The 126,554-nt window shown below is 29.6% G+C and overlaps 6 protein-coding genes and 1 long non-coding RNA gene across 11 annotated transcripts in view; 3 read left to right on the forward strand and 4 right to left on the reverse strand.

The window, feature by feature from the left end:
* The window catches only part of LOC136986036 (mucin-2-like), a 2,577-nt gene extending 1,412 nt beyond the window's left edge, over positions 1–1,165 (reverse strand). The window contains exon 1 of the mRNA XM_067283484.1: positions 1–1,165. This exon is cut by the window's left edge and continues 1,412 nt beyond it. Coding sequence (XP_067139585.1) covers positions 1–1,165 — 1,165 coding nt within the window.
* A 1,277-nt stretch (positions 1,166–2,442) lies between these two features.
* Positions 2,443–3,482, forward strand: LOC136986028 (uncharacterized). Its single transcript, XR_010882416.1, has 3 exons — positions 2,443–2,569; positions 2,659–2,741; positions 3,357–3,482. It is a non-coding gene; the product is annotated as an uncharacterized lncRNA (long non-coding RNA).
* Positions 3,483–13,428: 9,946 nt separating this feature from the next.
* Positions 13,429–14,261, forward strand: LOC136986042 (uncharacterized). Its single transcript, XM_067283490.1, has 4 exons — positions 13,429–13,775; positions 13,858–13,926; positions 14,009–14,098; positions 14,175–14,261. The coding sequence occupies exons 1-4, from the start codon at positions 13,572–13,574 to the stop codon at positions 14,232–14,234; spliced, it is 423 nt and encodes a 140-aa protein (XP_067139591.1). The 5' UTR covers positions 13,429–13,571; the 3' UTR covers positions 14,235–14,261.
* Positions 14,262–29,069: 14,808 nt separating this feature from the next.
* Positions 29,070–49,453, forward strand: LOC136986038 (uncharacterized GMC-type oxidoreductase Mb1310-like). Its single transcript, XM_067283485.1, has 11 exons — positions 29,070–29,169; positions 40,287–40,486; positions 42,067–42,256; positions 44,328–44,459; positions 44,724–44,845; positions 45,286–45,456; positions 45,826–45,973; positions 46,055–46,215; positions 46,695–46,872; positions 47,412–47,634; positions 49,294–49,453. Exons 1-11 carry the CDS (start codon positions 29,070–29,072, stop codon positions 49,451–49,453), a joined length of 1,785 nt encoding a protein of 594 aa, XP_067139586.1.
* A 3,856-nt stretch (positions 49,454–53,309) lies between these two features.
* Positions 53,310–72,160, reverse strand: Sqor (Sulfide quinone oxidoreductase). Of its 5 annotated transcripts, none has more exons than XM_067283496.1 (11): positions 72,082–72,160; positions 71,900–71,951; positions 70,120–70,319; positions 65,273–65,440; positions 64,149–64,202; positions 62,844–63,038; positions 61,316–61,534; positions 58,540–58,723; positions 55,815–55,882; positions 53,623–53,801; positions 53,310–53,556 (listed from the first exon to the last, which is right to left on the reverse strand). In XM_067283496.1, exons 3-11 carry the CDS (start codon positions 70,315–70,317, stop codon positions 53,496–53,498), a joined length of 1,326 nt encoding a protein of 441 aa, XP_067139597.1. In that variant the 5' UTR covers positions 70,318–70,319; positions 71,900–71,951; positions 72,082–72,160; the 3' UTR covers positions 53,310–53,495. The 5 variants fall into 5 exon arrangements, with proteins under 5 accessions (XP_067139597.1, XP_067139598.1, XP_067139601.1 ...); XM_067283497.1 differs by having other exon boundaries at positions 71,896–71,951; positions 72,082–72,159; XM_067283500.1 differs by having other exon boundaries at positions 72,101–72,118.
* A 4,967-nt stretch (positions 72,161–77,127) lies between these two features.
* On the reverse strand, positions 77,128–98,007 carry LOC136986030 (glucose dehydrogenase [FAD, quinone]-like). The gene is made up of 12 exons (XM_067283478.1): positions 97,881–98,007; positions 84,384–84,578; positions 83,224–83,426; positions 82,770–82,959; positions 82,575–82,706; positions 82,387–82,508; positions 79,042–79,212; positions 78,789–78,939; positions 78,520–78,683; positions 78,263–78,440; positions 77,961–78,183; positions 77,128–77,815 (listed from the first exon to the last, which is right to left on the reverse strand). The coding sequence occupies exons 2-12, from the start codon at positions 84,490–84,492 to the stop codon at positions 77,680–77,682; spliced, it is 1,779 nt and encodes a 592-aa protein (XP_067139579.1). The 5' UTR covers positions 84,493–84,578; positions 97,881–98,007; the 3' UTR covers positions 77,128–77,679.
* Positions 98,008–101,887: 3,880 nt separating this feature from the next.
* On the reverse strand, positions 101,888–118,290 carry LOC136986039 (glucose dehydrogenase [FAD, quinone]-like). Its single transcript, XM_067283486.1, has 12 exons — positions 118,167–118,290; positions 107,247–107,449; positions 106,980–107,172; positions 106,764–106,895; positions 106,562–106,683; positions 106,313–106,483; positions 106,085–106,238; positions 105,834–106,000; positions 104,622–104,799; positions 102,375–102,597; positions 102,168–102,292; positions 101,888–102,015 (listed from the first exon to the last, which is right to left on the reverse strand). Exons 1-12 carry the CDS (start codon positions 118,288–118,290, stop codon positions 101,888–101,890), a joined length of 1,920 nt encoding a protein of 639 aa, XP_067139587.1.
* Between the last annotated feature and the right edge of the window lie 8,264 nt (positions 118,291–126,554).

Below are 126,554 nucleotides of genomic sequence, written 5' to 3' on the forward strand. Positions count from 1 at the left end.
ATAAGGGAGAATGTACTGTAGTTGTAGTAGATGCTTTTGTTACTGTAGATATCGGTGTTTCTGTTGTCACTTTCGACATCTCTGTTGTAGTAGGTGCTTCTGTTACTGTGGATATTGGTGTTTCTGTTGTCAACATCGGCATCTCTGTTGCAGTCGATGAGGGAGAATATACTGTAGTTGTGGTAGATGTTTCTGTTACTGTAGATATCGGTGTTTCTGTCGTCAACATAGACATCTCTGTTGTAGTCGATAAGGGAGAATGTACTGTAGTTGTAGTAGATGCTTTTGTTACTGTAGATATCGGTGTTTCTGTTGTCACTTTCGACATCTCTGTTGTAGTAGGTGCTTCTGTTACTGTGGATATTGGTGTTTCTGTTGTCAACATCGGCATCTCTGTTGCAGTCGATGAGGGAGAATATACTGTAGTTGTGGTAGATGTTTCTGTTACTGTAGATATCGGTGTTTCTGTCGTCAACATAGACATCTCTGTTGTAGTCGATAAGGGAGAATGTACTGTAGTTGTAGTAGATGCTTTTGTTACTGTAGATATCGGTGTTTCTGTTGTCACTTTCGACATCTCTGTTGTAGTAGGTGCTTCTGTTACTGTGGATATTGGTGTTTCTGTTATCAACTTCGACATTTTTGTTGTAGTTGAAATGGGCATTTCTGTTGTAGTTGAAATGGGCATTTCTGTTGTAGTTGAAGTCGACGACCCTTTTGTGGTTGACTTTGTCAATTCTGTTATTGTAGATAACTTTGTTGTTGTGTATTTCTGCTTTTCCGTTGTAGCAATCTTAGGTATTCCTGTTGTAGTTGGAAAACTAACTTTGATTTCTGTAGAAGGTGTGAGTCTTGTTGTAGTTTTAAAAACTTTCGTTGTTGGCGTTTTAGTCGTAGTAGGGCGTTTCTTCTTAACGAAATTTTTAATAGGTTTTGTCGGAGGATTTCTTTCTCTTCTAATATTATTGAAAAGATTAAAAAGTGGTATTCTAGAAGCCATTTCATATAGTGCCTGAAACTGATTTATCCAGAATTGTTGATTACAGCGAAGTCTGCCAGAAGTATTCATGTATTCATTTGTGTGTATAGGAACATCTCTGATTACAGTGTTTCTGTATCTACCGTGTATGTTATAATTATCTATTGCAGACACTAAAAGTAACATCTCTATTACAAATGTAAGAATTATCAAACAGATGGTGCATTTCATTATTGTTGAAGAGTAATATATGATTATTTCTTTAAAAAAATCTTTAAATCACATAGCCTACCTGTGCTGCTGATGTTCTTGTGTTTAGTAATTCGAGATTTAACGTAACGAATGTAACTATTGTTACGTAATATTACACAATAGTAGTTGTATAATATTACGTAATAGAAGTAAATTCCTGATTCATTCTGGGAAAAATCCGATTTAATAAAATCGTTTTATTGTACAAGCTTGTTGTATAGAATATATAATTTATTCTTTGAATTTTGATAGTTTCTTTTTCCGGCTACGTATTAAATATAGTCATTACTTTATTTCACGATATTTTCGATTTTGTATTTTTATTTTTCTGTTATAACTCTATCTCCGAATTCGCATTATACAATATTTTATTAATACTATTTTCAGTCATAAAGATAACATATTTCTTTGAGTTTTCATTCACTTGTTAAGAAACGTTAAAACAACTTTATGTTATCTTTCGGGTATATACAATAATTTGCAGTTTCTACTTCAGTAGTATAACTATTTTGTAATGAGTGTTAGCAGAGTCGGTAGATTATCTGATCTTTCGACTACTTATCTTCTCTTCTTGCGAAAATCAACTAGAGACAAATGTTACCATTAGGGACACTGCAATCACTACAAGAGCTCAAGGTCTATACAGACCAGACATGTCAAAGATACCGGCGATGACTGGCCTACGAGACAATTACTTGCGGCCTGCGACATCAATTCAATAAAGCTATTTGTTTCACACTATGACCGACTGGACCGACTCCAAGTCGTGTTGCCATGGCAACAGCAGTCGGCCTACCGACTGGTCGTTCCAGTCGGACAGATTTAAAAAGTTAAATATTTGTAGTAGGGTCGGAGCAGTCGGTGAGCTACAGCCAATGAGAACTTCGAAGCTATAGCCAATCAGAGTTTGGATTTATCCAACCTACGTCGAAGCTAGAAAATGGCGGAAAATACGGACTTTTCAGAAGCTGTAATAAATGAAGTGAAAAAATATCCATGGTTATATGATATTCGACGAGCCGATTATATAGACAACATTAAAAAAAATAATAATTCTTGGACAGAGATTTCCAAGAAACTAAACGTTGAAGGTACAGTACGTGATTGACTATATCTAATAAGTTATCACATTGTAAATGGTCAACATATATTTCAGATTGTAAATGTAAAATATTTTTCAGAATCATTAGTGAATAAAAGGTAGCAGATTATCAGCGACCAATATAGACGAAAAAGTAAAGAGGAGAATCTTCCTAGTGGTTCTGGAGGTTGCAAGAGACATCAATGGGAATATTTTAATATGCTTTCGTTTCTACGACCAGGCATTGAACAAATAAAGTAAGTTATATTATCTGATTATTTATACAATAATTATCTATTTATTCAATTTTTATAATAAAAAATACTTTATCAAATATTTTATTAAGCACAATAAGTAATTTTGTTGAGGAAAAGGAATCTTCCCAAAAATACATAAATCTGGGAGAAGCAAATATAGGAAATAATTCAGGTTTGTTTTAAATATATCCTCTTACTTGACAATATTAAGAAATTAATGTTTAATTCTATAGTTTCAGTAATTAAAAATTTAATAATCTCACAATAGATGATATCATACAGGGTATGGTAGAAATTAATTTTAGGAAAAAAATATATACATAGACAAACGATGTAAAATTAACTTTGACTCTGACCTTAATTACTGCTTAAGAAAAATATCAGACTTTATTATTATTTTTATCAATATAAAACTAAAATTTATCAATTATATATTAACTTTAATATAAGTTTTTTCTGCGTATCTGCTAATTAAAACAGTAAAGTACATTTGTTTAATAGAATAGATAAATGTACTGTACATTGAAACATTTATGTATGAAATAACATTCTTCATATCCTGCCCATTTATGCAGAGAATAAATTGTTCACTGTACTTTTTTTATTTGGGAGAAAAAAAATTAATATAACAAAAACTTACGGAGTTTATTTGAATAGATATAGAAGTCATACTGAGTAAAGCTAAGCATTTAAAACATAAATTGATACATTTTAACTATTTGCATAATACATGTTCACAGCATTTATCTTAAAAATTTTAAATGTATATTTTAGTTTAAATTTGTAGAAGACTTAAATAAAGAATTTGAAAATGCAGAGTCTAACACATTTGAAATGTCCTGCCCAGATGCCATTTTAACCATAGAAAACTATGACATAGATGACTACTTAAAGGCTTGCACTTCACCTTCAAGTTCAAATGACTTAAAAATGAGTAAATATAATTTAATTTTATTACTTAACATTATAAGTTTTCTTTTTCTATAAATGATAATTTGTAATTTCAGGTGGATAATGTAAACTAAATAATATAAAAGTATTATATAAAGTTAAAAATTGTTCTAAAAGAAAAATAATAGAACATTTTTGTATTGTAGCATATGCAAATATGATAAATCTGAATACCGGAATGAATGAAGATACATGCTGGGGAAAAAAAATCACCTAACATAAAAGAAACAGAAATTGTTAAAGTTCATTATGTCCACTGATGAGGCTTTGTTGTAAACGAAATGCATTTGGAATCCGTGAAATCAATTAACACGAAGTTATTGGTAATTAAAGTTTAGTATTTATTTCGTTACTTGTTTGTCTGCTAAAATAAATCGCTCGAAGTCGGATAAGAAAGAATAGTTTTGGTTGTTTTTAACCTGGAAATAATTTATTTATTTTTAGAATTTACCAAAAAATTTTTGTAACATTCACTTGTTAGCATCTTGTCGTCTCGTAGAATGTATCGCATCCACGCTTCAATCTTATCGTTAGGAACACTGTAGAAATGTCTCTTCTTGTTTGATGACTTATATCCTGCCTTGCATCCTGGCACAAAGCACGCTGGCATTTTTACATAGACGTAAAAAAAAAAAAAAAACAATTATTATAGGTCGAAATCTGACTTCACCAGTAAGTATATCTAAAGCAAAACAAAGCTCTTCTGTCAACCGAGGCGCAATCTAGAGGCAAATACTGCCTCTAGCCAAGTTTGAACTGTATGTCGAGAAACCTGGTAATCTACCAACTCTGCTATAGCACAGTTGGTAATGTTTCCGATATTGTATATATGTCCACCCTGGAAAAATACTTAAAAATATAAATACAAATATAAATATAAACTCTAAAAATATTTCCAGAATATTACCGAGTAATATGCTTTTTGTATCCGACTTCGAGTGATCTACCAAGGCAAACAAACCAAATAACAAACCATAATTTTAGCTTTCTTAAGAAATTCCATTTTCAACAAATCCATTTGCATTTCGCCCTTTATAACAGGCCTCATCAGTGGATACATTTATTCTCCACCTGTTGTTCTTTTTATACTGGACTACATCGTCCTAGCATGCATCTACAATCATACCCGTATTTAAATTAATTACATTTGCATTATTTTTAATACGGAAATTTTCGATAATTCTTCTTTTTAACAAATTTTTAGACTTGTGCAATATTTTAACATCGTTTCTATTAATTTTATAATTAAAACTATTACAATGCTGGTACCATGGTGATTCTTGTCGTTTTAAACTGATTGCAGTTTCGTGTTCTTTTAACCTTTTTTCCAATCTTCTTCCTGTTTCTCCTATGTAACGTATCAGGCTATGGCATGTACTGTACTTGATAACTTGTAGATGACTCCTGCAGTTTCTAGTTGTTTTCCTAATATATTTTGATCGTTATTTATAATGTTAATTATATCCATTAACTGGTTTTTTTTGTTTTGCTACTATACAAATAGAAAATTTATTAAATTCTGGTTTATATTTTTCAAAGGATTTATATACGGGAAATTAACATATAAAGTATTGGTCTTTTGATTCTTAACATTGCATCTAGAATTTATATAATGATCACACCACTTACAATATTCTTCGGGTAGTTATTTAATAAATAGTTTTTAAAAAGTTTCTTCGTCCTTGTTTCAATGTCTTACTGAAGCGTTGTTCTATTTATTGTTCCATCAGAAATGTATTTTTCTTAATTTCTATAGGGCAATACGAATTATATTTATTAGTTTTTCTGGTATTACATTGTTTTTCGTACTTGTGGAAATATAATTCCGTTCCTTCTTTTTTAATAGTAACATCAAGGTAGTTAATTTCCTGGTTTATTTCCTCTTCACATGTACATTTTACGTTTCCATCCAGTTTATTTGCATATTCCTCAATTTCTTTGGCTGTGGTTGTTTGTGAATCGTATATTATTAAAATATTATCGACATATCTTGCATAATAGCAAATACCTTTAAAATGTGATATTTTCTCATCTATCGTAATCATGTAGATGTCTGCCAATTTTGGTCTTATAACATCCCATTGCAATTCCTCTCTTTTGTCTATAAAAAATCTGTTAGGATTTTAAAATTATTACTTTTATAAATAAATTCAATAAGGTTTAGTATATATTCTAGTGTTTTAATTCTAGTTATGTTTTCTTTAACCATTTCGAAAGTGATAGACGGATTTTGGAGGTTTCTGTTGTACACGACTTAAACGTATCTGTTGTACACGGCTTGGCGGTTTCTGTTGTATATTACTTGGAGGTTTCTGTTGTACGCGACTCGGAAGTATCTGTTGTAGACGACTTGGAGGTGTCTGTTGTACACGACTTGGAGGTTTCTGTTGTACGTGACTTGGAGGTTTCTGTTGTACACGAATAGGGCGTTTCTGTTGTACACGAATAGGGCGTTTCTGTTGTTGTTGACCTCGGTATAGTTTTCGAAACCTCAACATATCCGTAGTAGTTAAAGTGTTTATTTTTGTTGTGGCCAGAACGATTTCTTCTGTTGATGTGGACGTTGACGTTTCTGCTGTGGTGATAGCTTTTCTCGTTGCAGTCGTAGATGTTTCTCTAGTCGATGGCAGCATTTCAACTGTACTGGAAGTAGCTGTTTCTGTTCCGAAAGAAGTGGATTTTTCTGTTGTAGACGTCGATGGTTCTGTTGTAGTCGATGTAAGCCTTTCTGTCGTCAATGTTGGCATTTCTGTTGTAGTCGATGAGAGAGAATCTACTGTAGTCGTAGTAGATGCTTTTGTTATTGTAGATATTGGTGTTTCTGTTGTCAACTTCAACATTTCTGTTGTAGTTGAAGTCGATGACTCTTTTGTGGTTGACTTTGTCAATTCTGTAATTGTAGATATCTTTGTTGTTGAGTATTTCTGCTTTTCCGTTGTAGCAATCTTAGGTATTTCTGTTGTAGTTGGAATACTAAATTTGATTTCTGTAGAAGGTGTGAGTCTTGTTGTAGTTTTAAAAACTTTCGTTGTTGGCGTTTTAGTCGTAGTAGGGCGTTTCTTCTTAACGAAATTTTTAATAGGTTTTGTCGGAGGATTTCTTTCTCTTCTAATATTATTGAAAAGATTGAAAAGTGGTATTCTAGAAGCCATTTCATATAGTGCCTGAAACTGATTTATCCAGAATTGTTGATTACAGCGAAGTCTGCCAGAAGTATTCATGTATTCATTTGTGTGTCTAGGAATATCTCTGATTACAGTGTTTCTGTATCTATCGTGTATGTTATAATTATCTATTGCAGACACTAAAAGTAACATCTCTATTACAAATGTAAGAATTATCATACAGATGGTGCATTTCATTATTGTTGAAGAGTAATATATGATTATTTCTTTAAAAAAATCTTTAAATCACATAGCCTACCTGTGCTGCTGATGTTCTTGTGTTTAGTAATTGGAGATTTAACGTTACAAATGTAATTATTGTTACGTAATATTACACAATAGTAGTTGTATAATATTATGTAATAGAAGTAAATTCCTGATTCATTCTGGGAAAAATCCGATTTAATAAAATCGTTTTATTGTACAAGCTTGTTGTATAGAATATATAATTTATTCTTTGAATTTTGATAGTTTCTTTTTCCGGCTACGTATTATAGTTATTTCTTTATATCACGGTATTTTCGATTTTGTATTTTTATTTTTCTCTTATAACTCTATCTCTTAATTCGCATTATACAATATTTTATTAACTCTATTTTCAGTTGTAAACATAAAATATTTCTTTATGAGTTTGCATTCAAGTGTTAAGAAACGTTCAAACAACTTCGTGTTATTTTTCGGTTATATACAATAATTCGCTTTTTTGACTAGTATAACTATTTTGTAATAAGTGATCACGATGGTGTGGAATATATAGTTCAAACTGTACAGGAACATCACTCCTGTGAATGGAAGCGCTTGATTTGGTTTACAAAACCCATTGAGGTTGTACACCAAATATATTCTATAAAAACAGTATTTACATCATGCTTAGTTTTGTGCATTGTATTTAGTGTATAGTATAATAATTGATTTTTGAATTTCATTTATATAACTATATGATTTTTGCAATTGGATTTGATTTCATTGATAAGATAGCGCGACATGTGCATAGCCAAAAATTGTCTCCCGGAAGACTTTCCATGGAAAATTGGTCCCTATTCAGGTGTTAGGCAGGTGAATAAAATTTAGAAAACTCCGCCTGGTCAAATCTTTGAAACTCCTACCGTCGGTTTCAACGGGTTTGGCCAAGCGGAGTTTTTTAGTGTTCCGTGGTTTCATCCACTCGATTACTAGTGGGCACGTAACTGGAATAATTGTATCGATGTTATACAATAAATACCATTCCTAAGAAAGTGCTTTACAAACCAATTTTCGGTTACATAAATAATGTAAAAGCAAGGTTGTTTGTTAAGTTATGGCAACGCGATACGTGGGCGATCTGCCTAGGGGATGTCTTCCGGGAGGTTTTTTAAGGGAAACTGGCTCCTATTTAGGCTGTACAGATGTGGAGAAAACCCGGAAAACTCCACGTGGCCAGCCCGTCCGAGCGAGGCGCGAACCCATAGCGAACTCTCAGTGTTCAGGGTACGAAGTCCGCTTGGCCACTCCTGGGTCAAAAAGCAAGGTTGAGTACGTAAATTCGAGAATCGGTATGAGTGATAAAAAGAACACTACTACTATATTAATTCATTTTACCTCTATGTCAATATAGAAACAAAAAAGTACTACTATTTTATTATATTTTGATTAGTTTAACGAAATAATATTTAATTGTTTTAAAATAGCTTCTTTGGTAGTATTTAATAATTAAATCAGTTTGACGTAGTTTCCTTTTCACTTATTCCTCTTTTTCTGACTCTGTTATATAATAGAGGAAAAGTGTGACGATCAAAAAACTTTAAGATTTTTACACTTTTGGAATCAGGAGACCTTAAAATGTCCAGAAATGCAAAAATATTTGGAAGTTTCTCTGTATGCCGGGATGTTTGTGTGTGTGTGGGATGCAAGGTTTTTTCACCTGTTTTGAAGGTTAATAACTTCTGTGACTTTTGTCAAAAATATCTGAAATTTTTAAGAAGGTTTGTTTATTAGGGAGATTGATGCTATTAAATTTTGGCTGTTACAGATTGAGGGGATGGAGAGATAGAGGTCATGTCCCATATCTCCAGTGAGGTCGGACTTAATGAAGATTTTACTCTTTATTAGCATTTATAATTTTTAATAAAATTCATCTCTACTCTCAGAGTTATACATTTTGCCAATTTACTAGTAAATTACTTTTTAAAAGTTTTTAAATTAAATATCATAACATATTGCACTACACGCAATTTCAAATGTTTTTGCTGGGAAAGCTAAGCAACTCGTTGCTGGCTTTTTATGTTCTATGTTATTATTAAACTTATTCACATGTGCTTTCCATTAGAAAGTCACACTCAATCAACATATATTTGTTTAACTTGGAATATGCATTTCAGTCTTACTATCTGACCCATTTGAGTCCCTTATTTTATTAATTTCGTCTATATTTAGAGATAAGAATGTGGATACAATTAATTAATGAAATAAGGGACTGAAGAGTGTGAGATTAGTGAGCCCGAAATACATATTCCAAATAAAAGAAATATCTTTTGTTGATAACGTGACTTCCTTAAAGAAAGGACTACAAACGGGTTCAAAACACAAAAAACGAAAACAATTTAAAGTCTATTATAACAACCATAAACAAAGTGTGAATATATCACCAAATACACTTATCATAATTATCATCAAAGCGTATATAAAATATAGAATATATCGGTATCAAAAAATACATTATTTTCTGAAATAACAGTTGGAATTGTAATACACTAATCACAATCACAAAAAGTAACTTACACAATTTATTAATGCCAATTATTTGTATTAGTGTAGTTATCACAGGCGGCTTCGTACTGTTGAGGTTGACAGCAGCAGTGTTAGTGTAAGACAGAGTCTGTGAGGATCATACGATTTCTAGGCATTCTATACAGGTTTGGGTAGACTTGGTGTTGAAGTGGATATTTAGCTTTTCGTGTAGTTCTTGTAGATAACGATATTACAAACACTACGTTGATTAACTTATAGTCGCTATAAGTTTCTCTTCCCTTCGACAGTTAAAATGTAATAAATACAGGTTTACATATTTGTTACTTTTATTTCTAAGCATTGTCAGAAGAGGCTTGGACACATAACGAAAATTTTCCGACGACCATAGAATATGACAGTTTGACGTTCTGAAGAACACCAGAGCGACAAACTGTCTCCTTTACCATATCGGCTACTTCCATGTTTCTATTGTTATCAAGCATGTATCGGCTACCGTCAGCGGGTCCGAAAAATCAGAGCAATTTACGGGGGCCCAATAAACCACTACAACGTAACGAAACCATGCCAAAAACGTTTCTGCCTGAGCTGACTTTTCCCAATTTAAAGATGCAAGCTGAAATTCCAGCCAAGGCGCAAGTGCAATGTTTGCTTGGATGTCTTTAGGACCTTCACAACACGCATTTCATTCTTTTTTTTATTTTTTATTTTTATTTATTTTTTTTAATTTCGAATTTTTCAAACTGAGTTTACGAGAGTATCTCTCACACCCGCTGGAAGAATTACAGGGAATAATACTGACATAATTAATAAACGCCGCATTTCAGACTTTTTAGCGCACAGATTTTCAATGATTTGAAGGGGTTCAATGCACCTAGTGATTCTCGTTCATAAAATATAAGACAGACTTGAAACTTTCTTCAGAAAGAGTTGACCCGAGTTATCTTTTTAAGGATATTTAGTTTCAAAAACGATCTTTAACATATAAATTGGTGAGTGCAGTTGTTAAAAGCTACTTGTAAATGTAATATTTCTGTATTTCACAGAATAAAAAATCCAGCAACGAGTTGTATAACTTTCCAAGCAACAAATTGTGTGTGGCGCTATTTGTTATGAGATTTTATTTTTAAATATTTTACGTTATTAATTATTATAAAATGGCAATAGCTTAATCTTGCGAGAGTTGAGATGAGTTATAAAAAATTGTAACCTAGGTGTTAACGAGCAATTATTATTTATTGTGACATTGTCACAATGCTGGGCTGTAGTTTTTAATCATTTTTTTTTTTTCATTTATTTAATTTACCTCAAATTGTGTGTCTTGCCTCTGTACATCATACTTTTCCTTTAACGTAGATAGTCTTGCCGGTCATCTATCTAACTCCTTTCAGGGGAAATTTTGAATTGACATTGAAAAGGGCTGATATAAACCTAAAATCCGTACTTTGTTTGTGCCTTTACGAATTTGAATATATCCTAATACCCTGCGTTCTAATAAGGTAATAAATGCAACTCTTACTTAACTTTCAGTTTGTATCGGATGTTCATATATAGTTAATTGGGGCTTTCTGACCCTTTGGTTTCCATATCTGGTCTTGACTTTTATCTACTTAACTCTGTTCTCGAGATTAAGGAACGACAGACAGACAGACTGACTGACAATAGTGGGAATTTGTCTACAATTTTTTTTCAAATTGCAGCCCATACGTGTAAAATTTTCATTAAACCTGAGCCCACTCGATATATGACACATGACTTTTTCTATCACCCTACCCCTTCGACCTTTAACCACCAAACTTTAACAGCATAATAAATCCTAAATAAACAAACCTCCCTGCAAAATTTCAGAAGTTTTCAACAAAAGACACAGGAATTATTAAGCTTCAAAGTGCGTGAACAAAATCGTGCCACACGTAAACATATGGAAAAATCCCTATTTTTTCATTTTTTTAGATTTTAGAATTTCCTGGGTCCAAAATTTAAAATGTTTGAGGGGACATTTATTAACCGATCGCCATACTATTCCTCTGTTATATATAACAGATGGAAAAGTAAAAACATCAGAATATTAAGCAATAATCACATTAATAAGTAAATATAGTTTTAAACATTTTGTAAGTGATATTCCACTAATGAAGTAAAGTTATATTTAAAAAATTTTTCAAATCTAAACAGAAAGTAAGATTAAAAAAATTAATGTAATATTTTATGATAAAATATTTACTGTACAGTACGTCCTAAAAACAGCGATATTGTAAATAACGCCGTTCCAGAAGCACAATGGTATAAATGCTAATTTAATAACTTTTTAGTAAACGAAAATGAAGATTTTTCATAATTGAGGGCTTTATTTCTAAAACGTGCTAAATTCAATGTAATGTATTATTGTGTTTTAAATACAAGGTTGCCCCTATATTTCCATGGCATCTGTCAATATTATAACCTTATGAAGTCTCATTTATGTAGGAAATTAATTTTAATTTATTTAAAGTCAATATTTTTATATGTTATAATACATATTTATGAAATTGACTCAAAGTTTTAAGAGCACCCCCCTTATCTTGCGTTACTTTATCCCATCAAATCAAACCACTCCGTTCAATGCATACTTTGAGGAAAGAAGGAAAATATTTATGAAAATAGAAGATGAAAATTTGGTTCTTGTTAATTCCTATTTGTCAAATCCCACAAGTGGCCGAGTGGATAAAATCATCGAACACTGAAAGTGAGTTTACGCCTGGCCACGTGCAGTTTTTCGGGGATTTTTTACGTTTGTAACACTTAAATACGGGTCAGTTTCTCATAAAAGCCTTCCAGAGAGGCGTCGCTATGCTGTAACCAAAATAAACCAAACCCATTTGTCAACCATCCGACTTGCTGTGTTCACTCCTCCGGAGACATATCTTATAGTTTATAACATTGGAACATTTACAATATACAGAATTAATGCAGAAGCTATTCCGTAATGTTAAAATATTTTTTATGAGCGTCATCAATATGTAAATTACTAATCGTCATTAAAATCTAATGACGGTTTATTGCGATCTCATGCAGCTAAACTTCAGACAAAAATTTAAATTGGAAGATAAATTAACTTATAAACTTTAAATGTAGAAGTAGAGTAGCGCTTAATGTAAATATATATATAATGACAACAAACATTATAGCATTATACCTAAAAAGAATTTCGTATTCCATCAAGAGTACAAACAAAACTAATGGAAGAATCATAAATTCTTACATAGTTTATAAATAAGTAAGAGAGTAAACATGCTCTAATTGAATTTATATAAGATACTAATCAATCGATTTTCAACTTGCATGAGAAAACTTAAAGAAAAGTTATTCATTTTACACGTAAAATTCATCATTTCAAACGGTTATAAGAAAAAATCATGGATGACAGTTTCTTTGCAAACAACTGCTACTGTTGTTTAATGAGATATTTATACTGGATGATGAATGCTTTTTGGATGAACTCTTCGCTCCCTAAATATGCTAGAGATGATTCAAATTGGACGAAGATCAATAAATTAATAATAACTATGATACTCTTCGGTTCAACAACCTTTATTCTTATTGTTATTATGTTAAAATTCTTCTTTAAAATAAATCAAATTGGAATCTGTGTAGCATTTGAGAATATACTTGAGGAAAACACAGCTATTTATTTAACTATAATATTAGCAACATATATAATTACTTTATGTCAATTTGTTTACTTTGCTTACTTTGCTAGTGATGATCCGTCCGAGCAATTGTGCCAATTATGGAATGATGATTGTAATCCCTCGACTAAATATACATATATAAAACATGCAAAAAATCAGAAATTTTTACAGAAAACTTTGTGTCCGATTATCATAGGAATTATCGTTGGTGTGAAATTTGTCAGTACAGCAATAATTTCTTTACCAATTTATGTAGAATTTTGCCGTTATTATGGACAAATTGTGGCTTTTATAATATCTTCATCAATAACTTTCAGTCTGATTTTCTGTACGGCATTGTGGATGATGATTACCATTTATGCAATATTAATTGCTCATTCCATTGCTCAGAAATTTAAGGAGGTTCGAATTCATCTGGAAACTGTACTCGATAACCACGAAGAGATAAAAAATATTCAAATAATCCAATATCGGCATACGCAGGTTATAAATATGGTTGAAGCAGCAGATCTAATGCTATCTCCATACATATTTTTGGTGCATATGTTTACTGTACCTTGTACGTGTGTCGTACTACGATATTTAATATTCAGTGAATTATCTAACATTGAACGAGTAACTTTGATTAATTGGATCATAAGTCTTCTACTTGTATGCATTGCCATCACCTTAATTTCTGGTAAAATCGTCGTAAATGTATGTGAAATTCTTTTATGTACCCTCATTATATATTATTTTTGAAAATTTTCTTGTATTTTATATTGATTTTATTCTTTAGGCACACGAACCTGAACAGCTTCTTCACGAAATTATGAATCGTCCATTAAATTCGTTTTATAAATTACAGGTAAATATTCTTGTTAAAACATAGAAAACAATTAACCTGTGTTTACAATTTTCATATATGCTAATCAAATTTATGTTCCTAGATAAACTTATTTCTACAAAGATTACATGGTCCACCTATCGGTCTGACTTGTTTGGGGATATTTGTAGTTACTTATGGAACACTTTATAACGTGAATAATTTTGATTTATAGCTGGTATTTTCTATCTTTTTCCAAGATAAATTTCGTTCTCTCTATTCTTTTACAGATTTTCAGCATGATTGCATCTTATCTATTGATGTATGTCCAGTACAGTAAATCAAATTAGAAGATTTGAAATGGTGGAATAAGATGGACATTGCACCACTTGTGTTCCAAGTGCCGTGTCACATTCAATCAATAAATTTTAAAATTTATCTCGTATAAATTATTAATCAGATTGATCATTTGGGTAATCAATTATTATTTTTACTGATAAACTTTAGCTTAAGTATATATGTATCAATTGAAAATTATTCACGTCTACGTTATAAAATAATAATTAAAAATTTAAATATTCGAAAAAAATTGTATAAAACTTTTAGAAAGTAATGAAATACAATTTTATAATTTTATTTTGGGTCAAAATATAACAAAAAAGAGCTCAAAATATAATATTTTGACCCCTTTTTTGTATTTCTCGACGTTTTGACACTCCACGAGCCCAAAAATGTAAAAACACCCCTTGCAAAATTATGTTTGTCAGTGTGACTAAATAAACCAAAAATTTTAAAAATTGTCAGGGTTATTTCTGCACATACTTTAAAATTTTAGAAGTTAAAGATCAAGGGGTTGAGGAGTTGAAGGGATCATGTATATTTCAAATGGGTCCAACTTAATAGGCTAAAAGTTTAATTCGTTATTAGCATTTATAATTTTTTTAGAAACTCGCAGAAACTCGCTACTACCCCCAAAATAAACCTTTTGTCTTTTAATAATAATTAATAGTATAAAAATTATTGTTTTAAATCTAGCAACGAGTTGCTTAACTTTCCCGGTAACATTAAAACTGTGTATGGCTCAATCTGTAATTATATATTATGAAAACATTTTTTTACATTATCAATTATTATAAAATAGCAATTATTATAAAAGCTTCATTTTGAGGGTTGGAATGAGTTTTATAAAAAAAAAAAAAAAAAAATTGTAAGAGCTAATAACGAGTAAAATTATCATTGTCTGACCCTTCTCGAGATACGACGCATGACCCTCTGCATCTTTCCATCCCGTTCACTTTTAACTACCAAAATTTAATAGCATCAATATCTATAATACACGAATCTCCCTATAAAATTTCAGAAATTTTTGACAATAAGCACAGGAGTTAGTAAGCTTTAAAAGTGTAAACAAAATCGTGCTCCCAGACACACACATACTAATATCCATACATACAGAATAAACCCTCGAATTTTTTTTGCATTTCTCAACGTTTCAAGGTCCTCTGAGTTTAAATATATAAAAATCTAGGAGAAGGGGGGTCGTTTTATTTGAACGATCGTCCGTTTCTTATATATAACAGAGCAGGGAAAGTAATAAAAACTCATAATAGATAGCGCCACATACAACTTTAAACTGCAATTTAAACTCGAGAAGTATGATTCTAATAAAGTAATTTATAAAAATATGTTCGATATTTCCGAAGGGTTTTATAATTCTTTAAAAATAAAACCTAAAAAAATAAAAGATAGGGCTGAAGCAAGTTTGAAATGGAACCCAAATTTTTCATATTGTTGAATTCTCTATAAAAAAAAAGTAGTGAGTTTTTATTAAAAACATTAAAAATTGTAATTTTTAGTTACGAACATATTTATTCGTACGCTTTTTAAAGAAATTTTCTAATAAAAATTCAATTTCTTTGTGGTGCATTCTGAATGAGTGTATGACAGTTTGAGTAGTTTTAATACAGTTAACATTTTTGTGACTTTTTTCTTTTATATATTGAGACTAGCTTTCAACATTGTATATTTTGTGCTTTATTTAATAAACATAAAAATATATCCTTTTAATTAAATCAGAATGGTGTATAAGCTGAACAGTGCAGAGGGACAATATGAAATCAGGTTTATGCTACCCCCAGGCATAATTTGAAATCGATTTCACATTACAAAGTACATGTTAAATGTAACTATAATGTTATAATATTACAGATATATTTGAGATAAATATTATTTGTTACTATTATGCTTTAATATTAGTACAGTTTATGTATTATGGAATTAGAATAATGTGTCCTGATAAAAGATCTTACTCGTCATTAATTATCAAGTGTTTAATGTTTGCAATGACATATAAAGTAAATTATTATAATTAATGCCATTTTAATTGCTTACTTTTTAATTATATATGTAATTTTACGTGATTTAAATGTTAATTATTTAAATTTTAAGCACCTGATTTAATTGAAATTAATATTTCTTTAGTATACACTTTTTTTGTAAGGCAATGTTATTCAACTATGTATTTGAAAAACGATCAGGAGGAAAAAAGATCGACATAAATATTTAATTGGTGATAATGATAATTACTTCGATATTTATTTATGACATTAACCTTTAAAAAATTCTAGATTTTTTTAAATATAAGTGTATATACGACAGCCGAATGGAGCAGAAACCTCTCTGGAAGATCCAAGATCGAATCCGAGCAGCAACCACAAGTTGTTTTTGTTCGGAAGTTATCTGTCTCGAATACATTGGGCCCCATTATGGCCATGGGCTAACTCACAAAGCACCTGAAAAAAAGGCCTTCTTAGTGTCTACATAATTACTTTGTGTAATTACTTGTTTAATTCTGTACTTAGGTCTACTTAGTACTTAGTGTAATTATATAGGTTTCTATCTATATAACTTGCCAAAACTTCATATAATAAGTCTTTTTTGAATTCCTGTATACAATACCAACCAATTATAAGAAATAGCAGCACGGTTTTTATTGTTTCTTATATAATTTGAGCTGTAAAATCTAGTTTGATTCGTTTAATATTTTAAAATTATTCTTTAAGAATATTATTAGAATTTTTTCAACTTAAAAGAAAAAGAAATGATTACACACTCTTGTATAATATTGAACCAATAAACTAATCTCCCTCTTCAAAGCATCTGCATTTCACATGCAGTTAATTTACCTTTTATATATCATAAATAAATAAAATTCAAAAAAATAAAAATCTTAATGTAAGAAAAGATACATGACAAAGTCAATAACAGTAATTATCATAGAAAAAATTTTAAATAAAAATAAACACTTTTTTTCCAATATTAAAGGAAAAAGTTCTCTTTGTCTCTATCTAGATCATATTCATTATCGGTACTTACAAGGTCAATGTTTTAAAAAATATAACTTAGAAATAAGAGAAAAAAAATTAAAAATTCCAAAACTATATCAATAATAAAAATACTTCTGTTTATCGTAAATAAGCTTTAAAAAACACCATTAACGTTATAACGAGGTTTGTAGTAAGCAATGTTATCTTTCAGATCAGAAAAGATCATAACAGTAGTACTTGATCTGATCAAACACTCCCCAAATTGTTAATTTAAGTCTCATTCAGTTAATTTTTATTTAATAAATTTATTAAAGTTAGATATTTCTTCTTCATTCCATACATAAGATGCTATCTTACTTAAAATTTTCCGCATTGCAAATTTAAGTTATCCATTTTATAATTGGGAAGTTAATACTTGATTGAAATTCCGAAAGTTCCTCTTTGTCGTATTATTATCAAAAGAATGTCAAATATATCAGGCATTCGTAATTAAAATACTCCTATTCACTGCATAGAATAATTGTCTTGTACTTGAAGCGCCTAAGGTGCCATAATGGAGAGTTTCGGTACTAATTTATGGACTGACTTCTGCATGGCCTGAAATGTCACTTAAACTGTTCTTTTAAACAACGTTGAATAAGGATAATTTAATTACGATCACTCGCTTATAGTAATTTCTTAATGCAAATATTTTTATGAAAAAAATAAATAAATATGAGATAATTTTTATTAGTAAGCTCATATAATTGATTTATTTTACTTAATAACTTAAACAATACGTCAAAATTTAATACTGTTTACGCGAATTTATACTTAATTATAATATAGTAAAAACCTGTTTAAACAGGACACTTTGCAAATCCTAAACGCAAAATCTCAGAATATAACGATTTTTTAAAGACTGTGATAATCTGAAAACCTGTCTAACGCGGAAATGAAAGCCATTTTGCATAAGTAACTCGAGTAAAGCGGAATTTTTCCGAATAACATCAGCTAAATTTCAGCCACTTATACAGGTTTAAATGTTTTCAAGATTTCTTAAATATAAAACATTCATATTCGAAAAAAACTGTTCTAAATATAAATTATATTTTTTGTCTTAATTAATACAAACGTATTCTAATATAAAATGAAAAGCTGTTAGAAGGGAAAATTCTGGTCGGTACCGTTGTGTTCCATGTTAAACAGGTTTTACTATATTATATTACATCGCGTTTTTATAACAACATCTTGTTTCTAAAATGAGATTATACGCTTCTTAACAGTGTTATAGAACTTCGGAATTAACTGTATTTTGTTAGAATAATTCAGAAAACTGACAAACAGATTCATAAATTCATTTAAAAATACATTTATTTGATCGTCTAATACTTGTATATGGTGAGATTTAAACAATACTGTATTAACCAATTTATTACAAAATTTAATGTATAATAATCTGAATATAAAGGAAATTTTTCCACGTAATGGCAGGTAAATTTGCTCTGACGCTCTAATTTTCTGCCTTAAATTATGGTCTACTTCTTGCTGATCACAGTTATATATTTTTTCCTTTGTTAAGACTTAAGAGTGTGTTTTTCTTATCAGGAAAAGAGCTCTAACAATGCAATACTGTTGTATTATTCTACTTTCTAGAAGACAATAAAAACATAACCCTGTTTAAAACGATAACCTGTCAAAACGGAAGATTTGAGATGTTACGTTTTAAACGGGTTTTATTCTATAATTTTTCTTTATTACGCAAACGTTTAAAATTAAAACAATCCACTTGGAGTAAATCTTCAGCATCGTCTAACGATGCAAGACTTTAAAAAGTTAATAAAAACGTCATTTTTTAAAATGAAACTAAGTAAAAATTTTGAAAGAGGTGCACACCAGTGACGAAATGAATAAAACCACCGAACACTTAGTGAGTTCGTACCTGAACAATGTGCGGATTTTCTTCACGTGTCCAAACCTAAATAGGGGTACAGGTTTTTTTTATACAATTAGTCGCGGGTTCGATTCTAACCAAGGGAATGGTCTTGTGAGGGTTTTCTTCACGTGTCCAGCGTCTAAATAGAAGTCAATTTTTCATATAAAGTACTTTCAGTAGACACTCTTCGTTGGTAGATCCCACATTTGTTGCATCGACTTACATAACCCATCTAACCACTCAAAGAATTCATAATCAATCATAATCACATCAATAAAATTTCCTACGTATTAAATATTCGATATTTTTTATTTAAAAAATTAAATTTTCATAAATAATCATAAAATCTAATTTAAAAAATTTTGATAAATCCATATTTTTGAATGATAAACCTCTTCATGAGCTTATACGAAGTCTCCTGCATAAGTTCTTTCCTCAAAGGCTCCTGCTTGGTTCTGCTTGGTTCTGCTTGGGTTCTTTCCTCCCATAGGGAGGAAAGAGCTTTCGTGAAGAGGACCTTCTTAATCTGAAGAGCTTATGCGGGAGCCTCCGCAAGAGCTCGTAAAGAGGGTCATCATTCAAAATTGATATTTATACTAATAAAATGCTTCATTTAATGGAAGCTTGGTTTCAATTTAATAGTTTCAATGGAAGCTATCAGATATTAAAATGGGGAAAAAAACTTAAATAATTAAAAGGTTAAATTCAAAACGGGATTTAGAAAGGAAATTTATTTAAAAACTTCGTATTTTTTATTAAAAAGAATGAAAAAGTTTAATGGCATATCGCACGACCGATTAATTTTAGGTCAGCTTTCATAAAATATAATCTCTACTTTTATTTTTTTTAAAGATGTTTATATTGACTGATTAAATGCAATACATCATCTATTCCTCTATGTCATTTCATATTTAAAGGAAATTTCATATGAAAATAACTAGAAAGGTAACGAACTTAAATAATGTTAGTTTTTTCTATTTAAAAAAATTCGTTGAAAATATAATATATTGTAAATTTACCTGCAATTTCCACAATGGAAACAGAGAAAGTCATACATTTTAAAATATAGTTTTTTTAAGCTTGGACTTTTTCCTCGTTTAAAGTTTGTTTCATGAAAATTCCCATATAAGGAACAATTTCTGCTGGAATTCTCTGTAAAATATCCAAGAAATGGCATTCAGGATTACTCAATAGGCGTATAAGGCGTGTGATTAAGACCTCGTCGTCTCGAGGGGCCTCAAAAATTACATAATAAACAGACAATAAGACAAAAAATTTAGCGAACGTTTAAAAAGTGTACATTATAGAAAAAAACTCGTTATTATTTAAGAATTTTATTGTCTTTTTACTATAAAAAAACAGATTACATAAAGGGCCTTATAACAAAATTGCGCCTAGGGCCTCAAAGAAACGTAATTCGTTAATGTCACGAGTCTAAAAAAATCGTGTCATTGCTGTATTTCGTGATTATTGTATTTAATTTCACATTTAGGTAAAATAATGGAGAGAGAAATTAGGGCATCAATTAAGAATTACTAAGGATTAACTTGAGAGGGTAAGGATGTTGTTAGTACAGTTTCCTCATACACCCTTTAGCCTTAGGCACCCAACAAAGAATGATTTGTTTAAATTGTTGTATACGCAATACAGTTGAATTATGTTAAAAAGAAAAATAAATATACATTATTATAATTGACGTTTACGAATAAAAGAAATTCTTAACTCTCATTCGAGTAAAGAAGAGGAAAGAAAAGGAAAAATAATAATAATATTTTATTTTGCCTCAAAAAGGGTTTAATGTTTTTATTAATAACTCCTTCGTGAGAATAGTAATGAACTTACAATAGTCTATAAATTATTTGTTTTAAAATTCTAGAAAAATATGTGAGGCTATTTTCATTTCAGTTTTTTCCTCCCTACGGGAGGAAGGAGCTCAAGCAGGAGCCTTCATAGAAGCTCGTGAAGAACTTATGCGGGAGGCCTTATAAGAGCTTGTGAAGAGGATCATCTTAATTATGATCCCTGAAAGATTATGGTTATGAAGGCCCTTAGCTCTTACGAAGGCTCCCTCATCATTGGTTATACCAGACACACGATAAAGGACAAGCCACGACATACACAATGAAAAATTTCTGGGATAGTCTCTGGGAGAAACTGAGTGATAGGCTGACCCCTTAACCATCTTTCGAATATATGAGGCTTATATGAAACGCAATAAATAGTCAATTTCGGAAAAATTATTTATTTATTTATTTTATTTTAGACATTACATTTCTGTACCTTAATAAATTTTTACAATTCAGAAACAACGATCAAATATGGTTATTTTCAATACTTTTGATTTTCTTTTTTATAAAAAGTTAATCAAATAAATATTCTGGTTTGTGCACTCGATTTAGAAAAGAAGAAAAATTGGTGCAGCTGAACTAAAATAACCTGATTTTATTTTGTTTTATTTTCATCTTTACTTCTATTTTTCAGTTTGTTTTTCCCAGTTTATGAATCCTAATTCAAACAATTAGTAACTAGTTTAGTCCTCTTCTTTTAAAATTCAAATGAATATCATAGCAGAGAGGACATTTAAATAATTAATTTAATCTTTAATCTTTAACCTCAAAAGACATTGTGGCCATTTGGCCTTTTTCAAGTCCCACAAATATACAAAATAATAAGTTTTAAACATAAAATTTAATAATCATTTTGAAGAAAGAATGATCATCCTTCCATACTGACATTTTATAACTTCCAGAAGCGTATCGTAGATTTATGGCTCCAACACCGAGTATATAGGCTATATATATATATAAAACCCAATGATGATCGAACCTCTAATGACGACCACCTCTCAATAACGGTCGCCACTAAACAGCAACTATCTTTCCAGGAACTTTTTAAAAACATTCCTACATAAATAACCTCCAAATAAGACCATTTTTTAATATTTCGGTCAGTGGCCTTTGTTGAGAGGTTCGACTGCTTGGCATAGTACAGTATTTTACTTATAATTGACCGTTTTAATTGTTTACTATCTGTTAAGACAATTCATAGAATATTTTCTCATTTAGAGCCTGAAGTTATATACCAGTCCCTGCTTTTCCCTCGTTATACCTCAATTTTTTTTTTAAATCACTAATATAGAATTTAACCGGAAAAATTATTTATATAGTAGGCTAATAAAATTTAAAATTATTCGTTAAATTTATTATCCTTGTTTGATAATTGATATTTATATTATCAGATTTAAAAAACAATCTTTAATTGTTCACTGTAGGACTAGTCGTAACAACTTCATTTCAGGTTGACTTAAACGAGTTTATTACGGTGTTTATTCCTGATTATTGTATAACAAAGTTTTAAAAAATATTTTAATCTTTCATTTTTTTTTAAATTTAAATCTTAGTAATAATTCAATAATTAATAAATTCTTTTAAAAAGTATTAAAAATAATGTATAGGCCTAAATGTTGCTATTATAATAATTATTATTCTATGATAAAAAATTAATTTTTTCAGTTATAATTAATGCAAAAGAATTTTCCTATTCGTTTTACAAGGATAATTTTTGTTTGTGATTATTTTAATTAAAGTAATTAAGTAAAAAAACAAAGGCTTTTAATGAATACAACCTAATACAGGCTACATACCTGTATGTAGCCTGTATTAGGTTTGTATTAGTGTATTTATGTATATATATATACAGTCAAACCTCTATTCAGCGCCACGTGCAGTCAGTTCGCCTTTAAAATGAAGTTGTGGCGCTAAACCGAAGAATCTTTGAATTTAAAAGTCCTAAAAAATAAGTATACAAAATACTGTATAATCATACTATTTTGTAATTCAGAAATAACGAAGCATAATATTCTTTTCACGAGCATTAATTGGCGCTTTACAGGGTGGCGAAATATCGAGGTTTGATTGTATAAAAATATATATAACATATTTAATAATTAAGATACAAATATAAGTCTCTGATCAATCAGTCGTGTAGAGAGTGGTTGAAACACTTTATTTATATATAGATATTATAATTTCTTTTATTAAATTAATAATATTGATACATTTCTCGATATAGCGCCTGATAAATAGCACCATATTCGCTAAAGAATGAATGAATTTTTTCCACGAGTATTTAAATACAGAACATTTAAGTATCAGAATGTGACGTTTTCCTCATCAGATCTTGTGACTTAAACACTCCCGAATTAAAATTCGTCGGTAAATTTTATTATTATATAACATTTCGGTTTAGCACCACACTTGATTTAGTGGCAATTTCAGACGTGAGCAAACAGTGACGGTAAATCGAGGTTTCACTTGAAGATAGTTTAGTGTTTCTATAATGGCGATTTGAAGCATTATTTAAGAAGGAAATCAAAGTAAATATATCATAAATCCTTTGTAAATAATATAATACATAATAATTTAATATATCTCATAACATAAATTAATCCAGAAACTAAAATTTTATGAATTGAGGGACTTTTTGTATGTATGGATGTTAGTGTATGTGGGGGCACGATTTACTTCATCCAATTTGAAGCTTAATAACTTCTGTACCGTTTGTCGAAAAATTCCGAAATTTTGCAGGTAATGTGGTGTATTACGTAGAAATGTTCACGAAAATTTTCACGAAAATAGGACCATTGTTCGGGAGATTTTAAGGAAATTGGAAACATTTCTCCCTAACACACAAACTTCCCTCAAAATTTCAGACATTTTTGACAAAAGTCGTAGGAGTTAAGCTTTAAAGTAAATTTTAAAAAAAATGCTCCCAACACACATACACAAACATCTATTCATACAGAAAAAAACCCCGATTTTTTTGCACTTCTCGATGTTTCAGGTCTTTGAACAGAAGGATTTTTATACGTTGAAGAGGTGTAGGAGGATAATATTTTTAAATGGATAAAATGGTCCCCTTTTTTACGAGTAATCATTGTATTTGTAATTTTATGTACAGTATATCTGAAGACTTAAAGGTGATACTGTAATAAGCAATTATTGTGGATGAAGACAAATAAAGAATGCCGAGAAAGTCTATCAACTTTTTTATGACTTAAAAAAACGATTAAAACTGAATAATCTTAAAAGAAATTAACCTAGAAATTGTCAAATTTTATAAATGACACAGAAAAAGTGTGATGAATTATTATTATTACTATTTTATTTTTAAAGTTTAATTAATATAATACAAGTTTGACCTCGATTTTTGGAATTTTGAGTTGAATTAAGAGCAAAAAAATTGAAGAAAAACAAGTTTTTAAACTAACAAATTTTGTACCTTCATTTAGATATTAATATCCACCTTCAGGCTCGTTTATTATGTAATCTGTAAAAATCTATTTGTAGATAAACGTCGAGTTACTTAAAACTTGTTCCACTAATAATACATTAGGGTATAGCAACTACATACATTATTTTAATTGTTTACATCTATTTATAATAATTTTGTTTGTTTTACAACTATTAATTCATTTCTAAATATAGATAAATTTTTCTTTACTATTTTAATAAAATATTTTTGTTATAAATTAAATATATTATGCTCCATAATTAAATATAAACATAATGTTTATATTTAATTATGGAGCATTCTTTAGTCGTAACTCATATAGTAATTTTAAAAATTAAGATTTTTATTTAAAAAATCAATAATTTTAACGAAAATAATTTGTGTGACAAGACACAATTATTGTTTTTCTCGTAAGGGTTGAATAATTCAAATAATTTCCATGGATTTGTTTGATTCAAATTAAAAATTGTTCTGTTTCCGTCTTGGTATGGTTTGATGAGCCATCTACTAAGAAGGATGCTTCTCGGGAGAACCTTCAATGGGAAAGTGGCTCCCTGTTTAGCTGTTAGAGGGGATGCCTCCCGGGACGACTTTCTATAAGAAATTGGGCCCTATTTAAATGTTAGATACGTGAAAATTCAGGAAAATTGCACGTGGCTTGCTCGTTGGTCAGGCGTGAACCCCAGTGCCGTCTTTAGGGCAGGGCCTACGGGGCCCTGGCCCAGGACCCCAGGCCGTAGGGGGCCCCCTAATCCGAAAGTAATAAAGTTACAAATAAAAAGTAGGTTAACTAAAATAGGTTAATTGAAGTTTGATTAAAAAGTTTGATTAAAATTAAAAACTCAATGATTAATATATTAACTTAATTTTTAAAATAATCATTTTCGTTATTCTTAGAGTGAAAAAACTTAAAAAATGTTTGATACTTCTTATTCACCACACCTCGGCCGAAAACGGTACTTTCTTCCTGCGGAAAGAAAATTCCATTTCCTGGCCAAGGGAAGGGAAAAATCGTATATACTTCACGGGAGGAAACAAATAATACATCCCTAGGTCTGTAATATACTATTGTTCTGTTTTCTTAAGGGAGCCCCATCTTGGTCCTGGTCCAGGACCCCTTACGTTCTAAAGACGGCACTGGTGAACCCATGACCAGTGTTCACTGGTTTTATCTACTCAATCGCTGGTGACCGTGTAGATGTTTCATTTCCGTGTAGATGTTTCATTAAAATTCTTATTATTTACTTAATTTTTTAAATATAAGTCCTACAGATTATGGATTCACGTAATTTAGAACCCATCCTTAATTATGTGAAATCATATTCGTAATTTATAATTTGAATTTTTTCAAATTGATACTGAATTTGTAAGCGGTCATGTTTCAATTTAAACCGGAATATTTTATCGATGAGGAAATATGCAAACGACGTATAAATGTTTAATTTACTACTTACAAGCTAGATTTTAAAAATGATTAAAAAAATTTTTATCGTTATTTTAGTTGCATTTATTAATAGTAATTAATCAGGATTAACTTATCTTATATCACGTAAATTGACACGAAAAGTATAAAACATAACCTAGTAATAGTGGTAAAACTTTCCTATAGCCTACACATTATCAATCTATTCACATCTACTATATATTATATTTATTTTAAATTATACCTTATGTAGCGCCCTCCTATACAACGCCAATGAATATTCACGAATGGGTCTTCCTTTTAAGTATTAAATATAAAATGCTTCAGCCACTGTGAATTAATAAATGTATGAGTTTTCACTGTAAAGGGCGTTGTTATCACCAAATCACGTGACTTAAACTTTTAGACTTCAAACCTGTGTGTAAACTTCACTGTTTTATATAATTTCTTACGTTTAGCCCCACGTTCGATTTAGTGCAAATTTCCAAGGCGCTAAATCGAAGTTTGACTGTATTTTATTTCGTGTAAAGTGAACAGGTGGTGAAATAATGGCTTGCATTTATTTGAATTAAATCTCAGACAATGCCCTAGAGGCATTCTTTGAATATCAAGGCTAATTTGATAGTTCATTCGAGGTTATTTGTGATAGATTTATGTTACAAACAATATAAATTCCATTATTGAATTCTAATTCGCATAAATATCCAAATGATTTATGTTCGAGTATTTTATTTTAAAAATCGAAACATTAATTTTAATTGATTTTATTTGAAAATTTTGCAGATATTAATTAGCCTATTTTTTTAGTATGAGGAAAGAAGTATTGTCTTATTTTTGCCAGAAGGGGTCAGCATTTCATCCTCTTATTCTGTACTTGTTAATGGAAGTGGATCTACATCCTCTTACATTAATGTTATATCAAGGTTTAACCTAATTTAACTAAATATTAAAACTTCAGGCAAATTTAATTTAAAAAATGGATATGAAATATTTATTTTTATTTCTCTCCTGTCAACATACAGGTTTGTTGCTGTTAAGAATGCTACAGATCAGTAAATTTGATTTTTTATTATATAAATGTATTTATATCCACAGAAAAATGTTGGTATTAGCTAACATTATTTAAATTTTTTGATAGAAATGAATATATTCTCTTTAAATAAAATTATATTAATACAGTTAAACCTGTGAACAACGTCCACTGACAGGAACAGAAAGTGTTCGTTGTACCGAGATGGCTGTTATTTGGAGGTTGTTTTGTATTCGCTATTTAGAGATGACTGTTCAACTTTATAAGTAAAATAAGTTTTTGTCCAGATGTTGGGCCTCACACTTCATCACCCAGCTGCCCACGTTGTGGGCCTAGCTGAACTTCATAGTCATCATGGTTTCAACGTGACCATAATTAAAGGCTCTATTAGGGCAGATAAAGGAAAAAAAATCGTGTTAAACTCTCTTAAATTTATTAAATTGTAAATGATTGCTAATCCTTCTACCATCAACAGATATAATATTAGCAAATATCATTTCTCTCTACCAAAATTTATAATATAATGTAGCACCCTATTCCCAGTTTCGATATCCTCTTCAGTTGCAACTTATTGAACACTGCTTGAGTTTACTGAACTTCATAACATTCAAGGGAATTTCAGACAATTCAAACACTTAAATATTATATAAATAAAGCCGATTTGGATAATTTGGAAAGGTCTAGTACAAAATAGCAATTTCAAAAACAAAATAGACAATGAAAGACAATAAGGACATTCTTTTAAGCATGGTAAATAGAGCATTGAACGGCGTGAAAAGAAGTTGTTTATGGTTTGTAGTAAGTGAAAATGAATTATATAATCTCCTTAAATAGTAGAAAATAGTTTTAAAATATTTGTCTATTTTATTCATTACGTGTTTATATTTATCATTGTTTATTTTAGGGACAATCGATCTTTAAACCAAGACAATTTATTTGATTTCTTTAATTTAAAAATTTAAACTCAGAATACAACTCTATAAAAATTACTGAAATATAAACAATATTTATTTATATTATAACTATATTAAGTATAACTTTATAATAAATTCTACTTATTTTTGATATTATAAACGTGTTCCCGGCGTAGGCCATTTTGAGGGGTTGGTACCGGTAACGCTGGGTTTAGTGGCATGTTATCCATCAATAGAGGACCCAGACCAATTTTTTATAAGAAAATATTTTCCCAAAAAGATTCCCTAGAAGAAAATGTCTGTAAGAAAGTCCCCTATTTCAAAATTGCCTGGTCTTCATGAAGCTGTAACGCGCCATTTGTTGGACTAATTTAGCGAGAGTGATGCAAAACAATGATACATTTATTGTCCCGAGTACTTATAATAATGGAACAGTAAAACACAAAAAATTGCTCGGGCTAAAGTTAAGATGAGGTAGGCTTTAGGGAAGTTGGAGTTGTGGGTCCCCATAGTATCCCATAGTTCATTTTTTAGGGTTTAGAAGAATATTCATGCCAAATTTGGTGAGGATACATTAATGGTATAGAACACTTCATCTAACAAACGTACTGTATATACATACATACATGTATAAAATATACAGTATGTATATTTTAAATTCTATATATAGATAGATAAATAAAAACTCAATTTAAATTTTTATAAATTTTAATTCTCACTTTTAGAATTTTAAAAGAATTCCGTTTAACAAACTTAGCAATAGTCTTTTAACCTGAATGAAAAAAAGCTTTAAAATAATCTTTTCTTATGGAGTATTAAACTGTTCTATCTTTGTAGATCATAGATTATAGAACCAGATAATGCACGCAGCTCACTTTATAATAGAAAAATATCAGGTATTTCGTTTCCGTTGCATTTTCTTCAGTACTAGTTTCTAGGATGTTGACACCCTTTTTAATATAATGTCATTAACTTTCATTGCAAATTTCCTCGGTTCTGTTAACAAAAGCAGTTATGTCTAAAGAAATAAAAATGTCTAGACAATAATCAATACCTCTCCAACCGACGAATAGTAAAATCCTTTCGATATTTAATAAAATCAACCATCTGTTAATTGTGTCATTCGTATCGTAAAAACCGTAACTTGCTGTCAGTGTTATACAAGTAGCTCTACTTGTTATGATAATTTATCATATATAACACCCGAAGAGTGATCATAACAAGGAAAACCTGCTGATATTTTTTATTTATTCGGGCGTAAAAATTAAATTAGTGATACTGAAAGATGTCGTGTGATACAATGCGTTTTTACTGTTTATGCTATTTTTCTTGGATATTGATTCGTTACGGCTTTACTCATCCGTTGGAGTACGATTATATAGTAGGTGAGTATCCCTTTTTTCAATTATTTTTTATTGTGTTTAATAATAACCGTTTATATTCTTCACTCCTAAAGTGAAGCATCACGAAGTTTCGTTGATGCCAGCTCGAAAAATGATAAATTGTTACTCGATACGATTAATTTTGAATGCTTTAAACATCGTTACGTGTACAAATGGTTAAAGTAATCAAGTATTCTTGTTTTTATACATATAGTCATCATTTATGAGTGTGGATTAGGTCCTCTCAAACTCGAGTGTTCTTGCTCTCTCCATCTTCTTCTTGGTCTTCCTTGATCTCCCTTTCCTGTATAAAATATCTTTGGTTACTGATATTCCTATATTTCTTCCATTAACTTACAGCTCTATTGCTGACCTTCAACTTCTTTCTTTGATGATTCATTCATGTAATTCACAGAAGTGATCTCAAAAAACGCATTTCAGCATCCTCTAATTTTCTAAATCATGTAATTTCTAAATTAGCTGGCATTAAATTATGGAAAAATAATCATTTAAAGTTAATATTTATTTATATGAGTTATGTGATTATAAACCTTTCATTAAAATTTAAAAATTTTATATAAGAATTAGAAGTTTTCGTTGACGATTTTTAGCTAATGAACATCTGCTAGGAAAATTTATACCATTCTTTCTCATTTAGCGCCTAGGGCATAACGTGCGCTAAACGAGGTAATATAGTATACTATGATACTTTTTCTTGTATAAAAGTGTCATAAAATGAGAAAGTTTTTCATTTAATTTAAAGAATTTATAAATTTATTGGGCTGCATTTCCACTGTCTTCCATCCATTAATCTCGCGAATAGATGAAAATCGAGACCAGATATGGAAATCTTAGGAACCGGAAATCCCGATTAACTATATACGAACCATGGGGCTTAATTTAAATAATAAGAATTTTATAACAATGTATATAAACTTTGCTTTTTAATAATTATATAATTTAAAATAAATGTTAGAATAAAAGTTATGTTGGCATATTTCTACAGCCAATTTTTATATGAGAATGAAAATATGCTACGTAATTATGGGCTGGTAAACTACGTATACATTTTCAAGAGATGATTTGTGTATTTTCGTGAGCAATTTACAGCATAGAATAAGTTAGCTATGTGTTTCCTATTTTATTTTCCGTTAGAAAAAACAAATTGGAGGAAAGTAACATTTTAAATTCGACGTTTCAGACTTGAAAAAACTTTTCAAAAAGCACTGCACTTCCTGACATAATTATATGTTCTAAACGTAACAATAAGCTACGCTATCGTAATACGACATCTGGCCTTGTTTTGTTTCCGTCTTGAAGAATCCTCGTTCGAGTTCAATCCGAATAGTAAAAGAATAGCTTTGATTAGTATTCTCTATTCATATTTGCTGACCATATACTCTATTAGCTTATTGTAATCTGAAAAAAAAAATCTAATTCAATGCCTCTACAATCAGGAAACTTACAGGTTACAATAGTGACAGAGTACTTTATTTATCGAGCTATACAACTGTAAAGAAAGAAAATACTTTTTATTTATAAAGAATATTCGGGTTTCAAACACTTCCATATATATAAGAAATTCGCTGTTAATTTATAAATAAGAAAACTATATTCTTATAAACAAATCAATATTATTTTTCCGGTTTTGTTATATATAACAGAGGGGGAGTATGGCGATCGGTCAAAAAATGACCCCCCGAAGATTTTTACATTTTTCGACTTAGGGGACATTGAAACGTCGAGAAATACAAAAGAACTTTTGGAGGTTTTTCTGTGTGTATGGATTAGGGATTGCAATTGCTGGATCCCTCATCCAGCAATCCAGCTGGATCCAGCGCATTTTTCAGCCTGCTGGATCCAGCACCTGGTGCTGGATCCAGCGCTGCGGATTCGCAAATACTCAATTAACTTTCTAAATAATGGCGCAAAAGTCTACGTTGTCGGCGTTGCTGCTTTGCTACGTGCGCTAACGCTCGACGGCGAGAGTTGACGTTGCCGTTCAGTGCGGCACGTGCTACACCCAGTGCCGTCTTTAGAACGTAAGGATCCCTGGGCCAGAAAAATGCTGGGAGCCCCCATGAAGAAACAGAATCAATACTAGATTACAGACCTAGGGGTTGCTGGTGTAGCTAGCACGGGCCAGACCGGTTACGGATATCGTGCTATCATCCTTTTAACATATCCCAGAAAATCTGTTGACCTTATTTTTTATTGTTTTTTTTTTAGCCAGTGAAATTTTTCACCCTGTACTCAACACTTCACACTACGTGTTGGAGGAGTAATTTCAATCGTATTATTAATGGTTTCTTCATTTTAAGTAACCTATTTGTTTTCTTTGTAACTTTATTACTTTCAGATAATGTAGCCAGGGGGTGTAGCCAGTGCCGTCTTTTAGGGGAGGGCCTACGGGGCCCGGGCACAGGGCCCCGTAGACCCTCCCCTAAAGACGGCACTGGCTACACCCCCTCTCGACACCACACCGCCCGCCCTTTTGCCTCTGCTGATCTAATTGCCAGTTGACTTTCCGCTCTCACTAAATAAAGTGTCTTCACGCTAAATAAAATAAGTAATTCCTCTCCTAGTCTCCTATTCCTCGGTGCATAATTCTAATTTACGGTCGGTCAAGACTAATATTTTATAACTTCTACTCTAATTCTATTAAGTAAGAGTTTCTAACTTTTATTCTATAAGTGGTTAGTGGGCTAGGCTAGGCAATTTTATTGTGAAAATTAGTGAGAAACTGAGACTACCTAGTTAGTTAAATAAATTAATGATTATCAGTATCTTATATATGATATGAATGTATGTGATTCATGATTGTGATAATAATAACTAACTACTAGATTACTACTAATTACTTATTCACTATTTTACTAACACGAATAATTAAATTAGTTATAAATAACTACAGACTGATATGTAGAGTCTATATAAGAAAATTGGTAAGACTGCTAGCCACTTAGCCACTGATTATCTGCCCTTACATTAGTATAATATATTAATTTAAATTAATTTGAATTACCTTTGTTATTATTTAACTTAAAGATTGCATTATAATTATAATCTAACTAAACATTTAAAGTTAATTATCTCTATCTGAAGTGTTAAACCGAACCAAAGTTAAGTTTAGTACCTAAATGTGTAAGAAGTTTTACTGATTTATAGTGACCAGTCTAAGTAATAAAAGTTGCTTAAGTATTTTAAAAAATGTTTTATTTCTTAAAAAAAACCATAAATTGCTGGATAGATAGATAGATAACACTTTATTGCACCAAAAATACATCTGCGCTGGATCCAGCTGGAATGATCTTAATCCAGCAAAAATCCAGCTGGATTAAAAACACTGCTGGATTGCAATCCCTAGTATGGATGTTAACGTGTGAAGGGGGCATTCTTTGAAGCTTAACACCTTCTGTGCTTTTTGTCGAAAATTTCTGAAATTTGGCATTAAGGTTTGTGTATTAGTAGGATTGATACTATTAAATTTTGGAGGTTAAAAACCGACAGGATGGGAAGATAAAGGGGGAGTCGTGTGTCATATCCTCAGTGGGATCGGACTTAACGGTGATTTTACTCGTTATTAGCATTTACAATTTTTTTTATAAAACTCATTCCTATTGTTAAAATTAAGCTTTTTGCCTTTTATAATAATTAAAAATGTAAAAAGTTTTTAATAACAAATATTGAAACAGATAGAGCTACCAAATGTCGCCGGGAAAATTAAGCAACTCGTTGCTGGAGATTTTTCTTTAATATCAGGACGCTGTAATAGAGGAACAGTCCACTTTCTAAGAGGTTGTTAAGAGTTTTCGCTTGTTTTGGATTTTCGATTTCTAAAAATTTTAAATATTTTCTTTTTCTGTTGATTCACTTATTCTAAAAATGAATTCATCAGGAAAATGAGGAAAACGGTCAGAAGCGAAGCTAAAAATATAACGTTGAAGTGTAATAAGGATGTTTGATGACGAAGCTAAAAATAGACTTTAGTTGTCAAACAACAAAATGAGCAGCTCATGCTACTAGCTTAAATGACAGAACTATTGTAAGGATAAGATCCGAAGATTTAAAAATAGAGGATACAATTAATGTAACACAATAAAAAACTTCTAGAGAATGGAAAAAACCTTTCTCTGGAAATGTTTTATGGACTCACTTCTATTGCCGTTTAACGACAGTTATTCTATCAATATCTTTTGTTATTGTTAAGAAATGAATAAACTGATACACAAGAAAAGCTAACATTTATCGTACAGAAGTACAGTACGATAAGTTGGATTTTAAATATAACTCATTTTACATTCTCATAACTCAACTTCTCATCTCAGAGAATGGAACCTTCTAACCAGAGTCGTCGATAGGGGAAGCTGGTAATTTTTTTCAGAGGAAACTTAAAGCCCGTAGTGGTCTCAACCCCTATATTAATGTTATTTTTTCTAACAAACAAGAAAATATTTCAAATTATATATAATGCTAAATGTAAGCAAGCTCGTGAAATTTGTAATAAAACATAGCATCTAACTAAAATGGTGTATGACCTTACAATTAAGAAAAGCTTTCTCATCTATATTCTAAGTCATTCATACAAAACTTAGATTGTGTATAAAAATTTCCTTATTATCTCTAATAAAAAATATATAATTATTTTTACTCAAAGAAAAATATTTCTAGTTTAATTTAACCTCCAAACAGCGGCCACCTCCGAGAAATGGCCATTTTATCTTCCTGTCGAGTCGTTATTCATTTTAATTTATAAAATTTAGACGTAGAATAACGCAGTAGTTTGAGTGTTTAAAGTATAAGTCATATTTAATATTAATTTAAAAAAGAAATAACCTATTTCGAATATTTATAGCTTATTAAATTAAACTAATTATGAATGTATTAACTTTATAACTGTTCGTAAATAAAAATTGTAAAGTATTAGTCATTAAAATTATGTTATATAATACGTCGAATTGATGAACCATAAACGAAGAAACAGAACAAAGATATTAAATCTAGATTAATGAGAAGTCGAGAGTTTCCTTATAAGATATTATTATAATTACGTGTTGTCAATGCTGTTCATTAATTTAAAAAAGCTTAATTAACGCTAATTAACAAACGTCATACTTTATACATTGTAAAATTATGCATAAGAAAAGAGAATAAAATTAATTTTAAGTGTTTTTTTCGTTTTTATTCTCTTCTAAAGCGTTTCTGGATGTTATTTAAACTAATAAAACCAAACCTCTAAATAACGGCCACTGACAGGAACATAAAAAATGGGCACTGTTCGGAGGTGGCCGTTGTTTGGAGGTTATTTTACTGTATAACCATTTCAAAACGAAACGCTTCTAAACAATGGTTGTCGTTAAGAGGTGGCCGTTATTGGAGATTCGACTGTAGTTTGATTGTCACAGTTAATTAATTACGAGCTTCGTTACAATATTTCGTCGTTTACTTCATTTATTTTAACATAATTTGCTGTTGGTCTTATCAGGCCCTCGTTACTCTCTGGGTGCCCTGCCAAAGATAGAGAAAAAAATTTTGAACACAAATTATCTTAAACTGATTATAGCTTGGACCTACATGTATAGTCAAACCACAACAATGGCTACTGACTGGAACGTAAAATATAGCTGCTGTTCGAAAGTGGCCGCTGTTTAGAGGTCGCCATTGTTCAGAGTTAGTCATTATTGGAGATTCGACTGTATTCTTTTCTACTTTCATTTTCAGGAGAATTTGCTTCTTATTCTGTAATTTTCATACATATTGATTCAAATAAATCGTGATGATGATGATGATGGTCTGTTTAAGTGGATAAAAACTACTGAAGACTGCAGTGGCGTGCCGTGACATTTGATGACAGGGAAGCTGTGTTTCTGTAAGAAGCCGACTTCCAGGGGCAATCAGTTAATTGCGCGTCAGTGATGGTGGAGGGCAGGGATGGGCAACCTGCGGCCCGCGATGCATAAAATGTGAATAAATATATCAATTTCCCAGTTTAAGGAAGTATGCAGCAAAAATTCAAACGTTATTTTTACAATTTACGTATGTGAATAGTTTTTCCCGCAATGAATTTAGTAAAAATTAAAACAAGAAACCAGCTAACAGACACATGGAAACTAATTTATAATTATATATGAATAAATAATTCTGATTTACCAACATCTTTTTTCTCTTTCTCTTGTATGCGGCCCGCATCGGTTCAAAAGTCTTAAAATGTGGCCCTTACATAGAAAAAGGTTGCCCATCCCCGGTCTAGGGTCCATTCGTATTCATTTGTTCGATAAGCCAGTAAAAACTGTAGACTTCTCTAAATGTATTTTTAATATCACAATTACATTCCGAATCGCTAGCCACGATATAAGGGCTAAAATTAAAAATAAATTATAAAAACTTACTCGGTGAAATAAAATGTGCGGTGGATATACATACCTGGTACAATATATTGTTCAATTGTATTAAAATACTTTTAAAGAAAATTAGAATTAAATGTAGCTTTGTAAAGAAACGTACAGTACATAAAATTAACATAAAATCATCTTTACTTTTTAAATTTTAAAACAATTCACTTAGTCAAATAGCTCGATACGAGTGGCTAATGGATGGAATCAGAGACGGTCCAAATAGGTGTGCAGTGTGTGCATGCCAAATCCCGAGGATGCCGATACCGGTCAATGTCAAATGCCTCTTGTCGCATCACTAGTGTACCCCCAAAGAACGCGACAGGGTTGTTGTAACTTTTAAACGTTTCTCATCATAGCTGTAAAAATCTAAATATGTTAAACTTAATACTAAGTAGATTGTCCGTCACTTGTTTTCTAACTAATTCGTTTTAGGACCAGTGTCTACGAAAATTTCCAAAATTTACAACTTTTTAGTCACTCTCATTGAACTGGAAAAATTTCTGTCTTTATTATCTAATATTACGAATAAATCAGCCCCCACAGTACTCGGCTAAGCTTATGTTTAAGTAAAATTTTGGCTCTTTCGGCAGGGTTTTATTTATGTTCCCAATTCCCTAATCTCTTAATTATTTAATTACTTTTTAAGTAGAAATAAGTCAAAACCCTTAGTTTGTACTTGAATATTTGTAGTCTTGAGAAAAAAGTGGAAAGACAAATTTTTATTACAACGAATATATAAATCGTAAATTTAAGGAAAATAAATTCTAGAGCTTTTTGCACCTCATGCATCTTTCATTAAATTTAGTTGTAAATGATTCTGCCAAAGTAACAGTTAATTTTTTAACACTACAAGAATTGTACACTTTCTTTCTACATACCCTTATAGATTGGACATACGAAATCGTAATATCGCTGGTTTAACATTGAAATCCGTAAGTAATATAAGATGGGAGAGCGGAATAAAAATATCAAATATTTTTATGGATTTTTTTTAACTTTTGTCAACTATACAGAACTATCATAAAAACATACCAGTAAATTCCTATCGGTTGGGTTAAGTTATAAATGTACTTATGATTCGCATAATCGGGCGAGGGCGGCTAACAACCCAGAACCGGTCCGGGATAGAATCATTAGAAGCGTTATACGTGTGTAGCCTCCATCAGCTAAACCCTGTGAGGTTGGTGCTCTGTAAAGCGCATGCGCGAATGCGTATAATCTGGCTGTTTGGAAGCTGACAATACAGCGCTTTCATTCTGCCACTAATATTCGAATATACAATAGCAATCTTATCGTTTATTTCGCATGTAGTATAGAAATTTGTAAAAGATACATAATGCAATTATAATAAAATATTAATTTTAATTAATTCAAACTACATTAAAATACGAAAATTTATATTTTAGAAAATACAAGGGAAGCGGCGCTTCTACCGCTTCCAATGACGGCACGCCACTGGAAGACTGATAATTGGGCGCGGGTTCGCTCGCAACTAACAGGTTGACTACGTAAAGTTTTCTTCAGGAAGTCAACCTGTTAGGTGCCATTTTTCCATTGTGAGTCCTCCCACATGTTGCGTGCCGTATACAAACAAACAATTAATTAAATAAGCATGCTATTTCCTTACAGAAATTATAAAAGTTCTGTGCATCATGCAGGGGCGTCCGTAAGTTAGGAGATTTGGGGTACTTGCCCTCCTTTTCGTCTGAGCTGCCCTTTCCCTAATCCCAAAGAGGCCTCAAATTTCATTATCAACAAATAATAGAAAATCCATAACTTCTAGCAAGCCTATTCTGTAAATATAAAAGAAACTAATGTTGATTAAAACTTTATTCCTTGTTTCCAAGGCCATGTTAGCCTCGAGTGCAACAACACCACCTTGTGGGACTGCTGATCCGACGTTGAATCTTAGAGTTTGAAGCTCCTTGCATATTGTACGATGCCCATTTTTATAGCTTGTGCCTCTCTTTTTGATAGTCTGCGTGCGCCGCTGGCATGTACAGTACCTCTAGTCTTTTCCACACATGTTCTTTTACTTCGTATAGCAACACGAGATTATACTAAGAAACCTTAATTTTAGCGTTGTACTCAATTGCTCCCTAGCGGTGGCGTGACTATTATCCATATTTTAAGGCGAATATCCAACGATCTAATCGTAAAATCTATAAAATAGAAGGTTGCTCTATCTCTTCATAACGTTATGATGCAAAACCCAGATAACGTTTCAATTATCAATCACTTGTTTCCATGACCTTAATAAGCAGACGTATCGACTATACATAGAAATGATTTATAATAAATTTTATTTAAAAATAAACAAGTAAAATTAAAGGTGTAGAATAATGTTTTTCTCTTATCTCCATAAAATATAGGCTTAAATGATTTCGATTTTTGATGCGAGCTCGATTTCCTTGGCTCCATTACAGTTTGATAATCCTCGTATATCTCCACTAAATAGTTGTTGAGATAACTACTTAGTGTATTTTATCAGTATAAAAAGTTTATCTCTCTAATTTAAATGTAGGTATATTGAGGTTGATTATTTGTTAAAGTTATTAATAAGTAGATAATATGAGCGAAATTAATTTTATCATAAAATCCCGTCTTATCTGGTTTTCTTTTTATCCATAGGATAAGCAGAAAATTTTTTTTCAATTTATTTAACCAGTTTAAGTGCTATAAATATAATTATTCATGATTATATAAGTGCTATTTCTGATTACCTAAATAATATTTATGCAGGTTTTTTATAAATTTTTTACGTGATAAATATTATCGATCGCTGAAGTTTTCCTTGTAATTCTTTATATTGAGTCGATATTAAGATACGTATGACCTAAATTTATAAAATAAAAAGTACATTTCTTTCATACTCATTTTGTAAATATTATATTCTATTCGTTTTATACTCTATAAAAAGTAAAATTAACTAATAAAATGTTTAATTTACCTTTTATTTTCGTGTAGATTAGTCGATACTATCGTCAATTTAGTTAATGTTCTAACAATGTTAAATCTACTTTGCTTAATATTTAAAATCTTATATCTTATAAGGCCGTAGAGATTTTATAGGGCCAGAGATACAGCGGGCTCTTTTGCCATCTTTTTTTTTTAAATTGAACAAATAAAATACGTAGAATGTTTATTAATAAAAAGCAGTCTTACAGATTTTATTTTATGTTAGTAATAATCGAATTAAGTTTATAGGTTAGTAACACTATGGGCTCCTAGGCCTGTGATAAAATTCCCAGCCCCCTACTGATAGCTCTGATCATATATAAGGGACCCTCAAGTATTAGGTCAGTAGTTTATGTGGAAGGGGGTTGACAGATGCTGACGATGAGAGAGGAAGGAGAGTCTTTGATGACGTAAGATTGCACCTATAGTTTATTTTTCTCCCCAGTCATAGCAAAGCTGTCTGAAAATAATTCATGTGTACAAGTATTTGTGAATGATTTTAACTTCTGGTCTAAAGACATAATTATGGAAGAGATATCTTTATTTCTAATGACTAGTGATGGTGAGAAGAGGGATTAAAAATGGGAAAATTTTACTGATGCAATACCTGAACGGTTCCTAACGTTGCTTCTACGAATAGGGATATAATGTACACTTCAATTAATTTTGCTATAAAACACCAATCATTATGTCGTGTTTTGATTAAAAACTAGAATCAGGACATTGTCACTATCGTTATCATTACTAACACAAAAGATTAAAACATAATCACGAAAAATCTTTCAACAAAAATAAGAAAAGATCGTATTTAAATATCAGATACTGCATAATTTTTCTCAAGAATTTTGACACAAAATCTGTAAGTTTTCGTAAAATTCTAATTAAGGAAATTATAATGTAGTATTAATAATAATATTTATAATCAGCGAAACATGGAAAAAGAAATTATAACTATCGATCGTTCTATTTTACAGTATATTGATATTATCTTTATAATTATAAGAAGATTATCCTATATCAAAAGATATAGACAATGACCTACTTAAGAAAAACACTGAAGAAATTCAATTGTTCTTGAATTCATTTATTCAAAGTGGTCGAAATTTAAGTCATTTATTAAATAGATAATTGCTCAAAAATACATTTTGTTGTTAAAATTATTCTATTTTCATTAAGAAAATCCAGCAACCAGTTGCTTAACTTTACCGGCAACATTTAAAACTGTGTGTAGCGCCATCTGATGATATTTTATTATTAAAAAGTTTTGTATTTTTAAGTATTACAAAAAAGCAAAACGCTTAGTTTTTAAGGTAGGAATGGGTTTTATAAAAAACAAAAAAAAAAAAAATGTAAATTTTGATTAAGAGTAAAATGTCATCCGATCCAACTGGCGATACAATGGCTCCCTTTATCTCCTCACCCCCTCGACCTTTAATTACGAAAATTTAATAGCATCAATCCCGGTAATAAACAAATCTTCCTGCCAAATTTCAGAAATTTTCGGCAAAAAGCACAGGAGTTATAAGCTTCAAACAGAGTGAACAAAATTGTGCCCCCCACAACACTAATCCCACCCAATTTTTTGGCATTTTTCGACGTCTCATTGGGACGTACTTGGACATGCATCATTATGTTAACACTTAAATACGGACCTGTGGCCCATAGAAAGTCTACCGGGAGGGAGCCCCTACCCATGTAATGCATTGCTAATTTTCTAATTCGATAGTATTAATCATTCGATAATTGAAGATAAATTAAAAATTTCAGTCGGATGTGGCTCTGCGGGCTCAGCTGTAGCTAACAGATTATCAGAGGATCCAAAATCTAGTGTATTACTTCTAGAAGCGGGAGAAGAACCAAACCTCTTATCTGATGTTCCCCTCCTCCCTTTGAAACTATCGAGAAAAATCAGTTGGGACTATCGAATGGAATCTCAAAAACATAGTTTTTTTGGATACGATCAACACGTAAGTAAATTTTATTTAGTTTTTCATAAGCTACTTTTCTCTATAATTTATTATTATTCAACTCATCTTTTAAGTTTATGTTTTCTGGGGAAATAATATTAGTATGATTGAAATTCTATAAAAATTTGTTTAGTAATATTAAACTTTACAAATTAAATATATACAAAAGTTATGAAATATATTTTACTAAACAATAGAACTATAAATATAGTTTCCATCAGGGATGGACTTACACTTATGGCTCTAAAGTATACATAACAGGCCTTCTCCTCCACCAAATAGTTTTCCGGAGTTTTCAGGGCTCTCTTCACAACATATCACTTAACTAGGAGTCAGTTTTCCAGAAAGTTTCCCAAATTTACATAAAAATCCTTCCATGCCAAGGAGGAGAACCTCCTTGGTAGATCGCTCAATACATGTAAAAATTTGAGGTCCTAGACTGTAGACTTATAATATAAGGCTCTAAACTGCAGCTCGTGTATCTTATGTGCAAATCAGACCTTGGATTCAATTGTCAAGAAGTTAATATAATTATTTATGTTATAAAAGAAAATAAAATATTAAGATTTATTACAAAATGGTGAACTCTTAAACCTTTTTACTTATAGGCTTATCACATTAACATTTACAGTCAGTACCGTAATTAGAAGCGATATTTGGGAAGTTCGAATTGGAACATGCACACCAATCTGTACTATCGTAGCCACTATGCTGCGTGAATGACGAGTACACTCTTGGATATCGTATTTACGTGTAAATAAGTGCGTTTTTTCACATTCAAATCGTTTTCTTGTACTTATTTGAATAGGCTATTTCATCATTTATTTCTTTACAAAGGTATGAAGATCACACTAGTGCTTTCAGGTGTATTTAGCTTCCTATCCCTATCTTGCAGCATTTTATTATTGGAAAATGTATCTTATATTATGCTGAAACATATGCGATTGTTTTTAAAATCTATATTCTATTCGACAAAAATGGCCTCGTATATTAACTACCGAATTCTCAGAAAATATCTACAATAAATATTTAAATTCAGATTATATATTCATATTTATACAAGATAGACATTAAAAAAAAATACTAAATATGAGACATGTTCAATTTTCCATATAAAATCTGTATATCATAGAATTAATTGTATGAAAAATAGAAAACTAAACACGAGTTAAACAAATATACTAATAAAAAGTCTTCCAAATACTACTTAATTTTGAATTCTATCTGCAAAATGGTCATTAAAAACGTTCAATAAAATCGGAAAATAAATAAACTGAGCATATTTTTCTTTAACTTTACTAATAAAAAGAATTTTAAACAATAATACTGTACATTAAACATACTACATTTGACTTTACATCTTTAGAGTGCCCACCATGGTTAGAATCAACTACTGAAGCATTGGTAGTTGGCAGCAAACAACACATCGATTTTAGATTAGAAGGATTTTTAAATTTCTTACAGTAAAAATAATTGTCATAGCTTATTTTTAGATTGTTTTTAAGTGATTTTTCTTAGTTCGTATTATTTATTTAAATTTTTACAAAATCTACAGCATTCGTAATAAATTTACACTGTAGGCACCACGTTGGTTAACAGGAAAAGTACTAGGAGGAACGAGCGTCTTAAATTACAATTTATATGTTCGTGGCAACCCAAGGGATTTTGACAGTTGGGCAAAGAAAGGAGCTATTGGATGGAGCTGGAAGGATGTACTCGGTTATTTTATTAAATCAGAAGATAATACCAACAAGGAATTACTACTAAATGGTATTCTTGTTATTTATTTTTGATGTATTGATTGTTTTACATTGTCCTCTACAATGTAATAAATTTTACATAGTATAATAATTACAAACGCATCATTAAATTTTCTACTCCTTTAATTAATAAAATAAGCATAAACAGAATAAATTATACAAACGGTTTATAAATAGCACAATTGAATAAGAAAACAATATAAGTTAAATAGTCAAGTGAAATTCTGTAATAATAAATAGGTCTATTATAATTTAATTCTTTAGAAATAGATAACACTTTATGAATTATTACGAGACAATGCCCACTTGTGAACCAATGGTTCACAAGTGGGCATTGTCTCGTAATAGTTCATAAAGTATTATCCACCATTATGAGCCATGCACACAATATATGAACCATTATGAGCAACGTACACTTGTGAACCAATGGTTCACGAGTAGGCACGGCTCATAATGGTTCATATATCGCGGGTAGTCATGAGTGGTTCTTGAGGTACTAATAAGTTATGTGAGAAAATTTTGGAGTTAATGTTCTAGAAGAAAATTTTGTGTTAATATTAATGCAATTTGCATATTAGATCATATTGTCTAAATTTATTTGACAATCTGAATAGTTGAGAGAAAGATTTTATTGCAATTTAGTGTGACGATTACAGATAGGTAGGTTACATGTTAAAATTATTAATTTTACACAAGTCAAATTATATGCATGGAAATGTTTAACTAAACAATAAATTAGACTGACAGATCCACTGTACTTAATCTCCATCTCCCAGTTATAAACCATGCATTCAATATACAATGCGTATATCCTGTCTATTTGGATCTTGTTTATTAATAGGCCTTATTATACTGGTGTAGTTTCTGAATTGCAAATAGAGTAGATCTTAGTCAAGAGTCAAAACGAAATATCTTTATTTTTACTTAAAAATAAAAATATTTTGTTAATTTTCAAGTAAGATACCAAATCAGTTACCGACTACCAGTGAATACTGGTAATTGGTCACGGGTTTTCATCCATCAACGGGTTGGCTACGTGGCGTTTTCCGCGGTCTAACACCTAAATATGGGCCAGTTTCCCATAGATAGTACTCTCGGGAGGTACCTAACAAAACAAATTTCTAGAATTTTCAGTAGAATAGATTTAAATGTAAATCGTACTACAAAAAAATTGAGTATACAGGATATTCATAAAAGAATGGTAGAGTTTCATAGATATGTATTTTCTGTTCTTACCTCATACAGTCATATTATGACTCAACCAGCAAAAAAGTCTATGTGTGATGTGCGTCACTCACTATGCGCACCTCTGGTTACTTGGCATCCAATCAGTAGTCGAGCTCCTGCCAGTTCCGATCGAGTATATACGATGCAATGAAGTTCTTTCTCGGAGATCTCAGAGGTATCATACCGTTTGGGTATGTAAAGCATGTCCTTTTACATGTCCTTTCGAGAAAAAAATCATGAAATTAGATCCGGGAACCGGGGTGATGACAGGAAGAGGTGATTGTCCGCATCCGCAACAAGTTCAATCTAGTATCGCCAAGCAGGCATAAACAGAAATTCCAATGACCATCCTAAAGGAGATGGATCTTGAATAGCTGACGATGATGGTTAAATACGACGCATGCAAACATTCCCCCTAAAACTGACGAAGTTACGTATCTGTAAGACCTAATTATTCCTTTATCGTTGGTTAGTTGAGTGGAAAGATGGGATGTGGCAATGCAACACGTGAGCAATCTTCCAAGAAGGATGCCTCCCGGGAGAACTTTCTATAAGTGACTTCTAGACTCATGAAAAAAACCTGGAAATCTCTACGAGGCCGACCTATTGGTCAGGCGCAAAACTGCGACCACTGTTCAGTCATTTTATCCACTCGGTCACCGGTGGGCACCATTCGTTTCATGAATATCCTGTATTATACATAAATATTCCTTACACAAAATAGAAGTCCTTTATTTAATATATTTAACGAAATACTAGATAATTTCAACGTTTCATTTGAAATTTTTCATAATAATTTTTAAAAATTAAAACCAAAATCTGAAGTTAATCTTAATTTTCTTCTTTAATTACAGGATATCATGGTGCAAAAGGTCCTGTGACTGTTGCACATTCCCCATTCTACTCTCCTGTCTTAAAGAATTTCTTAGCCTCTGTCCTTGAAATGGGATACGAAATAGGAGATTTCAATACAGATAAACAGGATCGTAAGTTTATTTAACTAAATTTCTCAGTTAAATAGTTTTACAAAATTTAAAATTTTCTTAAGACGTAATTATTTGTAATTAAAGTCATGAGTTAACATCCTTCTCGCGTTTATCAATTTCTTATGCAAGTTTCAGCTTTGTACTGCCAGAGTTGCGTGATTATTATTAAAATAAAATAAGTAAACATTACTTACAATAAATTGATGGAAATTTAAAGAAGTGCATTTTCTGCAATTATAATTTTCAAATTTGTTTCTTTTGTAGAATTTTTTCCAACTCAAGGAACGATAAGAGAAGGAAAGAGATTAAGTTCTTATTCAGCATTTATAAAACCAATCTTATGCAGAAAAAATTTTCGGTTGATAACTTCAGCATTTGTAACAAAGGTAAAAATATTCTTGTTTTTTTCCTCTTTCCATTTTCTTTCCAATAAAATTTGTTGTTATAACGAATAGTTCTCAAATAGTGCTAATTTGTTTTTTCATTGATTATGCTTATCTAAGCTTCACAAACGGCTCCAAAGATTTTGTGGTGATCCACTATGGGCTTTGATTAAAAAGCCTTTTTAATGTCCATAGGGCAGAAAGAGTTTTAAAAAAGACCTAAGCTTCATAAATAAACCTATATCGAAATTATATATGCAATTTAAAAGTGTTAATAGTGTACTTTTTATAGCCAAATCAATTTGAAAAATAAAATTTTTGCCATTTCATATTAAATGCTAATTTGATGGGCTTTGTCGGTATTTCTTTGTATGAGTAGTACAGTAGATTTTCAAATAAACCTGTTTTACTGCAACAGATTTTTAAAAACTTTTTACTTTTAGATATTACTCGACGAGTTTAAACAGGCAAAGGGTGTGGCATATGAAAAGGATAACGTCACGAAAATCGCTTATGCCAGAAAAGAAGTTATCATTTCTGCAGGAGCTGTTAATACGCCTAAATTGCTTATGCTTTCCGGAATAGGACCAAAAGAACATTTATCAGACCTCGGAGTGAGTTTTATTTGAAATTATGTAAATGACCATTATGATTATAGCGTTAATTCTTTTTGCTCAAAATTAATCTGACATGTGAGACTTGTGAGACTAAACATAGATATTAGTATTATGTAATGAAGTCGCATCTAATTCCAGTAAAACAGAGGCAAGGCAGATGAAATTCTCTTTTACGCATAATTTTTCAATAAAGAGTAATTTCATCTATCACGCTCTCTGTTTACATAGTTAATACATACTAAGATCTACGTTCAGTCTCGAGTTAAATTTGAAAAAATAATTTAACAAGGACACTATATCCGAGCCATAAAGAAAAACTTAAAGGTTATTGGATTACAATTAATTCTTTGTGTTCTGAATTTATAGATCCCTGTCATTGCTGATCTTCCTGTTGGACAAAATTTTCACGATCATATCGGGCGTCCTATGATATTTACTATTGAGAAACCTTACTCTTTTCATCAACTGACCCTAAATCAATTTGATTACACTCTATACTTGGATTCTGGTAAAGGTGAGTTTGCATCCGTGACTTTTTTTTATAATTTGCAGGTTTTATTTTAAATATTACAAATAATATTTCTTTACAATTTAGGACGCTTAACTTCATTAGGTGGCGCAGAAGTAATTGGATTTATTAATACTAAATATGAAAAGAAAAATTGGCCTGATGTTCAAATAGTACTTTTAGCAAATTCTGTATTGTCGGATGCGGGTCTAGCTCTTTTGTTCCCAGGAGGACATCTAAGTAAAGATGTGAGAATAAAATTATTATTACATTTTTCAGTCATTTGTAAATAGTGATGAATTATTATGAAGTTTATAGTTTAAAAGTTGAGAGGTATTTCGAATTTCTAAAATTTATACTTACTGTAGATAAATTACCAAATTCACATGCAATTTGGTTGATGTATGCCCATCAGTGGCCGAGTGGATAAAAACCACTAAAAACTGGCAGAGGGTTCGCGCCTGACCACTGGGCCACGTAAAATTTCCGGGTTTCTTCGCGTGACTAATACCTAAACAGAGGCATTTCTCAGAAAGTCCTCTCAGGAAGCAACACAATACCTGAACGATCTGCCATGTCTCATCATTCTCTCAGATTTCTAAATAATATTCATATCGATGTAGAAAAATGTTTTTATTCTTAATTTTATGTATAACAAAATATTTTATTTTCAATACTAACAAACACTATTATGTTTCCAGCAATAATAATAATGTTGTATTTATAGGTATTTTTGAAAGCCTTTGCTAAATATAAGTTGAAACATACAATCACTTGTAACCCAATCCTTTTGCGTCCGAAAAGCCGTGGATGCGTCTTGTTAAAATCCAAAAATCCTCATGACGAACCTCGAATCAATCCTAATTATCTGTCGAAAATTGAAGATGTGTTGGCTTTAATAGAAGGTAATACATTTTGTACTGTAATGTAAATTTAAAAAGTTATCTTATATCATTCCTATGAACTTCTAATACAATATAACTTACTTACTTATACGGTAAGTCATGAGAAGTCGATTTAATGAAAATTATTTTATCTTAATTAATTTTTGCTCTTTTTGGCATGTGGGCACTTATGAGGGCCCTTTTAACTATACCCATTTTGGGCTTGGCCAGGCCAACAGTAGGGGCGCCCAGGTGGTGAAGGATGGAGCCCAACTACTTGGAACAAATCTCTCATGGAAAATTCTTAGGTGGTTTGTTTGTTCGGATTTGATTCTGGATCCATCAGAGCAATAGGCTGACACTTTACCTCGGCATACCGGCCATCAATTTCCTTTCCATTTTATATAATGAAATGCAAGTGTATTTTCAAAATAAAAATTACATTTAGAGTATTTTGTATGCAGTGAATATGAATCAAAAGCACATGGCCATTTCTCTAACCTGCTTCCTTTTTGACAATGATAATGAAACTGATTAAAATATCATTTTGTTGATTTTAGGAATGAAAACGTGTATGGCTTTTGGAGAAACAAGTGCATTGAAGAAACTTGGCATTAAATTATTGCAGTCTGAATATCCGAGATGTGATCATTATCCTGTAGAATCAGATGAATACCTTGCTTGCATCCTTAGGGTATTTAGTTTAGCACTGTATCATGGAGCTGGTACTTGTAAAATGGGAAGTCCTACGGATCCAAGTACTGTTGTTGATGCAAAATTAAGGTAATTAGCAACTGAATTTTAATTAAAAGCTATTTAAATTTTTTATATATCTTTAAGCCATTTTTAATTATTTTTTTAATATAATGAAAAATCTTGTTTTATAAAATAAGGATACAATAAATGTAGAAAAAGTAAGTGTATAAATGAAAATCTTACATTGAATAAATATACAACAATACAATAGGTAAAGTACTGTACATATCTAATTTTATCAAAACATTCATTATGTTAGCAGCGGCCTTAACATCATATTTTATGCATTATATTATATGCATGTTTTATTATTTAATTCTCTTATTAACTTTTCTCTTGTCATTCAATGATTTTGTAAATATATTCAAATGTGCTTATTTACATTTCACTTAAATAGTACTCTTTCTTGAAATTTTATAGAGATATGTCAAAATTAATATTAACTGATTGACTTAACCTTATGAACAACCTAATTTATATACTTATCAGAAATGAATTTCTATTACAACTATCGTTAAAAACATTCCAATGTTGATATCACAAATACCGATTAATGATAATATAGTTAAACATTTTGCATTGGCAGTGAATAATACCGCCTGCGAAAGTTATTTTAATCATGTAAATATCTGGCCTGCAAAACGATCATACACAAAATCTGTTCTCAACCATTGTGTCTTAGTTAAAGACGTCGAATAGCCTACTCAGTTTGAACGATTGAGTCTTAAAGAAAAGGACAATTTACTTTGAAAACATCTGTGGACATTAATACAAGGATTTCTAAATAATATCTCTTGCAGCGTGAAGTGCGAGGTACAAACGGGTTACCATTACCATTTATTAGTCAATTGTGTCTAGTTTCTATATCCAGTCTTAGTTTGCTGTGTTGTATTGATGCGTAACAGTCAAATTTTAACATCAACTTATCCTCATTTTGTACTAAGCAGTGATCAGAGCTCGAGCAGATGTGCAAATTTGAGGAAATCTCCAGAATAAACAAATTGAAATTGCTCTGCTACTACATTCTATTCTAAAAACAGAGTGCATCATATCATATATTGTTTAAAATTCAGAAAAATCTGTACAGATAAGTAACACACAATTTTTAGGAATGGTATTGTTTACATGGAGTATCTAGCAAAGAAACGTACAATTAATTCTGTGAAGTATTGTGAAAGCTTACAACATACATATTTACAATGCAAGACAAGAAATTTTTATGCACCACAATAATGCTATGGTAGCCTGTACAAAGGGTTTTTAGTATTATTTAAAACTAGTCTCTGCTCTATCCGTTCCCAAACTCTTCATAAAAATAGAAACCTTAAAAATAAATTATAATTTTAATATTTGCCTATGCTCTTAATATTAACCAGTTTAATTCAAATATGTGATGCATCTTACATTGTTGAATTTTTTAACCATATCCAACAAAATGGCACATCAGTTAAGAAAAACTAAAATTAATTCCATCTGTTCTGAATGCTCTAAAGTATCTAAGCATGCTTTAGATTATTCATCATTGTTGTATTCAAATTATTCTCTAACATTAGGAGAGGAATCAATAATTAAAACCTCCTCAAATCTTGGCTTCATAAAATAATAATTATACCACTATAACATTTAATTGGCATATTAATTTTTAAAGCAAGCTTAATAATGATTTCACATATTACTTTTTTACAGGGTGAAAGGTATTCCAAATTTAAGAGTTGCAGACTGTTCAGTAATGCCTTCCATAATATCAGGCAACCCTCATGCAACAGCAATTATGATTGGAGAGAAAGCTGCTGATATTATCAGATTTGATTCACTTGGAAAAGATCTAACTTTTCAATATTTTTAGCAATTTAATTAATTTCATTATAATTTTGTAAATTCTTTTTAATATTTTGTGTTAAATTTGTATTGTATATTAATATTTGTCTTAGTTTTGGATAGAAAATATGGAATTATTTTAAATTATGCTTTTCATATGAAAGAAACTTTAATATTAAAATATATTTTACAAAATTTAATAAAATGACTTTTATTTAAATTAATAGTTCATTGTATACAACAAAACTGATTTAAAAGTAAACAATGAGGAGCAGGAGCATATCCAGGGATGTGCACTTATATCAATACCTTGATACCAAAGCAATCAGTTTCATCATTTTAAAAAATAAAAATAAACATATTGCAGGATTTCAATTAGGTAAGATTAGGAAACTAAAGTAATTCTAAGATAATTGAGTAACATTCTGCAAAATCCAACAGGGAGCACATGCCTTGGTTCCTGAATCTGCCTTAAGCAGCACTTGTCTGCTCAAAATCCTGGATATGCTACTGTTGAGGAGATATCAAAGTTGAAGAAGATCATATTGCTAAATCATACATTTAAGAATGCAGATACATGGAATTATATGGGTGAAAAGCTTCAATCAATACGGAATAAAGACTAAAATTACAATAATTGTAAATTTATGATCCTTAAAGATTTCCAATACATAAAAAAAATCGAAATTATCTGATACAGTCAATCCTCAATAGAGCAATCTTCTGAATAGCATTCAATATCTGCTAAATTACTGAATGTACAATTTTGCATTGCAGGCAACATTTTTATCATTAGGTTATGTGACTTAGACTCTCATATTCAAATTTCTAAGCAGATATCATTTATATATACACATATATATAAATCTTATTTGCTATAATACTTCAGTTTAGTACCACATTCAATTTGGTGCCAATTTCAAACATAAGCAAATATTAATGGTAAAATGAGTGTATATCAGGCCTCGGCAACCTATTACCCACGGGTCGCCAAGTGACGCATTTCATAATTTCGAGTGACCCATTTGAGTTCCGAAAATAAAGTATATTTTCGGATAAATTCAAGACATTGCAGAAAGTTTTGGAAAAATCAGAAGATTATGATCTTTCCATAACGTGTTGGACTTCACTTCCTACAAAGTATTCATCTCTGAAAAAAATTGCCTTTGCCATTTTGTTTGCATTCGGTTCAACTTATAAATGTGAGCAAATATTTTCACACATGAAATTTATTTTAAATAAGAACAGAATTTCACTTATTTGTATACAACAAAGTTAACTACTGAAAATTCAGATGCTTGTATTCGTCTTAAAACGACGAACTATAAGCCAGACTTGACTAAATTGACGTCACAAGTTCAGCATAAGGGGAGCCATTGATATTGAAGAGAAAAATAAAGTTCATTCAGTTATGTTTGTTTTTTAATAATTTTAATTTTAATTTTTAAGTTTAAAGTTTAAAGCATATTGTAATTATCTTTTCAATGAAAGTTATCTTATTATTCACCAAAAAAGACTGTTTTAAAATGAAAATACCGTTGAACCGAAAAGTCTTCTTAATACACACATTTTGGTTGATTTTGACCCACAGCTAAAAAAGGTTGCCGACCCCTGGTTTATATTAAGACGCACCTTATGACAAAATTACTGATTTTTTTGTTTTTGGTGAATAATTTGTGTCATCAAACAGAATTAATATTTTATTAAACTATTATTGAAACTAATTCAACAGAGTTGAGTTTGTATTTGGTACAAAAAACAATATATGATAACAGTGCTTATATAAGTAATTCAGATAGCATAAATTATAAGTACAACAGAGTGGATGGACTATTTTGGAATGATTTTAACATTAAAAATATTCCAAAATATGATTCCTGGGGCAAAGTATAGATTTTTACTATGAAAAAGAATTGAAAATGGAAATCTAAATCATCTAAGAGTTTCTGAAAGGATCAGAGGTACAGTTCGATCAATTTCACCTATCTAAGGAATTGGGTCATGTCATTTGGGTATTTGCAAATGCAAAATAAACAGTGATTTATAAAGATAGAGTCGGGCAGATTAATTTTAAAATAAACATTTATATAACTAATAATTGGAGTTTAGTGAGTAGGTCATTTTGGTAGAAATATTATGAGCAGCTTTATGGTAATGACAGTAAATTCTTGGCAGGTCTTAAGGTAAAATAGTATTTTTTATTTTTGGTATTGGTAGCGAGTTCCATTTTGGCAGTAATCCTAAAGCATATATAACACAGATGACTCCTGGGAACTTAAATGGCAATGAAGCCTCATGATCCAGTGCAAAAAAACTTATCAGGTCAATCTTTTACTATCATATAATAGTTATTTATAAGAGGTTATCACACATTGAAAGATTTATATTTAGATGAATCAAAATAAAGTCATAATTATTTATCTAATAAGTTAGTTTTATGAAAAGTTTCAATATGTGATAACCCCTTATAAATAACTATTATATAATAGTAAAAGATTGAGCTTGACATAACAAGGAGTTAGAAGCTAAATAATTGATAAAACTTCTGGTCTCCTCTAATCTCTGCAAGTTCCTGAATTACAACCAATATTTGCAGATCTGTCACTGAGGTCGTCTGGAGTTCTGTTCCTGACAACTAAAAATCTCATGTATAGTGAGTCACCATCTCAAAAACCATCAGAGTCCAACTTAATGCCAGGTAAAGGGATAATTGAAAGTATTTCTATGCCTACAGAACAATATTTTGGTCACAAACTTGATACTCAATGGTTGGTGTATCAAAATAAATATCTCTTGAAGAGAAAAGCAGGAATTCAGAATAAACATTGCATGCAAACTTGGAAGCAACAACAAAAACTTAATATATTCTTTATTTTATCTTCTTTAACACCAAAAACATAGCTTTTTACTTATATTTGATGTGGGTAATTAAAAACAAAAAAATTAAAATGAATTCCATGATTCTGTTATATACCAATACATATATAATACATTGAATAAATAACTAACGCTTACATCCACAAAACCTTTTACGGTGTGATTTTCAAATAAAAAGTTCCCACTAACGTTTTCGAACTGTCCTAAGGTTCTTCTTCAGTTGATTTTGAAAACGTTAGTGGGAACTTTTTATTTGAAAATCGCACCGTAAAAGGTTTGTGGATGTAAATTCTGTATATCACGATGTTGAGATAAAGTTTTATAACTAATGCTTATAATTAATATATTTACATAAAATTTCCCCTCTTATATTTATTTTTTTTTATAATTGTAACTTATAAAAAACTAGTTATAACATAAATAACAAGTATAAAATTATAATTGTAAAACAAGTATTATCTAACTAATCATTTAAAAACTTGTTCAGCTTTACAACTGTGCTGGTCATTCACTTAGTATTTGCATTTCTTTTTTTTACATTTCAAGTTATTACTATTATTAAATAAGGACTTTTCTTTTATTAAGTATTTTTATTCAATCAGATTAATGTTAACGAATAGTGTAACAAACTATTTATGGAAACTAATTTTTTTATAATTATTAAATATGTTGTGTCCTCCATTGAGAATTCGTATTATCTTAATAAATTCAATGTTTTTCCATCAAATCTGGAGCAGTGTGATTAGTCAATGTCATGTATCAGATTAACCTTGAAAAGTGCTTCTAATCAATGTAGTTCTGTGACAGTGTTAAATTAATTTTTTTACATTTTCTTTTTTAAGATATAAATCATGTTTTGACACACATGAATTACAATTTATTTCTGTTATCTCCTTTAATCTGAATTAATTTTTTTGTAGAGTATATATTGGTTAAATGCATAATTTTTATGTTAATACATTGTACATTTGTTATTAATTTTAATTTATTAATTCAGGAACCACACATTGAGAGAACAATAACACTTTTATTGAAATAATTATTAATTTAAATAATAAAATATTTGAATATAAACAATATTTCATAAAAACAGATATAAATAAAAATAATATTTCATTTTAAAATAGAATGTAATTGTAAAAATAATAATATAATTATATATTTTAACATATAAACAGATTTTTAGAAGTTAATCATTTACTCATTCCGAAATGAAATAATTTCCTCAGAAAATGTGGACCTTCCCAATAGCCTCTATAGATAGAAAAAGAAACAAAATTAGTATCAAATTAAAATGAGTAACAGTCAATAAAATCTTACTTTAAGAAAAATTTCCAATATAATTCAGGCATTAAATCTTTCTTTAAGTGAAACATGCTTCTTCTTTCTTTACCCTGATCAAAAGGGAATGTTTCTAAAGGCTGAAGATCGTAATCAAATTCTGCCAAAACGCATCGATTAAGGCTGGTTAATAAGGGACATGATGAGTAACCATCATACTGAAAGAAAATAAAGCTTTTATTTTTAAAATTTCATCAAAAATTTTTTAGTATACAATTTTAAAAGTTAAAAATTAAATGGAGCCATATTTAAAACTCAAAATCTAATTTTGGAGCCTCTATCCGAGATCTAAAAGCAGTTTTGAGGCCCAATTTGTTTAGAAGCATTATACATGTACAAAACCAAAATATTAGTAATGGCCAATGAGATCAGGTCTCTAAGAAGGTGAGGCCACAGCTATACCCATACATTAAGTGGTCCTGTTGAAATTATTCCTTATATGTTATATACATTGTACGATTTGAAATATTTTTAAAACTTGTTTCAAAATTGAAAATAAAGTTTGCTTATAAATTATAAAATTTGTAATTTTTTAATTTAATTTCAAATTCTTTGTATATTACAGCAGTTTAAGTACTGTACTTCTAATGATTCAGTAACTTTATTTTGTTACAATAATGTCTATATTTATAAACTAAATCATAGTGCCTTATTAATTAAACATTTACCTATATTTCTAGGAACAAAATTTATATTAAACTTCACATATCATTTAAATTTCATCAATTCTGAAATTATACTGCTTTTAAATTAATTTGTAATAGAAATATATTAAAATTTATGACTGTGTAAAATTTCAAAACAAAAACTTTAAATAGAAAACGTGGAATGTGATAAAGTCAATAATATATTAGACAGCCAGATGGCCAAACACTTAAAGGAGGCAACCTTATTGCTTTGGGGGACCTGAGATCAAATCCAGAGGGGTTTGAAAACTCTGGATTTGATCTCAAGACCCTCAATTTCAGGGATTTCATAAGAAATTCCTGAATTTTTCAGGGAATGGTTCATCTGGTTATACAGGGAATGTCCCATTGCAGACCTGGCCAAACCAATAATGGGCTTGCTAAAAGTGCTTGGGTAGAAAAAGTTAAAAATAATGTTAATATTCAAAGTTAACATTTTTTAACTTTTTAAATGGGTTATATTTTATTAATAGCATGCTTTTGATTTATTTAATCAAATTAATCAATATATCTTTAACAATGGGTTAAGCTTAAAGAAGATTAACATTTTTGACCTGAAGACGGTCTGTTAGAGAACCTTTCTACTTTTAGCTAGAGAACCATACTTCAAGATGGCCTGTTAAAAATGTTATCATTCTTTAAAACTTTATCTAATGTTAAAGATGCATTGCTTAATTCAGTTGAGTACCTACAGTGGTTAATTCATCTATAATCAGAACTATTTAGGATCATTTGGTATACGAATTAAAAAGTAATACAAAAGATTCAAAGTTAGCTTGAGTAATATATTATTTAAGCTGACTATATGTGTATCATTAATTATTATATAAAAATGAAACATGTAAAGATTACTTGATTTTAAACTGTTTTGTATTTAGAATAGTTCTACACAGAATCTAAAATTGAGGAAAAACAATTTTAGATTAATTGCTTGGTCTTGGGAATAAGAATATAAGTATTTTCAAAAATATCAAAATTTTTTAGCTGAAAGTAATACTGTCAGTGGCATAGCGTAGTGGGGGCGGCAGGGGCGGCCCGCCCCGAGCAGCACTTTTATGGGGCGGCAAAATTTCACAATAAATAATAATAATATCTTGTAAAAATTTTTGTAATAAATGTGATTATTATATTGCAAAATATACATACATGACTTTTTTATTTGTAACCTGTACAATACACAATAATGATGATTGTTCTTGCCGAAAAGTTCTTTAGAATTACTGCATATTTTAGTCTTTTAAATTGAGATACCTAAATAAGGGGGCGGCGAAATTTTCCTCCACCCCGAGTGGCTGATTCCCACGCTACGCCACTGAATACTGTATTTATTAAAATAAACATTTAATAAAATAATTATCTTTAAATAATTTTCTGTCAATTCAAATCATAATCATATTTAAAATTACTTCAAAATCATTCATTTTAACTAAAAATATATAAAATTAAGGCTAACACAATGGCTAATTTCAAAATCGAATATCTCACTTTTCTTGGTAAAGATTTTCCTTCCATCACAGCAATCATATTATTTTTCAATATCCCAACCTGAGCAGCTAGAAATAGATCAAACCTTCAATGTACTTACGAAAAAATTTAAACAAAATATATATGTAAATCCATTCAAATAGTTTATTATTGAAAAATTTAATATAAAAATAACGCTGTTTTATTTTAAACTTTATATCATTAATTATAAATTTAATCAACTTTGAATGTAATAAAATGTTTTAATCTCATATATTTACATTGAAACTGAATACCTAATTTAATAATATATAGAAACCAAAATTTGAGTAGACATAATTTAATATATGTCGTGTATTCATTTAAAAGAAAGTAAAAATATATTTTACTGTGAAGAAAATCTAATTCTTTGTTAAAATTTAGTTTATATACATGAATTGCTTCATATTTGTTATAAAATATTCCCTTTATTGTTTCATAAAAGAATCTGTTATTCTATAAATATGTTTCAAAAATAAAATTTAGTAGTTTTTTTAAAAGAAAGAACATGTCTGATAGAAAATGTATATCATTATAAACTAAAAACTATCTGGGATAAATATTTTTTCCATTTTGATATTTTTCATTGGATGAATGTATGGTTTATATCAGGCCTGGCCAACCCAAATTGTTACGTGGGCCACTTTGATCTCGCGTAACATTATGATGGGCCACAATTTAGGCAAACATGCTTTTAAAACAGTAAAACAAATACAAAATGAGCAAGATTTTATTGTTATCCCAAGAGTTCGTACTCGCACTTGCGCATTATAACAATGACACGGGCAAATTTTCATTTATTTAATTTTTTGGTATACACATAACGGCAAACAAAAGTTTTAATAAATATATAATATCGCTTAGCGGGCCACACTATTTAACATGACGGGCCACATGCGGCCTGCGGGCTGGCCAGGTCTGGTTTATATGGTACATGTGTTCATTAATTATTCTTGATATTTTCATATCATTTAAAATTAAAATATTAAAAGATTTGTTAATTTATACTTATAATCTATATCAGTGGTGCCTAAACATTTTGATTGGCAGACCAAATTATGTATATACAAAACACAGATCTATTTTTATATTTAAGTTTTCTGTCAAATACGTTGTAACATATGCTGTGGCCAGATTTGGGCACCAATGATCTAGATAATTATATGAATTTACTTTATTGTTAAATTAATTATTTAACTTATCTGAAATAATCTAGTTTTAGTGAAAATTAGATTCTGAATGATGATTACAATTATCTTTCTTCATGTTTTGTCTATATTACTCAGTTAACTGTAAATATTAACTATCATAATTCAAAGCTTAGTCTACATAATATTTGAATTTAAGGAAGCAAGCATTACACCTTTAACACCAGATAAGGTTGGAGAAATGGTCTCTTTTCAACCCAGTAAACAGATTACCTATGTTATCAGATATAAACAGACATTAGCATTCCTCCAATTTAACCCATTGTTAAAGATGCATTGCTCACTTCATTATTAAATTAAATCCAGTGGTTACTACAAATTGAATCTCTGTACAATCTTTCCATTCTTTTTAATCTAAAAGTTTTTATACAGTAAGACCCCGCTTAATGTGGAGGATGCATTCCTAGACAACAAAGCACTAAACGAGGTCATTTTAATATTGAGTAAATAGGGATAAGGGAACACACGATCAAAAATAAACAGACTTATCTTTAAGTTATATTATTATACAAATTAATATAAAAATATGTTAAATAACACATAAACATATGCACACCGAGATGTAAAGTTCATTTTTTGTGACGAAGAACTCCTGACTTTTCTAAAATTCTTGTTTTTTTTTTTTTACAATAAAGTCATGTGAAGTTTCATTTGTTGCTTTTTTCTTTCCTTAAGCAAATGTCGGTAGCAGAAGATCGCATCCAAAATGCCTCGTTTTGCTTTTGCACTCCTTTCAAAATCTGGATCATTTGCTACAATTTGATCAACAATTTTGGTTATTGTTACCAAACTTTTACTATGGAAATCTGTAGAGAAATTCTTTGGATTCTTTGTTTTCAGAATCTCTATTTTCCAATTCTACATGAATTTGCCAGTTCTTGAAGGCTCTCATCAGAAACCTGTTGTAACTCCTCAATATCCTGCTCATCTATATCTCCTAGTCCTGCTGTGTTGATTAGGTTGTCAACCTAACGATACAGCGATAGACTCTTCTCGTTGAGAATTCTTAGATACCTTCAGCCATAACTTCTTCCACACTTTGTTCATGCATTTATCAGCTAATTCTTGCCAAGCGAAGCCGATATTGCCTATAGTATCCATGATGTTATATTTTTTCTAAAATTGCACCAAACAAACATAGATTTAAAAAAAGTGCACCTTTTTGCCACCGTTTTCTGATTGGTTTGTGTTTGTAAGTAATCGTATTATATACAAATCAATGAAATGCCACGATAATTTAAATCAGCGTAAATTTTGAGGTTTTCTTAAAGCTTCGAGCAGACTGCTTTATATTGAATCAGCGTTAAGCAAGGAGGTGTTAAGCAAAGTCTTACTGTATCTATAAAAATAAACAAACTCTTATTGTACATACATACTTAACTAAATAAATTATTCCTAGCATTTTCCATACCTTAAGTGTGAAGAATTTAATTACATTGTTTGTTGTCAACATCACATCTATATACAATTGTCATTTTTTAAAAAGTTTTCTCACTTACCAACTGCAGCAGCAGTTTTTGAAGTAGGAACATTAGTACAGTCACCCAGACCAAATATATTTGAATATTTATTATGTTGTAATGTATATTTGTTAACATCTAAAAATCCTGTTGAATCAACTAATTTACTATTTCGCAAAGACTCGTGTGGACTCATTGGTGGTACAATATGAATCATTTCATACTGAAAAATCAAAATTAAAATAAAAAATTATATTATAAATAAAAATGAACTGAAATATAAAAGATCTCTTTGATAACAATATAAATAAAAACAAACAAAAGTAACAGTAAAAAAAAAATTAAATCAATAACATTACATCTTCTACAGATAATTTTGAATAAAAATATATAATCATAAACTGTCATCAATGTTCTGTACTGTGATAAGTTAATGCATATAATAATAAATGATAACATGGTATCATTTCTTCATTTCTTAACCGTCATCTCCATCCAGGAGGTTGACAACCATCAATTTCCACCAATTTCTATCTTAAGCTTTCTTGCTGAAGTCTTCATAAGATAGTGTGTTTTTGATCCAATTAATTCTTTGTCTTCCTTGACTCTTTTCCATTACCATTCCCTTTAAAAGTATAATTTTCTACAAGCTGTTATGTCTTAGAATATGAGCTAAATAGTTAAATTTTATCGTCATCAAGCCTCACTTTTTACAATATTGTCCCTAGAACATCTTTATTATTTTGTAACAGAATATAGTTTGATCTTCATGCCAAATATAAGATAAGAGGAAGTAAAAAGATAAGTATTTTTGGTATTATGCAACCAAAAATACTGTGAAAACTGACAAAAATTTATTTTTTACTTTTTAGTACATTTTCTAAATAAAAAGCATTACTTTAAAATGTGTTTTTATATATTTTTTATTAAAGTTTTATTTGCCTGATGATGATGAATAAGTTCGTTAAAAGCACTAGTGAAAATTAAAAACTGTTAATGCCACACTCGCTCAGTGTATCTATACTTCCTCTTACATTATTATTTTTGTGTTATTACTGAGTAACTACTATATCATTTCACAAATTATCCATGCTATGATTTCTGTAGTGAACAACATGCATAATTTAATGTTGCTGCTATTTTTCTAATTATGAAAAAATAACTTTAAAATAAAGTGTTATATTTTGTTTAGTGCTCGCATAAGTACTTTGGATTATAAACATATTTTTAAAAAAACTAGTATTCAATCAGCTTATTCATATTATTGTTAATCTTATTGTCATAAATTCATTTATTAACAACATTATAACAATTTCTAATAACAAAAGAATTATTAAATTTAAAACAGCTGAAGAAGCAACAATTTCAAAATGAGAGATGCAAACTGCAATTTATATCTCTAGTATATTAAATATAATTTATATTAAATTAAATATGCATACATGTAAAGAATCTTGAATGATAAAGAAACGATTCGAGTGAGAATGATAGAGATTTGATATATTTCAGGATAATTGAGAAAAATAATTAGAAATTTAAAAAGTCCGATAACATCTTGTTTTATATGGGAGTTTCATGTTACAAAATATACACAAAAAACCTAAGTCATTCCAGTAATAATGTTTTAACAAAATATGAACGTTTTCAACCTCCTGAGGTCTGCATCAAGTTTAAAAATACAAGGCACCAAATAAAATTAAATTCTGCATAAATGTGTGTTCCTGGATAACTGCTTAACATTTATGCAAGCATTTACATTTAACAGAAATATGTTGAAATGTGTTTAGAACATTTTAATTACATTTTTCCTATGTATATTGAATTTCATAATAGTGTGTTGCATTAATAGTCAGAATTCCCTATGTAACCTAACCATTCAGCACCCACAAAAATATGAATTTGTATGTATTTATTATACATAAAACAAGATACTGTATAACTGATTCTAAATGACTAGCATTTAAATTTATAATGTATTTTAGGACATTATGTTAAACATCTAAAATAATAATAATAGCCCAAATATGGAATTAAATTAAATGACATTGTTAATATTATAATGTATGATTATCAAATATTAAAATATTCTATAATAAAATAAAGAATGCAGTTACTGATTTTCATTCATTTCTTTTAGCTAAATATAAACCAAATAAACAAAAAGTGGTAAATTTTTTAATTGATTACTGTTTTTTTTATATTACAAATAATCTCAGGACAATAAAATATTAATACTGTATACTGTAGTACACACTATTATAATGATTGTTAATTTGAAGTTCTGAAAAATACAGCTGTTTTTGAAATTAATACACACAGTAATAATTTTATTTAACTGTATATTAAATAATATCTTAGTGGTATAAAAAATTTCAAAAAGAATAGTTCATTCATTTTATTAAAGGAGCGTTTGTGGACAAATAAGCTATAGAAGATAGAAGAAATGAGCTATTCTTATTGAGATATTTTTAATGAAAATCTTCTGTAATTGACACAATTTTGCATTTAAAATCACTTAAAAACAATTCTGAGCTCAAATTATTCATTGACAATAATATAATTATACAAAACATTTAAATTCAGTTAAATAAAGTTATTCTCATCTCGAAACATATTTCGTATATATATTTTATTCATAATTTATTACTTTATTTTTTAATTAACAAATTTAATACTTTTTAAAAATTTTTCCTCTGAGAACATTAGTTTGAATTGAATTTATGTTTGAAGAGTTTCCTTAATAAATATATATATATATATATAATAAATTAACAAAATAAATTTTACAAGCAAATTTGTTTAAAATATATAATACCTTCATTGTTGTAGTTTCTTTGGGACTTTCTTTACTATTCAACTTTTCAAAAACTGCTTCTTTGCTCTGAGGTTTAATTTCAATTAAATTATGGTGAAAATGCACATTGATATTTCTATCCTTTGCTATTTCTTCCAAAATTGCACAGTATTTAGGTGCACTGAACATCTTATCTAAAGCTGTACAGAAATGGAGATTTGCTCTCTCTCTTTTGCCCATCTAAATTTTAATATATAATATAATATAAACAAAATTTTTAATACAATATATTATCAACATAATATAAATTGAAATATATTATAATTAATTTATTAGTGATTTTAGATTGAAAAATATAATAGTCAAAAATAAATATTAAAACAACTCAAATTAATTTTGTAATAATATGCAAAAATTAAAACTAATTTAATAAAATAGACAAAAATTAAATTAAAAAAAATAAAATATATTTTATAAAATTGTAAGCAATGAGAGTTTATAAGAAGAAAATTATCTTTTAGTTATGAACTTGTAATCAAATTATTATTATAAAATAAACAGAAAATGGCTAACTTTTTCCTTGAGGAATGGAAGAAAAAGTAATTGATTAAGTGATGTTAGAATTAAATAATTAATTTAATGTAGATAATTCATAGAGAGGCATTAAATTATTAATACTTCCACACTAAATTTTTCAATATTCTGATATTAAGGATCTTTTTAACTGCATATATTTTTGAAAAAACAAAGTAAAAATACATGATAAAGTAAACCTGTTCTGCCCTGTACTAGCCTTCATTTTGTGTCCTTTTATGTTTGAAGATTGCTCATTAACTAGATTGAAAACATTTGTTTTTTCAAATTGTTACTCTCTGTTAAAGATGTTTTGAAACAAACAAAACATCTTTAACAGAGGGTAACAATTTTGAAAAAACAAATGTTTTCAATCTAGTTAATGAGCAATCTTCAAACATAAAAGGACACAAAATGAAGGCTAGTACAGGGCAGAACAGAGTAAACAATAAAGGGAGGAGGAGATGGACCATATCAGCAGCAGATGGTATGAAAGATTAAGGAGAATTGTCAGTCAGAGGAGGTAGTGATGGCCTCATTTCACCAGAGTCTGGGTCATTTACTTATCCCTCATTATCATTCATCTTCTTTTTGTTAAAACCTAAAAATGGCCCATTAGTTATGTCAAAAAGTTTGTTTCCTTAAACTGATATTCACTCTTAAAAGATGTATTGTTTGATTTTTTAATTTGATTGCAGTGACTAGTTTGACCTTCTAAAAGATGGAGTTAGTAAATTATATTAAATGTTTGAATTGCCTTAATTTATTGTTTTTAATAGATTTCAGCTCTATTGACAACATTAAATGAAAGCAAATGTTATTTCTGAATATAGATTCTTTTACATAGACATCTTAATCCACTAGAATTATTTCATGATATATTTGAATATATTAAGTCAAAGTTTTGAAGTTATTATGTTACTTATTAAATTTCCTAATACTGAATTGACAATATTGTTTATACAGGTGATATTACCTTTCTGAAATTAGAATCTGTAAGATATAAAATTTTCTGAGGTGCCCCAGCACATTTGATAGGATTTGGAGGTTGAGTAAATATTGCATTTCCTGAATGAAATGCTTTAACTGCTTTAGGAGTTTTGGTAACGGTGTTGTAGGAATAATTTGAACAAATGCCTGGACTTTGAAATGCTTCTGGTAAACCTTTTATCTGAAAGGAAACATAAATAAAGAATTAAAAGTATAATTTACATATATCATATTATAAATACTACAATTAATTTCATTTATTTATTATTATAATGTAAATTTAAGTAAATTGAGGTAGTATGTATAGCATAGTTTGTTAGATAATAAACAATACAATAAGTAGTTATTTATGAAAAATCTCCTTATAGTTTGAAACATTTTCATCATTCTAAATTTTGGCTTATCCAACATTTTGTTGGAACAGCAGATGGACAATGATGAAACAGCAATGTTTCATCAATGTTGGAACAGCAGATAGATTGTAAATAGCTACAAACAATCAAACATTTTCATATTATGTAATTAATAACTCAGAATAATCATTAAATCCTTTATCATTTTAAAAAATTCAATACCGAAGTCTAACAGCCTACAAGATAGTTTGGTTTACACTAATCGATCTAACCAAAATGTAGATGAATTATGAAAATTTTGTTAAAAACTGAAAAATTCAGCTAACATAATTAAAAATTTTACTACTGAGACCAAACTGCATATAATATGACATGAAATTTTTAAAAGACATGACTAATACTGAAAGTATTTGGTGTCTGTGCTATTATAATCTATGCTGTTACAAGACAAAGTATTGTACACTTGTATAAAAACAATCACAGAATCAATATAACCTTTAGATACGTTTAAAATAAACACTCATTAATTAGTAGAAAGTTTAAATTAAATAGATATTTATGCAACAGCCTATCCATCAAATGTTGAACAGGTGTATAAAATCTTTAAATTTATTATTCATCATGAAAATAATGATCTGAAGTTTATTTTTAGCTTATCAGCAAATTAAAAAATATATTACATAATTTAATAATCATTTTTAACAACTTATAAATAAATTAAAATCAAAAGGAAAACCAAACAATTAACACAAATGAAGAAAATTTCTCATATTCTCAATTATTATGAAACATTATGTACAGTACAAGCTAGTAAGAGTAAATGAGAAATGAATTGATTAAAATTATTAAGAAAATTACATATATACATGATATTTGATCATCATATTTATTGCTTTCTAAATTCTACAAATTATTTCATTTGTCTGTAGCATACTTACTTTTTTAAAATTTGGTATTATCCCCATGGAAATAATTAGAAAATCATATTCTACCTATAATAAAAATATTATGACTCAAAACATACGCATAATAAATGTTCAATATAATATTTATAATAATTTTTAAAATAATAAATTTAATTCATGGAAATAAAGCATTTAATATCACATTACAATAAAAAAAAACTGATCTAAACCTTGATCATGACAGTTTTAAATTTATGTTTTTTGTAATAATCTTTAACATTCTATAAAAAGAAATAAAAACAGAAAAATGCAGTCATAACAAGGTGGCCAAACCCCTTCAGCTTAGTTGGCAGCATCTAATATACAGTATGTTTTCACTTTCATCATTTAAACTTAGACTACTGGCTACTGTTGTTTTTTACACCTAGATTGTAGCTAATAGGCATATGCTGGCTGGTAAAGAAAAATTACATCAGAATTTTTTAAGCTTGCCCCTATTATAACAGTGGAATAGTGAGGGGGGCAAGGGGGTGTACCATGCCCCAGGTGCCACTCACAGAGGGATGCCCAAATTGTCTCCAAGACAAACTATATGTGTGTCTGGAGAAGGGAGGGGGCGCCAATAAAGTGTCATGTCCCAGGCACCAGTTATGTTCACTACGCCACTGTATTATAATCCTCTAATGATTCATTCATGGTTAAAGGACTGGCAAAATGTAAAAAAAAAAAAACAGAATCAATTCAAAAATAAAAAGAAAATTTAATCTAAAGTTTCTAATTTTTATGTTTTTTAACTGTTATTTTTTCTCATATTATTTTAAGAATTTTAATCTTTTGCATAATCTTCCAATTCATATATGAGTTCATAATTGAAATTAATTTAGAATTATTTGAAGAAAACTATATAAATACTTTTAATTTCAATAAATTATGTAAACTTTTTGGTTTAATTTAACAAAATTTTAGATTATTATTTAAAAGATATTTAAGAATATATTAAATTTGTTAACATTCTAATAATAAAAATTTTACAAAAAAATTAATAATAAAAAATTTTTTAATTACTTTTGATTATTTCTTTGTATTTCAGCAAATTCTGAAATAAAAATAACAACAAACAAAAATAGGAGAAGTAAATCAATTTATAATTTCCATACCTGATGTTTTTCTGTAAATATTGTGTTTTTGTCAGGCTCAAATTTTACAGCCAAGTCTTTTATCCATTTAACATTTTTTGGAATTACAGAACTCATATCTTTTCTAGACTTTTCTACATTTTTCAAACCACCACCTACTAAGGTCCAATATGGTTGATAATAATGTACCTAGGAAACAAAACAATATGGTTGATGATAATGTACCTAGAAAACAAAATAACAATAATAATAAGCTTATATTCCCAATTATTATTTCAAGGAAATTCAAAATGGTATTTTACTATACAGTAAGACTCCACTTAACACGGAGGATACGGACAAAGTGCTAAATGAAAGTGTTAAACAAAGTCATTTTAACAGAGTAAATAGGGAAAGGGTAACACGTGACCAAAAATAAACACATTTTACCTTAATTTTAAGTTATTTTTATATTAATTTGCATAATAATACATGTTAAATAACAAACACAGAAATGTAAAGTTCATTTTTTGTGATGAAAATCCTGGCTTTACTGAAATTCTTGTTTTTTGCAATAAGTCGTGTAGTTTCATTTGTCGTTTTTTTCCTTCCTTAAGCAAATGTCAGTAGCAGAAGATCGCATCCGAAACACCACGTTTTGCTTTTGTACTTCTTTCAAAATCTGGATCATTCACTACAGTTTGATCAATGATTTTGGTTATCATTATCAAACTTTTACTATGGAAATCTGTAGAGAAATTCTTTCGATTCTTCGTTTTCAAATCTCTATGTTTCAGTTCTACATGAATTCCTTGTTCTGCCAGTTGTTAAAGGTCATCGTTGCTAAGGCTCTCACCAGTAATTGTAGTAACTCCTCAATATCCTGCTCGTCTATATCTCCAAGTCCTGCTAAATTGATTAGTGAAAAGACATTGAGAAGATAAATTGATTAGGTTGACAATTTGGTCAACCTAACAATACAGCAATAGACTCTTGTCGTTGAGAATTCTTGGATACCTTTAGCCGTAACTTCTTCCACACTTCATTCATGCACATATCAGTTAATTCTTGCTAAGCAAAGTCGATATTGCCTGTGGAATCGATGATGTTATATTTTTTTCAAAATTGCACAAAACAAACATAGATTTAAGGGAAGTACAGCACTACGATGATTTTCTACCTTTTGCTGATTGGTTCGTGTTCAAGAATAATCATGTTATAAATGAATCACTCAAATTTTATGATAATTTGAATCAGTGTATATTTTGAGTTTTTTTTTTAGGCATTGAGCAGACTGCTTATATCGAATTGAGGCAGCATTAAGCAGGGTCTTACTGTATTTATTAATTTTTACAATACATTACTATGTATTGTATATGACTACTTATTATAACCAGTTTGTGATTTGTCTAAGATGATAACTGTGAAAAAATAAAAGTACAATTAGAAAAATTTCTGATTCCATTGATTCTAACCCCCTTAATACAATAAGTTTAAACAGTTTAAAAATATATAACTTAAAGACTTTTTTAATTATAATTATCACTATAAATTAATAAATAATTATCCAGAATTGTTTGTCTGCTACCAACTTCAACAACATAGTGAAATACCAACAATTTAAAGTATTATATTGGGAACAAATAACAAATATTGGGAACAAATAAAATGATTAATTCAAAGCATTGGTTACGACCAATAACAATAACTTATAATGATTCATGTTATCAATTACTTGTTGAGGCTGCTACATGAAAAAAATGCATAAAAAGGTCTACCCATCCAATTATGAAAATCAGTTTGTTATAATGCATTATAACTTGTATGCTTTTCGGACCGGTTAATTTTGATAATACTGGTATTAATTATGATTACAATAAACAGATTCTATATAAGCATGCCGTATATATCACTTAATCCACAAAGATGAATATAATCTTGAATTTAATGTTTATAACATTGTAATTCTTGATACCATTCTCTCTCCTTTACCCTTTTTTTATGGAAAAAACCTTGACAACAGGAAACAACTCCTTAAGTTTTATTTTGCAACCTTTATTGTAAAGGTTAAGACCTCCTAGTATCATGTTTTTCTTTTATTAAAAAGGAAAAAAGGATAAACAATAGTGTCAAGAATTACAATGTTTATAACATATTAAAAATATATCACTTAACTGAATACTAATAAATAACAACATATGTCATTATTACTCTTAGAAATATTTGACAACCTAGCTATTCAACTCTATTGCATCCATAGAAAATACAAATTAATTTTAATCAAAAATTTTTATTTAATAAAAAGTTTTTTAATTTTAAAAATTCTAAAAAATAAATCATAGTTATAAAGATTTTGTTTTATGAATAAATTTTAACACTGTATGAGGTATAATTTTTCAATTTATTTAACTCAAATGAAAGTAATCATCATTCTCAGAAAGATATTAATTTGTAAGACAAATTTGAGAATAGTGTACATAAGCAATATTGTACACTTACATTAGAAAACGTTCACAGGAGATCCATGCATTTATGTCTTATACAAGTTTTCTACTATCATTGCAAGTAATGCAATATTTAAGCACTTTATATTTTGTTGGTTACCTTGACATGCTATTATATAATTCAAAACTTATTTGCAGGAATAGAATGAGCCACTCCAGTATACAAAATAAATGAATACCTTTGACAGTGCATTCTGTAGATAATAATATTCTTGATGTTTTAGTATGCTTAAATTAAAGATAATTTGAAAACCAGGTCAAAAAATGTTTCCAATCCACTAAATTTTACATACTTCTGAAGATTCTGTGTTCATTTATTTGCAAGAAAAAGAATTTTATGGCATTGAGTCTATCATAAATTAAAGTTTAATTTAGGGCAGTTTGCTTAATAACAGTTGCAATTTAATTGGTTTCTGGAAAAACCAGATCTATTGTTGTAATTTTATAAAATTTTTCATATTTTGATTTAAATATACAAAAACACTTCTAGAATGAACATCAAAATAATTATAGTTAAAGGATATCTCCATGAGATTTTGCAAATAACTTGTGATTATATGTAAGTTCTAGATAAGATATTACAACAGTATCCAAGCTACAAAAGTATAACATTAAATAAAATATTTGAAAACAGAAATATTTTTGCCTTTATTACATATAATCTAACTAAATTCAGTAGAAGCTGGCTTGTTAAGAATTACAGAATATGCTACTCTGTTCCTTAAATTATTAAAAGCAAAAGTACTCTTTTTTTTTCCAAGATTCAAAAGTTATGTAATTTATTTTTATAACTGATCTAATATCTTATCTATTATATATATAATTTTCAAAAAAGACAAACTGAAAATTAATTATGTGTAGTTATTTGCTATGATACGAAGCACAAAGTTTTAAGATAAATTTATTCTGTAATTAAAAAAAATAATATTTAAATTTGAAAAAATTAGCTAAATCTTTTAGATTAGAATAAGGAGATTTAGTAACTTAATAGTAATTCTAAAATAATATAATTAAAGGTTATTCTTCACAGACACAAAAGAACAATATAATAATTGTTCTTTTTTAAAAATATTATGCATTTAAAGCTAATTATGACAAAATGAATACTTCAAAATTGAAATAATTCACAATTCCTAAAGTGGAATTTTGAAGCCCATTTTAAAAACTTAAAAATTAAAATATTTTCATGAAAAATTAGTTTTATATTTCGCTACATGGAAAACAATGATTTGAAAAAGTAATTGATACAACAGATATAACTATCAATAAATGTTTCATTAATTGAAGTTTAAATTTGCAAAAAAAAAGTTTGAAATCATTTTTCACAGATCTTAATTTTAAATATTGGTAGTAAACATTTCAAGGAGCCCATATTTATTAGCCATCTGGATGACTAAGGCAGTTAAGACATCAGCCTACAAGTCTGGGAGACCCAGGATTAAATCTAAGCAGTTGAAAAATTCCAGGAATCTTTGGGATAGTCTGTCTCCAATATATCATGTCTTGTCCCTCATCACCTCCCAACATATTCTGGGCCTGGTAAAACACATAATGGATATCAAAAAAGCTCTCTTACAGTTGGAGATAATGCTCCTTTGTGACCTGGGTGCAATTTTGTTATAAGGTCCTTTACGTAAATAATTTTTTATATTAAAAAGACAACAAAATCCTTAAATAACAAGTTTTTTCTTTATAATATAAACTTCTTAAATGCTCACTAAATTTTTAGATGCATATTATCTTTTTGCTATGTAATTTTTGATGCCCTAGGTCAGGCGTAGCCAACAGTTTTTGCCCCCAGGCCGAATTTGAAAGAAAACTTTTTTCACGGGCCGAACAAAATATTAAAATTAAAAAATGTTAAATACAAAAATGATTCATTTAAGTAAATAAATGTTTAAATATATTAGTATTATATTTCTGTCAAAGCACACGAATTTCTAAGTTAAATTGAATATTACCTGTATATCTTGGATTACTGTCTAACATACATTATTTTATGATAAATATTAATATTTTAAATTTATCTTTTTTTTTTTTTTTATTCTGGCACTTGTCACACAGATGAGTACAAAAGTTGTAAATCTCTACTTTGAAATTTAAAAAAAAAAAGAAGTATCACGAATCCATTCGACCAATTATTGGAAGTTAAGTAGTTAATATTGAAAGATTAATCGCGGGCCGAATAAATTCGTTAAGTGGGTCAGATCCAGTCCGCGGGCCGTACGTTGGCCATGCCTGCTCTAGGTCCCTATTGGGTAATTGCCACTGTCCACTTAGTGCCCACAGGACAGACAGAGTCCAAAATAAAAAAAAAGAAACCAATATTCAAAAACACATTATATATCTATTTATAGATAAAATTATAGTTAGAGCACTAATTACATTTGATGGTTCAATAATAGCAACTTTGTCTTTTCCTAACTTAGATCCAAATTTTGCAGCAATTGATATTCCACCTGTTCCTCCACCAATTATCAATAAATGATAACTAAATTTTTCATTTTGAATAACAGAAGTTGAAAAACAATGCTGGAATATTTTAGGCACTTTTAAAAATTCTTTCTTCATAAATGGCTTCATCTCTGAAAAAGATTATAAATAAATATGTAAAATGAAATGAATAAAAAATAAAAGAAATAGAATATGTTAAATTTCATATATTGTTTATTCATTTAATATTTTTTTATTAGTTTGTTCCCAGTATAAAGGGTGAAAAACCTTATACTAAAATAAATAAAATAGATGATATAATATGGAAAACATTCTTCAAACTGAAGATCAAAGAAACAATTATTTTTGTTTTCATAAATTTTCTTTTTCTATAAATAATGGAAGTTACATCTAACAACATATGTGGCAGCTGTACTTCTTCCTATATAATGTAATTATTGGAATTATTAACGATCCATTTCTTCTCTTTCATTAAGTATTAAAAATTCATAATTCAAAATTCATATTTTATAAATTTACACTTTGATTCCATTAGACTAAGATACATTTAATGATGGTGTTTGTTTTAGATTTACATTGATAAAAATTTTATATTGATGTAATTACAAATAGTATTTGTACTCTTAATTAAGCAAATCATTATTATTACTACAAAGTAAAAAAATAGCATCATAATAGTTAATTTAAACAAATTTAATTGGTCTTATGGGAAATTTATATTATATATTAGAAAGTTGTTCTAATTGTATCAATTAAATTTGTTTGGTTTTATTATCTATTATTTGTAATAGAACTATTATAAAAATATATATAGTTATGTTACAGACAAGCTTTTTTTAGAAAACTAATATTTTATTTGTAACAAATTTTACTAAAAATTAACATTCTTAAAGAAAAATCTTACCAAAATCAAATAGTAATAGTTTTCGTCTTCTTCATAACGTTAAACTGGATTTGGGAAATAGATATTTTCTCCCGTCCAAACTATTGCAATTAATTTCAATAACATTAACTTTCAGCCTAACTGAATTCTTATCACTCTCAAACTCAGTTCCAGGAAATAGTTTTATTGACCATAATTCAATATTACTTTAATTCAAAAATTAATTTCTCTTTTATCACAAAAATTCTTTCATATTAACTTTTTAAAACCAAAATATTTTGATAGAATAATAAAAATATTAAACTAAATTTGAATGATTGAACAGTTCTAGAATTTTGAGATAGTAACGACTTATTCAAAACTGTAACTACATAATTCTAATATAAAAATTTTGAAAATATCTTTTTCAAACACCTGTGTTGAAGTAATTGTTTCTAATAATCATAGAAAATTTGGAAAATAAATAAATTTTATGCTTAACAGCAAATGCTTGGTCTTGTATAAATATGAACTAAATTTTATTAAAAGTTAATTAACATACAATGTAAAGTTAATCAAGCAACAAAAACTTATAGCAAATTAAATATAAATAAAAGTAAACTAATTGCAGCTAAGTGTAGTATTTAAAAATATACTCAGCCATACAATTTATATATAAAATCATCTAACAAAGTTTTAAGCATTTAAAATGTTAATGAAACTTTAGTAAAGTCAACTTTGGCCATTTATTTTATATGTTTAGGGCCATATACACAGCATTTATTAGCTTACGCTCTTCAACACTAAATAACTTAAAATTTAGAAATGACAGAGAATTTAGTTACTTACTTTTGAGTAAATCTCAAAAAGAAACGTCTCCCTTCCAATGCATTTGGTTGACCTTAAGAGTTAAAATAAAGTCACGATTATATCAAAAGTATTAATTTAATGCATAAACTCGATAATTAAAAACATCACGACTTTCGCAATAAATCTAAAATAAACATTAAACACGTGCAACATGCTCTTACCAAAACTTGTATATTTCACCTCCAACAGGTGGTTACTGTCACTGTTTGTTTCTAACAAATACGCAATCACTGACGTCATCGAGTAAACAATCTTTCATTATATTTGATTAAATTTATAATGTAAATAGTTAAAAATATATATAAAGAAATGCGTATTATTCCTTTATAGTAATAATAATATTTGTGTTAAACCCGTTGAGACAATATCGGATTATCCACTAAGCACGTGATTAGGGCATGAACGAAAATGAGAAATCTTATTGTTTTAATAAGAAACGTGAGAATCGAATATGTTAATAATTTAAATATCTCATTTTAATTAATAATGGCGCATTGATTATGTGAAAGTAAAAACTTTAGGCTACGTCTGATCACGTGTTATCTTTCAATGAGTATCCGTTAATGCCTTTGTTAACATTACTGCTGTGAGCTAGTCGGTGGGTTCGTCTACATGATAAGTACGTTGCATCTATTACTAACTCGTAAATTAAACTCAGTGTGAATGCTGAGTTTAGGAAGGCCCTCCCGCGAAGCAATTACGCAAGTAATATAACATTGTTATGTCAGTAAGTAATATGCAGTATAGAAGATATAACCAAGAGAACCACAAGGTGCATTCTTAAGAGCAATGGGTAGGCCGAATCTAGAAAAGCTTCGACAGTTAAGGTGCACGAGACAATATTCAAGGGGGGTAGAAGAGCGGTCCAGGTGTCAGCCTAACGCTCTGGGAAACTCAGGATCGAATCAAGAGAGGTTCAAAAATCCCCAGGAATTATTCGGGGGGTGGTCCGACCGGATATGTCAGTCCCCGTCCGTGGGCCTGGCCGAACCCATAGTGAGCTTGCTAAAAGAAGCCTTCTTAGTGCTCACAAGGCGGAGAGAGTTTTAAAAAATCCTCACATGGAAAAATAAAAATAAAGAAACGCTTTTTATTCACTTAAATACACAAAAAGTAAAAAATAAATATTTTCAGTTTTCACAGTATTATTGGTATTATGAAACCAAAACTGAATAAGTGGCGCTCATGGAAAGCCATAAAAATTGATGAAAAGTGTAACTAAAAATATGAACGCACATGCTTTTATCTTTGGTAGCATAATACCAGCAATACTGTGAAAGCTGGGAAAAAATTTATTTTTTACTTTTTAATTCATTTAAGTAAATAAAAAGCATTTCCTTAAAATTTGTTTTATATTTTTATATTTCCTACCTTTTATATCAAACACTATAGTTATATATAGAACGCTGAAATATCTAGATTCTTCTTTAATAGCACTTAATTGGGAAGTGGGTGAAAAACCAAGTTGCAAGTTATCTGAACAGCAGACAGTGTATGTTAATAATGATAAAAAGAAACTTATAAAAACTTGAACAATGTGCTTGCATCACTGTTAATTTATCATATTTTTATTTATATTACATAAGAGATATTGCTACTTAACAGGAAAAATTAATTACTTAAATTATTCTAAAATCGATTGCAGTTAGTTGCAAAACTCAATGTAATACAGTAGTTCTTAGAATTTTTAGAACTTATCTTGGGTGTTGCGGAGGTTTTATTTATTTATTTATTTATTTTTTGCCCTATAGGCACTAAGAGGGCTTTTTAATCACACCCATAATGGATTAGGCCAGGCCCACAATGGAGAATCCGTGTGGTGAGAGACAGAGCCATCATAACTGCGGTAGACCGTTCATGTAAAATAGCTAAGCTGTTCGCCTGGACTCGATCCTGGATTCCCCAGTGCGATAGGCTAACGCTTGAATGTTAATAATATTCATAAGTCTAAGTAATCGCAAATCACTTTTTAGACTCTAGACAGAAAAAAAGAGAGATTGGAATACATTATTGAAGTGTCCAGTTTATTACGAGTAATAGTTGTATGTGTCGTAAGTGTTGTGATGATAATTGTATGCCTATGCTTCTTTGAAACTTTACGTACTCCATTTCCTGAATACAAGATTTCATAAGCATATCAATCCGCTACGACAATTCACATTAAATAGCTGGAAACCTTCAATCAATGTAATCTCATTTTGTAATAACAATTAGTCATATCCAAGGTTATTTCAAGTTTAAAATAACATAATTTTGTAACTGTACTGTACATGTCACAATGGTATTCTTAAACGACGTGTTATGAAGTGACATGGCGGATAAAGGATGGTGAGAGGTCGCTCTTTACATTTGAAAACTTTTTAAATAATCGATGAAAAAAGGGTATATAAATACATATTAATCTACGAAATTTAATATGCTTAATTTGATGTTTAAAATTAAATTCTGTTTTATTCTTAATTTATATAATATTTTTACATACAGGTATATAATAATATACACATACAGTATTTAGATTCCAAAGTTCGGAATCCGAACTTCGATACTAAAAGATTTATTTTATATCTGAATTATTATAGTGAATAAATAAATACCTGTTTATCTATGATAATTCTTAATATTTTGACAATTATCCAAACAGCAAGACAATAAAATTCTAGCTCAGAAAGGTTCCTTTCACCGTCATTTGTCCTCCATGTTGTCTATGTACACAAAGGAAAAATGCGAGTCTCAGCCTACCTATTCTGCGGATCGAAGTCAAATTTCACCTATATACATGAATACAATTAATTTTAAACAGTCTGAATGTATGAATTATACATATAGTCCTCGGAATATGAGTTTTAAAATAGAAATAATTCATAGAACAACTTAATAACAAAAAAACAAAAAAAAACTAATGAATGAACAAAAAGTGAAGTTTACTATTAGAAATATCAGTTACTTACAAACCTAAATATAGGTAGCGATGGTTAAGATCTTTTAGAACTATTTTTTTCGTTTATTTTTTATTTTTTAACTCTTCCGCTGTGTAGTAAGAAAGCCTTTTTAGCAGCCCATTATGGGTTCAGACAGGCCCAGTTGTGTTATAATACGCTTTTGGGCGGATGGTGAGGGCCCTGTCCTTCAGCACCTGGCTCAAAAGTATATATTACAATAGAAATATTTGATAAATTTCTAATTACGTGTTACATTTCTATTGTTTTTAAAATAATAATTTAATTTCTTCACCTGAGAAATTTAACTCTTGTCTACCAACCGCCAATGCTTTTCTTATTCGATATTTCAACATTATGCATTATTTATTGTAAATTTAATTTATTAACTTATAATTAAAACTGTTGAATAATTCTTGTGTTTTGCAATCTTCTCCGTAAACAATATATTAAAGTAGACAATAGTGTAATTTATAGAGCAAAGATATTCCCTTTTTCTTGAGAATGATATGGCAATTTTTAACTTTATCGCATGATTTTTTTAAAGTGTTTAAATGGATAATGATGCAATTTTAGTATTTGTATATTACAATAAGAGAGTCAGGGCCGCACTAAGAGCTAAAAAGCTTCTGTTCAAGAAATCGAATGATATCCCTCTTCTGGGATTGTTAACTCCTATCAATGCTTGAATATTTTCCTCTGGCATGTGACTTGTGATGTCACGTGCACTAATGGAATTGGGGCAGTGCAAAAACTAAGATACTAAACTCTCAAACATTCACTGCTTGCATATTTATAAGCAGGAAGCTTATTCATGTTTGAAATGCTGTATTAAATATTTATATGGAGAAAAATACACAAATTCGGAAGAATAACCTCATATAACCTAATAGAGAACATACTGAATAAACTAGGATAAGAGAGGTGTAGTCATTTTCGGCAGTGGTGGATCTAGGTAAGAGTTAATAGGGCTTAAGCCCAAAGTTTCCAAATTTTAGGGCACAAAGTATGTAATTCCTAAATAAACGATAGAACTTAGAGGTGTAATTGCTAAATAAGAGATAGAACTTAGAACTTAACAATACCAATTTAGAAATTTATGAAAGTTAAAAAAATAATTGTAAATTGGTAAGTGTCCAGCACATAACATATGTTCATAGAAAGATTTGAGATTTTAAAATATGCAACTTGTAAAACACATTTGATTTTCAATCTATTTTATGATGGACATTTTCAATTAATTAAAAATAAGGGGAGGTCAGTCAGTATGACCTCCTTTGACTAAAACTGCTTACAGTATTTTAGAGATAAGTTACAAGAGATAAAACTACATTTTTAAAAAAGTTATTATTTAAAAAGTTTATAAAAAAAGGCCTCGAAGAATTCTCAAGTACAAGGCCCTAAGAAAAGTTTGATCCGTTCCTGGTTTTCAGTATTCCTCAGCAGGTCACTTACGTCCTGCTTTATGTATTTTTTTGCATTCACTTTGGTGTTACTCGGTGTGACTGACACGATTTTGCATTTTGATGATTTCATAATTCCCCTGTTTACCTATCTCGTATTAACACGGTGTTGTGAAATCACGTAAAATCATGCGTTATAACAGAAAATATTTTATAATGATAATAAATAAGGCTTATTAATGTGGCCCGTTTAATTACTTTTCCGGCAGCTATATATATATATATATATATAAAAGAGGGAATATATGGCAAACCGTCAAAAAGTGACCCCAAGATTTTTATATTTTTGGACTTAAGGGACCTTGAAACATCGAGAAATACAAAAAATTCAGGTTTTTTTTTCTCCTTGTATTATGGATATTAATGTGTGTATATATGTGGGGGAAACGATTTTGTATACCTACTTTGAAGCTTAATAACTCTTGCGCTTTTGGTAGAAAATTTCTGAAATTTGGCAGGAAGGTTTGTATATTAGGGCGATTGAAGCTATTAAATTTTGGTTGTTAAAGGTCGAGGGGGTGGGGAAATAGAGGGGGTCGCGTGTTATATCTCGAATGAAGTCGAACTTAATAAAAGTTTTACTCGTTATTAGCATTTACAGTTTTCTTTTTATAAAACTCATCTCTACCCTCAAAATTAAGCTTTTTGCCATTATATAAGAATTAATAATATAAAATAAATTTTAATAAAATATCATAACAGATGGCGCCACCACAATATTCAAATTTTTTGCGGGAAAGTTAGCTAACTCGTTGCTGGATTTTGTATGATATCAGCAATAAAAATATAAAATATATAAATAAACAGATAATCTTGATCAAAATTTATTGATTCGGATTGTAGTTTATTAAACAGCGAAAATAGTTCAAAGATTTTAACAATTTATGCAGAATATTTTAACCTTCTCCAAATAGTCTTTTTCCTATTTGCATGTGCACTTAACATAACTGGAACATTGAGTCTCATTTCGATCCTCAATATTTTTCAATCTTTGGTACTTTCCTGGTATTGATTTTTAATATTTTTCGCTCTTCAATACGTTTTCCTTGTATTGATCCTCAATATTTTCTGATCCAACATTTCTTTTGTACTGATCTTCAATATTTTTTAATCTTTGGTACTTTCCACATATTGATTCTCAATATTTTTCAATCTTCAATACTTTTCTCTTACTGATCTTTAATATTTTTCCATCTTCACACATATTCATAAAATGACGAGTTAAAAAAGAAATAATAACAAAGAACTTTGGTGAAATGTTAAATATTAAATAATGAAACAATTTTTATCAAAAATTGTGAAATATCACAAGTTGTAAAATAAAAATCAGTGAGATGATTTCTCTTTGTTGAAATATTCATCAAACACTCCTTCTATTTAGGATCATATCAGCAGCTTTCTCGGCAATCATGATTACTGGAGCATTAGTATTACCAGAAACAATTGTGGGCATGATGGATGCATCGACAACTCTCAATCCTTTCACTCCCTTTACCCTAAAAATCAAAAATAGAAATTTTGTTAAAATCCTTACTGAATTTTTCGATATTTAATAATAAAAAAACAATATAATTTTCTTTATAATCTGTCTAAAATTAAAAAATAAAAGCCATTTTAGCAATTTAAAAACTGAAAATTTGCCTGAGTTCTGGATCTACTACAGTTGAAGTGTCATTCGGATCACCCATTTTACAAGTTCCTACTGGATGATAGAAGGTGAAAGTATAACTCTGGGCTATACACTTTAGGAAATCGTCGGAGAATTTTTCATATTTTTCGCATCCTGGGAAAATTGTTTCGAATGGTTTGGCACCAAGAAGTCTAAAAGGTGCCGTTCTCGCTAATTTATAACAGATCTTCATCCCTGATTATATGTAAGAATGCTGATGTTAATAAATTGAAATAAGAATAATTGAGATATGTACTTTGAAAATTGAATTTACCTTCAACTAACACCTTTAAATCGTCAGGAGAAGAGAAGTATTTTGGATCAATTGTGACTGAGTCATAAGGATCTGCAGATTTTAACCGTATTTCGCCTCTAGACTTTGGCCTTAGTACTATTGGAAGCATAGCTACAGTATCATTTCTCGCGTAGGGTTCGTATACTGTACGCCATGTCTGTAAAAATCTAACGATTACAATCTTATCTACGACTATATAATATTACGTTAACTTTTATAAATAAATTTCATCCTACTTGGGCAGAGAGTCCAACTAGTTTCCTTAGCTGAGAACCTCTGTCTGTTGCTGGGGTATATGAAACAAAGTGTATCTGGATATCTGGCCAGTCTAATGAAGGTTCAACGAGGGGTGTATTAACAAAGGCCATACCTTCTACTCCTCCCAATATTGTTAAAGGACCTACAACAGTTGAAAATAAAACTCTATAATTTCCCTTACAGGATATCAAACCACTAACACCACTAAACTATGCTATTGAACCCAAACTACTAAAAGCTAACAAACCACTTCCGTGATGCAAAAATTGTATAACGTCGTCGTTGGTTAATCTCTCAGGCATTAGTGATACCGGTTGATTAAGAACAAAGTTTACTCCACCAGTAGCTACGTGGTCCTGAAGATTTTTTCCTACCGGTAGATCCATGACGATTGGAATCTGTAGGAAGATAACGATGTAGAAAATAAAGCAAACGGCTAATTTTGAACATTTATAAAAATGAGTTAAGTTTTTACGCTCTAATTTTATAAAATAACATACATTAAATTTATCCAATTCCTCTTTGGGTCCGATACCAGACAACATCAGAATCTGAGGAGAATTAATGGTGCCAGCTGAAAGAATTATTTCTTTCTTCGCCCATGCTAATCTTGTTTTATTTTTATGATCAAAAATCACTCCACGTGCATGTCTGAAGACATCAAACATGATCTACAAAAATATTTAATGCGTATAAGAAATTTTATGGGTTTTCCTTTAAGAAATCGTTCTGTATTAATAGAACGATTTCCTGAAGGAAAATCCAACTGTATAAGGTTATTGAAAAGTCACTTGACAATGTTGTTACCTTTCTCTGAAAAACAATGTAAGGTAGCAAGTCATTGCAAATCAGAATCGAAAGAAAACCTCTGAAAGTTTCATCAATACAGTATAAGGACAAGGTTCAATGCACTTTGTGTGACCCGACATACATCCGTACGGTATTGAATATCACTGATTAATTACCTCAACGTGGAAAAATCGCTTACCAATGGAGGAATATATGCAAAATCCTTGACATGTCTTGGCAGCAGCTCCTTGAATCTATAACACACAATCTGAAAAAGGTAAAGCAGGAACGTGATTATCGCTTGAATGTGTGTCGGGTCATACAGGACACCAAAATCGAGTGTTTATGATCCTTGTGCCATGTAAATGAACCTTCCAAATTTTCTTTTTCAATCTCGATTTGCAATGCTGATACTTTTTATTGTTTTCTAAATAAATAAATTTAAAAAATGTCAAGGGACTTCTGAATGACCCTATACTTAATGCATATATATATATTATTGTAAATTTAGTAAAAAATATTCTACAGATTAATTAAATTTTATACGTTTATTTTACATACTTTACGCTTGAATTTTATAATAATTCTGAGAAAGAAAAAAATAAAAATTATCAAAAAAATAGAAAAAAATGAGATATTTTATTTCGTTATTTCCTTTAATTTTTTTATTAATTTAATTAATAAATAGACGTATTTTAAATATTAATTATTGTATTTTAACGTAATTTTTTCACTTATTATTTATTTTACACTTTAATTTAATAAAATTTTAATATGTAACAAATTCTTCAAGCTTTGTTATATTAATTTAGTTATGCTCTAGTAAAATTATATTTGTTAACAATTGGCAAATAAAAATAAAATATAGACTGTTTATTGACCATTGTAATGTATAATTTCTAAAAAATATAAATTTATTGTTCTTATAATCTATTGTAAACGATTTTAAAAGCAATTTAAAAGTAATTTACAGTTTATGAAAACAAAACGAATAAGTTCATGTCCCATTCATTGCTCAATTTCATTTCATTTTAACCACTATAAAGTCATAATATGTTTCGTCTGACAAGTTTCGTGGTCAAAAGTCAATTTAGTAAAAGAATTAAAACTTGTATAAAACATTAAACCTATTTTAACCCGGAAACTTTTCACATCCATTTCGTATTATAATACGTTGTAATATTGTTTATATTGTAAATGAATGCTTTTTTTTATTTAAAAAATAATATTTAAAGCTCAAATTTTAGTGTATAAATCACACTTTTACCTAAATAATATAATTAAATTGTAAAAGCCTAAGTCAAAGTAGGCAATTAACAATAATATAATTAAAGTTTGATAGGATACGACAGCATGACATGCGAGTGATCTTTCAAGATGCATTCCTCTTATAAAAATTTTCTATGGGGAAGGAAAAGTGCTCCCTATTTAAGTGTCAGACACGTGAGGATACTCCACGTGGCCAGCTGTTGGTGAGGTGTGAAGCCGCAATTAACTGCTGTGAGGGGCGAACTCGATGGCAACTACTAATGTTAAGTAGTTTATGTCACTGTTCGGTGATTAACATGAGTGAGATATAATAAAATATGTTTGTCCTTGGATGAAACTCGATACGTCCTTTCAATAAAATACTATATGTTCTGGTGATATAAAATATCCATAGACACTAATTACTTCAGCTAATGGTTGTTAGGGGATTATTGGCGTCAGGGATGTGAAGGCTATATAATAATTAAATTATTAGTTTTGTTCATAAATATATTTTTATATAACTTTTAGTTTCAGGTTTACAATTTGAATGTTATTTATTAATTAATGAAATAAAATGATCAGTTTACGACTAACTAATTTCAAGTAAATTAATTTTTTATTACCTTTAAATGCAAATGTCTAATAAATTATGATTTAACTGACTTCAAATTAGTTATATTTATGATGTAATAATATAAATTATATTATAAATTTATATGAGAGAATAAGAAATGGCAAACGGATGTTGATTAAACTTAATTACTTACCTGTACTTATATAATGAAGTGAATTATTTTATAATAATGTGGTTTTAAATGCTCACATCATGTAATGGGTTATGTGAAGAATTCTTTCAAAAACTTTGTAATACAATTGAGAAAATTATGTTATTTAAATTACAAATTATATAATATTTTAATAATAAATTTGTATATTGTAACATAATTTAAGTAATAACATATATTATGACAAGTTATATTTATACCAAGAGCTTATAACTTAATGGTAGAGACGATTTTGTGAAAAAGGTTTGTTAAAACTAAAAATAAAGACTGATAATTTATACAGTCAGCAATTAAGGCTTGGTAATTTATATTTACATATGAAAACATTAATCTTATTCTTTTAAGAAGTTTCATAAAAGTTATTTAAAATTGAAGCAGTTTAAATGTTAATTTTCTATTCTCAGATAATTTAAATTATTCGAGTATTTATTTTTCCCCCTCAAGATAATAAATTTGTAACCCACCAGTGGCGGAATGAATAAAGCCACTAACACTGTAGTTTGCATGGAGAAAAGAAACTGCCTTCTATTTAAATGTCAGACATGTAAAGAAAACCTGGAAAACTCCACATTGGCAGCTGGTGAGGCTCGAAACCGGGATAAACTTCCAATGTTAAACAGTCTTATCCATTCGGCCGCTATTGAGTCATTATTTGCGATTGACCAATAGGCTGGGCACGTGTTTTCCAAGGTTTTTTCACGTGTCTAACACCTAAATACGGGCCAGTTTCCATTGAAATCCAATCCAATGAATTTATACAAAAATATATTCTAACATGCAGTAATAATCAAACTATTAGACTGGTAATATGCTATTTAGTGATCGCATCGTCGTACAACAATATCTATTGCATTCATAATTTAAAGGAAGGTAAGATAGTTACCGTACATTGACACGTAAGTATACCTTTCTTACCTTCTTTTAAATTATGCGGTTGTGAAAGTAAATAAGTTTTTAGGCTAATGATTTTGTCCTTCGTAATTGCAAGATTGAATTACACATAAAGTTATATTTAATTACTTTTTTAACAAAAGCTGAAGTGATGATTTCCAAGTTTCTTCTTCCTAATATAGGACTGAGGAAAGCTTTCTCCGTGCTGCATCTCGATCCGTGTCGAATGGTGCCTTGAGGCAAAGAAAACCCTGAAAAATGTCAAAGCATCACACATAATGCTCAGTTACAAGTTCTTAATTATGTTTAACACCTACCTGTTTGATTAGGTCCATTTAAATCTCTTCGCTGATATCCTAGATGTATTCCTGCAGCAACGAATGCTGATGCTGCAGGAGTTTTGAAAGGAGGAATCGAAACCGTAAGCTCACCTCCTTTCTTATGATAACCTTCAAAAAACATAATGTATTAGCTTAATTGAATGCACTTGGATCTAAAAAAACGGTTGTTACCTTCTGATAAATCTCGTAGATTATCATTATCTTCAGATTTCAGAAAATATGGAAAAACATCTTTCCAACTCCATCCAGGAGCTCCTATCTCGGCCCACTGATCATAATCTCTCCTATTTCCTCTAACATAAAGCATATAATTTAGCACGCTGCTGCCTCCTAAAACTTTACCCCTAGGCCACCTACTCCTCTGAGAAGAAGGAATGTGCATATTTAGACAATTATAAAATTATGAGTTCTTCACTTAATTTTTAATTTACAATAAAGAAAACCAAAACGTTCCGCTGAAAAAACGCCGAACGATATTTCTGTAAACGTTTGTGCTTTATTCTGAAGTAAATGTTAAATATATTAATCAATTGTAAGCATTTTTGCTATTTAGATTTTAGGTATGACTACTTACCAATACCAATATAAATACCTACAATTATAGGCATTTTAATTTTTTTTTTACCTGTTCAATATGACCAAAGCAGGCAAATTTCTGTGGCTCTGTCTTGTATCCCCAATCGTGTTCGTTAGTCTGTAATTGTCCGGCATACAAAGGTACATCGGATAGATGATTAGGAAATTCTCCATATTCTAATAAAAGAACGGATAATGACGAATTTTCTGAAAGCCTGTTAGCTAAAACTGCTCCAGCTGTACCTCCTCCAACTGTAATATCGTATACAAAATTTTTAAGTTTAAATATAAATAATGAGTAATTTGTATTTTAGTTTATAATAAATAGTAAATAATAGATGACCGAATAGGCCAGCTGATAAGGTAGCAGCACACCTCTCGAGGAGATTTGTGGGCCTGGTCCCAATAATAGACTTGCTATATGGGCCTCTATTAGTGACCACAGGACGAAATAAGTTTTAAAAAATAATAAATAAAGTAATTTTACATTAAGAAACATAATAATTGTGTATATGACGCATTCTCATCGCACAGTACATATTATACAGTAATTATTAATGTATAAATTAATTATATTTGAATATTATACACTGTAATTACTAAAATAATAAATTTATTTAAAAATTGAAGGTTTTCTCTAATTAGATTTTCACCTATGCTAATATTAATTTACTATTATGCTATACATTTATTCAAGGCTTTATAATATAATATAAAAAAACGTCTTGAAAATAAATATACGACATAAGAATAAAATCGATAATACATCGTAAATTGGAGATTATAGGTTTTATATTGTAATGCAATATTTAGACAATACTGCATTAAGCGTTTAAACTAATGCAAATACAGTCGAACCGCCAATAACGATGATGACTACTTCTAAAGAGTAGCCATTTTTTTCAAAATTATATATATTTCTGAATTTATTGTTTATAACAGGAAGCTAATTCTTTTAATTAATTTAAATATATTTTTAATTAAAATCTTTCGTATAACTTCAGCCAAACCTGTAAAGAACGGCCACTGACAGGAACATAAAAGATGTCCGTTGTTTACAAGTTTGACTGTAGTTATACGAAACATTTTAATTAGTTTTTTTTTTTTAAGTAATTAAATAATCGAATAAAAATTTGCTATATTCTACCAGACTAGAAGCATAAAATTTTTAAAACAAGTCTATAAAATTATTGCTGAAAGTAAACTTACTTATCACGTAATCCCATGTTTTGTCCAAGTCGTAAATAGTTGCTTCTATTGAAAGTAAGTAGATCAAACATAAAGAAAATAATTCAGTGAGCTTTAGAAGGATAAACATTCTTGCAGTCTCTGCCGACGTATGATTATAAACTGACAGACCTACAGGACCACCTTTTTAAACGTCCTTTACTCAAGTTGTTATCCCTGAAATGAAAGTAAAACATAAGCTCGTAATTAAACGAGTTATCCGCACCGAAGGATAACTTAGTTTTTTTTTTCTTCTTTTTTAATTTAATATTTAAATACTTTTCGAAATTTAATTTATTGCTTAGATGCATTCCTCCATTATGTGACTCTTTATGACCTCTGTTAGAAAGTATTTAATTTATATTAATGCAAGTAAACGTCATTTTGAAATCGCCTTGTCTTATAATGACTATAGAGGCCTTCTTAGTCAAACATGCAAACAATTTAAATTATAAAGGAAAATGTTAAGGAAAATGATATAAATTTCCGTTTTTTTAATATAATTTTTTCTTTATAATAAACAACCTTGCATATAGTGTTTAATATGTTTATATATATAGAAGGCATTTAAAAAAATGCTTAAATCATTGGTATAGATAGATATATATAAATGCTATTAAATACTCTAATTTAATGTGTTTTATATAATTATAATAATCCACTTTAGCTATAACCTTAAAGGAAAATTAACTTAAAATGTAATTTTTGAATAATTTTAAACATTTGTCTCTTGATTTATCAAAACAGGCTTACATTACCTAACTTAGAAAATGTGTGTCACGTATACGAATCTGACCCATTTACGCAGGTCGTCCCATCTTCAAACACATTTTTTTCTTATGATAATGATATATTTACAGAAAAAGAAGGCAGTGAATGTCTACAGTACGTAACAAATGAATTTAAAATTACATTTATTTCATTTATTTTTGATTATGATAAAGCTAATAAATTCATCATTGAATGAAGATTCTATTTTATATTATAAAATTCTTGCAGAAGATTACGGTCGGACAGTCCTACTGACCTCTAATGTTTATATTCTAAGAGAAGTTTGCGACATCGAGAAGGATTGAGGATTCTTCTTTATTCAATTTACTGAATGAATCATTTAATAATACACAGTAAAGTAATTTATTAATTTGAAGTGTTCTTATATGAAATATCCCTTATTAATTATTTACAAATCCAAATGTAACTAGAAAAGTGTCTACCTTTTTATATACGCCTACATATATAAGTTTATATTATGCTTCAGACATCTATAAACTTCCATATTTTACTATTAAAGATTTTTAAAATGCTTATATATATGCATTTTTGAGGTATTTTCTGTAATTTTAGTTGCTCAATTTGTATTCACGTCGTGTATTAAAAAGTAATAAAGACAGTATAATATATTTATAAATGTGATATTACATATTGATTAAAACTTGCTTATTTCTGCAGACATTCACAGGCAAGAATGTAGTTTTTATCAATCTCTTAACATGTGGATGCTTGAAGGACATTTAATAATAAATTTATCAATAATTAATATTAATTCTTACTCATTTGAATTCTTTTTAAATTCCTTCCGCAATAAGGGCCTTTTTCAAACTTATCATCGATTCGCCAGGGCTACGTGGAACAACTTAGGAGTTCAGATCCCGACAGACCCCCACAAAAATTGCTGGGATTTTCGAGTTCTTGGATTCGATTTCGAATCTCCCAAAGTTGCGTGTTGAACAGCCAATAATTAATGTAATAATTAGTAAACCCTGATATAGCGTCATTCTCGTAAAGCGCCATTAAATATTTGTAAATGGATTTTACTCGTATATATTGCACCGATAACTTTTTATTATCTGTGATGATAACAATACGATTACGCATTGTTATCATCAAGTTACGTGACATTTAAACTTTGAAATTCAAATTTGTAAATGCACCTCATTACTACACATAATTGTTATTGTTTGAAACATTTCAATTTAACGCCACACTGATCGTAGTGCCAATTCTAGAGGTAAAAAATTGTGGCGCTAAGTCGAGGTAATAATATTATTACGTTAAGTCGAAGTAATATTACGTTTAAAGAAAATTTTTGCAACTTCTATTTGAATGATGTAAACACTCATCACTAATAGTTTACCATTATATTCAGGTCAAAAACTTATAAAATTATCTCATTACTAAATGCATTTATAAAAATAATATACTTTATACGAGCAATAATTGCTTAAACTATAAGATAACTATTTAAATGATAATAAATAAAATTATTAATCGTTATAAATGTTTTCACGCAATTTATGACACAAATTAATTACGTAACTGTATAATTAATTTATTAAATCAACGCTAATATTGAAAAATATTTTAATATATTTAACTTGCCGGAAGGTGGAATATTTATTTATGTAATACTCATTTAGAGACCCAACTAATGGGCGAGTGGATAAAACCACTGGACACTGGTAGTTAGTCGAGGGTTCATCCCTGAGCAACGAGCTGGCCACGTAAAGTTTTTCAAGTTTTCTTTATCTGTCTAACACCTAAGTAGGGGTTTTTTGGCCCAAACTTAGATGCAACGAAAAATATCCATTGCAGCTAAGTGGGACTTTCAATAGGAAATGCCCATTGAAAGTCCTTCCAGGAGGAATCCTCTTGTCCAGGTTTTGCTTTGCCGTATCGTATAAAACCAAAACGATGAGTGATGTTTTGTGAGATAAGAAAGTTTAATTCCATAATTCTATTTTCAGAATTATATAAATAATTTTATTTCCCTAAAACATACCTCTGTACTTTTCTAGTAATTTATGAGGCTTGCTCTACGGGGGAACAATTGCCACAAAACCCTTCTATAAAGCAAGTCATTTAAAATTAATAAATACGAAAGTATGTAAAGGAAAAAATGCCTAGTCTACTAGGTGACCCGATAAAAATCGCCCTTAGGTTAATCAAAATTAATTAAAAATCTTCAATAACGAAAGCTGGATTAATAAATTTTATTAATGAATTAAATCTTTATTAATTAATAAATTAATAAAGATTTTCAGATTAATATTCTTCCAGTATTTTATACCTTGAATATGTAGATACTTGACCTACAAAAAATCTAAGAATTTGATTTTTGACCCTTTAATCATAATAAATCCACATCAGTTTGTCAGATGAATAGGGCTTACTATAGTTATTTAGTTCAGCGTGATGCAAAATTTTTATTTATTCTAATAATTTTCTGTTGAATGCTAACTAATTAATTAATGAAATATAGAATACAATCTTATTTTGTTAAATTTGAGAATACTTAAAAAGAAATTCCTATATAAGGTGAAAATATTTCATAAAATATATTTCGCAACATCATAAATGACATATAAAAATATGGAAGCGTTAAATTACATACAATTCCATACAATTCCAGAAATTGTCTTTTGTGGATACGTGACAAATATCACGTACGTTAGAAAATCATTAATTTTATATAGGTCTAATCGAGATTATAATTGGATTGGCCTGATGAAATAACGCAACGCGTGGGCGATCCGCCAAGTTAGGAACTTCCTAGGAGGACGTTCTGTAACAAATTGGTCTCTATTTAGGTGTTAGACACGTGAAGAAATTCCAGAAACTCCACGTTGCCAGCCAGTTGGTCAGGTGTGAATCCAGTATTCAATGGCTTTATCCACTCGCCCACTAGTAGGCTAAGATTATAAACTGAATAATTGTATAAGAAAGAGTTTTAAATATTCACTTTTTCATTTTTTAACAGAGAATACCTTGAAAATTAAGTTAAAAAAAGATTTTGGTCCAGAGGACTCTCACTTCCCGAAATGTAGATTGTAATATAAAATTTTCCAAGGTGATGTAAAGGCAAAAATTTGTTTTTATTTTCTTGAATTATACTTTTGCTTCTAGGAATCAGAGCTTTTTTTAAACTCTTTCCGTCCTGTGAGCACAAAAGAGGGCCTCTAAACAAGCCCATTATGGGTTCGACCAAGCCCACAATGAGGCTACCGGGTGGTGAGGGACAGGGGCCTACATACATGGCCGGATCCGACCGGATTCGATCCCGGAGGCTGCCACCAACTGTTTTTTCAATATTCTGCCTATTAATGCATATTTTCTTGCTTTCGATAATTTTATGGATTGTAACTACTTCTCTTTGCATTCTCTTAAGATCTTTTCAAACACGTTTTTAGAATTTCCTTCAAATTTGAACTGAGCTGTTGTAATTGAATTGGCTTCGTAAAGTATCATTGATTCAATTGACGACAGTTTTCAAAATCCAAATATGCTTAGAGGAAAATCATCGTATAGTTTTAAATGCAGAATGTGTATTGAAGAGTTCGGAGGAAATATGTTCTAAGATGGTTCTGTTCTTCTCTGCCAGCCATGCGGCAAAGCTGTTGCATGTGAAAGAAGGACACAAGTGCTTCAACATATAAACACAAGATTGCATAATCCTGCCGTTGTACGGTCCACTGGTAGACAAAAACGGTGTCTTCTCAAACATTTAAGAAAATCTGATCATCAGGATAAGTTACAATTTTGGTATGACTTATGCAAAGCGTTGACTGCCGCTGACAATTCAATTCACAAGCTCATCAATGATGTACGTAAGAATTTCCATAAGAAACATGCAAATGATAAAGTACCAGACAAGTCTATTCTTCAAAACAATTTCACGGTAACGACGTAATTCTTTTGAAGATACGACGAAACTATTAATACAATTAGAACAAATACTGAAGGATAAAATCTGTGGTTATCTGGTGATGAAACCATAGTATAACACTGTTAATGTAATAGTTGGTATGCTTGATAGTGCCATTGAAAGTGCAAAAGCAGCAACTAAAAATATATATTTGCTCCATACTATATTCATAGAAGCAACCAATGATTCAACCATTATGAAATGCATAACTGATGCACTATTATAAACGTTCTAAAATATCAGTTGCTTTTGAAGGCTGTGTATATATTCAAGCTAATATGTAATCATCATCTTCGTGTAAGTGGAATTTTCATTCCGATTGCTATTCTAATCTCCATTATGAAAATTAACAGCCGTAATTCTCGACAGTCGGGTGGCTGCACGGTTAAGGTCTACTGTTCTGGAGGACCCGGAATCGAATCCGGGCGGTCGAGAAAATACAGGATTTTCGGGAATGGTCTGTCCGGGATATGTCGGATCCCGTTTCTCATGACCCGGACATCCCATAATGGGCCTGAAATAAGGTCCTTTTACAGGGCGGTAAGAGGTGTGTGAGACCAACAATGAAAGGGCCTGCCGGTCCTAACCGATTGTTCCCATTGTAGGCCTGGCAGAAACCATGACGGGTATGGAAGAATGGTTCTCTGAATGCTCACAAGAAGAAGGCATGATTCTTTATCCTTCTTCTTTTTTGACTTGTAACATTCTTATCTTGAGCAATGATTTCTTAATTACTTGTGTTTTATAAAATGACCCATATACAATATTTTGTCGTTTATTTCTCTAACCGGGCCTATTTTAAAATTTAAAACCATTGTTAATAACATTTTTGGTTCGTAGAGTTCTTTCATAAAAATTTTTTTATTGATAGTGTAATCTGCTTCAACATGACTTGTGACTGGCATTAAATCAAAAATATATTTTAAAATGTTGTTTTACTACGCAAAATCATAACATACATTGACTTAATATTAGTAATATTAAAACCCCTTCTTGTCCGCGCGAATTTTAAAAAAAATCATAATTAATAATTAAATTATAATTAAAAATAGTCAAAACTAAAAAAAAACGAAAGAAATGTGTTAATTTTGAAGAAAACACTTCAAAGTACAATTTCCTTTTTCTCGCCTTAGCGCGAAACTTGACACTGATGAGTCATTGTTTACACAGCTGGATGACCTTGAGAACAGCTGGTGTCGTGTTTCGCGGGACATTCTCATGAAACTCTCGGGAGGAGAAGGGTAAAAAGTAGGGTGAATACTAGATGGCTGGATATTTCAAAACTTTTTTTTTTAATTACGATTTTAATTGAAATTTCCGACCCCCCCGACTTAATTAAACGTAATTATAAAAAAATCTATTAATTAAAAAAATTAAAAAACTATTGGATGTTGTTTTTTACATCAGAAAATAGCTTTAAATAACTTTACCGAAGTAAAATCGGTGCGCTAGAAGTTTAGAAGGATAAATAAAGTTCTATAAAAAAATCCCATAAAAAAACAATTAAGCGTTAATTGCCCGTCATTAAGGGTTAATTAAAATCGCAATAAAATTTTTTCGCGCGGGAAAAAATTTTTCAAAAAATTTGGGGACTGAAAATACATCCGAAAGTCCAAAAAAACATTTTTTTTTCGCCGATTTTTTTTCTCCGAGGGTCTAAAACACCATTTTCTGTGTAACGCTATGTAAACCGATCGAACTGAGTTCGATTGCGGACAGGAAGGGGTTTTAACCATACTGTTTGACATAATTCTGTATAACAACTTTCAATGAAAAATCTATGTCGAATCGATAAACATAAATAAACATGGGGTCGACACAATAGCGCCAAAAATAGTACACAAACCTATTTGAATAAATCCGGATAACTCTGCGTGGCAGCCCGTTTGTGAGGCGCGAACCCACGACCAATCTATCAGTGTTCAGTTGTTTTATCCATTTTGGGATAGGCACAATATTAAAGTAATTTCTTATGACGGATTCATAATGTAGATTGTCCTCTGTGCACTTCTCCATCACGTCCAAGAATTCACAACCCAATTATGGAGCTCTCAAAAAGGTACAGTCTTACTGTCTCTGCAGCAGGTCGTGACTGCATATCTTTACATAATTGTTAACATTTTTTGAAGCTTATCCTATAAGTTATAAATCACATTTAATGCATTATTTTTAACAAAAATAAAAATTGAATCAAAGACTAATTCCTTTGTTTACGGTAAAAAAAAAATTGTAATAATTGATTTTCACTTTTTGCCCATTGACTTAATGTAATTTATTAAAGCAATTACTTCCTTATACCATTAATAAACAAATATATGCAGGGTATTATTAACTTTCCTCGATAACATAATTGTATTTTTGACTTTAATTTTTTCGATTCTTGCGCTTAATAAAACAAAAAAAAAGCACTTTGCTCGACCTAAACTAGCTTTTATATAGTTTTTTTCTTTTTCTTTTTTTATTCTTTTTTTGGACCGACAAACAGACTGCCTAAGTAGTTTATAACTGCACATCAGAAGATATTATTATCAATATGATTTTCTTGAGGTCAATTTCTCATCACTGTCAGAATATATACATTAAATTCTGTATTTTTTATATTTATTTAATTAAAATTGTTTATAGACTTGCACATTGAATGTTTTAAAGATTATTTAAAGTTATAGATTCTATATTTTACGTTGAATTTTTGTAGAATTTCATTTTTTATGGCTTTAATTTACAACTATGCATGAGAGAATAGAGCAATTTATTATTGCAACAAAATTTAATTGCCATTTTCGTTTACTAGGTCGCTTTAAAAATTGGAAAATCGCGCTCTCTTCCTTATTATTTTACTCAACAATGCGAAACGTCGCTTTCTTCATTGTCTTATCATATAATCACGAAATATTCGAGACATTTTTTTAATTATCCTGGAAAATATATAAAAAACTAAGAATAAATTTAATAATTTATATTAAATTTTTTTTTAATTTTAACAGATTTCGAGGTTTCTCCTTAAAAATTAATCAAAAATAAATTTAATTTAAAAGGTAAAGTAAGCCAAATTATAACTTTAATAAGCCTCATTAAAATGCATATTTGGTAAATATAAGTTTTAATGTAATTATTCTTTTATTTTTATTCCCAGGGACATAAACATTTTAATCTATCTTTAATTTACCTGCCTTATACATGAATACTTTCCCTTATTCCAAGCTTCTTCCTATACTTATGTTACTCGATTCTTCTTGTTTATATATTATAATAAGTGGAGTAATGTTTATATATATATATTATTATAGTAACTTTTACAGCTCTAGTTTCTTATGCACGACTATAATATTTGTTACAATAATACCTTGCAGGCCTGTAGTGACTTGGAATTCCTGAAGCGAAACAAAGCATCGATACAGTTTATTCACAGAAGGTCACTGGATTATAAATATCCGACAAGTAGTAATATAGAAGGTAATCCAGTATTTAAATATTAAATTATTCAAGGATTATCGCAGCTTATATGATAAATTTGAAGATTATTATTGATAATTTTACATAAAAAGTGAATGTTATTCTCACCTGAATTCTTGAGAAAATCTTTCTCTAAGATACTTTTAAAATGATCTGATATTAATATTGTTTGATTCAACTCATCTAGATTTATGCGGCTATGTTATGAGTATGATTTTGAAACAATAATTTAAAAAAATATATTTATATTTTTTTTCTTTCTCCAGGTTAAGGTGACTGCATAACTAGTTCAGTTATACAGCTGTACTATTAATTTTTAAAATAAAAACTAATCTATGCTGTTGTTTTTGTGTATTTCTTACTCCAAGTGAATTTAAAATGATAGAATTCGATCGATTCAATTGGTTAATACTTTCTGTTAGCCTACTAAAATGGATTTTTCACCTTCAACTATATACAATTACTCAATTAGAAAGTGAAATTAAACTGTAACCTGGTGTCAACATGTGAGAGAAGCGAAGAGTGAAAGTTTATCCTAATTAACTACTATAACAATATATTTTAATAATATTATAATGAATAATAGAATATAACAGTGCAATTTGAAAATAAGTTTTCCTTTAATTGATTGATGCAAATTTATCTCAAATAATATATTAATTTAATATATTAATTACATATATTTAAAAAATAACTTTTATATTATGAAAATTTTAACATGCCAAAAAAAAACAATTATTTAACTATATTTATTAACTTAATTGGGATAGAATTTATAGTTCAGGTTTAAAATATTATAAAAATAAATTTGTTTTAATTATATATATTAAAATAATGTAAAATATATATTTTAAAATCTTTTTAAAAGCCATTTTTAAACGAATTTATAAGCAAAATAATTCAAATAGACCTTCAACTAGTCTTCAATATCTTCAATATCTTCAATATCTTCTTACAAACGCCTACTGTACTTTTTTAAAAAGCAACTATTTTTTAATTAAAATCATATTTTTAATTAAAAAAATATATAATTTAAGTCAATTTTTTAATACTGAATTTTAGAAAACCTTGAAACTTTCACTTAAAATATTACGTGTACTTTTCTACATAACAACATTTATGTAAAAAATCATTTTATTACATAGAAAATAGAAAAGAAATGCTATAAATTATAATATTATATATGTCACATATACTAAATTAGTATTGTCTAACTTCTGTTTATTTATTTATTATGCTATTCCCATAGTAAGATAATTTAATTTCATTGATTCAATTTTATTCAAATAGTTTCGTCTTTGCATCTTTTGTACCCACCAGTGGACGAGTGGATAAAACCACTGAACACTACTAGATGGTTGGGGGTTCGTCCCCCGCCAACATGGAATTTTCTGGTTTGTTTCACGTCTGTAACAATTAAATAGGGAGCAGTTTCTATAGAAAGTCATTCAGGAATATTCAAAGAAAAGTCTTTCGTATTCAACATCTATCTTTCGAGGCGATAAAACACCAGCTCTTAGGGGGACACTGGTTTGAGTTTGATCGGCTCAATGATTTTTATGAGTGACATATTAAAAAGCCTAGTTATTTACGAGTCGTTATCTCTCTTTGCAGGTCTGGCTAAATATATGAGGGGCAAGATTAATAGCTTTATTCTTGCCTTTGACTTATTTAGCCAGGATCCTACACCAGAATTTTGCCCCTCCTATATTAATTCATGTTTGTTTTTTAAAATATCTAACAAGTAAATATTTAATTTTTTTTATTTTCTAAGCTTAAAAATACAAACATGGTAAATTAGGTAAAAATATTAAAGTTTATTAAGTTTAAAATTTTGAAATTAAATATAATCCGGATAATAAACGATTAAATTAATATGTTTATATACCAGTGAATAAATCACTTAAATTATTTTAATTACCTTTAATTAACCTTTCATTATACGTTTACTATTGACTTTTCTGCACTTTTATTTTCATCAGGAAAGAATCTTACGGATGGAATTGCGTATAGCACGCAGTTGTTTATGGAAATTTTAGTGCATTTTACTTAAATTATTACTAAGAAAGACTTCTGAAAACAGGCAAGTTTATTAAATATTTTCAAATTTAAACACCAGTCCATTAATATATACTTAATTTAAGTATCTAGTAGTTTGTAGTGATTCAGGAGATAATGTTGAGTTATTATTACGTGACCTCGGCTAGTCCAGCAAACTGTTAATTCGGCAAGGCTTTTGGGACCGAGCGTGTCAAATAAACGATTATCTAGTGATATAATCATAGATAACATTCAACTCTAACGATATTGTTGGATTTACATATTTTCTGAATATAGGCTAGTTATAAGTATATTTAACTCAAATATTAAATAATCTTTAAATTTTATACGGTTTATGACATGACTGAATGGATTCGTAACACAAAGAATCTAATTATAATGAGCCTTAGTTGTTTTCACTATTAGGACATGCGTAAAATGCTTCAAACTAGCATACAATTAATGAAAACTGATGTCTTGTTTCAAATTACTCATAGAAAATCAGGAAAAAAAGATATGCTTCAAGATGATTGATCAGACATCTGACTATTACTGAAAAGATAAAATAAACTTGAAAAATATGTTCTTTGTGAGTACTAATTATTTATTAAGCAAAAAACTCTCACCATATCTTGGCTTCGCCGAGAACGGATCATCCTCATAAACATGAAAAAGAGAATTCTTCAGTTACCAAATGTATGATTTTGCATTGACGTCAAACCACGTAATTTCAAACTCAAACCTGTGTGTATACCTCGCTACAATATATATAATGTTTGAAGATTTTCAGTTTAACACCACTCGATTTAGTACTAACTTTAGAGGCAAACGAATGGTGATGCTAAATCGACTCTTAATTGTATTTATCGCATAATTTCTTCCATTCTACCTCCTTCGTTTTCATTTCCTGTTGACCACTCCCTTGGCGATTCCTTCCTTGGCCTTCTTGTTTTTTCCATGTACTGTATCAAAGCGATACAGTACTCTGTCATTATTGATAAAACTCTTTTTCGATCAATTGTTACGACATGACCAATCATTTACTCAATCGTCTCATCTACTTCTTTCAATTGTATTAATTGTTTTCAATTGATATACAGTAATTGAAATTTTGCTCAGTCTTTCTTCACTTCACTTTAATAAAATTAATTTTTAAATTAATTTATGTTTTGAAAAAGATCTTTCTGCAGCTGAAACTGTCAAAGGTGTTGTAAGGTTGTAAGGAACAAGGTTATGCAGTCGGAACTTCAGAAAATCTTGAGAAAAATGAATAATTTAACACAAAGTACTGTCGTCTTTAATTTAAAAAGGATGCAGATCTTAGATCGTTATCATTTTTGATTTCATATTTCTAACCGGAAAGAAACGTTATTAAGTGAGAAATCCAGAATATATATCATCTTTATATTTGTTTTTCAGTTCTTTTTCTCTCTCAAATACATTTTTTAATGATTTGTTAAAACTATATTTAACGGATACGGATTCTTAAGATCGACATAATTATTTTTCAACTGACTACTTTATGGCTTCTGACCCTAGTCTATAGAATATGTTTACTTTAAAAATTATTTTCATTATCACTAAACTTTCGGTCTTTATACTGCTTCTTGTTTGCTTTCTTAGCATCTTCTTTCCCTCTAATAACTGTGCAATAGCTTCACTGTTGTGTCAAGCATCATTTACTCATTTTAATTCCTTAGAAGGAGTTAATACACTTTTCCAGGTAGCTCAATAATTTCATTTTAAGTGTAGTGATTCAGATAATGGACATCATGTTTTCTTTCTAATAATTATTAGGAAGAAAATATATACTATCAGTTATTTAAGAGTGTGTTTTATAATTTTTAATTTTTTCAATTAAATTTTATTACTCATTTAGACATGTTAAGAAACTAATTACTATGTTTAAAGAAAATGATTGTGGTAAATTCGAACCTTCTTCTAAGTGTTGCTGTCGCTTACATTTTCATGCATGAAATTGCATTTTCAAAACTAATAACTTGCATTTTGATTTCTACTCTTTCAGTTTTATCATCATAATTAATTTCTTTTAAACGAGAAATGCATCAAAGTCTGAATAATTTTGATGTCCTTTGTTCTTTCTGGTAGATGATTGTGGGTTTGCGCCTGACTAAGCCACGTGAAGTTTTCAGGAATTTCTTCACGTGTCTAAATATGAATCAGTTTCTATGGAATACTTCCATAACAGATTGCTTACTCTCCAATTCAATCGCTACTTTTATGCTTGTGCTATTAATTTTAACTATAATTGACTAACAACAACTTTCAGAAAACGTACAATGCAGTATACTTTCCTTGTACACTATTACTATAATCATTATGCGAACATATCATGGTAACAACACTATCGAATCTATTGAGTGTTAAATTAACCAGAAATTAATTGAGCAACGAATTCATTGGCCTGTGACAGTTGGCACTGAGATCGCTGCCAAATTATATGACATGTTATCAAATAAAAGTGATTTTAGAACTAGATTTACAAAATGAAAGCGCAAAAATAACTAAATATATATATTTCAAAACTATTTTCGATTACTTAATTATTTAAAAAGATCTGAAATACTTTATTAATGAAAATACTACAAAAATTTCGAATAAATCGCTATATACTGTACTCCGTATAGTGGTTTACTAAACTTTTATTTGGAAATTTATTACATTTTTAGAATATTAAGGAAATAATTTAACGGGAATTTGAGTATTATTTCTACAACATCAAATTAATAAATATCTTAGATTTTACAAAAAATAAAAATTCTTATGGCAGATAAAACAAGTAAAGATAAGGCAGGCCCTAAGAAAAATTTATGAATATGGCACCCAAAAAAATTAATAACTTTGTTATACTTGCTACTGGCTCTTGACGAAGCCGAGCGTGTTCTTACGTAGACAGTTTTCTTTATACACTTAAAACTTTATTTGTTTATATGTAAATTTACAATTCAAGAATCTATCAGATTTGGGTTCTAAGAATATGAATTGCCTGTAGACCCTATTTATAAACAATTCCATAAATGGGGAGAGACCCTATTTATGGGGCTGTATACAATTGCTCTTCTCATTGAATTTAAATTAATTCATTTTATATTTAAAACTTCTGTATTAAATTTAACTGATATGTAGACTGATTAAAACTAGAGTATATCTACTCAGAGCAAACTGCGAGAGAATCAATGGGCAAAACGTCATCATAATTGGACGTACACTTACCAGATCATGAGGAATACCATTTTCAATTAATAACTAGTTCAAATACTTACCACGGGAGAAAAATGGCACTGAAAGCGAGGAAAGAAAGTGAAATTTGTGTAAGGCCTTGTCAAGTTCTTTATAGTTAACCTCTTTTTTTGTACCGCATTATTTGTACGCTGCTGAGTATGGTTCATTTCTCAATCAGAAACAAATCTTGTTAATTCTGAAGTAATCTTTTTCCGCTCATAGCGACATATTTCCTCCTATCGGTGAGTTTTGACAACTTTTTATTACCAAAATCTCTTACACATTAAGTATTTTAACTATTTTTTATTACATAATTTAAAATGTTTCGAATTTAATCTTTTAATGTAACAAACTGATTATTCTTTCGTATAATTTTAAAAATATTTTTACGTAATTAACTTTTTAATCGATTTGTTCAGAATTCTGTTAATAAAATAGACATTTCTATAGAAATTTTGGGGAGTTTTCTGTGTGGATTTAGTGTGGGGGGACACGATTTTGTTTACTTTAAAGCTTAACAACTCCTGTTTCTTTTGCTAAAATTTCTGAGATTTTGCAAGGAGGATCCTGTATTAGGGAAATTGATGCTATTAAATTTTCATGGTTAAAAGCCAAGAATATGGGGAGATAGAAGAAAGGCCATGTGTTATATCTCGAGTGAGTTCGGACTTAATAATTTTATTTGTTATTAGTATTTAGAACTGTTTATAAAACTCATCTCTATCCTCAAAATTAAGTTTTTTTTGCCATTTTATAATAATTAATAATACAAAACGTTTTTTAGTAAAATGTAATAACAGATGGCGACACAGGCCGTTTTAAATGTTGCGGCCGGGAGAGTTACGCAACTCGTTGCTGGATTTTTTTTTATTAAAGGAAATCGTATATTAGACTTATATTAAATAGTGGTATTGTACATGAAAAAAATTAACAAATGCCCATAATTAATGAATTTTAAGAAAAATTAATTAAATAAACTTTTTAGTTTTTTTAACACAGGAAACTCAGTTTTCACTTATAAAAATATTTTATAATTTTTTTTAATTTTTTCAGTATATTTATGTTAACAATATTAAACATTTACAAAAGTTAACAATGTGAATCCGTCCGCAGAAAAATAAACAAATTCTTCTTTAATATAATACATTATTTTTTTAATAATAAGCTGAAAATATACGCGATTTAATTAACAATCAATCAGAATATACAAAAGATATTTACACACAAAATGAATGAAAATAGCAACACGCCAAATGCCCATTTATGTAAAAGTAGTCCATTAATTATCAAAGTTTAATAAATAAGCAACTAAATATCAAGAAAATATTTTTGTCAAGTGATAATATTCGTTAATATAGTAGCATAGACGTACTTTTTCTGGTGCCATTTTAATTAAATTTAGGGGATTTTAATTGTTATCTAATACTTGTGGTGCTTCTGTATTAAAATAATTATTCAATGAACTTTCTGTGAAAGAAGAAATAAAGAATTATACAAAATTATTTTTATAAATATAAGAATTAATTTTAACTTGTCTCATTATTTTCCTCCCAATTACTATGAAACTTGATAGCTCTTACAACAAAAGATTTACTAATTTGCTTGGATTTTATATTTAACAATTATTATAATAATCAATACCCATATAATGTAGAATTTTAGAAATATCAGGCTGACTTATCGCTCACATATTTTCAGAATTCTCTTATTTCTGGTAAAGTATTACGTGTATTTCAATACTAATCTGAAGAATTGGTGAAATTCTCACGAAATTTGATTCTACAAAATGTCCTATAGTCTGGAACCATAGGAGTTGTATTGATCCTTGTATATTCTTTTACAGGTAAAACAATGTTGTATTAAAAGGAATGAATTCAAGTTATTTTGATGGTGAGGACTCTGATGAAAGTTCCAAAGAGGTTAACAGGTTGTATACAGATTGCTGTGTTTGATTAGTTAAACTCTTTAGCAAGTTCAGGCTGACTGTGGGTCCTCACCAACAAAATAACTTGAATTCATTCCTCTTTACTCAACCTCATGATTTACATGTAAAATAATAAACAAAGATCAATGTAATTCCTATAGTCCTAGATTTGAGACTTCCTGTATATTATGGTTATAAATGATCCATATTTATTTTTCTGTTCTGTATACTTTTATCAATTCATAAATATTTAATAAAAATTTAATTCAATTAATTCATAGTCTTGCATTGTTTAGCTATTAAAATTTCAATATTTTGGTACAGAAATAAATAATTAATAAATAAATGCTTTAATAGTTAATTAATTAAAGCTAGAAAAAAGATAAAAATAAATATTTTCTAATTATGTTTACACCTGAAATTAATTTTATATGAAAATATGTTAATAAAACTTTAATAGTATCTTAATATACTATTAAAATTCGAATTTTGTTTTAAAAAAATATTGTTTAATGGTATATATATTAATTTAAACTGTATTTAACATTGTGTTTTCCTCTTTATCAGCTTTATAAAAAAAATTAAAAACAATTAATATATTTCTTCAAAAATCTTGGATACTAAAAAATAAAGCAAGCTAAATAAAATTAATTAACAATTTTTATATTTACTCTATCTTTCCCCAAAATAATTGTAATTAATTTATTTAACCCTACAGATATGGTTCAAGATAAATTACAATGTAAAATAGTAGATTAAGATTAAGAAAATGCCTATTCTCTGTACATAAACATAACAAAGTTGACATCCTTTCATAGAAATACATTTATTTCCTACTGAAATTCCTATTTACAAAGTTGTAAGAAGTCTTTTCTTTTTAGAAAAATGTTTTTATACTCCATAAAATAATTTATATTTAAATTATCAGCTAAATTTAATATATTAAATTAACATTTTTACAGTAAACATTATATTTAATACCATAATTAGTATTATGGTAAAATCTAGTATTATGAGTGTCAATTCTTTATAAATTGAAAAATTCAAGTTGTAATTTTGAATAATGTGTAACTATAAACATACTTCTAAAATAATAAATAAAAAATAGGAGCTGAATTTATTCCCCAATGCACTCTCCAGCTATAAGCTATGATATAATCAAAGCGAAACAATGCAGCTCTAGCTTGATTATATGGTTTTCACATAAAGAAAGTTTAATTTTTCCAAAGCAATACATTAACATCATAAATAAATAATAATATATGATAAAGGAAATAGTTTGCACCTGTTTTTAGCTGAATTTTAAATGATTAAAAACAGAATTATTTTTAAATATCTGAAATTCTTCAGTCTACATAAGAACGAGTGAATATTTAATTATGAAATAATTTAATCATTCTGTTTAAGTGTACATGTGCTTTCTCAAAGGATTGTATAGATTTGTATGTGTCAAAGAGGATCGGTCAAAAAATGATCCCCGAAGATTTTTACTCGGGGGACCCTAAAACGTCGAGAAATGCAAAAAGTTCTGGGTAATTTCTGTTTATATTGATGTTTGTGTGTGGGGGGGAACGATTTTGTTTACCTTTTGAAGCTTAATAATATCTGTGTTTTTTGTCGAAAATTTATGAAATTTTGCAGGGAGATTTGTTTACTAGGCGAATTGATGTTGTTAAATTTTGGTGGTTAAAGGTCGAAGTGGTGATGAAATAAAAGGGTCGTGTGCATCTCCAGTAGAGTCGGACTTAATGACGATTTTACTCGTTTTTATCATTTACAATTTTTTATAAAATCCATCCCTACCCTGAAAATTAAGCTTTTTGCCATTTTACAATAGTTAAAAATATAAAAAGTTTTTTAATAAAATATAATAACAGATGGCGCCACCAAAATTTTAAATGTCGGGAAAGTTGAGCAACTCGTTGCTAGTTTATATAATTGGAAATCATAAATTTTTCACAGAAAAGCTATTTTCAAACAATTTGTGCGTAGGAATATAGAAACATCAAAAATATATACAAATATCCTGTTCTTATTTCAGTTCTAAAATCCGAAAATTTGTTTACAATCTGCAAATTATGTTTTGGAATAAAATGTTGATAAACTGCGAGAAGAACAATGGTTTCAGCCAGAGTTTCTATGGCGATCCATGGCACTCTGAAACACTTGGAATAGAACAGAACTATAGTTGAAATCTGGATGAAACCGATCAAAAATTGAGGTTTGATTTGAATCGGCTGACAATTTGGTTGGTGAACGGATTTCGAACTGTAAGCATTTCATGGGATTATTCCATGATGTAAAATTCCGATAATCGGTCATCATCTTTTGAAACCACCGAAACCTCCTAAGCTTCCTAAATTCCCGAATCCTCCGAAGTATGATGGGTGAGAATGAGCAAAGTAATCTTTTTTGATATAATCTGCCCCCTTTTCGGCAATCATAATGGTGGCAGCATTAGTGTTAGCTGATACTATGTCCGGCATAACCGATGCATCGATTACTCTTAATCCTTTAACTCCAATCACTCTGTTAACAGAGGACAAAAAATGTTAAGCTTATAATCCAGTTTAATAAAAAGCATTTTAAGAAAAAAAAATCGTAGTTTTACCTCAATTCAGGATCGACGACTGCCGTAGGATCGGTTGCTACTCCCATTTTGCAAGTTCCAACTGGATGGTAAATGGTAAAAGTATACGAACGAGTTACACATGCAATGTATTCATCACTCCAGAATTTATAACCTTCACAGCCTGGCATGACCGTCTGGATAAGTTTTGATCCTCTCTTCAAAAATGGTGGAGTTAAACCGACAGCAAGAGAAATCTTCATTCCTGAAAATTATTAAATAATTATATTAAAATTTAAATAAAATTATTGTTTATATTAAAAATTAATTTAAAGGAAAGTAACGATTCAGTTTGAGAAAAGTTAGAATTTCCACAAAATAATAATCTTTATTTGTTTACTGTACTTTGATTAATGTTATTATATAATTATCATTAGTACAGACGGCTCCCAAAGCTATCACAATTGGCAGAATTAAATAAAATAAAATAAGAACTATTATACATGTATGTATTAATCTGCTAAATGTGTGGCTTCACAGCAATACAAGAAGTTGCTTTGCAGGAAAGATGTCTTTTCACAACGCGTTTTTGCAATTACGTATAAAAATGATAGTTTTAATTTAGATTTTTTGAATTGTGAAAATTAATTTAGCACGTAATGTTTTTAAATATTAAATATAAGGAATATTTTAGCTCATTTCATAAATTGAAAACAACAAAATAAAGTATAATTGCTCTCAGTAATATTTTGTTATAAGAACTTAAATGATAAGTTATTCTATTTTATTTTTAATTTTAATTACATTTTATGATCGAAATAAAATATTTTTTTCTTTATTTCTTTTTAAAATATTTTTTATGTTTGTAGGGTTTGGAATCGCCTAGGCGAGCGCTTCCCGCCCTGTTCGCAAGATAACGAACTTTCGTAACGGAAGAACCGTTAGAACGACCGTTAGAAGGACCGTTAGAAAGAACCGTTGAGTTTTAAATCGACGATCGACGGACGATTGGCTGGCGGAAAGTTACCGTTGGCCGGACGTTGTGGAAACATTCGAATTTGATTGGCGGAGGATTCGAACGCGGACACTATTTAAAAAGTAGTTTCGGCGGGAAAGGGATCGTATCGGGAGGATCGGATCGGAAAGGGTCGGATCGTCTGTATCGAAGTTCTAACTAGCTCTCTCGTTGGACGTCACGGAAACCTGGTGAAAGTGAACTCCAGTGGTTTATTACGAACTTGTTCGTGACTCAGAGGTGTTGCTAATTATAAGTCTGTTTGTGGAGATCGTAAGGAGTTTTTTCCGACGAACTTGTACGGGCTACAGTCGGTTGTCACTTGGATTAGTATTTTGTGCATAATTAGTTGTAACGTTATTTTGTATTATTTTGTATATTTGCCTTGTAAATATAAACGTTGTGTTTGTCAAACCGACTGGGTGGTTATTTTGAACATTACTATGTTGTTTATTAAATTTTATGTATGAATTAAGCACATATTGTTAAATTTAACTTGATTTGGTGATTTTTGACTGATTCATATAATACTCACATTACTCCACTTTAATTTCTCTTGATTTTTGCTGATGTTCATTATTTTATCCTTGCAAGATTGATATCTTGTAGGATCTTGCAAGGATAAAATAATACGAAAGTATGCTTAGGACTTTCTTCTGATATATTTGGATAGAAATAATTCTTAGACACTATAAGCTTTGTAAATCCATGAAAAATTATCCTACATTAATTGTTTTCAGTTTTCTCAATATACAATATGTTTTTCTTATTTATTTAAGATTAAGATAAATTTTGCTCTACTGCTGAAAAGTTTTATCAACTTTTCAGTAATACAAGAAATTTCTTATATAACTAATTCATTAGAATTTTATTAAAGAGTTGAAGACTGGTCATAATTTGTCAGAGAATTGCTGCATACCTTGTTTATATTAACAATCAATATAAGCTTTATTGTACTTCAACTTTACTCCAAAACAGAATAATTTTAGGATTTCTTTAGTTTTCTTCCATTAATTATTCCGAAGAAATAAAAGGAATGAATATAAACGATAAATATTTTTAAAAATTACTTTTACTCCTTATTTTTATTTCTTTATAAATTTAATTTATTATGGAGTCTGTTTCTATAATGTTAAGAATGTTATTTCCATAATAATTCGCTTCTGTTTCATTGTATTTATTCATCAATAATGTGGTAATAATTTGTAATAAATAATTAAAAATTTATTTGAAATAATGACGTAATATCTTTAGTAACTTTAAGAAGAGCTTACCTTCTACCAATCGATACAAGTCCACAGGATCATGGAAATACAAAGGATCTATAACAGGATGCTCGTATGGATTCTTAGATCGAAGAGCCACATACCCACGACTCTTAGGACGTAACAGAATAGGCAACATACTTATCATCTCAGATCCTTCATAGGGTTTGTATACCTTATCCCATACCTGAAATCAGGAAAAAATAATTAATTTATTCGGAAAGATCTAATTTTTCGTACCAGTTAAGGAAAGTGTGAATCAACGTTTTACCTTCACGCGAGAGCTTAAAAAATGTATATTAATTATTCAAATTAAAAATATAAAATTTTGATATTTAGAATGAATTTACAATGAATATAAAAATCTTAGAGGAGGAAGGAGAAAAATATTTCGAAATATTTTTCTACTTCCACCCCTAAGATAAAATATTTAATCTTTGGATAAATTCTTGTAAGAATTTGTTTAAAATATAGGTTCAATTATAAGTTCAAATACGGTTTTAATAGAAAAATTTTTAAACTTCTTTCCTACTTCAAGATTTTTTTTATTTATGAAAGTTTCAGACGAAAGTTCAAGCGAAAAATACACTGAAAATTTGCAACATCAAGAAAGACGTGGGCTATTCGTGTGAATTTGTTTCATTATTATTTATATTCGATATAAAACTGATTAAATTTACAGAACTGTATAGAGCCGTAGTGGCACAAAATTCAAAATTTTATGAGACCACTACAAGTGGAGATAATTATTCTATATGCTGAAGCATTGAAGAAAAGAAATCCCGGGTTTGCTCTTAAAGAAACTTTGTTCCTGTTTCTATTCTTGACCAGAGCTTTTCTGTAGTAACTGGTAGATGGGCCTGATGCCGTGCTGCCATTTTATATTCAATTGGGGATAATTCTTGAGAACGTTCAGGCCAGAGAAGAAACTGTCTCACATGGCGGAAGTCCTGGACATTATTTACGTGTTGACAAACATTATCATGCTGAAAGAGACCGTCAGGGATCGTGTGATGGAATGAACTAAAACAGACTGTTCAAGATGCTTAAATACACGTGAAGCAAGTCCGTAAATTGAATACTATTGAACTCTAACCATGGAGTAGGCGTAGTCCAGTATGACGCTCTATAATGCACCCCTCTAAGTACCGTTCACCACAATGTCGCCATCATAATACCTTGCGACCCATTAGAAAGTATTGCCAATCAAACTTTTCATACCTCATCAGTTACATCCGTTATTTTTCTAATAGTTCCATGCTGCTCATCAGAAACGGGTCCACTACTAGTAAAATGAATTTCTATGTCCGGATAATCATCAGACTTGTTGACGTAGGACGTGTGAACAAAACCTAAACCTTCCACAGATCCCAAAATGGTTAGAGGACCTAATTAAAAAATTGATAAAATTATACTTAAATTGTATAATATATAAATTATTTTAGAAAAAGAATATTTTCTCAAGAACTCACCACTTCCTTCTAGTAAAAATCTTTTTATATTAGGCAATGTTAAAGTTCTAGAAGCCCTGACAGTGAGAGGTTCATTAATTGTAAAATGTATTCCCGTTCCACCCACGTGATCCTGTAGATTATATCCTACAGGCAAATTGGAGATAACTGGAATCTATTGGGTCAGCATTATTAGATTTTGAATTTAATTTTGAATGAGTTTTAAAGAATAAATAAAAGTTTACATACGCCAAATTTTGATAATTGTTCCTTTGGACCAATTCCTGATAGAAGCAACAATTGAGGAGAGTTGATGGCGCCTGCAGAGACTATAATTTCTCTTCTAGCCAAAACAATGTGACTGCGATTAAAATAGTCAAAGTGAATCCCTCGAGCGTGTTTAAATTCATCGAAGAGAATCTAAAAAATCATTTTCAATTATTCAATTGTAATTAAATATATATAGGCCTATTATTGATGATAACAAATCATTTTTACTTTAGTGACAAATGCCGAATGGAGAATTTTAACATTGGGACGTTTGATGATTGGTAACAAAAACGCTTTTCCTGTACTGCATCTAGCACCTCGTCGAATTGTTCCTTGAGGAATTGAAAAGCCTAAAGAAAATGACAAAAAAGATTATTCGAAAATAGAAATTAAATTTTTAATTAAGAATCATTCAAATTGTAATATTTACCTGACATAATAGGTCCATTATGGTCGACGTTATGGTATCCTAAATACTTTCCTGCTTCTACAAAGTCGTAAGCTAGTTCGGTTTGATATTTAGGAGATTCAATAGTAAGTTCTCCCTCGCTATTGTGAAAACCTAAAATTAAAGAGTAGAACGTTACAAAAGTCATGGTATTTCAATAAATTTGTCTGTGTTAAGATAAGTTTACGAAATAATTACCATTAGCTAAAAATCTCGGATCTTTATTTCCTTCAGATTTTAAGAAATAAGGATAGACATTTTCCCAGCTCCAATCGACCAATCCTTTTTTGTGAGCCCAATTGTTGAAGTCTCTTTTGTTGCCTCGAACGTACAACATATAATTCAGTACGCTACTACCCCCCAATACTTTTCCTCTTGGCCAAGGCATTCTCTATAAATTGAAAAATATCATTTTGAATTTATTCTATCTTTTCAAGTGAAATTAAAAAATTAAAATATACGCACTCTGTCCTTTATTCCAAAGCAAGAAAGAGATTGAGGTTCTATTTTATACTGCCAATCATTCTTTTCCTTTTGTAAATGGGATGCCATAAGTGGTACTTCTGACTGAAGATCTGGAAGACCACCCGCTTCTACTAGTAAAACTGTAGCTGTAGGATCTTCAGATAGACGATTAGCTAGAACACATCCCGCCGAACCTGCACCAACTGTAAATATATAAAAATTGAGCAGTTAAAATACTATTCTTATATTATATTTAATCTCCTCATTACAAGTTTTCATTGAGAAGTCGTTTTACACATTCATCATGGCTTTTTTTATGATCACAATGAAAGAAGATTGATGATGAGAGGCAGATCAGACATACCCGAATTAAGTTGTCGACGAAAATTTTCATCCAGATTAGCAGAGATTTTCATCAATAGCAGACAGCCCACCAGTGGCGGAGTGGATACACTGAATGCTAGAGTTGGTCACTGGTTCAGTCCTCACCAACGGGTGAGGACTGAACCAAAATAAAGGACACTTTCCACATAGAAAACCCTCTTGGGTTGTAAACACCTTGGCAGATTGCCCAAGGTTATATTGTCTTGTCTAGCACAAGATACATCTATATGCTGAGTTTCTACAACAAGAATATAATTTTTTTGTTATAGAAACTCAGCATACACATGTATAATTATTCTATATCATATCTAACTACATAAAATACGATAGAAAATTATCTTTATTCAGTTAATAACGGCTCTTAAGTAAATATTTAACGTTATAAATTATGACAGTGTCGTGTGAAAAAGAATCTTCTATTAAATTTATAGGTAGACAAAAGGAAAACAGACAATAAATAGACAGTGAGAGAGTCGAAATTTGAAGTAAATTTAGCGTAACGTCTGAAAATCTAACGATTTTAATTATAAAATTGAGAAGATACGATTCGGGTCAGTAGAAAAATATGTAATATTATATATATATATATATATATGTAATATTTCTATTTTCCTATTTATTTTATTTGTTATCCTATACAAAAAGTGAAATTAATCAAAGCAGAAACAAAGAAATATAAAATTCGTTCAAATTTACTGTGGAACATAGATAAAATTTCTTATTATTATGCCAATTAGCAAATTATTTTAAAATTATGTTAAGAATTTATATAATTTTATATTATTATGTTTACTTAAATGGCAAGAATGTAAAATAGTTAATAACGGAATTCTTTTAAAAATAAATTCTACAAAGCTATCAGATGTAAACTTTCCATGTTTATGAATTTGAAAAAAATAAAAAATAAAAAGTGATTTTAATTAATTAATTAATTAATTAAGATTATGTAGAAAATTATTTTGAAATTTATTAATTTAATTTTTAATAGTTAGTAAACATCTTAAAATTATCGGTAAAAAGTTATATTTAGTGGGTATTGAATGATTAATAAGCATGGTTTTACCGGCACAATACTGACAAAATACCACGGCTTACTGGCACAATAAAAGCATTTTACTGGCACAACACCATGATTTTACTGATATCATAGCACGGTTTTACTTATACAGTAGGTTTTATTAGTCCAACACATCCCAATAGTAGAGAATAAAACTAAATCTCCGTTATTTTTCCAAAATCTTTTCATTCATAACCAAAGGCCAATCAAATATAAAGACAATAGCGAGGTTGAGGCCAAAGTTTTCAACGCGAAAACGTGTACGTCGGACGTTCAGCGCCGTCTTCCTGTAAGCGTAGAAGTTTGACAATGGCGTTTGGAACGTCAGTGGAATCATGCTCGACGTTCCAAACGCCATTGTCAAACTTCTACGCTTACGGAAGACGGCGCTAAACGTCCAACGTACACGTTTTCGCGTTGAAAACTTCGGTCTCAACCTCGCTAGTAACTAGAACTGATATCGAGAAATGTGAAACAGCCACTAGCGCTGTGAATGAAGAGTAAATTCTTAGATATTGTATATAAGTTTAAGTGCGTTTTTTCACATTTAAATCGTTTTCTTGTAATTATTTAATTGTTTATTTATTTCTTTATTAACAAAGGTCGGAGAGCCAGGGATTCCCGGCCCCTCATGCTACTGTAAAAAGGCTTTTAAAATATAAACAATAAACAGAGAGGCCTACTGCGGTCAAAAATTACCATTTTCTGCGGAATTCCAACTATAATCCTCCTCGATGCTTAAGGATTTCCTTATTAAACCACTATTATTAATCTCACATATATTTTACTGGTAATTTCTTCAGATCTGAGAAATTTTTTGTCCTTATTTTCTTTATCGTGGCAGTAAAAAGAATTAGAATATATCAAAAATCTTCCGAATTATAAATACAGCTTTTTGGTAAGTTTACGGCTTTAATGTAATTTTATACGGTAAACCTGCGTAAACCGGAATCGCTTCGTTCCGGAGTTTTTTCCGTTTAGGCGGGTTTCTGTTTTATTCAGGTTCCGTTTCCGACCGGTTTAGTCTACATTATTAAAATAGAAAATAGATAATTAGTATTTGTCTATGGATATTGATAAAATTAAGAAAATTTATAAATATCTATACGAGGCTAAATGTCCATCTACTAAAGAGAGGTAAAGGTGCAGACTTCCGAGTGCACTTTCTATGGGAAACTACTCCATTTTTAAATGTGTATGAAAACCCAGAAAACTTCACGTGGCCAGCTTATTATCTTGCCCATCAGTGGCCAAGTGAATAAAATCAGTGAAAACTGGTAATTAGTCGTGGGGTTTTCTAGATTTTCTTTACGTTCGTAACACCTAAATAGGGGCCAGTTTATCATGAAAGTCCTCCCCGGAAGGCATCCTCCTTGGCAGATCGTCCACGTGTCGTGTTGCCGTAACTAAATAAATCAAACCAAATCAGCTCATTAGTCAGATGCGAACCCACAACCATTCCATGAAATTTACTGTAGACCTTATTTTTCTGCGTTTACTTATAGAAATAGGAAAAATTATAGAAATTATATAAACTTAAACTACTTTTTCCAAGATTCTAATAAAAAGTTTATTGCCTATGTCGAATAGGATATTAAAACCTTTATACTAGTCTAAAAAATGTTCTCATCAGATTAACGTAAAGATAAATACAGAAGTTCGATGCCTTCTTTAATAACTTGAAGTAAAACACACACACACAAAAATTAATTCGACCTTTTAATAAAATAATTTTCAAATATTAAATGATTTAAAAACTGTTCAACCGAGATAAATTAAATAATTTAATATAGCAATTACTTATTGTGATATCGTCACAATGCCGGGCTGCAATTGTAATTATATTAAAAAATTCACTCAATTCTAGGTGTTCTTATACAGTTAATAGGGGCCTCAGACACCTAAGCTGATCTCGATTTCCATATATCTGACTTCGTTCTCGAGATTAAGGGACAGACACAAACGGACAACTTATTAATTTTTTAACACAATTTGGCCATCCTAAGTAGCTTTTTTGACCTCCGAGATTATTTAAAAATAATTTCATACACATACAAACATATATATATGCACATGCATACAATAAATCTGCATTTTGTTACTACTTGACTGGTTCCTGAGGTCGTCCTATTTCTCGTAATGTCAATGCCATAAATTGAAATTATATTCTTGGAAAATTTGACTACATAATAACTCTGACATGGCCTAAAAATATATTTCGTACACGCAAAACCGAAAATGCACACCAGTCGTAAAATAGGCGTTCTAAAAGAAATCGGTGGTATGCTATAAAGGGTGTTATAAAACATTGAGAATAATTCATTTCACGTTTTAAGAGGGTCAAGATAAACAGCGAAGTCTCAGTAAACGTGTACTTATGAACGAACTGTTCCCGAATTAACTTATATTTCATGAAAAGCGTATTTTTCATGTAATGCGTATGAAGGATTTGGTTTTATATCAATAACAACCCTTTAAAAAGATAGGAGAAAACTTTAATTCGGTATAAAGACTAACAGTAGTTTTGGTAAAGTAGACTTACATCAATTAGGTGTGTGTGAAAACAAGCAGCGAACGTATTAAACAATTTTTGTAACATTTAAGATATTTTTTCAGAAGTTCAGCTTTTATAAAATATTTTATTTATAATAAATGCACAGATAATGATGGCTCGATGCTGGGATGATAGGAGGAGGAGGTATGCAGGGGGCATTTTGGGTTTTTTCCGGCTACCTCAGGTATTAAAAAATCTTGTTTTCTTTCTGAATCTCCACTAAAGATTTCTAAATCCACTATTGTTCGAATGGCAGTTAAAGTGTCAGCCTAACGCTTGGATCAGAAAAACTGCAATACTTTTTCGTGAGTAATCTCTTCAGGATATTTCGAGCCCCGTCCTCACCCATTGTGAGCCTGGCCAAACTAACGATGGGCATGATTAAAAAACCCTCTTAATACGCACAGGAAAATGTCAAAAATAAAAATAATGCAAAATTAATTGTATTTTCATCATATTCGAAATAAAACCAGTTAAAACTACTTGCAATTCTGGAACGATTCGTTCTTAGGCATACATTTACTGGGACATTTAACTCATCTTGACCCTCATAATACGTGGTATGAATGTTCCCAACCTTTGTAAAACATTGTATATAATACGTTTATAATAAAAAATAGTAATCCTCAACAAAAAAACTTAAGTTTTCCTGTTAAACCCTCTTAAAAATTATAATTATAATTAAAATATTTTCTCTTTATATTATTCTATAATTACATTAAAATCTCATTTAAAACGTCAATTATCTTAAATCAAATTTTAATTTATTGTCATTAGCAGCATGTTATCCCTTAAAATAACTCAACAATAAATTATATTTATAAATCCAAACTTGTAATATTTATTAAATAAAATAAAAAGGGCATTTTTATAATGACAACAGGAAAAGTTTATAGTTTATTTACCAGTTAAAACTATTTAAAATTCAAATAAATCACCCACTTAAACTGGATTTAAAATTATTTCACGTATTAATCTAATTATAATCTCTTTAAAAATAGTTTATACATTTACTTTAAACTTAAATGAGTTTCTCGATGTGAAGTTTTCTAGGTCCATTTATTAATAGACTTAAAAATAACAGATTTAAATCATTATTTAACATTTAATAAATATATAATGACACCTTTCTTGATAACGATTTGTTTCTAGTTGTATTAATAAATATATCATATCATTAATAATAAATTAAACCTAATGTAGGACATTTCTTTGTTTTAAACTCCTTCTATTAGTATTTTTACTATAAAAAAGTCTTATAAATTTATTTTAAAATGTTTTACTTAATTCTTGAAGAAATTCTAGAATTGGTGACAATAAAATTCCTAGTTTCAACTTAGTTTTTCTATGATTTAACCCTATTTAAACTAATTTTAATTCTTTTTTATTGTGTTTATGACTTAAGGCAATGTATAAAAGTATTTATCTCGGAGAATATTATTGTTCGTATAGCTATTGATAGCTCGTGAATATTTCTATATCTCGAGGCATATCGTGCGAATTATTGTCATATGTACTAATTTATCGTGTGAATTGTTATTATATCTAAGGATTTATCATAAGAATAGTGTTATTTTGATTTTTTTCCACTTAAATAATGCTTATATTTTGATATAAATTTTATATTTCCTCTAACGTAAATGATTGAAGAATCTATTTTTAAATATTGGTATATTTATGAATTAATAGTGTTTTCTTCGATAATTAATTCTAAAATATTTATGAAATACGCTCGTTTTTATTGTGATATTCCTGTTATTAGCAGTAGTTTTAGTAACTTTTTTATTGATCATCTTAGGGATAGGATCTATGGGATAAGGTACAACACTTGGGCGATCTGATAAGAGAAGGACTTTCTTTAGGTAACTGGATTTATTTAGGTGTTGGACACGTGGAGAAAGACTCAGAAAATTCCATGTGGCCAGCACGTGGAGTTTCGATCAGAAGCGAATCTTCTACCAATCACAGGTAATCAGTGGTTTCATCTAATTGGCCACAAGTGGCACGAACATTTTTCAAGCATTATCTATTAAATTATCGATGAACAGAGAAAATTTTTGGATAATAACTAAAAATGAATAGGAAAATTACACTCTAATTTAGATTCTTAATGCTCTTATTAGCATTAAAAACATAGTGAAGCATCCAGAATCGTGATCAATACTAATAATGAGAAATTTCTTATAAGAATTTCAAGATTATTTTAGATTCCACGAACTGATGCTTCGATCAGAAATGGAAATGAATTGAAATTTGGATATGAATTTTAAAAAACGGATAGATAAAATCTTTCTTAATTTCAGCTTTCCACAAGGTTTATATCCTTCACTTTACTTTTGAGTACGTGATATGCATTTCAAATAAGCCAGAGATGTCTTCAGACAATAAAAGTGTGTTAAATATTCATTACTGTCGTTTTAACTAAAGGATTTTGACGTAATTAATGAACATGTAACACGCTCTTCTTAATTAAATAGAAGTAAACTCGGGCATAGTTTAAATGCATATCACGCACTCTTTAAGTGACAAAATTTAATCTAAAAATCTCCCACATTATAAATTTATAAAGCTATTTATTTACATAATTTTGTTGCAAACAGCTAAATATACATTCAATAAAAATATAAAAAATGTAAGTAGACACTATTACAATTTTACTTAAATACTTCTGGCGGTCGGATGGCCGGACGGGTAGGGTGACAGCTTTCCGTTTTGGGGGACCGGCATCTAATCCAGACAGGTCGAAAATACTAGGATTTTTGGGAGGTGGTCCGTCTGGATAAGGCTGCTCTATAGTAGGCCTCTCGGGTGGCGAGCCCACAATTTTCGAAATTTTTAACTTAAATATACTCTATACAAAAACTATTTTTCACTTTCCTTACTTTTCAATTAATTATAAGGCATTATCACGAATTATATTTTGAATCATTTGCATAAAAACATTGTAATCTGGGTATCTAGTCAATTTTATTTATTGTATCTACCATTTTTTCATTTTCGGCACTTTCTGCTCTGTGAGCACTAAGAGGGCCTTTTTACACCCACAAGGGAACCGACTACGTGTATGAAAAAAGGCCCTCTTAGCCAGGCTTACAATGAAAGCCACTCGGTGGGGGACGGGATCGAAATAACAGAGGCTTACCGAGTGTTTTTAGCCCGAATTTGATCCCGGTTACCCCTGAGCAATAGGCTTTATTACTTTAACAAAACAGATTTTAATTTTCCTCGTTTTTTATTGCCCATTATTATCATACAATGCGGGTAAATAAGATAACTTGCTAATTTACAAGTAACATTTTTTTTAACGTTACAGATAAGAATTACTTTAAAACAGTGGAAGACCATTGTCTTTATTTTTCAATAGCCCATCAATGAGTATTAATTTCAGATAAGGCAAGTAAGTGACGTACAGTACGTATCAATTTACAGATTACAATTTATTCTTTTTTTAAAGTTCCTAACCTACATTCGATTTGGATAGAACGATACCATCATTGACATTGACATTGACATTGACATCAATGGAAAACCTGGCATTATTAGCCTCGAAAGGCCGAAATCAAACACGATCATAAGTTTAGAAGTATGCCACGTTAAAAATACTAATGAAATCATGTAATTTAACAATATAGCCTCAAGCCCATTCATGATATAAGTCAGTGAACTTACAACACCAGAAACTAGTTTACTTTAACACGTTTATGTCATGCATATGGACTAAAGTTCAAGTAATTCGAGTCTTTTTAAGAATAATTACTCACTTTTTTAAAATTTTCTTATATTTTACGAACTAGAAATTGATTTTTTAATGGAAGAATTATATTAAAAGATATGCCGAAACAGGTACAACCTTTTTAAGGTTTCCACATTTTGTTAACTTTAATTCGTTTATTAGATTAACACAATTTATAATTGTTTATGTAATTATAAATTGTGTGAATCTAATGATACAAAATATATTTTTTATTAATTCTCATAATTCGGTCAAGAACAGAAAAGACGGTCTTGAAAAATCTGGTGTAACACACATTGCATAAGTTGTTAACCTGTAGTAAGTTGTTTTTATTACACTCAGATATTTGACTTATAACAAATTATTTTTTGTACTTTTTTACAAATTCAATCTGATTAATTCAAGTGTTATATAAAGAATTTATAACAGGATATAAATCTTGTCTTTACATGTGGCGCGTGTGTATACGTGGTTAGCCTACATACAGGCGATATTTGTATTGTGTCATCATCGTCATCTTTACCTCCTCTTTAATACCATTCCAAAGTACAAACAACATAACATAATGTGTATTATCTGTGTGTATATATCTATACACATAGATAATACACATTATGTTGCATTCTCTGTTTTCTCTGTTATATTCTCTAGTGTGTCGTATATGCTCATATCATATGGATCTCTGTGTATCTCCTAACTCCGTCCTCCACACATATGTATGTATTGTATATGTATATGTATGTGTATTTTATATATATATAAGTCGTAATAAGTCTTTCTTATGTTTTACTCGTTCAAAATCAAATTAATTTCTGAAACTCGAAACGTCTTTAACGTATTATGACGTTATATAATGACACCAAAACTCCCATAAGGTTTAATTATATTTGATAATCTAAAAAAACTATATGTATAATGTAATAACCTATAAATGTTATCATCAAACCGGAAGTTTTGCTTAAATATTCTGCTGCATTTCCTTGCTCAAAAGAAGCATTTCCTATAATTAACTTTACCTAATTATGACCTTCTTCCGGTTGGTTTATTCACGTGTAAAGGCATTTTTTTCTACAAGTGTTCTTATATAAAGGAGAACATTTCGACCTCGATTGATTATAAATAGGTTGAGAGAAAGGTGACGACTTTTTCTATAGGAAATTCGATTTCTTAATGATTATCGATTTCTCGATTAATTAAAAAACTAGTAAGAGCAAAATAGTGCAAATTAGAATTTAATACATTTTTTAAATTAATTTTTCTTGCTTTATTCCTGTTTAATTTTTAAGAAATTTATTATTAATTAAAGGGGGGTTTTATTATGGGAGGGAAGTAATATCTCCCCTGAAACACTTCTAAACCTTGTAAAAAATAAATATATATATATTTTTAAAACATTTCTTGAAACTTATATTTATATAATGCAAAATATATTATTATGAAAAACGATTTATGCCTGTTGGACATGTGTTCCTTTTTATAATAACGATCACTTCTATAAGTAGTTGTCCATTTTATTTGCATAAAGAAGTTACCGCTCTATATTTTTCTTTTGACCCACTTTTATAAAATACAGCGGAAATTGACTATGGTCCTATCTTTCGACTATAAAGTACTCGCAAATGACTATTAAGATCACAAAATTAACCCTATAAACGCGTGTACTTGAGTAGGGTGATTCTTATCTTCGAATGAAAATACTTTATCAGATTTTTAAGGGATTTTGACACTTGAATATCGATAGAGAATTGTGCCAAACTTTCTACAGTAGACAGAACAGTTCTTTTAACAAATTACGAGAGCGTTAAGTGTCATACCCAGATGATAATCTTAGAACTTTTTTTAGAAATATTTCCATATATCCCGATAAAAAGAGGGTGTTGGATGACCCATTTCTGCTTTGCAACTAATATCACTGAACTGTGCACGCAAATAGGAACCTTTGTGATTTCTTTTAGCCAGATTCTGTGATATAAACGGGTAATTAGAAAACAAAAGCTCTTCTTTCGTTCTTTGTTAGTTGGTGATAACGCCTCGGGTCGATGCCTATTGCTATTGTGATGCGAAAATAATTTATGAAATCTTAAATTTTCCACACAAAAATATACCAGTGACACCGATTGAAACAGAAATAAAATGAAATTATTCGATACGCAAAATTAAAGAAAAAAGAAAAAAATATTGTTATTGATAAAAGGAAGTTTGATCTGATATTTTCTATATATATATATAATTTTCCCCTCTGTATGAATCAGCTTTTACATTAAATCCGCAGCAAACTAACCATATTTTATATCTAAAATTATGGGAAAAAATGACAAAATTACGATATATTATCTTTTAAATTCATAAATATGGAGGAGGAAACGTTTTTCTTTATCCTATAATCGATAATTGACATCGAACCGTTCGTTGGAATTAGTGATTAAACAATAAATTTAATGGAGGTTCAAGTACAGTTTATTTAATACAGTTCTACTTCAAGTATTTAGCTAGAGTGTCCTTTCATTAGCTTCAGTTGAGTAATCATCATCACTTTCTTTATTCTAAACCGATTTCTGATAACCGAACAGAAACAATCACCTTGCCACAAGGTTCTTCAGTAATTTCTTACTTAAGTTTAAGTGTTTTAAAGGAAACAATAATTCATTCCCATTAAACTTTTATTTCTAATTTTAATGCTAGTATCAAATTAGTCATATTAAATTTTCACGCAACACGGAATATTCGCGTAACTAGACCAATCCCGGTTTGCATGAAGGCCAACTTTTAAAACTCTCTAAACACCAAAATATAAAGCGGATCTATAAATACCCGAAGTTTAAACTCGTCTATAGTTATGTAATTTTATTCTATGTTTAAAAATGTTATTTTAACCACTCTTCGATTTGCAATTTACCAATTTCTGCTTACAAAACAGAAGAAAAATAATAAAATAAAATAAAAAATCCACGTTCTCGTTTGTTATGGTAAATTAGTATTTTGACCTAAAATGTATGTCAGAAAATAAGAAAAATTCTAATTAAGTTAACAAAACTGTTTCGTTTTATGTTATATTCATGAATAATAGAACATAAAACGAAGAGCATTTCGAGAAAAATCAAAAATAGAACAGCAAGGAGGAAGATATAACCACGAAATTAGCATGTTGCAACGTTATCCGCCAGCAAGAATAAATGTAAAAATATCACTTACCAATTATATAATCGTACACCTTATCGAATTTTTTCATTAATAAATCCGTTCCTCTGTTAGACATTTGGAGCGTCATGGCAAGGATGGGGAAGAGAGTTTTTAGTAAATTCACTCCTTGCACCATGATGGAAGAGGAGAGAGCGTACAAAAACGAACCGAAATTTACACACTATACTTAAATACTGATCGAATAAAGAACTGGCTGAGTTTATTAAATGATCTATTAGTAAGAAAACTGTATTATTAAGGAACAGTAGGTCAGCGGATGCCTTATCTCCCATTGGATAACCAGTTATCCAATGAAAAACTATACTATTTTTATCCGTTTCACGCATCGAACTTAACAGATTGCTTACTTTTTAATAATTGAACAAGGTTAAGGACTTAAGCTTTATTATTCCAAAATAAAATGAAAAATTTCTTTTCCGGTTATTCGGTTTTGCAGAAGATCGTACGAGATTTCATTCGCTGCAGGCCCTATGATTTTTATCAGATGTATGAGTAGTCATAACTTTTCCTAACGTCCTTAGGGTATAAAACCCATAAAAACCATTAAAAATGGATCGTTACTTGTTGTTTTTTTTCTGGTGATTACATCAAAATCCGGTAAAAGAGACTTTCTAAAATTTCTGCTGATAATTTCATGCATGGATGACTTATCGCCTGATCGATTATGGTTACTCTAGTTTTCGAAATATTGGATATAGGCCTATTCTATTTACGCCCTTATTATTTCCTCCCGATCCAAATCATTTGAAATTTAATTATCGAACCATAACTTTAAATGAAACTTGAATCCCCCCCAATGATGTCATATTTGCTGAAAGCGAAAAAAATTTCCCTTTTTTATTTAAAGGTAAACTACTGAATAAATTAGAGTAAAAACCATTACTCTACTGATACATATGTTATACATTTATTTCACAATATATAATAACGTGATATAATTAGCCTAAAACACGGAGATACTTGTGTTTATAACGAGAGTGTTATATTTAGAAAACAATCTTAATATTTTGCTTATATTTTCGTAAAATATAAAAAAAATCTTTGTTACTTATGTAAATATGACCGACTTAATAAAACTACTGAGTATTGGTCGTGGGTTTTGTGGAGTTTTCCGGGGTTTCTTCACGTCTAACGCCTAAACAACTGCCAATTTTCCATGGAACGTCCTTCCCTCCCATGGAAAGGTGGTATTTCTTTGATATCTTCTCACTCACTCCATTTTCATTAACAGTTAATATGATTATATGAATGTGTACTTTCTTACCACAATTCTAAAACACCATATTTTAATAATTAAAAAAATACTCGCTCACTAGCTGGTTCTAAGAGATGAGATCTGTGCTAATCACAGATATAGGTTCTCATTCCTCTTCGAAAACCTTAAAAATATGTAAATAAAATTAATGGAAAAAATAAAAAAACAGATATTTTACAACTTATAAAATGAAATCTTAATTTGTATCGGTTTCGTATTATATTTTTTTTTAAATAAAAATATTAAACTTTAAAAGAATTCCTGCCAGTTTGGTCCAACTGAAGACACGTGCTGGGTTGAAGCAAATTGACTTAGCTGACCCCTCTTCTTTTGGACCTTCCTGCTAATTTCGATTAAATATTGAAAGTATAATATATTTGCTTAAAATCTGATCAGAATCACGGACCTTTTACCATTTACTCAAATTTTAATTTCATTTACTAACAATTCTGCGTATATTTAGTGTTTTAAATATAATAATAATAATAATATTATTATTATTATAGCCTCTTATTAAAAATAAAGGGTGTAAAGTGCAACTCTTTGTTGTAGAATTTGGAAACACTGAGTTTATTTAATGTCAAAACAAAAAAGCATCTCAGAAATACTAATTTGCAATTGTGTTAATGATTTGTGATGGTGATAAAGTGAGTTAATTAGTCTTTAAAGTAATTTTACGTATGTATAAGTGAATATGTTTAAAAGTAGAGATTGTTTTTATATATAAATAATAAGATTTGAAAGGATTTGAGTTAATTAACATGAATTTCAGAGCAATTTTTCCTTCCTAGTATCACGGAACGGGAGAATCAAAGAAGAGATTTGCTCTCATCTCATCCTTTATTATCATCAAATACACGAATCGAATATTTTGTTTTTTCATATGTTTACTTATATTTAATTCTATCAATTACTTCCCCATATTGTTTGCAACGAATAGAAACCTATCTGTTCTATACGCAACCCTATTGATTGAGAAAGAAAATCGAATTATTCTAGTAAATTGCATACAATAAGCATTCCTTAACGCTATGGTGGATACACAAAAAAACTTTTTTTAGATGTCACGCAAATGGATTTTTGTCTTAGGGCTATAAATTTACGGATAAAATTCGAAAGATAATTTAATATACCGAACCAGTAAACAATATCGGTAATAAAAGGAAATGGATTCCTCGTGTGCCGCTTTCGGGGATAAAATTCATTTTTATAAAAATATGTCAGACTGGCTAGACGAGTAAATAGTGCCGACATCACGATTTGAACTTCAATTCCTTGGTAGATTTCTGACCTACAAAATATTGGATGCGGGACAACACGAGTAGAAAGGCAAGTGCTCCTGAATTCGTCCTGAAATCCTAATCTTAACCTCTAGGATGATACGAGATTACTTTATCTCTTAGAAAAATCGATTATTTTCATAAGAATTCCATTCAATTTCTTTAATATTTTCCATGAGAAGTAGTAAATTTTTAAGTAGGTCATCGGACACGTATAAGGAATCCACTTTTATCAGAGTATACCGTGGATCTTTATCAGTTGGAGTCATATTTATCTGATTTTCAATACGAGAACAATAGTATGAAAGGTTCGTAGACGTATCGATTGTGAAAGATTAATAAAATACTCACTGTAGGGACTATAAAATAGTCCTCTCCCCTGCAAGAACCCATGCTTTCAACAGGTGCAACTTACATATAAACCTGTACCGTTTATCTACAACTTCCTCCTTATTCTCCTGCTATAATCATGTATTGAAAACACGATCCTCTCCGTCTCTTTTTTTGTTTTATTAATTTTTTATTATTATTATGAATTTTTATTCGGTTAGTGTATCGCTGTTGCCTTAAGCAAAATCATATTCTCGTCCTTACCAAGTTATTTTAATATGTGAAATTGCACGAAAGGTAAGTTAGTTGGCTAATTTTCATGGTCTGAAGAACAATATGGGTGGAGTCGTCACAGATTATAATCAGCCCCTATTTGAGTGAAAATGGCATTTTCCTCCATTCCCAAAGGAGAGAGGAAGAATAGAAGATTCAATACGAAAACAGTGCGATAATAATAATAAATTAAAAATAAAAAAACATATATTGTTATTATTAGCTTGTAGATTTCTCTTTCTTAATTAATGAGTGCAACATGCGTAAAGTTACTTGTTTTTCCCCCTTTTAGGTGCAGAAAAAAAACACCTTTCTTTTGTGCTGACATGAAAAGTGTGAGGAAAGGTGAAAAGTCTTGACTCTTTTCTTTATAATTCTTTAGTTTTTTAAAGATTTTTCACATAAACCACTCAGGCTTAAGTGAAACAAATAAAAAGTTTCACAGATAGAAAGTTAAATAGGGCAACTATACCCGGAAATTGAATGTAAGTTCCGGATGGTTTTTTACCCATAAGGTCAGGTAGAAATCAGTGAAAATTATTAAGGGCGAAAATTAATTCCGGATATGCAAATATGGCAGTGATAACACGATAACCACTGTTTCCTGTACGTTATAAAAATGTGTGCACCCGAGCCTGCTTCGAACACATAACCGCTCAAAAATTTCATTCTACCCCCAATTTAGCCGTGATTAAAGGATTAATTAATACGTTTTTTTAGAATAATTCACAATAAAATGTATAAATAATACTGTAAAAAATGCTTGGAAATCAAGTAATTATTGATGATAACGGATGAACATTAATAATTAAGGCGTGACATTTATAGAAAGTATTCAGTGGTTTCCCCATGGTGAAGTGAGTCAATGAACCCTATTAATTTCTATGGAGCCGTAAACACAATTAAATTTATATTTAAAGAAATTATTACTATATGTAACTTAATTTATTTATAAATTTAGAAAAAAAACTTGCTAGTATCGTACTGAGATGATCGGTACCACTCCTTGCTACAAGAATATCAAGTTAACCAGACTTTTACACCATTAAACTTGATTCTCATTGTTCTTCTCTTGCTTAAAAATTCAAAAAAGAAAATAAATAAATAAAAATAAATGAATATATTAAGATTATAGATCTAATTTCGTATTCTTTGAAGATCGCAGTGATAATTATCTGGAGTAGAAAGGTTCAAAGCATGGCTATGAAAGTAAAGAATATTCATAAGGTCATGTAGCATGCTACTTCACTTGATTAATAATAATATTAAAGACCTAATTCTAAAAAAATCGCATGCTAATTTTATTATAAGAGATCACCTAAGGCTGGTATTTAATGCGATAACCTAAATTTTAAAATTACAGAAATTATAATTTCGATATAAAAAAATAGATATAAAAATATTTAAAAAATAATTAGAATGAAAGGCACATTTCGTATTTAATTTTTTTTTTAATTTTATGGAAAAAAGTTGTTGAAAGTTTATGGAAATTAACGGATGATAAGATTTTCTGGAATAATTTTGATGAAATAAATGTAAATTAATAAGATTAGCTGCATTAATCCTCACGCAAATACGCAACTATGTATGGCCCTTAGGTAGAAAGGGCTCGTAACTAGACGACTCTTCTCTCTCTTTAAAATAATTAGATTTTTGTTCGCATATAATAATAAGGCGTTCTCTACATATAAGTTTCTATTACATATAAGTTTCTATTGTGCAATGACTCACGAATCCCTAATCTAGTGAGTCTACTAAGTTTCTATGGCTCACGAATCTCGATTATGTAGGATCCACAAGTAAATTTCTTTGGTGCAATGTCTCAGGAGTCGTAAATAAGTAGGTCCACAGGTAAATTTCTATTGTGCAAGGCTCGAGAGTGCTTAATATGTAAGGCCCATAAGTATCTTAAAAGATCCATTTTTCCTACATATTAAATTTTAAAAACAATTTAAAATCATTTACAATTTCAAATTATTTATTTATTCATATATTTAAAATAAATAAATCAACTTTTTACGCATTAATTACGTAGTTAAAGTACAAAACACACCCCTAAATAAGGTTCGACTTTTTAAAAAGTTATTTTAAGAATTGACCCATATTTTTTATTATGTCATAGTCAACTTATTGTAGAGATATAGCGTTATAGCTTCCTAAAGTTTTACGTGTAGATCTTTAAATACATATATACTTATAATATAAAATTCCCCCTACTTGAAAATAGAACGTGTTCTACTTCAATTAAATAAGAGATATGGGCGATACCAACAAAAGTGAAAAGAACCACTCGATCTCGTGGGAACCGTAGAGCATCGTACCAATGAAAAAAAAAACCCGAAAATAATCATAATAATCATTTCCTATTTATGTAAACATTAAAGTAAGCATGATTAACCTTATCGGGAATTTTTTCAGGCGTGTCTTACTATGTAAATTGTTTTAATAACGTTATTAATGACTTATTGGGAATCACTCGGACAGGACCTGATTTCTTCGTTAATAATCTTATTTTTCCCTTTTTAATTTTAAATTAGAAGGTCATATTTCAATGAGTAATTAAATTTTGATGATTTCATCGAATTTTATCGGTCGTTGCTCCTGTTAATTCGCTGATTGATGTTTAATTTTTGATATTTTGACAGATTATCGATGTGATAAAATACGAGAAACACGTTTCTTTTCATGCCTTTTTCCATTACTTTTTATCAATTCGTTACAGGAAAATTAAATATCGCTCGTAGAGTTATTGAACTTGAACGTATTAATCTTATTTTTTTCAAAATCAAACTGTTTTCAATAACTAATTTTTTTCAGTTATTTTCCTTAACTTTCAGGCATAAAATTCTCTCATATTTTAGGCTAATTTATGTCTATAATTTTATTAATTTCCAAAAAATCAGCAATTTTCTTTTACTCTCTCCGTTCTGTAGGCACTAAGAGGCCTTTTAATCATACCCATCGTGGATTCGGCAAGGCACACAAGTGGTAAAAAGACGAAGCCCACATCCTTGATCTCTCAGATTCGAACCCGGATCCTCCAGAACGGTAGGCCAGGAAATAGTAGTAAGGTTTTTAACTATGGTAACATAGTACCACAGTTAGAACCATAGTTGATCACAGTAAGGAAACAACTACGGTAATATAGCACCATAAAAAATTGAAATTAATACATAAATTTCATCTAAAAAACAATTTATCTTTTTTTTCGTAATTTCTTATACGAAATTCCGGTCTTGAACTCTGTTGAAATTATTTCAATTACAGCTGTACGAATGAAATTATAGCTGTAAGGTAGACCGAGATTGAGAACCATGGCAAAATTGTTGGATATTAAGTCCGACCCACTTTTAATTTACGCTTAAGAATGTTCAAAATAATGTTGTTACAACCATCTTATTTTCCTATTATTTATAATAACAACATGTGGAAGTAGAAAATCGAATTTACTTCATGGTCTGAATATTTTCCCGTGAGAGAGAGAGAGAGAGAGAGAGAGAGGGAGAGAGTGCCTGAACTAGAAAAGTTACCTTTGCATATAAATTTATTCGCAAAAATAATTACATTAATTGACTACAAGAAGTTCGTTGGCGTCGTTTCTGTAGAATAGACAATCGAATACTATTATTAGCAAAAAATTCAAGAAGTATGTCCCGGTTTTAGCACTGCTCTTCATGGACTAATCTTGACAAACCCGTTAATGAATGGAAACGCCTTTTTTTACATTTAAGTTGCTTCTTTTATTTTTCTTTCGTTGATAATTATAGAACATTTTCTGCCCTATAAAGGGCTCGCTTTTTTGCAAAATATAATTATTTTATTATAATAATTTTCTTTCGTTCCATGAAATATTTTTAATCTTTGGAATTCATTTCCCTTTTTATATTTAAAGAAAAGATTAAAAATAAGCTGGACTTTTCCGTCATTCTTTATTTGTTTTCATCCCTAATAATTACCATTATCTTTGTAATTCTACAGATTGGTTTGAGGGATATTAAGAGAGTGAGGTTATATTTCCCGAAATAATGGTTCGATTTTTCTGAAAATTTCTTAAAACATTTCTTTCTAATACACAAATCTTACTGCAAAATTTCAGGAATTTTCGACAAAAGGTACTGGAGTTATTGAGCATCAAAGTTGGTGAAGAAAATCGTGTTCACCCACACCCACACAGTAACATACAGAAAAAAATTCTAAATTTTTATGTATCTTGACATGCTAAGGTCCCATAAGTTCAAAAGTGTAAAAATCTTAAGGGGGTAACTTTTTGACTCTAAAAAAAACCCCTCCCCATACGTTCCCTCTGTTATACAACAGGGGGGAAATTAATTTATAACACGCACTTAGGTAAAATAACGGTTTTCACATAAATGTTTATTTATGTTGTCTAAAAATAAATATTTACATATATAAATAAACCAGAAGTTCGCCTAACATACACCGTAAATTTGAATACAGAAGTTCGTAAATCGGGCACCTACGAACCAAAATGGCGAAGGATTATCGAAAATGTCGAAGTACCGGCCTTTTTGTATTTTCACATAATTCGATATGTGATTTAAAGGTTACAGACATTAACCTAACGCACGCTTCTGTATGCACGATATCTTTACGCACGCTCTTTAATCGGTCTGCGGTTGATGTAGTGCGTGACTACACTGTGTTATGATTGATTGAAAAACCTGAAAAACCGTTAATGAACACGTCATTGTACACAATGACTCGTGTGCATATATTTATTTTTCAAACGTGTATCGTGTTTCGGTCGGGGAGTCTTCCGGAGTACCACGTGTCCAAACAAGTTTCGATTAGCAAAGTACTAGTCCCAGATTATTGACTAATTTTCAAAAGTACCGGATTATAGAACATCTCTCATAATTCGGTATTTTATGTATCATCTCTATTTTATGTATATAAAACAGTACATATGTAACCCCTGTACAACGGTAGATGTAAACTATTAGATACTGTATATACAGGTGTATTATGTCGCAGTAGAGGACAACTGTTCTAAGTCAGATTTCTTAACTTTTCCGGAAAACATTTTAAAGATCTTTCATGAAAATTCAAACTTTGGTAATGTTAATTACAATAGTTTAGTATAAATATCATAAATCCAAGATAATTATGTTGATAGCTGTAACTATTATTCCCTTGACATCATCATGACACTTTTACTTTTGTATTTGTTCAATTATCGTTGTCGGACATTGGTTACAGCTTGTTTTCAATGTCTCAAAA

The sequence above is a fragment of the Centruroides vittatus genome, unplaced genomic scaffold (assembly GCF_030686945.1).
Source record: "Centruroides vittatus isolate TY-2023 unplaced genomic scaffold, ASM3068694v2 contig_988, whole genome shotgun sequence".
NCBI lineage: Eukaryota > Metazoa > Arthropoda > Arachnida > Scorpiones > Buthidae > Centruroides > Centruroides vittatus.

What these genes read in the sequence shown, in the direction of transcription:
- LOC136986042 (XM_067283490.1), top strand. Translation starts at nt 13,572, where the DNA reads ATGGTTGAAGCAGCAGATCTAATGCTATCTCCATACATATTTTTGGTG. An exon ending in ATTCGTTTTATAAATTACAG is followed by an intron (nt 13,927 to 14,008) that starts GTAAATATTCTT and finishes TTATGTTCCTAG; the next exon opens with ATAAACTTATTTCTACAAAG. An exon ending in CTTATGGAACACTTTATAAC is followed by an intron (nt 14,099 to 14,174) that starts GTGAATAATTTT and finishes ATTCTTTTACAG; the next exon opens with ATTTTCAGCATGATTGCATC.
- LOC136986038 (XM_067283485.1), top strand. Translation starts at nt 29,070, where the DNA reads ATGTCGTGTGATACAATGCGTTTTTACTGTTTATGCTATTTTTCTTGG. An exon ending in GGAGTACGATTATATAGTAG is followed by an intron (nt 29,170 to 40,286) that starts GTGAGTATCCCT and finishes TAAAAATTTCAG; the next exon opens with TCGGATGTGGCTCTGCGGGC. An exon ending in CAATACAGATAAACAGGATC is followed by an intron (nt 44,460 to 44,723) that starts GTAAGTTTATTT and finishes TTTCTTTTGTAG; the next exon opens with AATTTTTTCCAACTCAAGGA.
- Sqor (XM_067283496.1), bottom strand. Translation starts at nt 70,317, where the DNA reads ATGAAGCCATTTATGAAGAAAGAATTTTTAAAAGTGCCTAAAATATTC. An exon ending in TAATACCAAATTTTAAAAAA is followed by an intron (nt 63,039 to 64,148) that starts GTAAGTATGCTA and finishes GTTTCCTTTCAG; the next exon opens with ATAAAAGGTTTACCAGAAGC. An exon ending in TATTGGAAATTTTTCTTAAA is followed by an intron (nt 53,557 to 53,622) that starts GTAAGATTTTAT and finishes TTCTATCTATAG; the next exon opens with AGGCTATTGGGAAGGTCCAC.
- LOC136986030 (XM_067283478.1), bottom strand. Translation starts at nt 84,492, where the DNA reads ATGTTTATCCTTCTAAAGCTCACTGAATTATTTTCTTTATGTTTGATC. An exon ending in TCTACGAGATTTATCAGAAG is followed by an intron (nt 82,707 to 82,769) that starts GTAACAACCGTT and finishes TGTTTTTTGAAG; the next exon opens with GTTATCATAAGAAAGGAGGT. An exon ending in ATTTTTGCATCACGGAAGTG is followed by an intron (nt 78,684 to 78,788) that starts GTTTGTTAGCTT and finishes CAACTGTTGTAG; the next exon opens with GTCCTTTAACAATATTGGGA.
- LOC136986039 (XM_067283486.1), bottom strand. Translation starts at nt 118,290, where the DNA reads ATGGTGCAAGGAGTGAATTTACTAAAAACTCTCTTCCCCATCCTTGCC. An exon ending in GCTTTGGAATAAAGGACAGA is followed by an intron (nt 107,173 to 107,246) that starts GTGCGTATATTT and finishes TTCAATTTATAG; the next exon opens with AGAATGCCTTGGCCAAGAGG. An exon ending in GTCGTCGATCCTGAATTGAG is followed by an intron (nt 102,293 to 102,374) that starts GTAAAACTACGA and finishes CTCTGTTAACAG; the next exon opens with AGTGATTGGAGTTAAAGGAT.